Genomic DNA, 117327 nt, shown 5'->3' with positions numbered 1-117327 from the left:
TCCGCCTCCTGGGTTCACGCCATTCTCCTGCCTCAGTCTCCCGAGTAGCTGGGACTACAGGCGCCCGCCACCACGCCCGTCTAATGCTTTGTATTTTTTAGTAGAGAGGGGTTTCACCGTGTTAGCCAGGATGGTCTCGATCTTCAGACCTCGTGATCCGCCCACCTCGGCCTCCCAAAGTGCTGGGATTACAGGCGTGAGCCACCGCTCCCGGCCTATTATCATTATTATTATTACAGACAAAGTCTTGCTCTGTCACCCAGGCTGAAGTGCAGTGGCACAATCATAGCTCACTGTAACCTTGAACTCCTGGGCTCAAAAGATCCTCCTGCCTCAACCTCCCAAATAGCTAAGGACTACAGGTGCGTGCCACCACACCCAGCTAATTTTTTTAAATTTATTTTTTATAGAGATGGGGTCTTGCTAGGTTGACCAGGCTGGTCTTGAACTCCTGGTCTCAAGTGATTCTCCCGCCTCGGCCTCCCGAAGTTCTGGTATTATAGAGCCACCGCACCTGGCCCTGCAAGGACATTATTAAGTGAAACTGGTTCTGGGAGTGCACAGCAGTGAAGAAAGTACATTTTTAAGTTCAGTTTGGTGGTTGTGCCTTGATTTGTCCAAAGATCCTCAGTGGTTTTGCCCACCATCAGAGCAAATATCAACAGAGTGAAAAAGATAAAGTTATAGTATTATTAGGAATACAGTTTTGATATCATGGATACTCAGGAAGGGATCTCAGGGACCTCTTTCCCCCCATTCCCCCCAGGATCCATAGACCACACTTTGAAAATTGCTGTTTTAGGGAAATGAAACCTGCCAGCAGATGGCAGCAGGTACAGCAGCATTTTCCAATTTATATTGACCACTATTTAGAAAATTGATTTCATGATAAATTTACAATTTTGCCTTTAAAACTCACAGACAACATTTCATTTCAGAAAATATTTTTAACTATATAAAAGAATTCCACAAAATAAATGCTACTTCAGCTCACAACTTAAATTATCCAAGAACTTTTTCTTTTCTTTTTTCTTTTTTTTTTTTTTGAGACAAGAGTCTCGCTCTGTCGCCCAGGCTGGAATGCAGTAGTGCGATCTTGGCTCACTGCAACCAACCTCCACCTCCCAGGTTCAAGCGATTCTCCTGCCCCAGCCTCCCAAGTAGCTGGGATTACAGGCACGCGCCACTACGCCCAGCTAATTTTTGTATTTTTAGCAGAGACAGGGTTTCACTATGTTGGTCAGGCTGGTCTCGAACTCTTGACCTCGTGATCCGCCCGCCTCGGCCTCCCAAAGTGCTGGGATTACAGGCGTGAGCCACCGTGCCCAGCCTATCCAAGAACTTTTTCTTTCTCCCTTTCTTCCTTTCTTCCTTCCTTCCTTCCTTTCTTTTCTTTCTTTCTTTTTTTTTCAGAGTCTTGCTCTGTCACCCAGGCTGGAGTGCAGTGGTGCTTTCTTTCATGGCTTGTTGCAGCCTTGACCTCCCAGGCTCAGGCAATTCCCCAACCTTTGACTCCCAAGTAGCTGGGACTACAGGCACATGCCACCATGCACAGCTAATTTCTTTTATTTTTGGTAGAGATAGGGTCTCACTAAGTTGCCCAGGCTGGTCTTAAACTCCTGGCCTCAAGCAGTCCTCCCACTTTGTCCTCCCAAAGTGGTGAGATTACAGGTGTGAGCCACTGCACCAGGCCCCAATAACTTTTTCTTGAGACAACCATCATATTTCAGCACAGTCAGGACATCACAGCTGCAGGTTCTGCATCCTCAAATTCAACCAAGAAAGAATGGAAAATATTTGAGAAAAAAATTTACAAATTAAAAATAAGCTAGGTGCAGTGGCTCACGCCTGTAATCCCAACACTTTGGGAGGCCGAAATGTGAGGATTGCTTTGGGAGGCTGAGGTGGGAGGATTGCTTGATGATGATAGGACTGTATACCTCGAAAACCCTAAAGACTTATGCAAAAGGCTCCTAGATCTAATAAATTCAATAAAGTCTCAGTTTACAAAATTAATGTACACAAATCAGTAGCACTACTGTATGCCAACGATGACCAAACTGAGAATCAAATCAAGAATTCAATCCCTTTTATAACAACTGAAAAAAAAAAAACAAAAAACAAAACCCAAAAAAACAATACCCTAGGAGTGTACTTAATCAAGGGAGGAGAAAGATCTCTACAAGGAAAACTACAAAACACGCTGAAAGAAATCATAGATGACACACAAAAAAATGGAAACATATGCCATGCTCATGGATGGGAAGGTAATATTGTGAAAATGACCATACTACCCAAAGCAAACTACAGATTTTATGCTATTCCTAACAAAATATCATCATCATTTCTCACAGAACTAGAAAAACAACCCTAAAGTTCGCATGAAACCAAAGAAGAGCCTGCATAGCCAAAGCAATCCTAAGCAAAAAGAACAAATGTGGAGGCATCACATTACTGGACTTCAAATTATACTACAAGACTGTAGACTACAGTACTGTAGTACCAGTTCTACTGGGACTAGTATAAAAATAGGCACTTAGACCAATGGAACAGAATAGAGAACCCAGAAATAAAACCAAATACTTACAGCCAACTGATCTTCAACAAACCATACAAAAACATAAATTGGAGAAAGGATACCCTATTCAATAAATGGTGCTGGAAGGCCAGGCATGGTGACTCATGCCTGTAACCCCAGCACTTTGATTACAGGCCGAGGTGGGCAGACCACAAGGTCAGGAGTTTGAGACCAGCCTAGCCAACATGGTGAAACCCTGTCTCTACTAAAAATACAAAACTTAGCCAGGTATGGTGGTGGGCACCTGTAATCCCAGCTACTTGGGAGGCTGAGGCAGGAGAATTGCTTGAACCCGGGAGGCAGAGGTTGCAGTGAACCGAGATCGCGCCACTGCACTCTAGCCTGGGTGACAGAGCAAGACTCCATCTCAAAAATAAATAAATAAATAATGGTGCTGGGAAAACTGACAAGCCACATATAAAAGACTGAAACTGGAGGCCAGGCGTGGTGGCTCACACCTGTAATCCTAGCACTTTGGGAGGCTGAGGTGGGTGGATCGTGAGGTCAGGAGTTCAAGACCAGCCTGGCCAAGATGGTGAAATCCCAGTTCTACTAAAAAAATACAAAAAATCAGCCGGGCGCAGTGGCAGGTGCTTGTAATCTCAGCTATTTGGGAGTCTGAGGCAGGAAAATCGCTTGAACTTGGAGGGTGGAGGTTGCAGTGAGCTGAGATCGTGCCACTGCACTCCAGCCTGGGCAACAGAGTGAGACTGCGTCTCCAAAAAAAAAAAAAAAAAAAAAAAAAGAGTGAAACTGGATCTCCATCTCTCGCCCTATACAAAAATCAACTCAAGATGTATAAAGACTTAAATCTAAGACCTGAAACCATAAAAATTCTGGAATATAACATTGGAAAACTTTTCTGGACATTGGCCTAGGCAAAGAATTCATGACTAACACCCCAAAAGCAAATGTGACAAAACCAAAAATAAATAAATGGGACCTATATTAATCCGTTTTCACACTGCTGATAAAGACATACCTAAGATAGAGCAATTTACAAAAGAAAGAGGTTTAATTGGACTTACAGTTCCACATGGCTGGGGAAGCCTAACGATTATGGCTGAAGGCAAGGAGGAGCAAGTCACGTCTTACATGAATGACAGCAGGCAAAAAGAGAGAGCTTGTGCAGGGGAACTCCTCTTTTTAAAACCATCAGATCTCATGACACTTATTCACTGTCATGAGAACAGCACAGGAAAGACTTGCCACCATGATTCAATTATCTCCCACGGGAATTCAAGATGAGATTTGGGTGGGGACACAGCCAAACCATATCATCCTGCCCCTGGCCCCTCCCAAGTCTCATCTCCTCACATTTCAAAACCAATCATGCCTTCCCAATAGTCCCCCAAATCTTAACTCATTTCAGCATTAACTCAACAATCCACAGTCCAAAGTCTCATCCGAGACAAGGCAAGTCCCTTCCACCTATGAGCTTGTAAAATCAAAAGCAGGTTAGTTACTTCCTAGATACAGTCAAGGTACAGGCATTGGGTAAATACAGCCATTCCAAATGGGAGAAGTTGGGCAAAACAAAGGGGCTACAGGTCCCATGCAAGTCCAAAATCCAGTGGGGCAGTCAAATCTTAAATCTCCAAAATGATCTCCCTTGTCACCGTGTCTCACATCCAGGTCATGCTGATGCAAGATGTGGTTTCCCATGGTCTTTAGCAGCTCTGCCCCTGTGACTCTGTGGGGTACAGCCTGTCTCCCAGCTGCTTTCCTGGGTTGGCGTTGAGTGTCTGTGGCTTTTCCAGGCGCATGGTGCAAGCTGTCAGTGGATCTACCATTCTGGGGTCTGGAGGACCCTGGGGACTGGTGGCCCTCTTCTCACAGCTCCACTAGGTGGTACCCCAGTAGGGATTCCGTGTGGGGACTCTGACCCCACATTTCCCTTCCACACTGCCCTAGCAGAGGTTCTCCATGAAAGGCCCACCCCTGCAGCAAACTTCTGCATGGACATACAGGCATTTCCATACATTTTCTGAAATCTAGGCAGAGGTTCCCAAACCTCAGTTCTTGACTTCTGTGCACTCAACACCACATGGAGGTTGCCAAGGGTGGGGCTTATACCCTCTAAAGCCATGGCCTGAGATCCACATTGGCCCCTTTCAGCCACAGCTGGAATGGCTGGGACATAGGGCACCAAGTCCCTAGGCTGCACACAGCACAGGGACCTTAGGCCCAGCCCACAAAACCATCCTTTCCTCCTACGCCTCTGGGCCTCTGATGGGAGGGACTGCCATGAAGACCTCTGACATGCCCTGGAGACATTTTCCCCATTGTCTTGGGGATTAACATTTGGTTCCTCGTTACTTATGCAAATTTCTGCAGCCTTGAGTTTCTTCGCAGTATATGGGATTTTCTTTTCTATCGGATTGTCAGACTGCAAATTTTCTGAACTTTTATGCTCTGTTTCCCTTATAAAACTGAATGCCTTTAACAGCACCCAAGTCACCTCTTGTATGCCTTGCTGCTTAGAAATTTCTTCTGCCAGATACCCTCAATCATCTCTCTCAAGTTCAAAGTTCCACAAATCTCTAGGGCAGAGGCAAAATATTGCCAGTCTCTTTGCTAAAACATAACAAGAGTCACCTTTGCTCCAGTTCCCAAAATTTCCTCATCTCCATCTGAGACCACCTTAGCCTGGATTTCATTGTCCACATCATTATCAGCATTTTGGTCAAAGTCATTCAACAAGTCTTTGGGGAGTTCCAAACATTCCCACATTTTCCTCTCTTCTGAGTCCTCCAAACTGTTCCAATCTCTGCCTGTTACCCAGTTCCAAAGTCATTTCCACATTTTTGGGTATCTACTCAGCAACACCCCACTCTACTGGTACCAATTTACTGTATTAGTCTATTAGTACAGGCTGCTGATAAAGACATACCTGAGACAGGGCAATTTACAAAAGAAAGAGGTGGCCGGGCGCAGTGGCTCACGCCTGTGATCCCAGGACTTTGGGAGGCCGAGGTGGGTGGATCACAAGGTCAGGAGATTGAGACCATCCTGGCTAACATGGTGAAACCCTGTCTCCACTAAAAATACAAAAAAAAAAAAAAAAAAAAAAAAAAAATCAGCCAGGCATGCTGGCGGGTGCCTGTAGTCCCAGCTACTTGGGAGGCTGAGGCAGGAGAATGGCATGAACCCAGGAGGCGGAGCTTGCAGTGAGCCTAGATCACGCCACTGCACTCCAGCCTGGGTGACACAGTGAGACTCCATCTCAAAAAGAAAAAAAAAAGAAAGAGGTTTAATTGGACTTATAGTTACACATGGCTGGGGAAGCCTCACAATCATGACAGAAGGCAAGGAGGAGCAAGTCATGTCTTACGTGGATGGTAGCAGGGATAAGAGAGAGATCAGATCTCGCCATATGCAGTGGCTCACACCTGTAGTCCCAGCACTTTGGGAGGCCGAGGCGAACAGCCTCCCAAAGGTCAAGAGATCGAGACAATACTGGCCAACATGGTGAAACCCCATCTCTACTAAAAATACAAAAATTAGCTGGTGGGGGTGGTGTGCGCCTGAAGTTCCAGCTACTCTGGAGGCTGAGGCAGGAGAATCGCTTGAAACCAGGAGGCAGAGGTTGCAGTGAGCTGAGATCGTGGCACTGTACTCCAGCCTGGCAACAGAGTGAGACTCTGTCTAAAAAAAAAAAAAAAGTCAGATCTCATGAGACTTATTCACTATCCTGAGAACAGCATGGGAAAGACTTGCCCCCCATGATTCAATTATCTCCCACTGGGTCCCTCCTACAACATGTGGGAATTCAAGATGAGATTTGGGTGGGAACATAGCCAAACCATATCAGGACCTAACTAAACTAAAGAGCTTCTACACAACAAAAGAAATAATTAACAGAGTAAACAGACAACCCACAGAGTGGTAGAAAATATTTGCAAACTATGTATCTGACAAAGGATTCGTATCCAGAATCTACAAGGAACTCAAACAAATCAACAAGGAAAAAAACAAATAATCCCATCAAAAAGTGGGCAAAGACCATGAACAGTCATTTCTCAAAAGAAGATATACAGCCAACAAACATATGAAAAAATGCTCAACATCACTAATCATTAGGGAAATGCAAATTAAAACCGTAATGAGATACCACCTTACTCCTACAAGAATGGCCATAATTAAAAGTCAAAAAACAATAGATGTTGGCATGGAGGTGGTGAAGAGGGAACACATTTACACTGCTAGTAAGAATATAAATTAATACGACCTCAAAGGAAAATAGTATGGAGATTCCTTTAAAAAACTAAAAGCAGGATCTACCATTTGATCCAGCAATTCCAGCACTGGGGATCTACCCAGAGGAAAAAAAGTCATTCTATGAAAAAGACACACGCAGACACACATTTATAGTGGCACAATTTGCAAATGCAAAGATAACCAACATAAGTGCCCATCAACTAAAGAGGGGATAAAGAAAATGTGGTATGTATACACCATGGAATACTACTCAGCCACAAAAAGGAATAAAATGATGTCTTGTGAGCCAACTTGGATGGAGCTGGAGGCCGTTATTCTAAGTGAAGCAACTCAGGAATGAAAAACCAAATACCGTATGTTCTGACTTATAAGTAAGAGCTAGGCTATGAGGACGCAAAGAGATAGAGTGATATAATGGAGTTTGGGGACTTGGGGTGGGGAGGTTGGGAGCAGGGTGCGGGATAAAATACTACATATCAGGTACCATGTACACTGTTTGGGTGATGGGTGCCCTAAAATCTCAGAATTCGCCATTGTAGAATTCATCCATGTAACCAAAAACCATTTGTACCCCAAAAGTTATTGAAATAAACCAAAAACCATTTGTACCCCAAAAGTTATTGAAATAAAAATAAATAAATAATAAATAACAATACAACAATAAAAATAATACAAATAAAAACAATTCGGTATAACAACTATTAAAATAGCACTTGCACTGTATTAGGTAAAATAAGTAATCTAGAGATGACTTATGCATATTGGAGGATGTGCATAGGTTATATACAGATACTAACCATTTTATATAAGGAACCTGAGCCTCCTCGAATTTTGGTAACAAGGGGGGGTCCTGGAACTAATCCCCTACTGGATACTGAGGGACCATACTGTATGCAGAAGTGCTCTAGCCCAAAATGACTTCTTATTTTGTCATCCAGATTACTAAGAACAGCAATAACCTTGGTATAGCAATTCTGTCATTTTATTAAGCTGAAAAAATTTAAATGTTCTACCAACTGGAATTACTATTAAATTAAAGCATTTGGCCAGGTGTGGTGGCTCATGCCTGTAATCCCAGCACTTTGGGAGGTCCAAGATGGGTGGACCACTTGAGATCAGGGGTTTGAGACCAACCTGGCCAACATAGTGAAATCCCATCTCTACTAAAAATACAAAAATTACCTGGGTGTGGTGGCACATGCCTGTAATCCCAGCTACTCAGGAGGCTGAGGTATGAGAATCACTTGAACCTGGGAGGTGGAGGTTTCAGTGAGCCAAGATCACGCCACTGCACTCCAGCCTGGGCAACTGAGCAAGAATCCATCTCAAAAAAAAAAAGGAAAAATAAATATTAAAGCATTTACCCAAAAAATCGTGTATAGAGTTTAATAAAGCCCATCTTTTTTATTTTTTATTTTCTTTACTGAGGGTCCCACTGTCCCCCAGTCTAGAGTGCAGTGCTGCGATCACAGCTCACTACAGCCTCAACCTCCTGGGCTCAAGTGATCCTCTCACCTCAGCCTACCAAAGTGCTGGGATTACAGGCGTGAGCCACCACACCTGGCATCTTTTTTTTTTTCTTTCGAGACAGAGTTTCACTCTTGTTGCCCAGGCTGGATTGCAATGGCGCCATCTCGGCTCACCGCAACCTCCGCCTCCAGGTTTCAAGTGAGTCTCCTGCCTTAGCCTCCTGAGTAGCTGGGATTACAGGCATGTGCCACTACGCCCGGCTAATTTTGTATTTTAGTAGAGATGGGGTTTCTCCATGTTGGTCAGGCTGGTCTCGAACTCCCGACCTCAGGTGATCCGCCTGCCTCAGCCTCCCAAAGTGCTGGGATTACAGGCGTGAGACACCGCACCCGGCCAGGTATCTTTTTAAAATGTTACTGTTCAGTCTTTTTTTCCCCCTTTTTCCTTATTAAATATCAGGGCACTGAGGAAGAGCTTAACAAAGAAAAAATTCTTATCTATTAGAATTCAGCATCTTTATAGTCTTAAGGATTCTCAGTTAATGCATTTTTTCTACTTAAAAAAAAGCGTTTTGAATTTTATTTATGAAACATCAAGGCTTAGTGATGAATACCACAAATGATCCTGGAAGGTATGAGATGCAAGAATGAAGCAAAATATTAGTAAATATGTGAGTATTTCTAAACTAAAACTAAATAAAATGAATATATTGTATTACTTGGAAAGTACATAAACATGAGGTAGAATTAAATATTGTTCAATAATAAAATGCAGAACAAACAGAAGACTGATCAGAACTAAAGGGTTCCACATTAAAGTCTTATGACTTTAAGTTTTGTAGGTTAAAGTTTAAGAAAAAACTCTAAAAAGATAGAACATGATTTTTTAAATAGAAGAAAAAAATCACAGAGAATCAAACTATTAACTGAAAAGTAGTTCTCACTACCTAAAATACTGAAATCCTGTTTTACTTATCTGTCTCACACATTAGGATTTAAATCCTATGAATGCAAAGATTTTTGCTTGTTTGTTAACTATCCCTAGCAGCTAAAGCAATGTCCCACACCTGGGAAGAGCTCAAAATTATTTGCTAAATGAATATCTTGCACAAATTAGCTTATATGAAATAAGAGCCTGGGCACGGTGGTTCATGCCTGTAATCACAGCACTTTGGGAGGCTGAGATGGGTGGATTACCTGAGGTCAGGAGTTTGAGACCAGCCTGACCAACATAGTGAAACCCCGTCTCTACTAAAAATACAAAATTAGCTGGGCATGGTGGCACATACCTGTATCCCAGCTACTTGAGTGGCTGGGCAGGAGAATTGCTTGAATCTGGGAGGCAGAGGTTGCAGTGACCTGAGATTGCCCCCATTGCACTCCAGCCTGGGCAACAAGAGCAAAACTCAGTTTCAAAAAAAAAAAAAACAAGAAAAATGTTAGCGTCATGTGTGTGAAAGGTATGTAAGAAAATACAGTTCCTCAGGTAGGAAATGCAATTAGTAATAAATGATAGTGAAATAAAGCTCAATCTTTCTAACAAACAATAAAATGCGAAACAAAATCTGAGATACTTTTTTACCTCATCATATTCACAAATACTTTAAAAGAGAATGAAAACCACAAAGATGATATATATCAAGAGTCAAGAAATGTGCAGCCATAAAAAGGAACGAGATCATGTCCTTCGTAGGAACATGGATGGAGCCATTATCCTCGACAAACTAACATGGGAACAGAAAACCAAACACCACATGTTCTCACTTATAAGTGGGAGCTGGACGATGAGAACACCTGGACACATTGTGGGGAACAGCACACATTGGGACCTGTCAGGGTGGGGAGCGGGAGGGAGAGCAGCAGGAAGAATAGCTAATGGATGCTGGGCTTAATACTTAGATGATAGGTTGATCTGTGCAGCAAACCACCATGGCACACCTTACCTATGTAACAAACCTGCACATCCTGCACATGTACCCCAGAACTTAAAAGCTGAAGGAAAAAGTCTGGGTGCGGTGTCTCACGCCTGTAATCCCAGCACTTTGGGAGGCTGAGGTGGGCAGATCACAAGGTCAGGAGTTTGAGACCAGCCTGGCCAACATAGTGAAACCCTGTCTCTACTAAAAGTACAAAAATTAGCCAGGCACAGTGGTGCGCACCTGTAGTTCCAGCTACTCGGGAGGCTGAGGCAGGAGAATCGCTTGAACCTGGGAGGTGGAGGTTGTGATGAGCAGAGATCACGCCATTGCACTTCAGCCTGGGCAACAGAGTGAGACTCTGTCTCAAAAAAAAAAAAAAAAAAAGAGTCAAGAAATAATTGGGCAATCCAACATGCGCTTTGTCTTCCTAACAACACAAAAACCTTTATATGTAAAGGTGATCACTGGATAATATAAGTGTAATGCTGAAAGAATAACAAATGCAATTCCACAATATGAGAACAGCTAAGCAAACCAAGAAACAGACACCATATGAACCATTTACATTGTCACAAAAATTATGTGCATGAAGACTATGAAGTGGTAAATGAAAATGGTTGAATATCAAATGTAAGAAAGCATGGCATACCTCTACTATATGATCACAACCATATAAATTAAGCTAAAGCAGCCAGGTTGAATGAATTTTCATGTAGGAGGATTGTTCATAGCTCAAATTCCCAGGAGGAAATCTCTTGGTCAAAGGATGTGAACAGTTTAAATTTGAAATATATATTGTCAAATTGCCCTGCTAAAATATTGTTTCAATTTATTTTCCAAAACAGAACTTTTCTGTGGCTACATGAAATTCATTCAATTATTTGACAAGATTTCCTGAACATCTCCTACATATCCAACACCCTACTGGATGATGGGATTTTAAGGTGAATATAAGGTGTCTAGATTCTCAGGGCACCAATTCATAGTCCAGGGAAGGACATAAAGATGTGAGGAATTTAATTATAATAAAGTGTAAAATGTATTGAACAGAATTCTACAGTAAAATGAGATAATTTTAATTAAGTGTAATATTGAATAAGTGAGATTTGACCACAATTCTATAAAATAACAGAAATCACACCTATTTCTGTTTGTTGGAATGAAGAAAGGCTTCTGAGGACAGCTGCTGTTTGCCAGCCATATTTGCCAGATGAAGAAAGAATCAAGTAAGGACTGATGCCAAGGCAAACAGAACGGTGAGGTCAGAGGCAAGGAGTGGAGAAAGATTGGGCACCTTGTCTGAGGATAGTAAAGTTCAATGTAGTCAACCAGGGTGAGATACTAATGGTAATTGAAATTAGACATGAAGTCATCATTGGCATCAGCATTCCTCGAAACAAGAAAAACTTATGTGTAATGCTGAAAGAATAACAAATCTCATCACTCCTCTTTTTTCACATTGAATGTTAGTGCTATGTCCCAACACTGTAATGCAAAAGAGCCTAAGATTTCATCTAGTAGGTAGCCCTTTAGTGAGGTCAACTCCCATGTCCCTATTTTATTTTATTTAATTAATTAATTAATTAATTAATTTTTTTTGAGACGGAGTCTCGCTCTGTCACCCAGGCTGGAGTGCAGTGGCGCGATCTCGGCTCACTGCAAGCTCCGCCTCCCAGGCTCACACCATTCTCCTGCCTCAGCCTCCCCAGCAGCTGGGACTACAGGTACATGCCGCCACACCGGCTATTTTTTTTTTTTTTTTTTTGTATTTTTAGTAGAGATGGGGTTTCACTGTGTAGCCAGGATGGTCTCGATCTCCTGACCTCGTGATCCCCCCGCCTCAGCCTCCCAAAGTGCTGGAATTACAGGCGTGAGCCACGCGCCCGGCCCCCATGTCCCTATTTTCTTTTGAGCCCTTGATGGCTTTCTTCTGCCACAAAGGCCAGTCTTCCTTTCCCTCCAAGCACACCAACATCGGCTTAGCCAGTCTGCAGCACTCTTTCTTGGAGCTTAATCCCAACAATTCCTCCTAATCAGGTGACAACAGGGGACACCACTTAATTTCTTCTATGCATCCAAGGAATAGAAGTTAACATACAAGTATTTTTTTCAAAGTCTGAAGGATGAAATATGCATTATTTTTGTATTATGAAAAATATATCATTGTGAGATCAAGAGGAGGCCAAAGTGTTCACTGAAGGGCAAATTCAGTTACTGCAATGGGATGGATACTTGGTTAATCATCTTAATCCTTCTGGCCACATCCCTTCAACCTCAGGAGAGACCCAACCCCGACAGCCTCATCCTACCCAGGCTGTCCCCATATTACAGTTAGAGAATCACTGGTGGGAGGAAATGGCCCAGGTCTCTGGCCAGGTGGGGATTTCTGTGCCCTGAGGCAGATTATTTTCAGGGATGAATCCTGTTCACCCCACAGCCCACCCCTCAATGTACCCCCCAGTAATCTGGGACACGTGTGGCCTGGCCCTCCTACTGACACCAACATGTCTGGACCCCAACCTCCACCACCTCCACCACCACCTCCAAAACCCTGTGACGGCCCAAAAAGGAGAGCATAGGATACAACACAGCGGCCGGCAGTTAGTGGCCGGAAGGCTTCTCCAGCCTTTGCTCATGAGGGAGCAGCAGGGGGCATGTCTGAGTGGCACATGGAGGTGCAGTCTGTCAGAGCCCAGCTAATATATATGTCTATATTTTGTAGAGGTATCTTACTATGTTGCCCAGGCTGGTCTCCAACTCCTGGCCTCAAGCAATCCTCCTGCCTCAGCTTCCTAAAGTGCTGGGTTTGCACTTTGGTTTTTTGTTTGTTTTATAAGGAAACTAAAGAAGCCAAGGATTCTGGTTGAGTCCTAGATAACTGAGCTTTTCCTGGTGTTTGTTTGTTTGTTTGTTTTCTGAGACATGGACCTGCTCTGTCACCCAGGCTGGAGTGCAGTGGTGTGATCTTGGCTCACTGTAGTCTCGAACGCTTGGGCTCAGGTGATCCTCCCACCTTAGCCTCCTGAGTAGCTCAAGTACAGGTATGCATCACCACACCCAGCTAATTTTTATATTTTTATAGAGATAGGGTTTTGCCATGTTGGCCAGGCTAGTCTCAAACTTCTGAGTTCAAGCAAGCCTGCCGCCTCAGCCTCCCAAAGTACTGGGATTACAGGTGTGAGCCACCATATCCCACCCAATCCCAAAATGGTTACACTTTGAACTACTGTGCCTGGCCAATAGTGTCCTTTAATGCACAAAAATTTTAAACTTTAAGGAAGTCCAAATTATCTAATTTATCTTTTGTTGTCTCAGCTTTTGATGTCATATTTAAGAAAACATGGTCAAATACAAGGTCTGACCCCAATTTTAACCCATAGCTTTATGTGGGTCTGAGCTCCCTATTAGTAGAATCCACGGCTGGGCGCGATGGCTCACACCTGTAATCCCAGCACTTTGGGAAGCCAAGGTGGGTGGATCACCTGAGGTCAGGCGTTCAAAGCCAGCCTGACCAATATAGTGAAACCCCATCTCTACTAAAAATACGAAAATTAGCCAGGCGTGGTGGAGGGTGCCTGTAATCCCAGCTACTCTGGAGGCTGAGGCAGGAGGATTGCTTGAACCTGGTAGGCGAAGGTTGCAGTGAGCCGAGATTGTGCCACTGCACTCCAGCCTGGATGACAGAGCGAGAGTCTGTCTCAAAAATAAATAAATAAATAAAATAGAATCCAATGGTTCCTCATCAGAAGTCACTGGGAGCATTTTATTCAGAGGTCACTCTTTGTCATGGCAGGTATACTTTGACTGTTTTCCATGGGGGATCCCTGTGACTACTTGGGTCTGAACCACCTCATCCCTAGTAGATGGATGGCTTCAGGCATCTGGGATCCCTATCTCATGGATCCTGAATTTGTTTCAGGGAAAAATGAGCTGTTTTCCTCTAGGCCTACAGAAGTAGACACTGTCCTGGCCGCAAACATTCTGACTCCCACTAGCCAGAGACACCAGGGCTACTTGCATAATTCAGATATACTTTACTCATATAAGTGAAACTCTTCTGGGATGAGCCTGGAACCAAAATCTGGGGCAAGTCTGAGGGTGGAAAGAAATATGGTGCAGTTCTTGGTCCTCTTCCCATGCTTGGTCCTCTTGCCTCCGGGACCATGCAGAAGACTTGCTGACTCAGGGACACTTAAATCTAATCTAGGACACTCAAAACAGGGAAACGTGCTACTGAGTAACACATGAGAGCAGCTCCAGTTTCCAGGAACCTTTTTGATTTGGGGCAACTGGTCTTCAAAGAATGGGGATAACAAAACATAGAACTCTGGAACTTTGTCTCAGGTGGGAACTGGGTGGATGGAATTGGGAATTGATAGATTGGACGGAGGAATGAGTAGATGGCAGATAGACAGAGAGATAGATGATAGATAATAGATATAGATAGATAGATAGATAGATGATAGATAGATAGAAGATAGGTAGATAGATAGGTGATAGATCAATCTGATCTACCATAGAAGCACTTTCTGCCTTTCTTTCTTGCCTCTTTTCTTTTGCACATCACAATGCAAAAAAAAAAAAAAAATGAAGAGATTTGAGTATTTCTCCTTTGAATCATTTATTTAAAATAATTAAATTTAATTTGAATGAACAAATGAATGCATTTGAGTGAAGTTATGAAATATAAAAAAGGAAATTTGAAGTTGAAATAAATAAGTAAATGAAATTTGAGTAAATGGAGGCAGAAAATTAGAATGAATGAGTACGCAACATCACTTGAATGCCTAATGACAAATAATTGCTGATGATACATTAAGGTAGAAGAAATGGGAATATGAAAGAATGCTAACAAGAATACAGTTCTTACTGCCCAAAGACGTAAGTTCAAGAATAAATGATATGAATGAATCTACCAATCAATTAAGCAGTTAATGCTAAATGAATATATGAATGTGCCTCTCCCCAGAAGCACACTGTTGCCTCTGGCACTAGGACAGGCCGGCAGTGAGGGAAAGCACTACCTGGACCCTCATCTTTCCTGTGCTTCCTGGCAGGACCTATACCTACTTCTGTTCCCAGCAGCCCCTTCAGCAGGAGAGCTCCGCATCCCACTGCCCTTGCTATTGTTAAGAAGAGTATGGAAGCGGTATATGGTTGATACGACTAAGAAGAGCACTGATCTCTTCCTCAAATTCTCCAAATAAAGATTGCCAGCTGGGCGCGGTGGCTCATGACTGTAATCCCAGCACTTTGAAAGCCTGAGGCAGGCGGATCACAAGGTCAGGAGTTTGAGACCAGCCTGACCAACATGATGAAACCCCATCTCTACTAAAAATACAAATATTAGCTGGGCATGGTGGTGCATGCCTGTAATCCCAGCTACTCAGGAGGCTTAGGCAGGAGAATCGCTTGAACTTGGGAGGCGGAGGTTGCAGTGAGCCGAGATCACGACACTGCACTCCAGCCTGGGCGACAGAGCAAGACTCCGTCTCAAAAAAAAAAAAAAAGATTACCAAGATTAGGAAATTAGAGCTGGGCTAGGGAAACACTCCTGCCTCTTAATCTTTGCTGTACCTATTCAGGAGAAACATATGTAGCTATTTGATTTATGAGTCTATTTGTTGAACCATTCCTCAATTCTGGCTGCCAATCTCAGTGACTTTGTTCCAGAAATGAAGCTCCCAAATATTGTCCTGCTCCCCAGACTATAGCCCCATTGGTGAAAATGCAGTAGTTTGACCCTGGGTACCATCATTTTAAAATAACTATTGAAGACTGTTGGTGAGAAGCAGAGTCTCCATGAAACAGTGCCTAGAGTCCAAAGAAAAGTGGTCCCTTCCATGTTATGATACCAATATACTCCATTACCCAAGAGTTATTATTTTTCGGGACACGATCTCGGCACACGCCCCTCCTCCCTGGCCCCAAAGGGCTACCACCCAACATACATTCAAATCTCCAAATCCTGTCTCTGGAATAACCAATTTTCTCCAACCCTGACTTTCTACTTTTCAGTCAGCCTGGCTAAGATTCTTCTTCCTTTCTTTTTTTTTTTTCTTTTCTTTTCTTTTTTTTTTTTTTTGAGACGGAGTTTTTCTCTTGTTGCCCAGGCTGGAGTGCAATGGTGGGATCTCGGCTCACTGCAACCTCTGCCTCCTGGCTTCAAGTGATTCTCCAACCTCAGGCTCCCCAGTACCTGGGATTACAGGCATGTGCCACCATGCCTGGCTAATTTGTGTTTTTAGTAGAGACGGGGTTTCGCCATGTTGGTCAGCCTGGTCTCGAACTCCCAGCTCAGGTGATCTGCCCGCTTTGGCTTCCCAAAGTGATGGGATTACAGGAGTGAGCCACTGCATCTGCCCGCTTCTTCCTTTCTTAAGGCAAGGGTCTATCCTTTCCTTATTATACAAGTGGAAGCACAAAATATACAAATACAGATTTGCATATTTAAAGAATATATTTTTATTTTACCATGTAAATAACTTTGAAAATTGACAGTACATTCAGTATAAGGAATTTTAATACTGCCATTTTATACATAAGAGAGGCAATAAAGGAAAGACTATCACAGGAAATTTTACTACAGGAAAATAGTTACCCCAGCCTTCAAGAAGCTGACATGAGGAACCACGACCAGGAAGGGAGCTGGAAAGAAATCTTATTCCTGCAGCTTTGAGAATCCTTGAGTGGGATCTGTGGAAGTAGGAGGTGGCTGTAGCCACTAGCAGACAGACTGCAGAGGTGCGATGATCTGTTGCTGCCATCTTGCTTTTGGTCTAGGGTAAAAATGATAGCAACAGGAGACAGATAAATTTTTAGGCAGACAGAGATGGGTCCCTGGTGAAACCCAACCTTCAAGCCAAAGACAGTTTAAAGCCTGAAACCAAGGTACCAGTTCCAGATAGAGTCCAAGACCAGAGTGAGAACTTGTATCCTCATCTTACCCTCTCTCTTGATTGGTTCCTCCTGGACGATTCCTTTTCATTTTTTTGAGACAGTTTCACTCTTGTTGCTCAGGCTAGAGTGCAATGGTGCGATCTTGGCTCACTGCAACCTCCACCTCCCAGGTTCAATCAATTCTCCTGCCTCAGCCTCCCAGGTAGCTGGGATTACAGGCATGTGCCACCACGCCTGGCTAATTTTGTATTTTTAGTAGAGATGGGGTTTCTCCATGTTGGTCAGGCTGGTCTCGAACTCCCAACCTCAGGTGATCCACCTGCCTTGGCCTCCCAAAGTACTGGGATTACAGGCATGAGCCACTGTGCCCGGCCTGGATGATGCCTTTTAACCAATCAAATGGTGCTTTTTCCAAGCCCACCCATGGACCAATCAGCATGCACTTTCCCATTCTAAGCCCATAAAAACCCCAGACTCAGCCTCAAAGACAGCAACCTGCTTTGAGGGTCCCCTCTTGCAGTTGAGAATTTTCCTTCTGTTACTCAATAAAATTCTTCTCTGTCTTACTTTCTGGTGTCTGTGCACTTTATTACTCTTGGTCGAGAGACAAGAACCTGGAACTCACCAAGCTGCAAGTGGCAGAAATGAAACAGCTGTAGCACCCTGCTCACTGGACTATGAGAGAAAGAGAACTGTAACATGCTTCCAGTTGCCAAGCTACAGGGGTGAAGAGCTGCGACTTTTCTGGGGGCTCAGACCTCAGGACTCCCCTAGCAAGAGCTGTAACATCCCTTTGGGCTCCGCACTTGCTAGCATCTCTGAGTTTTCATGCACCACCACATTCCCCTCATCGAGACACTGGCCGCTGTGAGTTCATCCCTCACCTTGGCCTCCTGCACCTGCAATAGAACCAGTCTTCCAACGTTTCACTCATCCCAGCCCCCTTATAAACAAAACAAAACCCCATAAAACAAAACCACCAAAATGAGCTCCAGGGCCCCTTCCCTTCTCTTAGAACCCGTTTGTCTTTGCAGGACTCTGGTCCCAAATGAACTGGGTTCCTCCTCACCCACACCTCCCCCATGTAATGAGCTCATCCCACTTCTTCCAGAATCTCTCCCAATCCAGAGCCATTTTTCCTTTGCAACCCCAACCCTGGGTCTGGAGAATTGGAGTCTTAGGCCTGGATTTTCTCTGCCTTTGCTTAGCTGTGGTAATTTATCTTGAAAGGTAATGAGAAATTTATATGAAAGTAACTTTTCATGCAAAAAATTAGCCAGGCATGGTGGCGGGCACCTGTAGTCCCAACTACTTGGGAGGCTGAGGCAGGAGAATGGCGTGAACCCGGGAGGCAGAGCTTGCAGTGAGCCGAGATTGCGCCACTGCACTCCAGCCTGGGCGACAGAGCGAGACTCTGTCTCAAAAAAAAAAGAAAGTAACTTTTTCTTCTTTTTTTTTTTTTGAGACAGGGTCTTGCTCTGTCACCCAGGCTGGAGTGCAGTGGTGCAATCACAGGTCATTGCAGACTCCCTCCTCCCTCCTGGGCTCAAGTGATCCTCCCCACCCAGCCTCTCGAATGCTGGGACTACAGGCGTGTGCCACCATGACCAGCCAATTAAAAAAAATTTTTTTTTGTAGAGATGGGGTCTCATTATGTTGCCCAAGCTAGTATCAAACTCCTGGGTTCAAATTATCCCAGCCTCAGCCTCCCAACGTGCTGGGATTACAGGTGTGAGTTACGGTGTCTGGCCTCTCCTTCTTTTCTTATGTCACTACTTCCTTAAACTGTTTTTCTGGGAACACTTCCTGATAAAAACACTTTTAAGTCCGGGCGCGGTGGCTCACGCCTGTAATCCCAGCACTTTGGGAGGCCAAAGGTGGGGTGGATCACGAGGTCAGGAGTTCGAGACCAGCCTGGCCAACATGGTGAAACTCTGTCTCTACTAAAAATACAAGAAAATTATCTGGGCATGGTGGCAGGTGCCTGTAATCTCAGCTACTCAGGAGGCTGAGGCAGGAAAATCTCTTGACCCCAGGAGGCAGAGGTTGCAGTGAGCTGAGATGGCGCCATTGAACTCCAGCCTGGGCAATAAGAGCAAAACTCTGTCTCAAAAAATAAATAAATACATAAAATTTAAAAATAAAATAAATAAATAAAAGCATAATTTGTTAAATTTGTATTGCTTACTAAATTACAAATATCTTACATAGATTTGTTCATTTATTCTTCAAATACGTATCGAGCGTTTATTCCATACTGGACACTGTTTTAGGCAATGTGAATACAGCAGTGAATGAGCTCAATGAGGAAGAGGTAAAAAACGATAAGCCAGGCGAGGTGGCTCACACCTGTAACCCCAGGTTACAGGGAGGCCGAGGTGTGCGGATCACTTGAGGTCAGGAGTTCAAGACCAGCCTGGCCAACACGGTGAAACCCTGTCTCGACTAAAAATACAAAATTAGCCAGGCGTGGCAGCAAGTGTCTGTAATCCCAGCTACTCGGGAGGCTGAGGCAGGAGAATTGCTTGAACCCGGGAGGCAGAGTTGCAGTGAGCAGAGATTGTACCACTGCACTCCAGCCTGGGCAGAGTGAGACTCTGTCTCAAAAAAAAAAAAAAAAGATAAATCAATAAACAAGATAATTCAAGCTAGTGATAACTGCCAATAAAAATGAGAAAGAGGCCGGGCACAGTGGCTCATGCCTGTTATCCCAGCACTTTGGGAGGCCAAGGTGGGCGAATCACCTGAGGTCGGGAGTTCGAGACCAGCCTGACCAAAATGGAGAAAACCCGTCTTGACTAAAAATACAAAATTAGCTGGGCATGGTGGCACATGCCTGTAATCCCAGCTACTCAGGAGGCTGAGGCAGGAGAATTGCTTGAACTGGGGAGGTGGAGGTGAGCCGAGATCCCGTCATTGTACTCCAGCCTGGGCAACAGAGTGAAACTCTGTCTCAAAAAAAAAAAAAAAAGAGAAAGAAAAAGAAATGTTCTCTGGGCGAGGTCGCTCATGCCTGTAATCCCAGCATTTTGGGAGGCCGAGGCAGGCAGATCATGAGGTCAGGAGTTCGAGACCAGCCTGGCCAATACGGTGAAACCCCGTCTCTACTAAAAATACAAAAGCTAGCCAGGCATGGTGGCACATGCCTGTAGTTCTAGCTACTTGGGAGGCTGAAGCAGAAGAATTGCTTGAACCCAGGAGGCAGAGGTTGCAGTGAGCTGAGATCGTGCCACCGCACTCCAGCCGGGGTGATAGCGCAAGATTCTGTCTCAAAAAAAAAAAAAAGAAATGTTCAATAAGTATTTGAATATGTATTTGAATATCAAATGAACTAATGAATAAGTAAAGGAGCATTGCCAAAGCCTCTAGTCTGAGAGTGGAGGAAGCCCTCCCCGGAAGGAATGAGGAGGTGGCAAAGGGAAGCCAGTGGTAGGAAGAGAGGAGATCGGTTCAGTTTGACAGCATGTTGAATTTGGTAGCGGCAGAGGTTTCCTGGAGAACTGACAAATATAAAAATGACCTTTTAGGTGCAAACACACATGCCTGTCTGGCACGATCAAGAATAAAAATACTTAAAGCAGAAAAGAACCCAGATGAGTAAGGAGTGGCTGTTCAAATACCAAGGGTGGTTAATTGGCCTGTTTCTCAACTGGGCAAATTGCCCCACTCACAAGAGGCACACACCGGGGTATTGCTCTGTCTCCAGCATGCGTTCTCATTCCTCAGAAGTGGACTTCTGCCTGCGTCTTGGCCTTGCTTTTGGAACAATGTCCTGGAGGGAGATGTTTTCAGGAGACATGTTGTGTGGAAGATGTAGCAATAATGGGTGGTGCTGGAATCACGACAGAGCTTGTCTCTCAGAGAATCTGCCAGAATTGGCTGGGAACCTTGACATGCTGGCACCTGCCCAGCCCTTCTTTGCATGAGGGACGTGGAACACTGTATTCTGGGTGGGTCCCTCAACCCTTCTCTTCTCATTCCCATCACAAACCTTAAAGTTGTGGGCACATTCCTAAACCGAGTTGCCAAACCTCAAAAGGAGATTGCTGAGTCCAGATTAGAGGCCGTGTTTCAGTCTCCACCCCACCCTACCCCATTCTCACTAAGTACTCATCCCAGTGCCAGCCCCACACAGATAACCAGTGCCTCATCTGGCAAAAGGTGGTCCATGCTGCTGTTGAAATCTCCCTGTACAATAGGTTCTCACTCTGGCTAGGACATAGTGTAAAAAGTTAAAATTTTCAGATTAGTGCCAGTTAATTCAGTCCAAAGAAAATACTGTCTTTAGCCTTTTTTTTTTTTTTTTTTTTTTGAGATGGAGTCTCACTCTGTCACCCAGGCTGGAGTCCAGTGGCGCCATCTAGGCTCACTGCAACCTCCGCCTTCCAGGTTCAAGCGATTCTCCTGCCTCAGCCTCCTGAGTAGCTGTGATTACAGGCACGTGCCACCACGCCTAGCTAATTTTTGTATTTTTAGTAGAGACGGGGTTTCGTCATGTTGGCCAGGCTGGTCTTGAACTCCTGCCTCGGCCTCCCAAAGTGCTGGGATTACAGGCATGAGCCACTGCGCCTGGCCTGTCTTTAGCCTTCTGTAGCAAGAATAGCACTTACTACCAGAAACAGAAACTGGATCTTGTATATGAAAGCCATTTCTTTTTCTTTTTTTTTTTCCGAGACGGAGTTTTGCTCTTGTTGCCCAGGCTGGAGTGCAGTGGCGTGATCTCGGCTCACTGCAACCTCTGCTTCCTGGGTTCAAGCAATTCTCCTGCCTCAGCCTCCGGAGTAGCTGGGATTACGGGCATTTGCCACCACGCCTGGCTAATTTTGTATTTTTAGTAGAGATGGGGTTTCTCCATGTTGGTAAGGCTGGTCTCAAACTCCTAACCTCAGGTGTTCCACCCGCCTCGGCCTCCCACAGTGCTAGGATTACAGGCATGAGCCACCGTGCCTGGCCTCATTTTTTTTAATTTAAAAATTGTTTTGGCCAGTCACGGTGGCTCACGCCTGTAATCACAGCACTTTGGGAGGCCGAGAGGTCAGGAGTTTGAGAGCAGCCTGGCCAATATGGTGAAACCCGTCTCTACTAAAAGTACAAAAAGTAGATGAGCCTGTAGTCCCAGCTACTCGGGCAGCTGACACAGGAGAATTGTTTGAACCCGGGAGGCAGAGGTTGCAGTGAGCCAAGATCGCGCCACTGCACTCCAGACTGGGCAACAGAGCAAGACTCCATCTCAAAACAAAATTGTTTTTAAATTTTTTGTAAGCAAGGTCTCACTCTGTCACCCAGCTGGAGTACAGTAGCACTATCACAGCCCACTGTATCCTGGACTTCCTGGCACAGGCAATCTTCCCATCTCAGCCCCCTGAGTAGCTAGAACTAGAGGCTTGTTCCACCACACCCAGCTCATTTTTTCATTTTTTTGAAGAGATGGGGTCTTGCTATGTTACCCATGCTGGTCTCAAAATCCTGGCCTCAAGTGATGCTCCCGCCTCAGCCTCCCAAAGTGCTGAGATTACATGCATGAGCCACCACACCTTGCCTGAAACCCATTTTAAAACATATTGAGAATGCCTGACCATAAAAGTAGTCAAGATTAGCCTCCATCACTAAAATAAAAGTTGACAACTTTTGAGAAAAACACCAGGAAATTACTCCACCCAAGAAAACAAAGTTGTTTTTGAGCCAACTGTTTTAGCAGGCCCCAAGGGGTTGGTTCAGCAGAAAACACATTCACGTCACAAAACTCAACAGGCAAAAGCATGTGACTACCCAGCCAAACCATGTGTCTGTATGACTTTTGACTAAAAAGGTCTTATTCACATTTGTCAATATTGCAGAAAGTATCAGGTTCCAAAGCCAGCCCAAACTCCACTCCATATGTCTTCTTCCTCCCTACAAAAGAGTTCCTTTCCCAACCTCCTCATTTCTTCCAGGACAGCCTTCATTCTGCCACTAGGCTAAGTATAGAGAATCAAGAATAAATATAAGCCATAACCCTGCTTTCAAAAAACAAAACTGCTAGAAATGGTGGCTCATGCCTGTGATTTCAGCACTTTGGGAGGCTGAGGCAGGAGGATTACTTGAGGCCAAAGTTCAAGACCAGCCTGGGCAACATAGCAAGACCCTGTATCTAGAAAAACTTAAAAAAGAGTGCTCACCTTGGCAGCACATATACAAAAATTAAAAAAAGAAATTATTTGGGCATAATGGCACATGCCTGTAGTCCCGTCTACTTGGGAGGCTGAGGCGGGAGGATTGCTTGAGCTCAGGAGGCCGAGGCTGCAGTGAGCCATGATTGTGCCACTGCACTCCAGCCTGGGCAACCGAGTGAGACCCTGTGTCAAAAAAAAAAAAAAAAAAGAAAGAAAAAGAAAGAAAAAGAAAGAAAAGAAAAGAAAAGAAAAAGGGCTGGGTGTGGTGGGTCACACTTGTAATCTCAGCACTTTGGGAGGCTGAGGTAGGAAAATTACTTGAGACCAAGAGTTTGAGACCAGCCTGGGCAATATAGCAAGACCCTGTCTCATTCTTTTTTAAGGTATAAAAATGTTAACAACAACAACAAAAAACCACAGTCTTGTCGAGAGAAAAAAGAAAGATCAACACTGGAAATGGTAAGTTAACTGAGAAGACGGTAATTTGTTTTACATTGTCAGAAAGAGACTTAGCAAAATGGACTCTAGTGAACTTTTTTCCGATCTTCCATTACTGGAAAATCTAATGATCAGAATGTCCTAGATAATGCCCAAACTAACTTACCACTCTTCATAAATATGAAGATTTAGAAGGAATGAGCCAACACACCACAAATCATTTTGCAAGTAGGAACATGGCCCCAGCTTGTGTGTGAAACTGCTAGAGGTCAGCCACAAGTTCAGTCTCCAAATGGACCGTCTGGCTTTGCTTATGTCTATGAATGCAGTTTACCTCCCACACCATCTAATATTCACCCTTCACCCTGAATGCAAGAAACATTTGTTATTGAGAGGGCACTATGAAATCATATCAAATCATATCAAATGATATCAAATCATATCAAATCAAATCATATCAAATGAAATAATGAGAAAATTAAGCCCATAGATTTATATGAAAAAGGACAATAGCATCAAAGGCAGAACTACTGAGGAGACTCCTCAGTGAGAGTGGTCCAGAAAAGAGCCCTGGGAAACAATATCCCAATGAACAGACAAAAATAAGCTTCAAGAAATAAATTTTATTAAACACTTTTTTTTTTTTAAGATGGAGTTTCGCTCTTGTTGCCCAGGCTGGAGTGCAATGGCGTGATCTTGGCTCACTGCAACCTCCACCTCCCAGGTTCAAGCTTCAGCCTCCCAATTAGCTGGGATTACAGGCATGCGCCACCACGCCTGGCCATATTAGCCACAGTCAATAGCCTATGCTCCTGGAATGGAAGGCAGGTGCTTGGTGCATGCAGAGTTCATGCTACCTGCACTGGATGTCCAGGGGCTCATGTAGACCTCTCTTTGTTTCTTTATCATGAACTTTAAATTTTTTTCTCTCCTTTCTTTTCCCCCTAGTGGAACAACTGACAATCTTCTTAGAACAACTAAAAAAGCTGAAAAAATACTGAAAACATCCCACTGAAGGCCTCAGTGAGTTAACTAACTACTGAAGAATTATTAGAACTTAGAAAAAACAGGAATCCAGAAGTTTAACTCAGCTCTTTGGGAGCTTTGTCAATTATTCAAGAGGTAGCCAACAGGCTTTTTGCTCTTTTGACGACCTGTACGGCTAAAAGGACAAAAGTCAGAGTCCGGGGCCTCTAGAGGAAGGTATGCCTGGTAAACACCCTTAACTTTGAGTTTGCACTCTGAAGAGCTGCCCTGTAGCATTAAAGTAGACCAGGTCTCATGGATCTGAAGCCAGCTCCAAATCATCTCAAGCCCCAAAAACTGGTGATCCCCACTGTTAGTGCCCAAGGTGTCTGGTGAGACTTTCTGACTCTCCAGCCTAGTCTAGAGAAAGATGACACTATTCTATGATTCAAACAATGCCTCCAAACAGGTTTTGAAATACAATATCTAACACAATCAAAGTGACCAAGCACACAAAGAAATAGGGCCGGCGCAGTGGCTCACACCTGTGATCCCAGCACTTTGGGAGGCCGAGGCGGGTGGATTACTTGAGGTCAGAAGTTCAAGACCAGCCTGGCTAACATGGAGAAACCTGGTCTCTACTAAAAATACAAAAATTAACCGGGCATGGTGGTGCACACCTGTAGTCCCAGCTACTTGGGAGGCTGAGGCACAAGAATGGCTTGAACCAAGGAGGCAGAGGTTGCAGTGAGCCAAGATTGCGCCTCTGGGGAACTCCAGCCTGAGTGACAGAGTGAAACTGTGTCTCAAAAAAAAAAAAAGTGACCATGCACACAAAGAAATAGGCAAGAAAGGACACTTCAGCATCACCAACAATAACAACAACAATTATCGGGCCGGGCACGATGGCTCAGGCCTGTAATCTCAGCACTTTGGGAGGCTGAGGTGGGCAGATCACGAGGTCAGAAGTTCGAGACCAGCCTGGCCAACATGGTGAAACCCCGTCTGTACTAAAAATACAAAAATTAGCCAGTCATGGTGGCACGTGCCTGTAGTCCCAACTACTCTGGAGGCTGAGGCAGAAGAATCGCTTGAACCCGGGAGGCAGACGTGCAGTGAGCCGAGAATGCACCAGCTTTGGCAACAGAGCAAGACTCCGTCTCAAAAACAAACAAACAAAGAAACAAACAAAAATTATCAAACACTTTTACATAACTACACCTAATACATTTAAAGAGATCAGAGACACAATTTAGAATTTCAGAGAACTTGAACCTGTAAGAGGATATAACAGATTAAACTTCCTTTTTTATTTATTTTTAATTTTTTTATTCTTTTCTTTGCAACAAAAGCCACATTCAGTAGACTAAACTTTCAATAACCGAAAAATATAAAAATCAAAATTAAAAACTGAAGGGATGGGTTTAACAGCAGATTAGACACAAATGAAGAGAGATTTTTGTGAACTGGAACATAGGTTTAAAAAATCCAATAATTGGCTGGGTGCGGTGGCTCACACCTGTAATCCCAGAACTTTGGGAGGCCGAAGTGGGCAGATCGCAAGGTCAGGAGATCAAGACCATCCTGGCTAACACGGTGAAACCCCATTTCTACTAAAAAATACAAAAAATTAGCAGGGCATGGTGGCAGGCGCCTATAGTCCCAGCTACTCGGGAGGTTGAGGCAAGAGAATGGCGTGAACCCGGGAGGTGGAGCTTGCAGTGAGCAGAGATTGCGCCACTGCACTCCAGCCTAGGCAATGGAACGAGACTCCATCTAAAAAAAAAAAAAAAAAAAAAAAAAAAAACCCAAGAATTGGCCAGGTGTGGTGGCTCACACCTGTAATCCCAGCACTCTGGGAGGCCAAGGCAGGTAGATCACTTGAGGCCAAGAGTTTGAGACCAGCCTGGGCAACATGGCAAAACCTCTTCTCCACAAAAAAAGACAATAATTACCTGGGCATGGTGGCACAAACCTGTAGTCCCAGCTACTTGGGAGGCTGAAAGGTGGGAGGATCACTTGAGCCTGGGAGGTTGAGCAATGATTGTGACCCTGTAGTCCAGCCTGGGCAATAGAGTGAGGTCTTGTCTCGAAGAAAAAAAAAAAAAATCCAAGAATAAAGCTCAGAAAAATAAAAAATGTGGAAAATTCAAAAGTACATTTTGGGCTGGGCATGGTAGCTCATGCCTGTAATTCCAGCACTTTGGGAGGCTGAGGTGGGAGGAATCCCTTGAGCCCAGGAGTTCAACACCAGCCTGGAAAATATGGCAAGACCCCATCTCTACCAACAAATTAAAAAATTAGTAGGGCATGGTGGCATGTGCATATAGTCCCAGCTATTCTGGGGAGGCTGAGGCAGAGTATTGCTTGAGCTCAGAAGGTTGAGGCTGGAGTGAGCTATGATCATGCCACTGCATTCCAGGCTGGATGATGGAGCAAGACTGACTCAAAAAAAGTAAATTTTGGAAAAGATGGAAAATTCAGTGAGACAAAAATGATTTATGAGAAGTCAAAATAGGAGGCCAGGCACGGTGGCTCACGTCTGTAATCCCAGCACTTTGGAAGGCCGAGGTGGGCAGATCACCTGAGGTTAGGAGTTCGAGACCAGCCTGGCCAACATGGTGAAACCCCATCTCTACTAAAAATACAAAAATTAGCCGGGTGTGGTGGCGGGCACCTGTAATCCCAGCTACTCGGGAGGCTGAGGCAGGATAATCGTTTGAACCCGGGAGTTGGAGGTTGCAGTGAGCCAAGATCGGGCGACCGCACTCCAGCCTGGGTGACACAGTGAGACTCCATCTCAAAAAACAAAAACAAAAACAAAAACAAAATAAGATAGAAGAAACATTTGAAAAGAAACTGACCAAAACTTTCCAAAACTGATGAAATATGTCAAGCCAAATTAAACAATACTAAGAATCCAAAGCAGGATAAATAAAAAGAAATCAACAAGTAAGCCCATCTAAAAACCAAAGAAGATCATAAGGCTCGTCGTGGTGGCTCATGCCTGTAATCCCAGCACTTTGGGAGGCTGAGGCCAGAGGATCACCTGAGTTCAGGAGTTCAAGACCAGCCTAGCCAGGCTGGCCAACATGGTGAAACCCCATCTTTACTAAAAATATAAAAAATTTAGCAGGGTATGGTGGCAGGTGCCTGTAATCCCAGCTACTTGGAAGGCTGAGGCAGGAGAATCGCTTGAACCTGGGAGGTGGAGGTTGCAGTGAGCCGAGATCACGCCACTGCACTCCAGCCTGAGCAACAAGAGCGAAACTCTGTCTCCAAAACAAAAACAAAAACAACAAAGATCATAAAAGGAACAGAGCCTATTACAAAAAGACAAATTACGCTCAAAGGGGCCATACTGAAGTTGACAACAGACTTCTCGACAGAAACAACAGGAGCCTGAAGAAAACCTGTTTTCAAAACGCTGAAAGATTGTGGCAATGGTTGCACAACATTGCAAATCTGCTTAATGTCACTAAATTGTACATGTTAAAATGCCTAAAATGGTAAGTTTATTTTATATATATATATATAATTATTTTTTTTGAGATGGAATCTCGCTTTTCTTGCCCAGGCTGGAGTGCAATGGCACCAACTCAGCTCACCGCAACCTCCACCTCCCAGGTTCAGGCGATTCTCCTGCCTCAGCCTCATGAGTAGCTGGGATTACAGGCCTGCGCCACCATGCCTGGCTAATGTTGTAGTTTTAGTAGAGATGGGGTTTCTCCATATTGGTCAGACTGGTCTCCAACTCCCGACCTCAGGTGATCCACCTGCCTCAGCCTCCCAAAGTGCTGGGATTACAGGCGTGAGCCACCACACCCAGCCTATTATGTATATTTTACCACAATAAAAATTTAATTTTTTTTTTTGAGATAGAGTCTCACTCTGTTGCACAGGCTGGAGTACACTGGTGCGATCTCAGCTCACTGCAACCTCTGCCTCCCTGGTTCAAGCGATTCTCCTATCTCAGCTTCCCGATTAGCTGGGATCACAGGAGCACAGCACTACACCCGGCTAAGTTTTGTATGGTTAGTAGAGATGGGGTATCGCCATGTTGGCCAGGCTGGTCTCAAACTCCTGACCTCAGGTGATCCACCCGCCTTGGCCTCCTAAAGTGTTGGGATTACAGGCATTAGCCACCAAGCCCGACCGAAAATTTAATTTTAAAAAAGGCTGAAAGAAAATAAATTTCAACCTAGAATTATATGTCCAGCTAAAATGTCTACAAGATTAAAGGTGAAATACAGGCATTTTCAGACATGGAAAAATGAGAAGAGTCATCATCAATGGAGCTTGCTAAAGAAAATAACGAAGAGTATTCTTCAGGCAGAAAGAAATGATCCCAAAAGGCAGCTCAAAGTTGCAGGAAGGCATGAAGAAAAAAGAATGGGGTAAATATGTGGGTTGACCTAAATGGATATTGACTGTATAAAACAATTGTAATGTTATGTGGGTTCTAAAAACATAGAGAATATTAAAATACACTCAACAAAGATATCTAAGTCAAAGAATGCTGATTAATGGTGTTAGTGTTCTAAGGAACTGGCACTGATGAGTATATAAGTACCAGTTAGGGCCAGGCGTGGTGGCTCACATCTGTAATCCCAGCACTTTGGGAGGTTGAGGCAGGTGGATCACCTGAGGTCAGTTCGAGACCAGCCTGGTCAACATGGTGAAAACCTGTCTCTACTAAAAAAGGAAATTAGAAAAATTAGCCAGGCGTGGTGGCGGGCGCTTGTAATCCCAGCTACTCGGGAGGCTGAGGCAGGAGAATGGCTTCAACCCGGGAGGCAGAGGTTGCAGTGAGCCAAGATCACGCTACTACACTCCAGCCTGGAAAACAAGAGTGAAACTCCATCTCAAAAAAACAAACAAAAAAAACACACACACACAAAAAACAGAAAAACGTTTTTTTAAAAGTACTAGTTAGCATTAAATTTTCTTTTTAAAAAAAGGTTTATTAGGCTGGGCTGGTGGCTCACGCCTGTAATCCCAGCACTTTGGGAGGCCGAGGCAGTGGATAACGAGGTAAGGACTTTGAGACCAGCCTGGCCAACATCGTGATCCTGTCTCTACTAAATATACAAAAATTAGCTGGGCGTGGTGGTGGGCACCTTTAATCCCAGCTACTTGGGAGGCTGAGGAAGGAGAATCACTTGAACCCGGGAGGCGGAGGTTGCAGTGAGCAGAGATCACACCACTGCACTACAGCCTGAGCAACAGAGCAAGACTGCGTCTCAAGAAAAAAAAAAAAAAAAAAAAGGTTAATTTTAAAATAATTTTAAAATTATAGAAGAGTTGCAGAAATAGTATAAAGGATTTCAATATCCCACTTATCCCAATTTACCAGTTTTTAACATTTTGCCATATATGCTTCATCACTGTCTTTTCTCTCTCCTTCCTTCTCTCTTCCTGTATATCTATATATACTCTTTTTTTCTGCATCATTTGAGAGTAGGATGCATTCATCATGCTCTTTTAAATCTTCATAAAAAGATATCTTACATAACCATTAAATACATCAAATTTAGGAAATTTAATATTGACACAACACATATCTAATCTACTGATCATTTTCCAGTTTGTAAATTTTTTTTTTTTTTTTTTTTTTTTTTTTTTTTTTTTTGAGACGCAGTCTTGCTCTGTCGCCCAGGCTCGATGGAGTGCAGCGGCACCATCTCAGCTCACTGCAAGCCTCGCCTGCTGGGTTCACGCCATTCTCCTGCCTCAGCCTCCCAAGCAGCTGGGACTACAGGCGCTCGCTACGCCCGGCTAATTTTTTGTATTTTTAGTAGAGACGGGGTTTCACCGTATTAATCAGAATGGTCTCAATCTCCTGACCTCGTGATCCACCCGCCTCGGCCTCCCAAAGTGCTGGGATTACAGGCATGAGCCTCCGCGCCCGGCCATAGGCCATAAATGGTTCTTTTAGCCAGATTATGTACAGTATTGCACTGGTTGCCATGTCCTTTTCATCTTTTTTCTCTCTCTTTGGTCTTTTTAGATCTGGAACACTTTATTTTATTGACAATGATAGTTGAACAATAAAGACCAATCATTTTGTAAAAATGATAACATTCTTGTGTCCGAAATTGGCGGGTTCTTGGTCTCACTGACTTCAACAACGAAGCCGCAGACCCTGGCGGTGAGTGTTACGGCTCTTAAGATGGTGAGTCTGGAGTCTGTCCCTTCTGATATTTAGATGTGTTTAGAGTTCGTTCTTTCTGGTGGGTTTGTGGTCTCACTGGTTTAGGAGTGAAGCTGCAGACCTTTGCGGTGAGCGTTATAGCTCTTAAGGCGCCGCGTCTTGACTTGTTCGTTCCTCCTGTGGGGGTCGTGGTCTTGCTGGGCTCAGCAGTGAAGTTGCAGATCTTCACAGTGAGTGTTACAGCTCATAAAAGCAGCATGAACCCAAAAAGCGAGCAGTAGCTATATTTATTGCAAAGAACAAAGCTTCCACACTGCGAAAGGTGACCCAAGCAGGTTGCCAGTGCTGGCTCAGGCAGCCTGCTTTTATTCTCTTATCTGGCCCCACCCACATCCTGCTGATTGGTAGAGTGGAGTGGCCTGTTTTGTCAGGGCACTGATTGGTGCGTTTACAATCCCTGAGCTAGATACAAAGGTTCTCCACATCCCCATCAGATTAGTTAGATACAGAGTTTCCACACACAGGTTCTCCAAGGCCCCACCAGAGCAGCTAGATACAGAGTGTCGATTGGTGTACTCACAGGGTGCTGATTGGTGTATTTACAATCCCTGAGCTAGACATAAAGGTTCTCCAAGGCCCCACCAGAGCAGCTAGATACAGAGTGTCGACTGGTGCACTCACAAACCTTGAGCTAAACACAGGGTGCTGATTGGTGTATTTACAATCCCTGAGCTAGACATAAAGGTTCTCCACGTCCCCACCAGGGCAGCTAGATACAGAGTGCCGATTGGTGCATTCACAAACCTTGAGCTAAACACAGGGTGCTGATTGGTGTGTTTACAATCCCTGAGCTGGATATAAAGACTTTCCACGTCCCCACCAGACTCAGGAGCCCAGCTGGCTTCACCCAGTGGATCCCGCAGGGGGGCTGCAGGTGGAGCTGCCTGCAGGTGGAGCTGCCTGCCAGTCCCGCGACATGCGCTCGCACTCCTCAGCCCTTGGGCGGTCGATGGGACTGGGCGCCCTGGAGCAGGGGGCGGCATTCGTCGGGGAGGCTCGGGCTGCACAGGAACCCATGGAGGCGGGGGAAGGCTCAGGCATGGCGGGCTGCAGTCCCGAGGCCTGCCCCGTGGGAAAGCAGCTAAGGCCCGGCGAGAAATTGAGCGCAGCGCCTGTGGGCTGGCACTGCTGGGGGACCCAGTACACCCTCCGCAGCCGCTGGCCCGGGTGCTAAGCCCCTCACTGCCCGGAGCCGGCAGGGCCGGCGGGCCGCTCGGAGTGCGGGGCCCGCCAAGCCCACGCCCACCCAGAACTCCAGCTGGCCCGCAAGCGCTACGCGCAGCCCCGGTTCCTGCTCGCGCCTCTCCCTCCACATCTCCCTGCAAGCTGAGGGAGCCGGCTCTGGCTTTGGCCAGCCCAGAAAGAGGCTCCCACAGTGCAGCGGCGGGCCGAAGGGCTCCTCAAGTGCCGCCAAAGTGGGAACCCAGGCAGAGGAGGCGCCGAGAGCAAGCGAGGGCTCTGAGGACTGCCAGCACGCTGTCACCTCTCATTTTGACAGGTTAAGCATGTATTACAATCTCATGGATAATGACCATGAAACTAACAAGACAGTCGTTTCTGTCTCCTTTAGGAAGCCAAGTTGGCTTTTCTGCCCTGATGGTGCTTGTTGTGTTGGTTATGTGATTGTGTTTTTGTCAAAATTCACAGAACCGTGTTCTAAAATGTGTGAAATTTATTGTGTGTAAAGTATACCTAGACCAAAAAAATGCTAGTCTCTAAAAGTTGAATTGTCTGAATATTCCACCAAAGTATATGCTTCCAGTGTTTTCTTCTAGTGCTCATCAATTAAATTTTAAAAATTTGGATTGTTGCTTGGGAAACATGAAAGTCTTTTTTTTTTTTTTTTTTTTTTTTTTTCAGACGTTGTCTCACTCTGTCACCCAGGCTGGAGTCCAGTGGCGCCATCTAGGCTCACTGCAACCTCCGCCTTCCAGGTTCAAGCGATTCTCCTGCCTCAGCCTCCTGAGTAGCTGGGATTACAGGCATGTGCCAGCCACCACACCTACGTAATTTTTTTGTATTTTTAGTAGAGACAGGGTTTCACCATGTTGGTCAAGCTGGTCTTGAACTCCTGACCTCAGGTGATCCACCCACCTGGGTCTCCCAAAGTGCTGGGATTACAGGTGTGAGCCACCACGCCCGGCCAGATTCCCGGCCTGAAATGCATTTTTTAAGTCTATTGCTATATACTTAGGGACAAAGATGGTTGTTAAAGGTAGAGAAAACAAAACATTCAACATGTCTTGAGGAAAAGGAAGTGTTGGTGGGGGTGAGGTGGGGGCAGTTGCTTGTCTGTCCTGGAAAGGCAATTTCTTACCGCTTCATACCCATTTTATACCCATTCCATTCTTTCTAGAAACACAGATTTCTGTCCTCATTGTTTTCATATTTGTCTCCTATTGTCATGTTTTATGAGCAAATCATAAAGGGAGGAAGAGGGAAAACAAAGTTCTGAGGCTTTCTTAATCTACTTGCTCAACCTGCATTTTTCGTAACCATAAAGAAATTGGTTGGGCTCACTTTTACAGCTTCCTCTTCTAGCAAGAAGTCCCACCACATGCCATCCACCTAGCCACTTAATGCTCGTCGAACAAGTAAAATCTATAGCAAATATGTAGTCTTGTTTTGTACATTTTTTCAAATGTTATGTAAAAGGTATACTGTAAAATCATACTAGAACTTCTTTCACCCAATGATTTTTAGATGTACCTACACACATGTAGCGTCCCCATTCACTTTAACTTGCACTGAATAAATATATCAAATGTACTCTCCTATCTCCCCACTGACAAGATACTTGGCATTACCTACTCCAGACAACCAGGCAGCGACTGTTTTAAGTCTTCTTATGCTGTTGTTTGTGCTAGAATTTCTCCACAGCATATTTTGGAGGTGAAATTACTGGATCCGTGTGTATGTGTACATCTTCACCTTTACTAGGTATTGACAAATTCCCCTGCAAACAGGTTGTACTCCTTTTCACTCCCACCAGCTGTGTAGGACAGTTCCCATTTCTCACCAACAGTTGCTATAATTAGACTTTCCTATTTCTATCCAAAGGATGAGTATAACATTGTATCTTATTGTTGCTTTGGTCTGTATTTCCCTGAGTTCTAGGGCAGCTGAGCTCGGTAAATAACTTAACCCCACCCTTTGCCTCGTTGTTTTTAATTGGGGTATGTTTTCCTTATTGTAGTTCTTTAAATATTCTGGATGGCAATCCTTTATTAGTTATACCTGTATATTCTCCCATTCTGAGGCTTATGCTTTTGCTTCTTTAATATTGTTGTTTTTCAAGTTTCAATTTTTGTAATTTAAAAATTGATATATAGTAGTTGGACATATTTCGGGGGTCCATATGAGTTTTGAAACTTGTATAACATGTGTTTATCAAATCAGTGTACTTCGGATATCCATCGCCTCAAATATTTATCTTTGTGCTAGGAACAATACAAATCTCTTTTATTTTGAAATTTACAATAAATTATTGACAATTTCCCTACTGTACTTCATTGAACTGATTTTTAAAACATAAAAAACACACAACCAGTGTATACATTTTTATCACATGTGCATTCCTGGTTGCCTGGCGTGCTGCTCTTGTGTCAGCCTCTCCCAGATCCAGGCTGATGACACTTCCTGCCATCAGGAATACTAGGATACTGCCTGTGGTCATGGGAGGTGAAGAGAGATCTAACAGTTCACTTAGATGCAGTGAAATACAGCCATCCCTCGGCACCACGGGAGATTGCTTTCAGGACCGCCCGCAGCTACCAGTGTAGCGCATGCTCCATTCGGCCGCTCCGTGGAACCCGCACATACTCCACGCAGCCACTCTGTGGAACACAAGTATTCCATATGGTCTGTGGAACCCGTGGATACAAATTCAGCCCTCCACATAGGTCAGTTTCACATCCCACAAATGTTTTCCGTCCCTATTTGTTTGCACATGCGGAACCCGTGTTTTTCAAGGTCAACTGCACTGCTGCTCACACTAGTTGTATGGAGGTCAGAAAAGAAAATCAAACCTCTTCACTGAACGGAAATTTTTTGTTTTGTTTTTCCCTGAGACAGAGTCTTGCTCTGTTGCCCAGGTTGGGGTGCAGTGGCGTGATCCCAGCTCACTGCAACCTCTGCCTCTGGGTTGAAGCAATTCTCCTGCCTCAGCCTCCCAAGTTGCTGGGTTTACAGGTGCCCACCACCACGCCTGGCTCATTTTTGTATTTTTAGTAGAGACGGGGTTTCACCATGTTGGCCAGGCTAGTCTTGAACTCCTGATCTCGTGATCTGCCCGCCTTGGCCTCCCAAAGTGCTGGCGTTACAGTTGTGAGCCACCACACCCAGCCGAACGAAAGTTTTTAATGCAGTCAGATATAAATTTGATTTGTTGCTGTGCCTTCTCATAATCTATGCACTTTACATTTAATATGTGAAGTTCAGTGATCTCCAGTATTTTCACCAGTTGTGAAACGACAACCACTATCCAATTCCAGAGCACTTTCAATTTCCATGGCTGCTATGGAGTTTCACAAAGAAAACTGCCAATTCCTCTCAACCTCCAAGGCCCTGGCAACCACAAATCTATTTGTACCTATTTGCCTATTCTGGACATTTCATGTATGTGCAGTTACGTGCCTGACTTCTTTCACTTAACACTTCAAGGTTCACCCATGTAGTAACATGCATTAGTACCTCATTCCTTTTTATGGCTGTTTATCCAGTTTCCAGTTGAGGGAAATTTGGGTTGCCTGCATTTGGGGCTATTATGAATCATGTTGCTATGAACATTCATGTACTAGTTTTTGTGTGGACATGTCATCAATCCTCTTGGATATGTGCTTAAGATTGACATTGCTGGGTTCTATGTCTAACACTATGATGAACTGTCAAGATGTGTTCAACAAGTGTCTGTACCGTTTCACAATCCCGCCAGCCATATACGAGGGTTCCAATTACTCCACATCCTTGCCAATACTCACTACTGTATTATTGGCTGTTAACCTTTAAGAAAGGCAGCCTAATGGCCTGCTACAAAGAGGTATAGGCATTCTAAGCCCTTTCAAGGGTCATTTCACCCTGTCAAAGAGGCTGTGAAAATCAGGGAGACTGAAGATCAGGTGTTCTTTGTATGCTTCCCTTCCCTGCACTTCCTTCAGAAATGGGTCCTGCCTCCTTGTATTAGCTTCTCTTAGGTATTTTTTTTACAGATTAAAGAGAAAAGATTCCTTTCCTTTCTTAAAAGAAAAAGTGCATCTACCCAACTTTTATATTCAACAAAAAAGCCTTCCCTTGTGTCCAGCTATGGGTAAAAGGGAAAGTGAGAGGACTTTCCCAAAAAAGATGGAAGATGGGAAGAGGAAGAATGGAGACAAGAATTCAGAGTCCATTTACACTTCAGGGTCTTTTTGAAACTGCTAATCAGGATGTGTTAATTTTGAAGCTGAAGGTATCAACACCAACATGGGAAGGAGTGAAGGAAAGAGCAGAGGTTCCCAAGTCAGGTACTGAGGGTCTGCACTTTAAGAGGGTGTTTCCTGTACTGTAGTGAAGACCCAACACCATTAGAACCTGTGAAAACGTCTCACAGCAAGAAAGGGACACAGGACAGGAAAAAACATCAGGAAAAGTAGAACCTAGGGTGCTGGTTTCTCCAGTTTGTCAGATACTGCATTCAAAAGTCAAGCCTGAGGCTGTATGACTCGAAGGAAAATAGGTGAGCAAAGTTGGGAAAATGAAGTCCAGTGAAAAATGAAATCCCAAATAAAGTTCTGAACACATTAAACTCACGATTAACAGTCTTTATCAACCCAGCATCTACGGTATCCCCCCACTGAGGGAGAAGCCAGTTGGATGAGTTGCTCACATCTCCTGGGGCCACAGTTTAGACCCCAAATGGTTCCCAGGTACCCCTACTCAGACAGAGGTGATAAGGCCAAGACCTTCCAGAGAAAGGGGGACAGGGCGGTGGCAGCTGGGAAGTCACATATTTGCCTCTAGAGGGACATGTGCTACTCAGCTCCTTGGGAGAAGATACATACAGGGCTTCCAGGTCTGAAATTTTGTGACAATCCATAACTTTTAGGCTCTTTAACATTTCCTCTATTTAAAAATGCTCCCATCACCTTTTTTTTGAAGGCACCGCATGGGCCCAATCTGGCCCACCAGTCACAGTGCAGCTCCTGGACTATCTACCTCAGGGACTCCCTTTCCATCCAGTACAGTGCACATACCCTTATTTACTATGGATTAAAGGATCACACAGACACACTGTAGCCATGGAAAAACCCTCTTGTTTATTTGATTAAACAAAAATAAAATAAGCTGCATAGGAACAATTTTAAAGTCCAAAGAGACACCAACTTTGTTTTAAGGCTGTAGTAGCTGATACAGCATCTCCTTGCTACCTCCTCCAGCCTTCTCTGTGGACCACAGTGATACATTCAGAAGCCTGTTAGCTAACACAGGAGTTTTTGAACACTTTTCCATTGGTTCTTCACCTGCTCATTGCCTGTCATGCCTGCGGCCTGCAATAGTAACATTTAAGATTTAAAATGTGAAAGCCAAAAGAGGAGGGGGGAAAAAAAACCAAAATCAACCAAACAAAAACTCACTTTTGCCTAAAGGTTTCAGGGGAAATCTTCATTTCCCCACCCATCTACTGCATTGATGGGATTCACATTACCACGGCAATGCCCATTTAAAAGTGGCAAATGGCAGTCAGCACCCCACCCCGGACAGGCTTGCAGTGTGGTTTCTGCGGCCAGGGGAGTTACTACGGTAGTGCATATTCCTTATATCATGTCTGCCTTGGACAAATACAAATTAAGAGGTTTAACTTAGTCATTCTAACATAAGGCAACTTGCCCACATTAATTCCCCCAATTCTGTTTATTTAAAAAAAAAAAAAAAGACAAAAAGACTCAACCGAGTCACATGTTCTACAGTTAAAAATTAAAGCATTTTGCTGACCCGGCATGAGAGCTAATGGACAGTATTAAGCAAGATTCAGTTTAACAACCCTCCCACCCACCCAAGTATAACTAACATGCTAGTTAAAAAACAACACCCCTTACCCACCCACCCTTACCTGCATCGATTTTAGGAGAAAAGGGAAAAAAAGAAAGGAATCTTACCACCCTAAAAGCAAGAAAACCCCAGAAATGTGAAAAATCTTCCTCCGAAGAAAGACAACTACACAGACTGCTAGAAACACAAAGAACTTACAGAGTTACAGAGCTGGTTATTTAAAGAAAGTAAACACTTTGCTACACACATCAACATTCAGTCAGTGTGCTCTGAGATAGAGTCTTAAGAAAAATACTACCTGAGCTTGTAAGTTAATACAATCATTAAAAGGAGGTCTAAGACCATGTGGATACACAAAACTTTTAGAACCATTATTGGTTAAATGATGATGGAAAATATCCCACCAGGCTGGCTTGTTAACCCGTAAGATCAGTTTTAAAAATAGACATCATTGAGGTATTTCTTCACCATGACATTTATAAGCCCCTCATGATAATGACAGTGGTCTTAGGACCCTCCTCTCTTCCAAACAACCAAAAATTAGGGCAGAAGAGAGGTGGGAGGGTCAATACAGTATATCCTGGTAATGTGCTTCTCAACTTTATCAAGTATTTAATAAACAAGGAAAAAAAAACCCGTCAACATGTTACCTTTGGTAGAAAAAAATCAAAACAAAACAAAAGAGCAATACACACTTCAACAGTCACTGCTCAGTCAAAACAGTGATTGTTCCAACATCATGGTGATGAACGTCCTGCCGGGTCCAGAGAGCTACAAATACAATCATGAAGTCAAGAGGATTCTCATTCCCTTCAAATATTTGATGTTTCCAAGATCTAGACCTTTAGAATTGCTCCTAAAGGGTATTATTTGCAGACATTCGAAATACAGATAAAATATTTTTCTCTTGAAGAGAAAGAGACCTAAAGGTCTTTATTTGTAGTTAAGTCCTCCAATAGGTCAGATTAACCAGTAGTTTCATAATACTGAACAACAGTAATGGTATGCATAATTCTTTTTGAGGGGGAAAAGCCAGATTGCTAAGAACTACTTGGATTTATGACTACATTTGCCTGACATTTCTCTTTCAAGGTAAGTAGAACATTTCTCCTGAGAGAATCAGTTGTAGATTTATGGTAACATTTCTTTTAGAGGTAGCTTCCCACTCCCACCCACTGCCCACTGGATTAATACTATTCTTTTTGAGACCTGTCAGATGCTAACATGAGGTAGATGACTTGCCACAAGTGAGGTAGAAACTCAGCAAAAGCAGTCAGTGTGGTCTGGAATGCTGCGTCCTGTGCCCTTGGCCCTATAGAAAACCAGAGAAAGCCGTAGAGCTCTGGAGGCCCTGGCCCTGTGACACCATCACCTGCAAGTACAAGAGTGTGACTTTTATACAGCCCCAGACTGTTGGAAACTCATTCAGAGTGATGTTTTAAATATACCTTAAACATACCCTAAATACTTTTTGGCACCACTGGATTAAAAAAATAAGATCAGAAAAACAAGCCTAAAACTTTGGCATATCTTTCACCACCTACCAGAACAGAGCAATCTTAGAATCTTCCAACGAGGAAGGTAACACATATATAAACAGTATTTTGCTGCTTCAAGCCTAAAAGACTTTCCTCCTCAAATAATTAAGCTTTGGCTTAACTAGAATAAATCAGACTGAGCCGATCTCAAGCTATCTCTTGCAACTCCATCACAAAGTGCCTCAGTTCTGGCAACATTTTTGGCCCAACACGTAATTTGGATTCGGTTTATGGTACCCTTTGTTATGTGTTTCCCAAATAAGTTAGACTTAAAAGGGCATTGAGGAGTTAGTGCACTTGGGGTACAGCCCAGGTCACTGTGCTCTAGTCAACTTGAGTGCCACTTGCAGCCACAACAGGGCACATGTTCTGAGACAGCATTAGATCTTGGGACCAAAAATAACACTTTTGAAATGTTAAGTCAGTGTCAAGCAAAAGTAGTTTTTACCTATGGGTTAGATGTCCTTTAAACATCTCAATACTCAAACCTATATATCCAAACCCAATGGGCATCTCCACACATAAACTGAGCTTACATCATACCCCACCCAACCCTTGCCACCTGACCAGATCAGACCTCCATGGGGACTAGTAATTGTCATACTTACTCCCCAGAAACCTTTTTATTCTCCTACCTCATAATACCCAGGACCTTATTTTTTCCATCAGGATGAAGACTCCCTTCTTTGACCCAACTCCTGGCTACCTGGCATTACCCGGGCAGGAGATTATGCATTTAAACACAGGTACTTTTCACAGTTTCACACTAGGGACTGCCAAATGTTGGCTTTTATCATCTTTCCTTGATTTAGAACATTTCACATCATACAATAAACACTCTCCAAAGTGCTTCGCACCAATCCCTATGGGTCAGGAGTCAACCGCGGGCAGGAAAAACCGCCAATGTTTTAAAAACAAAAGCTTTCCAAATGTGACCATGTTTCTCAAATACCAGTCATGCACCATTTTGGGTACAGAAAGGTAAGGAGATAGATATACCACCACTGAGGACAAAGAGGTAGTATCTCTGACCTACACACATATTTCAGGGGATAGTTCTAGTTGCTCTAAGCCTGCAAATTTACAAGTCTGTAAATTAAGACCTGATAATTTCAGCCATGGAGCGAAAATCTTGGCTTTTCGATCACATCCACAGTAAAATGTCAAATAAGGAGCTCCAGTTACTGTTATGCACCAAGAACATTTCTCATTCAGGTCCCAAAATTTTCCTACATCTGGGGAAATTAGAAAGAAAAGAGCAGAATGAAAATGATCATGAAAAGATTTTAATCAAGATCCATCTCCTCAATAAAATTTTTTTCAAGCATTTAAAACCAGTTGTCTTTGGTGTTTAAAGGGTGGCTTGTTGGGCAGCTGGGGAAAGGGAAGGAAGATCAGCACCAAGTTACTCCAAAATAGAAAACAGTAAAAATGTTTAATTATATTAACTCTTTACCAAAGAACTTAGAGCTTAACGGCCAAAAGGCAACTGAATAGGCATTGGGGAAGGATTCACTATTAAATTCTACAGTAAAAGGAGCTTCTAACAAACAACATTTCCTAATACCTTCCCACCCTGTAACAGCAGCTGGGAGCCAGCAGCAGTTTGAAGCTACTTTCCAACTTTTGAATCTTTTATTGCATGCAGTTCTCCTCTGTGAGATGAGGTTTTTTTTTTCCTTCCCATTTTGGTCACTCAGAAACCCTAGAATTAAAGCAATGGGAAGAGACAGAGTAGCTTGTAGTAGTAGTAAATTAAATGTCCAAAAGAGGTGTCCAAAAGAGGTGTACGGGAAAAGCAACTTGATTGACTTGTCACATTGTCCCCATCATCTCCTTTTCTATTGGGATAACAGAAACAAATTGCTCCATTTGTTAATCTGTTCTGCTCATTTAAAACGATACCCATTTTGCAATAGAAATTTCTCTTAAACAGAGGAACAGAAGTTGATCCATAAGTCTTTAAACAAGAAGTCTCCCTTGTAAGTCACTGACGTTTGTTTGAGAGTCCCTCTTTTCCCTGAGGAGGGCTCCTCCAGAATTTGGTTCTTATTTCAGTATCTGGGGCAATGCAGGAACCCACTGGGTTCTGACAAGCAGGGTATCAGCTACATCTGCTTTGCACTTGAAAGACAGACAATGCCCAGAAGCACAAGTTTTGTACCCAAGTCCAGCTTACAACCAACCAATCCTGTAAAGTGACACAGATTCTACCCCACAGTTCTGCAGTGGGAGCCTTAAATTTTCATTCTTTGGTACCGAGTTACAGGTTTAAGAAAAGACATTACATCCTACATTTCAGGTTGGGACAATTTGGTTTCTAGATCCTTTATGGTCAAAGGCCTTGGGGGGAGGGGGGGTGGGGGGATTCATGTTAACCATGAGGTCCTAAAGCATGGCCTGGGTGCAAACAATCCTATAAAAAGTGACCCAAGCAGAGGGTGTGGGACTGGGCTGTTGGTATTAATTTGACTTTCAAACCTTCTATTTCCCTGAACTTTCAAAGCAGGAAAAAATTGTGCTTGTAAAATAAAAGTTCTTTCCTTTGCCTACTCTTCTTAGGAAAAGAAACCCCTAGCACTACAGAACAACATGCACTCGCGGGTCAGGGCGGACCCTGCCCTTTCTGTGGAGTTCCTATAGTTTGGGGGTGCCTTGTTCTTTAATGTGCTCCCTGACTCCCTTAGCACACGCATGTCCACCCACATTCATGTCCACGTCAGCCCATGCCTCAAAACCTTCTCTCTGAGAACGAGGTTAATTTCCTTTTTCCTTCCATTTAACCCTTTATAACCTAACAGGAAAATAAGAAAGCATAACTTTTGAGAATACGTTTAATCAAAAATCCTGAGCTACCATCTATATACTTTTTTAAGAAACCAAAGTGTGAAAAGGAGAGGTTCTTTGGGAGGCAGTGTGTCATTTTCAGCTTTACTACTTGGGTGCAAGATGGCTTTGAAACAAACACGCACACACCCTCCCTTAAAAGAAACAAAGATTATATACCCTAAAATATGAAGGGTCTGCTTTTCTTGGCTAGCAAGCCACAGCCACAACGTCTAAGATCAAGAAACGATGCAGAAGAGGATGTTAAACACACTGAGGTATAAACAGAGAACAGAGGAAATTTCTCTGTTGCAGCATTTAAAAAGAGAAGATTTTCCAAAAAGATCAAAACAACACAACATAATCTAAACCCCATATAAACAGTATTCTCAAGAACACAGGTATTCTATAATTATGCATTTCAAATCCTATTTTTTCCATGTTTTATAGTTTTTTGTTTTTTTACTTAGTAGTTTTTTTTTGTGTTTCCTTGGCTCAATCTACAGAATACACCCCACCACACACATCCAGTGCCCTCCCAGCCATACAGATGCCAGGCTTGTGCATATCATGCCCCACGCAGGGGAAGAGGGAAATGCAAACTCCACTGAGGAGGGGAAGAGGGCCTGTTGCAGAAGGAAATGTAAAGATTTATGAGGTAGATAGAAATTATCACTTCACAGGCTCAATCCCTGCAGAAAAGATAAGTACATTCATCTGTAAAAAAATAAAGATGAGGTAGGACTTAAGCAATGTTGTACTTTTCTTGTTCTCTTTAAAAAAAGAAAAAGAAAAAAGAAATTTCCCTGAGACTGTTTCTTCTTTGAAATTCAAAAAGAGAGAGAGAGAAAGAGAGAGAGAGAGAGAGAGACACGTACACACACCCCAAACACAGAAACCTAGGAAATGCAATTAGAAGACGAGGATTCGATTGTTGCCAAAGTCCACCACAACGATCATTCCGTCGGGGGTGATGGCGATGCCGGAAGGGCGGTCCATCTGCCCAAAGCCGCTGCCTTGAGCACCAAACTTGCACAGGAAGCTGCCGTTGGATTCAAACATCTGTACCCGATGGTTCCTGGAATCCGCCACAATGATGCGCCCTTCCTGGTCCACAGCTACCCCTTGTGGGCGCAGGAACTGCCCATTGCCTGTGCCCTCCGAGCCCAGAAAGCGTGCCGACTGGCAGTCGGGGTGAATAACCAGGAGCCGGTGGTTGTTGAAGTCAGTGACCACCAAGTGGCCCTCATGGTTGAAGGCCACACCCCGTGGGGAGTCAAAGTGCTTCCAGAGAGCCCCCTCGAAGCCATACTTATTTAGGAAGACACCATCAGGCCCAAACAGCTGGATCCGGTGGTTCCTCGTGTCTGAGACCAGGATCTTGCCCTCAGAATTCACCGCCACATCCCAAGGGTAGTTGAACTGCCCATTCTTGGTTCCTTTCTCACCAAACTTGAGGAGGAACTGGCCCTCGAACGTGAAGATCTGGATGCGATGATTGTCCTTGTCAGCCACCACGATCCTGCGTGAGGCGTCACAGGCCACGCCGGCTGGTCGGTCGAACTGCCCAGGCCGGGAGCCCAGGGTGCCGAATTTGTGGTGGAAGGCGCCGCAGGGCTTGAACACCTGGATGCGGTTGTTGCTGCGGTCGGCGACAATGATGTAGCCCTCCTTGTCTACACTCACACCCCAAGGGCGGCAGAGCTTGCCATCGCTGTCACCCTCACTGCCGAAGCTCAGGCCCGGGAGCCCAATGCCCACGTAGCTGCGGCCTGACTTGACCACCACCTTGAAAGGGCTGTTCTCAATGTGCTGGTTGCACAGTGTCACAGATACCAGGTGCTCACCCTCCAGCTGGGGTCGGTAACTCACCACGTATGTCCCATTCTGCTGATCACTCACCTCTGCACCAAACAGGTTGCCATCAGGGCCCAGGACCACAGCCGACATCAGGTCGCCTCCTGAGAGGCGGGGCTCACCATCGTGGTCATAACCAATGACTGTGAAGGAGGCCACCTTACCCTGGAGGGCGCGCTTGAGGCCATCGCCCGTGGCCTTGGTGAGTGGGGCAAAGGCCCCGCTGCTAACAAAGCCGAAAGACTTGATGGCAAGGTACAGTGCCTGATCGGGGGGTGTGAACATGACTCGGTCGTCTTCCTGGGGCTGCAGGAGGCTCCGCACGGTCTTCAGCTCCTGCACCTGGGCCAGCATCCGGTCTCGGGCCAGTAGGATGTCTAGCGCTCTACCCTCCTCCAGGACCTGCTGCACGGCACTGATGGTGCTCTCAAGCTTGTTGAGGTTTTGCCGCAGCTTCTCCACCTGCAGGTACAGAGACTTGGCTTTCACCTGGCGGATCTTTTCTACCTGGAAGGAAAAGCAAGAGTGGAGAAAGACACAGAGGCTTAGAGCCAAGCACAGAAAATACCACATAAGCCACAACTAATCACAAGGAAGCATCAGACAAACACGTATTGTGGGATGGTCTACAAAAGACATCTGTCTTTCTTCAAAAGCAGCAAAATCAAAATGGACCAAAAAACCTGAAGAAACTGTTCTGGGTTACAGAGGATAGTTACTAGAAACAGGACAACTATATGTAATTAGTGACTCTGGACTGGAGGGAGTGGCTAGCTATGAAAAGCACTGTTGGGACAATTGTTGAACCTTGATTATGGACTGAGGAGTAGATGCTAGTACTGTATCAAAATCAAACTTCCTGATTTCTGTAATTGTAATGTGATTAGGGGTAAAGGCATTGTGTTTCCAATATGCCAACTCACTCTCAGATCACAAACATATATACACATACATACATACATACATACACACACACACACATACACGCACGCCTCATGCCTGTAATCCCAGCACTTTGGGAGGACGAAGCAGGCAGATCACCTGAGGTCAGGAGTTCGAGACCAGTCTGGCCAACATGGCAAAACCCTGTCTCTACTAAAAATAACAAAAATTAACCAAGTGTGGTAACAGGTGCCTGTAATCCCAGCTATTTGGGAAGCTGATGTGGGGAGAATCGCTTGAACCCGAGAGGCGGAGGTTGCAGTGAGTAGAGATCACACCATTGCACTCCAACCTAGGCAACAGGGTGAGACTCCGTCTCAAAATAATACTACTACTACTACTACTACTACTAATAATAATAATAATTGGGACAAAACGTACATAATCAGTAAATCTGGAGAAGGAATATATGGAGTTACTATTATTACTGCAACTTTTCTGTAAGCTATAAATTAAAAAAAATAAAAGTTAAAAACAGCCATCTAGAGCTGGGCACAGTGCTGTGCACCTGTAGTCCCAGCTACTCGGGAAGCTGAGGTGGAAGAATCACTTGAGCCTAGGAGGCTGAGTCTGTAGCGTGCCATGACTGTATCTGTGAATAACCACTGCACTCCAGCCTGGGTGATACAGCAAGATCCCACCTTAAAAAAATAGCAAGATCCCACCACCAAAACCAAAAACAGCCATTTGACAAAGGAGTTTACTGAGCACCTACACTTTGCCAGGCATTGGAGGTACTGCAGTAACCCACAGAAAATATAAAATATGGTCCTTGCTCACACAGAGTTGTAGTTTAGAAAAGCAGTATTCAAAAGCAAACGAAGAAATAAGGATCATGTCAGATAGTGATAGGTGTTAAAAAGTAGAAAAAGGATGTGAAAGACAGTGTCTAGGGGCCCTGATACAGACAAAGAGCACTGAGGGACAGTGCCTTTCACAAGTTCAGACCTACAGGTTGAGACTAGGCAAAAGGCCATAGGGAGAGCTATCTCAGCAAAGGAAACAGCAAAGGTCCTGCTGTGGGCACAGGCTCAGCATTTCACAACCACAGCTTTCAGTAGGGGAGTGACATGACAGATTCATATTCTTAAAGAATTAGTTTGGGGCCCAGCACAGTGGCTCATGCTTTGGGAGGCCAAGATGGGTGGACCACCTGAGGTCAGGAGTTCAAAACCAGTCTGGCCAACATAGTGAGACCTTCTCTGTACTAAAAATACAAAACTAGCCGAGCGTGGTGGCAGGTGCCTGTAATCCCAGCTACTTGGGAGGCTGAGGCAGGAGAATCGCTTGAACCCAGGAGACGGAGGTTGCAGTGAGCCGAGATCGTGCCACTGCAGTCCAGAGCGAAACTCCGTCTCAAAACAACAACAACAACAACAACAAACCTCAAAAGGATTAGCTTGGGAAATGTGTATTAAAGGAGACCACCACCACAGGGCACCATTTTTTTTTTTTTGGTAGAGATGGGGTCTTAATGTTGCCACGGGTGGCCTCAAAATCCTGGACTCAAGCAATCTTCCTACCTCAGCCTCCCAAAGTGTTGGCATTATGGGCGTGAGTCACTGTGCTTGGGCCAGTTTCTCTTTACTTCTGTATTTTAAGAATGGTTTTAAAAACCCAACTGGGAACCTGAGAAGCCCTGTACCCCAAATTTTAACATAGCACGCTTTTGGCATGTCTGTATTATTTCCAAAAGAGCCCTTTAAATCTAAAATGCTATAATATATATGGACATGGATTCTAACCTGCCAAAATAATTCCTGCTTGAGGTTCTCAAACCATGCTATTTAGAAATATGGAATTTTGTTTTACCAATGAAACATTAGTTTCTCTATTCTTTAAAAGTTCTCTAATTCTAAGCAATTTCCCCCTGTGAAGGGAATGAACTTATCCAAATAGTTTTCACAGAGGACCATGACTTGAGTTGTTCTACAGATCTGAAAGCCATAGAAGGCTATTTCAGAATAAGCGTCCACTGTTGAAAGAGCTGGATTTCAACCTGACTTTCCCTTTAGGGTGGGAGGGGTGATTATATGATTTCGTGCATTCCTGCTTTTTCATCTGTTCAGTGAACCAGGATACATGTGTATGGAGAGGCCCACGTGGGGACAGATTAAAGAATATTTGCCCATTAGGCCAAACCTCCACCTTTGGTTCTTACCCATGAACTATATATATGCAGCTAACCCCATGAGGTAGCCAAGTCCACTGGAAATACATAAGGCCCAAGAATGAAGAGAGGCATCTGGATATTTACAACAGGGTTGTCTTAATCCTTGCACTTATATATCTTAAAGTAACCAGAGATGCAGGAAAACAAAACTTGTAACAAAGAGATGCCCAGACAGAGACAGGCAAAGTAAGAGGGATTTGCTGGGAAGGAACAGGAAAAAAAAAAAAAAAAGTCAGTAATTAGTCAAAGAGAGAGGGACCCCACAGGATTTGGAGCAAGGTTCTATAGCAAAAGTATCCAAAATAAGGAAGCTTATTTTGGAATGCTCTGAGGATGAATTTTTGGGCAAGCAGAAACTGCTTACTACAATGAAGAAGGGATGGACTCTTCTTTCAAATAGGCTTCTCCCAAGAGTAAAAACTTGCTATTTCTTCTGAAACAGAACTGCCTTTAGAGAGGACAGTAGGTCAGCCTCACAGGAGGGAGGGTAACTAAGGTGAAAGCGGCAGAAACCCCCACACACAAAGGCCTTTTTCATCAGGAAATCCAGAAGAGCGAGTTTGTGGCAGAGTTCACTACAAAGCTCTCAGGTTGCAAGAAATGGGCCCCTCAGTTATAATTAACATTCGTGGGTGGCATGACACTGGCAGACCCATGGGGACATCTGAGTGTCTGAAAACGATGTCATGCCCACAAAGGTGCTCAAAAAATATGCTGAATTAAAAATCTTGGACTAACACCTCCAAAGTCTCTTGTCAGAAAGCAATTGAGCCATATTCCTTAAGAGGTCAGAAGAGGCAGAAAGCATCCATCCAGTTGTGAAGTTAACTACATGGAAAATGCAATGCAAAATCCAGGGACGCCATGCAGAACATCGTAGGGCCCAGTAGTTAGCAAAGTTCACTTGCAGAAACTGAGGTGCCATCCCCACCATCATCATATTGTTTGGAGATGGAAACAGGCACACTCCACAAGGATACCCTTATAAATCAGCTCTAGTCTTTTTCGTGTGTTCAGAGAACGTAATTATAGTTAAAGAATTGGCATGGAGTACTGGCCCTTTCATAGACCTAACTCTCCTCCTTTCTGAGTGGGGACATAAAATCAGAAAAGGAACAGTTGGAATGCTGGCTTGGGTGGGGCAAGTAGTCTTTCTAGCTGATTTTTATCTAAACAGCACACTAGTGTGCTCGGCACTCTTTCCTGCTCCAACAGGAAGAAAGGACACACACTCACTGCCCTCCGAAGAGGAAAACTGGTTTTCCACAAGAGGTCAGGAAGTGCAACCAGCCAGGTCACCAAAAATAGGGATGTTTCCTACCAGCCTGCCTTTCTTAACAACAGTTTCGACTATGCTCCCTTCTTTAGCCTCCTTTTGAGTGAATGCAATATAAAACTGGAGACCGCTTCCAGTCTTGGTTACCCACGTACTTCTGAAAAGGCTTCTTGTTGTTTTACCGCAGACAGCACCCACAATGTTCCAGGGACCCCCTGCATCTTTCTGCTAACAGGCTTTCTGGAAAATTACGAAGTGTTTTAAACTTAGAGCTTGGCTCCTGGATCTGTAAAGAGTCCCGTAGAGTGCTGCTGAGGTTCATGGAAGCCGAGTGGGCACAGCCTGGGTGGGGGAGCTCTCCCTGTTACCTTCCACAGCAGCTCACACTCGCGTTCCTCCAGGGCTTTCTTATGCCTCGCAGTCACGGCTTTGACCTCCGACTGCACAACCTTCGCCTTCATCTCCACCTGTTCCGCCACCGTCTGGGCCTGCTCGATGCTCAGCTGGAAAACCAAAAAGAAACAACTTCGAGGCATTAGAAGGACTGTCATTCCTTATACAAAACATTTGAATCTGCTCTGTCAGACTTGAAAAGCTGACACCCTGGGTTCCCAGACCACTTGATTTACTCCCTTGGAAGGAAAACAGGCACTTAGGGAGAGACTGGCATCTGTTTGACATGTAACTAAAGGAGTTGCTGGCAAGAGCTGGATTTCTTTGCATGAGAAATAGCACCTACACAGTGAATGTCAGAACTATTAAGAGATACTCTGACACAGCAAAACCAGGGTAGCTGGGTGACAGATGAAAACTGGGAATGAGGATCAGATGTAAAATGTACAACTCCAGCCACACAAGCAACTTCCCCAGACTTCCTGGCCTCACCCTCTGCCTAGGCGAAACCCCGCAGGCCAGGAACATCCCTTACGTGAGGGTGTGCGACAGGGTAGTGGCTAATCCATCCTGCTTTTGTCAAGGCACTGGCAACACAGCTCACCCCAGCCAGAACGAACACCAAGTACACACTGGGAATATCCCCCGATCTACCTAAGAAGCTGTGCCCCGTGGTCAGAGACCATCTACACGTCACCACACACGCCACCCTGTACCAGCCATAGTAAATCAGCCAGTTTAATCAGACGTATTATTGTTCATAAAAAATTAATCCAGACAGAAGGCATGGTGTTATCATTAATATTACATGGTGTGTCTTGAAAAGCCACAAGGATTTCTTTGAGATACCGAGCTATTAAATCAGGGACTCCAAAGTGATTGCTCTTGGTACAACAGGTTTCAGGGTAGGTGATTCAATCAGGAGGGTGTCATCAGGAGGGTGTCAGGGAAGCCCAAACTGGAGCCTGGTATGGGCTTAGGAATCAGAGTGACCAATCATCCAGTTTGCTCTGTACTGAGGGGTTTCTGGGATGTGGGACTTTCAATGCTAAAACTGGGACAGTCCGGGGCAAACCAGGCCAGTCATCCCTGGAGTCAGGTAACCCAGGTTCCAATCCTGGGTTAGTTTAGGGCCTCCTACTAGTTGTAAGGCCTTGGACAAGCTCCTGGTCCTCTCCAACCTTGGTAAAGTGTAGATGTGAGGGAAATGCATGGGTAGAGCTGAGCTCAGCACCTGGCACAGAGTAAAACACTGTTATTAATAGTTCTCAGCTGATAAAACACCTGGGACAAAAGTTCAGCCATTGTGTCTCGTCAGGCCACTTAGCTCCTATCATAAAATTTACCATTAGTCACACTTAGTATGTTCAGTGTTGTATAATCACCACCACTATCTAGCTACAGAACATTTTCACCACCCAAAAAGCAAAGGCCATTACCATTAAGGAGTCATTTCCACTTCCCTCCTTCTACCCCATGGCGATCACTAATCTACTGTCTCTCTACAGATCTGTCTGTCCTGGGCATTTCTTTTTCTTTCTTTTTTTTTTTTTCAAATAGAGATGGGGGAATCTTGTCACGTTGCCTAGGCTGGTCTCGAACTCCTGGGCTCAAGTGATCTGCCCACCTAGACCTCCCAAAGTGCTGGCATTATAGGCATGAGCCACTGCGCCTGGCCTGTTCTGGGTATTTCATATAGATGGCATCATCATACAATACATGATCTACCTTATTTTTATGAATATTCTTCCTGCCCAACAGTTTGACTTGCTCTGGATGACAGCTGACACATTCATGGCATGCAAGACACGCTCAAAGGTGCAGCCCCAAAAACACCCATGGAGGCCAGGCACAGAGGCTAATGCCTGTAATCCCAGCACTTTGGGAGGCCGAGGCAGGCAAATCACTTGGGCTCAGGAGTTTAAGACCAGCCTGGCCAACATGGTGAAACCTGGTCTCTATTTAAACAAAACAAAACAAAACAAAAAAGCACACCATCCATGACTCCAGTGGTTAGGTGCCACACTGCATTCTCTGCCTAAGAGGATCCTGTGTGACCTAAGGATCCACTGAGCTGATTCACAGGGGAACTGGGTAGATCCAGAGGGCTCACAGGATATCCACAGCCTGGAATGCTTCACCCTAAATTTCCAAACCCAGTTCTGATGCCACTTCCCTTCTGAAGCTGGAAGGGAACAGCACATTTCTGTAATGTTTCTGCTCCACCTTTACAATCCTGTCTCAAGTACCATTACCTATCAAAGTAGGAGCTAAGTACAAAGCCCATGATACTTAAGCCACCTGGGATTTAGCAGAACAATTAGCAGAACAATCTATAAATTTTATATTTGCACATCTCTAGCCATAACCATGTTTACCAAAGCACTAGGTAGCTGTGTTGGGTTAAATATTGTCCCTCCAAACATCAGGCTCAACTAAATGTGGGCCAGGATGTGACCTTGTGTGGAAATAGGGTCTTTGTAGATATAATTAGCTAAGATGAGGTTATAGTAGATTAAGTTGAATCTTAAATCCCAAAACTGATGTTCACAGAGGGTCATGTGCAGACACAGATACAGAGAACAAAGCCACGTGAAGACCAAAGCAGAAACGGAAACTGATGCAGGTACAAGCCAAGGATGCTGGCAACTGCCAAAAGCCAGGATGAGGAAAGCAATGAGTCTTCCTGAGGGCCTTCAGAGGGAGCATGGTCCCGACACCTTGATCTTGGCCTTCTGGCCTGCTGTTTTAAGTAATCCAGTTTATGGTAAATTGTTACAACAGACCCGATAAACTAATACAGAAGCCAATAAAGTGAAGCAGACAGATATTACATCCACATTACCTAAAAGTTAAAAAAATCAGAATGGCCAAGCAAATGAGCATGCATATAAGCAGGTATCATAATAGCATTGATACATTTTTAGTATCTCACGCTGTCAGGATTCATCCAGGGAAAAAGAGAGAAAGCGAGAGAGAGCAAGAGAGCTCCCTAGACATTTAAACAGAATTTAGCACAGGGAAATGGTTAAACAGGTATGGGAGAACTGCTGGGGCAAAGAACACAGAGGCAGAGAGTACCTGCAGAAGCAGCTTCTTCTGCTTTGTCTGAGAGAACAAAGGAAAGAAAGCTGTGGTTACAAGAACCCAGAATAAGATGGCGAGGTTACATCCAGCTAATTCTGGGAGTGGCAAGATCTGAAATTGAAACCAACTTCTGCTGTCAGGGTGAAAAAGAATTGCTATTAAGAATTGGGGCCGGGTATGGTGGCTCACACCTGTAATCCCAGCACTTTGGGAGGCAGAGGCAGGAGGATAGCTTAAGCCCACGAGTTTGAGATCAGCCTGGCCAAGAGTGAGACCCCGTCTCTACAAAAAAAAAAAAATTGGCCAGGCATGGTGGCACTTGTGTATAGTCCCATCTACTTGGGAGGCTGAGCTGGAAGGATTGCTTGAGTCTTGGGAGATCGAAGCTGCAGCAAGCTGTGACTGCACCACCGCACCGCGCCCCCCAGCCTGGGTGACAGAGCAAGACTCTGTCTCAAAACAAATATATAATATGATAATAATATAATTAATATGAATTGGAAGAAAAAGGGAAGAAGTCCTTTTCCCATACATGTAGTTTGAAGAGTCACAGCCCCAGTGTCACATGGCAAGAGTGTGACAGGGTTAGAGCCCAAAGAGTAGAACTTAGTAACCGGCACCCTCTATATTTTTAGATGTGTTGGTTATTATTAGCACAACTGGTGTCCAAGCTAATATTTCACCAAGGCAACCAAACCTATGTCTGTAACATTTCTTAATCCTTCCTCAATAGAAAGCAGAGGTGGCAAACTGCTTTCTATTAATATTAATGTCATACTACTTGCCAAATTGATTTTTTTACATCTAAATTCTATCATATGTTAGAAGAAAAAAAAAAGACCCAGCCTGGGCTACAAGAGCAAAACTCTGTCTCAAAAAATAAAAAAACAAAAACACCACTCCCTTTGCATAAGAATGGGTGTACTACCCTACTCACCTCTTCCCCTAGTCTCCTAGCCAGGCTTATCGCTTATCCCTCATGTCTGGAACTCACATTTTATGACAAAAATTGTTTCTTCCATTTTTCAAACAGGTTCAAAGGGGGATTCAAAGCTTTTGTTGCAATTTTAATAATCAGCAAGCATGCAAAGATATTCCTTGGGCTGAGAGTCACCAAAGCCCTACCCAATGCATAGTGGAAAAATAGGTCTTTCCCTTCCAAATTACGCACGACCCAGCCAAGCATGGCATTCCAAGATGTGCAGACCAGGACTTATTGAACTAGCTCCCAATCTCTAACAGCAGGGCATCTGAAGGACATACAGGGCAGATAGGTTGGGGGAAATGACAATGTAGAAAGGCTGGGTAAACTTCCAAAACAGATATATACATTTCACAGTAAGAAAAGAGAAATCACCCAACAAGCATGGTGCTTGAGAGAAAATTTAACCATCTTTGGGATGTTAACAGATCTAATTAAACATTTAAAAGTTGAGGGTCTACATTTGGACTGGCAAATCAGTGCACTTTCCAGCTGACTACTGAGTGGCAGTCAGTCAGCATGGTGGAGACTTGGGCCAAATCTGGCTCTCAAGGGAAAGAATATAGATATCAATCAGTGATGCCAACTGTGGAGAACAGTGGTATTTAAAGAGCCCAACGGTCAGAAGGTAAGAGAATGTAATCATCACCCATACACTTGTAGGCGACCATACTGGGTATGCGGAGCTACTGTGGTCCACTCTAAAATGTAATTTTTGGCCAGGCGCAGTGGCTCATGCCTGTAATCCCAACACTCTTGGGAGGCTGAGGCAGGTGGACTGCCTGAGGTCAGGAGTTGAGACTAGCCTGGCCAACATGGTGAAACCCCGTCTCTACTGAAGATACCAAAATTAGCCAGGTGTGGTGACGGGTACCTGTAATCCCAACTACTCAGGAGGCTGAGGCAGGAGAATCACTTGAACCCGGGAGGCAGATGTTGCAGTGAGCCAAAATCGTGGCACTGAACTCCAGCCTGGGCAACAGAGTGAGACTCCACCTCAAAAAAAAAAAAAAAAAAAAAAAAAAAAAAATATATATATATATATATATACACACACACACACACACACATAAAATTTTCATCACATCTTTCTCTGAATCTATAATTCATCTTAAATTGTCCGTGGGTTTCTTCCTTTGTTAGTTGTATGTAAAATAAATGTACACCTTACAATTAATGGCATCTTAAATGTGATGAAATATAGTAATTGAAGAATCAAAACTTTCTTATGTAGAAACCAACTATTCCTGATCCTGTTTATCGCTATCCCCAGCAAATCAGTTTACCTTGTGGAATCCTCTAATAACATACATGACCAAAATGTCATATATTCAAGAAAAGCAGCAAAGTGAAAGTAACAGAATGTTCAAAAAAGCAATAAAAATGAGTGGTTGCCCCTTAAATGCCCCACAACAGTGATGAGGTGCTACATCTTCCATGCTCTTCTTGTTATGGCCAACTCTAGACACTCACTAGGGTAGATTCTCTTTATAGGACAATCCAGAATTAACTCAAGGATTTGTATCTGGAGCTCTTTCCAGAACCAAGACTCTCAGGACAAGTTGTGAGTCTCTTTAAAGTCATAAGTTAGAACTCTGATTCACAGTTAACGGAACATCTGACATCTGCAATTTAATACCAGACATTCAATGGGGAAATATACTTTCAGTATACATATCCTCCTCATCTGGAAATGATTTATTAGATGGTTACAACAATCACACAAACTGATCTTAAAAATAAATGGATGAGGCTGGGTGCAGTGGCTCAAGCCTGTAATCCCAGCATTTTGGGAGGTGGAAGCGGATAGATCACTTGACACCATGAGTTTGAGAAGACCAGCCTGGGCAACATGGTGAAACCCCATCTCTACTAAAAACACAAAAATTAGCCAGGCGTGGTGGTACAGGCCGGTAATCCCAGCTCCTCACTTGAACCAGGGAGGCAGAGGTTGCAGTGAGCCAAGATCTGTCACTGCGTTCCAGCCTGGGCGACACAGCCAGACTGTCTCAAAAATAAAAATAATAAAAAATATAATCACAAACTATAGCCATACCTCATTTTATTGCACTTCATAGATAAAAAAGAAAATAAAAGAAAAACCCACATTTTCTTTTTTGAGACAGAGTCTTGCTCTGTCGCCCAGGCTGGAGTGCAGTGGTGTAATCTTGGCTCACTGCAACCTCAACCTCCAGGCCTCAAGCAATCCTCCCGAGTAGCTGGGACTACAGACACGCAACATGAGGTCTGGCTAACCTTCATTTTTTGTACAGACAAGATCTCACTATGTTGCTCAGGCTGGTATAGAATTCCTGAGCTCAAGTGATCCTCCCGCCTCAGCCTCCCAAAGTGCTGATGTTACAGTTTTGAGCTACAGTACTCAGCCAGTTTTTTTTTTTTTTAAGAAACTGAAGATTTGTGGCAATACTGCATCAACCAAATCTACTGGTGTCATTTTTCCAAAAGCCCATACTGTCTCTGTGTCACACTTTGATAATTTTTGCAGTATTTCAAACTTTTCATTATTATTTTATCTGGTGTGCTGATCTGTGACAAGTGATCTTTGGTGTTAATCAGGCCACTTAGTAACCCTACAATGGCCTCTAAGTGTTCAAGTGAAAGAAAAGGTCCTACAAATCTAAAATGATGAAGCTCAGTAAAGAAAGCAAGTAGAAAGCTACAGACAGGCTGAAAGCTAGGCCTCTTACACCAAACAGTCAAAGCTGTGATTGCAAAGTAAAGTTCTTGAAATAAATTAGAAGTTCACTCCAGTGAACACTCAAACAGCAATGAGGCAAAACAGACTTATTGCTGATATGAAGAAAGTTTAATGATCTGGAGAAAAGATCAAACCAGCCATAACATCTCCTTAAGCCAAAGTCTAATCCTGCCTGAGCAGGGACCTAACTCTTCAATGCTCTGAAGGGTGAGAGATGAGGAAGCTGCGGAAGTTTGAAGCTAACAGAGGATGAGTGATACGGTTTAAGAAAACAAGTTATCTCCAAAACATATATGTGTAAGGTGACACAGCAAGTCTGATATAGAAGCTGCAGCAAGTTACCCAGAAGAACAAGCTAAGGTAATTGATGAAGACAGCTAAACAACAGACTTTCAAGACATCCTTTTATTAGAAGGAGACAGCCTGATATTGGAAAGACATAGTCTTATATTGGAAGAAGATGCCATCTAGGACTTTCATAGCTACAGAAGTCAATGCCTGGCTTCAAAGCTTCAATGGACGGGCTGACTCTCTTGGTAGGGACTAATGTAGCTGGTGACTAAGTTGAAGCCAACAGTCATTGTCCATCCTGACAACCCTAGGCCCCTTAAGCATTATGCTAAATCTACCGTGCCTGTGCTCTACAAATGGAAAAACAAAGCCTGGATGACAGCATGTCTGTTTGTAGCATGGTTTGCGGAATTTTTAAATTTTTTATTTATTTATTCATTTATTTTTTTGAGACAGGGTTTCGCTCTTGTTGCCCAGGATGGAGTGCAATGGTGCAATCTCAGCTCACTGCAACCTCCGCCTCTTGGGTTCCAGCAATTCTCCTGCTTCAGCCTCCCAAGTAGCTGGGATTACAGGCATATGCCACCATGACCGGCTAATTTTTTGTATTTAGTAGAGAAGGGGTTTCTGTTTCTCTATGTTAGTCAGGCTGGTCTCAAACTCTTCATCCCAGGTGATCCACCCGCCTCGGGCTCCCAAAGTGCTGGGATTACAGGCTTGCGCCACCATGCCAGGCCGGTTTACGGAATATTTTAAACCCACTGTTCAGACCTACCGCTCAGAAAAAAAGATTCCCTTCAAAATATTACTGCTGATTGACAATGCACCTGGTCACCCAGAAGACTCTGCTAGAGATGCACAAGGACACGAAAGTTGTTTTCATGTCTGGTAACACAACATCCATTCTACAGCCCGCGCATCAAGAAGTAGTTTCAACTTTCAAGTCTTATTATTTAACAAATAAACTTCGTAAGGCGATAGCTACTACAGATAGTGATTCCTCTGATGGATCTGGACAAACTCATTTGTAATCCTTCTGCAAAAAATTTACCATTCCAGGTGCCATTAAGAACATGTGTGGTACTCACTTTGGCAGCACATATACTAAAACTGGAGATACTATAAAAGAGCATTCGTGATTCATAGGTAGAGGTCAAAATATCAACATTAATAGGATGTTTGAAGAAGCTGATCCCAACCCTAATGGGTGAACTCAAGGTCATCGATTAGGGTTGGGATCAACTTCTTGTAGCAGAAAGAAGTAGTGGAGGAAGTCACTGCAGATGTGGTGAAAATACAAAGAGAACTAGAATTAGAAGTGGAGCCTGAAGATGTGACTGAATTGTTGCCATCTCATGAGAAAATTTGAAGGGATGAAGACTTGTGTCACATTTTAAGAAATTGTCAGGCTGGGCAAGGTAGCTGATGCCTTTAATCTCAGCGCCTTGGGAGGCCAAGGTGAAAGATCGCATGAAGCCAGGAGTTTGAGTGAGATCAGCCTAGACAACAAAGCGAGCCCCATCTCTACAAAAAATACAAAAATTAGCTGGGTGTAGTGGAGCATACCTGTAGTCCTAGCTACGTGGGAGGCCAAAGAAAGGGGATGGATTGCCTAAAAGCCCAGGAGTTTGAGAGAGATCCTGTCTCTTAAAAAAAATAATGGCCAGGCGCGGTGGCTCACGCCTGATATCCCAACACTTTGAAAAGCCGAGGCAGGTGGATCATCTGAGGTCAAGAGTTCGAGACCAGCCTGACCAACATGGTGAAACACCGTCTCTACTAAAAAGACAAAAATTAGTTGGGAGTGGTGGCAGGCTCCTGTAACCCCAGCTACTCGGGAGGCTGAGGCAGGAGAATCACTTGAAACTGGGAGGCAAAGGTTGCAGTAAGCCAAGATTGCACCATTGCACTCCAGCCTGGGCGATAGAGCAAGACTTAAGGATGCTAAACACACACAAGTTATGGTTAAACAAAAACTTTCTAGGAAATCACAATCTATGTAGTGTACCTGGCTGTGGCCTTATAGATTAACAGATCTAAAATGCCTCTACCCAAAATGCCCCATGATCTAGTATTCAGATTAATGTTGGGCACACACTTTGAACTAACATTTGAATCATACCTCTAGGATTTATGCCTAGGTTCTCACCACTTACACAGCTGACTATATTTATTTTCCCCACACTCTTTTCTCCCCACAGAATTTCCAGTGAATTTCCATTTCTCTGAGATTTCACCATGTTAACCACTCATGATTTGTTGGTGCTCTCCTTAATAAGCCTCCAGCAAATTGTTACAACTCATTTTTTCTCCCCCATGGTGGCTTTTCCCACTAAGCACAGAGAGCACCAGCATTCTCTCAATAATGCTCCAACTGTTTTCAATCTCTTAAGAGAGTAAGAGGTTAATAAAATCATATCACAATCTAGGAGTTCAGACCTAGACACCAGTGGCTCTTTTTGTTTGTTTGTTTGTTTGTTTGAGAGGGAGTCTCATTCGGTCGTCCAGGCTGGAGTGCAGTGGCACGATCTCGGCTCACGGCAACCTCTGCCTCCTGCATTCAAGCAATTCTCCTCCCTCAGCCTCCTGAGTACCTGGCATTACAGGTGCCTGCCACCATGCCTGGCTAATTTTTATATTTTTAGTAGAGACGGGGTTTCACCATGTTGGCCAGGCTGGTCTCGAACTCCTGACCTCAGGTGATCTTCCCACCTCGGCCTCCCAAAGTGCTGGGATTACAGGTTTGAGCAACCGTGCCCTGCTGACACCAGTGGTTAAGTTCCTCAGGCGATGCCACAGTGTCGAGGGCACCGGTGTCGAGGAGACGCCAGCAGGGTAAGGATTTGTCAAGGTCCCAACTGTCGTGGCATAAAATGAAAGACACAAACCACTTCATCCGCAGGGACAGATGCACTGATATACAACAGAATGACGCACAGGTGAAGACACTGACAAAGGAGAAGAGCAACACAGAGACACTCAAGGCATTTTAAAGACAATGAGCAATACTGGCATAACAATGACAGGATTAGTCATTCAAGAAAGTCTCTCAAACTTCCAATTTTATGATCTGAACATCATAAAATCTGACTCATCAGAAAAGATTGTTTCAGTATCATGCATGGGAATGTGATAGCGGCTGAGAAACTTATTAAATCAAATCCTCCCTCTTCTGTTAAGACGCATGATCTCAATTCTTTAGCACTTTCAAAACGGATTTTTTTTGAAACAGAGTCTTAACTGTTGCCCAGGCTGGAGTGCACTGGCATAATCTTGGCTCACTGCAACCTCCACCTTTGGGGCTCAAGTGACCCTTCCACCTCAGCCCCACAAGTAGCTGGGATTACAGGCGAGTGTCACACCACACCCGGCTAATTCTGGTACTTTTTGTAGGGTTTCCCCATGTTGCCCAGGCTGGTCTCAAACTCTTGAGCTCAAGTGATCCACCACCTCGGCCTCCCAAAGTGCTAGGATTACACAGGCATGAGCCACTGAACCTGGCCAGAATCTTACTTTTAAAATAATTCACTTATATAAATATTCTAGAATGGTTCCTACGTAATTTCTCCTAGAGGGTGAACAACTTTTCTTGACTTTCAAAGTATCCTATAACACAGGGAAAAGTCACAATTTTCTGATTTCCTAAAACCTTGTCACCTGGATCAGATAAGATTTAATAGAAATTCAGGCACACTATCACCTATGTGAGAGAACCCTGCCAATTATCAAAGTTACACATGCCCCTCCCTAGCTGTTGATAGGAATTCAACAGAAACAAGTTTCAATTACAGGGTATTCACCATCCAGGAAAGGACTGAAGACACCGAACCTCACATAACATTCTCCTGCTCACTAATTTCTCACATATAAATAAGTAAATCTGTATCACAAAGGTCTCTGTCTAAAAAGCATTAGGCCGGGCATGGTGGCTCACGCCTGTAATCCCAGCATTTTGGGAGGCCGAGGCAGGTGGATCACCTGAGGTCAGGAGTTCGAGACCAACCTGGCCAGCAAGGTGAAACCCCGTCTCTACTAAAAATAGAAAAATTAGCTGGGAATGGCAGCGGGCGCCTGTAATCCCAGCTACTTGGGAGGCTGAGGCAGCAGAATCACTTGAACCTGAGAGGCGGAGGTTGCACTGAGCTGATATCCCGCCACTACACTCCAGCCTGGGTGACAGAGTGAGACTCTTGTCTCAAAAACAAAAAGAAATAAAAGGCATTGGCTGGGCTCAGTAGCTCCCAGTACTTTGGGAGGCTGAGGCAGGTGGATCACCTGAGCTCAGGAGTTCAAAACCAGCCTGGCCAATGTGGTGAAACCCAATCTCTACTAAAAATACAAAAAATTAGCCGGGCGTGGTGGTGGGCGCCTGTAGTCCCAGCTACTCGGGAGGCTGAGGCAGGAGAATGGCGTGAACCTGGGAGGCGGAGCTTGCAGTGAGCCGAGATCATGCCACTGCACTCCAGCCTGGGCAACAGAGTGAGACTCCGTCTCAAAAAAAAAAATTAGCCAGGTGCAGTGGTGCACGCCTGTAATCCTAGCTACTTGAGAGGCTGAGGGAGGAGAATCACTTGAATCCGGGAGGTGGAGGTTGTGGTTAGCCGAGATCACACAACTGCACTCCAGCCTGGGTGACAGGGCAAGACTCATCTCAAAAAATATGTACTAGTAGTAGCAGTAGTAGTAGTAGTGGTAGTGGTAGTAATAATAATAATAATAATAATAATAATAATAATAATAAGCATTAAGCACCCAGCCTTTCTGCAGTCCTGGCTGGAAAGTGCCAATGTCCACTTTGATTTCGGGAGGTGGCTGGGTGGGACACGTGCAGGTGGTATGCTGGGGCCCAGGCTAGGTGCTTAGAAATCTGACCAGTAACTTTGGCCACATCCCTGACATCTTCACGAGACTGCCAGAACCCCTAAAGGGACCGCTGCTGCAGGGATGTCACCTGAGCTCATTTGGGTCACTATTCCACCCCCCACACTGGAATCTGCCCAATTGTCTGTCCATGCCACCCGACAGAAAGGGGGGCTTGATTCACTTGGGAACTGCAGAAGGGCAGGGAAGGCTCACCTGGATTGCCTGTCGTCCCTGCTGGGCATCTGCCAGCAGCTGGATGGTGAGTGCCCGTGAGTCCTGCAGTGCCTCCTGGAGGTAGATGAAGCTGTGGCCCCCATGCCGGCCCATTGTGCACTCACGACAGATGGGTACAGAGCAAGTGTCACAGTACAGGTGCAGCACCTGGGGACAAGAGAGGGTACAGGCATAAATGGAGATGCAGGACGGGAGGAGGAGGGAAGACAGCAACTGGAGGGCCCTGGCTCCCACAACCGAACCACCAGCTTCCCCAATGAGCAAGCACACCCCAAAGGGAGAGGCAGCAGTGGCGTAACTGCAAACATAACTAAAAATATCTGCTTCCTTTTTTCTCCCACTCTCTCTGCCCCAAATTAAGGGGGAATGGAGGGGGGAACACAACTGAATGCCATATCCCACTCTAGTCTCATTCAGAACTGTAACAGAGACACTTCGAAGGCAGAAACCAAACAAAACAAACCTCCTGGCATGAGAGTTTGCCCTGAATCTTAGCTTCATTACCCAGAAAAGTTGTTAAGACTGTGTTACCTAGTCTGATATTAGTGGCCTGGATGTAAGAATGTACCAGAAAAGTTTCCTTTGCTGCTCTAGCCTAGATGTGTGAAGCAAGGTTAAGAGCCAGTAACAACCATCCTCATACCACAGGTAGTAGTGCAAAGTGCAAAGCATGGTTCTCCCAGGCACTCAAGCAAGCTACAGGCTTAAGATTCTGGAACGAAGGCAAAAAGCTAGTGGTAAGGTCAGCCAGCTCCTTGCCTTTCTTCTTCATGCCAAGTTATTCCAAGGAGTTGAACCTGGGAGGCAGCCAGTGCTGACAGAACTGCTTTATGTGATGTTCTACACTTCCCTGGGGCCCAGCACGCTGGGAGGGAGGGAGGGAGGAAGAGAGAGAAGGGCTGGCACAACCTTTACCTGCTAATAAACAAGGAGCTCTCAAGAGAGAAAACTCCTTGGCACAGAAACTGGGCCAGTCTCATTACTGTATCTCTCCACAGAGCAGGGCACTTAGCGCCACTCTGTAAATGTTTGCTGGATTGCTTTCAAGAGCAGAGCTTAAATTTGCCTCTGGTACACCTGGGCATGAGGGGAAGCTAGCTAACATGCAACAGGCAGGGAAGCAGTATACAAATACAACAAATACAACACCCACACTTCATCTCCAGGTGAGGACAGGAGTTGGGGAGTGCTCAAGGCCACAGTGTTAGCAAAGACACAGCAGGGAAGCCAGCATGAGCCTTCTGCAGAGCTGGTTCCAACACAGGTATGACACCAGCTCTCTCATCACCAGTACAAAGCACCTTGCTAGGTATGGTGGAGATCCAGGATGCAAGATTCCAGGCGATTCTGCGCAGACTGAATAGAAGCTCATTCTGGTGAGAAGCAAGGCAGAGTGTTGTGGGAGACAGAGATGGGGAGAAGGCTTGGAAGTGGCCCAGAAGGTTTTCTTAGGCGGAGAGCTCCAAAGAGAGAGGGCTGGGGGCAAACAGAGGGAGACTGCTGTTTCTTTCCTTCTCCAAGTTCTTTATTTTATTAACAACCAAAATCTTCACATAAAGTGTGTCCACTAGAAAAATGCTCCCCCTAAATGGTTCACTCAAGCACACAGAAGTTACTCCACTCAGGGCTAATTGAGTTAATAGGGAAGTGTGTAATCTAGGATGGGTTAAACTGGTTCTCTAGAAACTTTACGATTCAGAAACAGGAAAAAGGAAAGATTTAGGATATTGTGTTTTTACTTTTGTAAAGTAACAGTTCTGCTATAACCAGGAGGTTTTATGGATCCTACTTTATTTGTTTGTTTTTGAGACAGAGTCTTGCTCTTGTCACCCAGGCTGGAGTGCAGTGGCGACGCGATCTCGGCTCACTGCAAGCTCCGCCTCCCGAGTTCACGCCATTCTCCTGCCTTAGCCTCCCTGGGAGTAGCTGGGACTAAAGGTGGCTGCCACCACGCCCATTTTTAGTAGAGATGAGGTTTCACCCTGTTAGCCAGGATGGTCTCGATCTTCTGACCTCGTGGATCCACCCACCTTGGCCTCCCAAAGTGCTGGGATTACAGGCGTGAGCCAACGCACCCGGCCCAGATCCTACTTTATACAAGGGAAATGTGGTAAGGTTTTTAACTTTCCTACCAATTTTGATCACTGCAGTGCTTTGCCAGCAATGGTGGCAGACTGAAACCAGGTAGCAGCAACTTGCCTCCTTTAAATCAGTTGCTTTTAAAGCTGATCTATCCTTCAGAGATTATCTAATCCTAACAATCTTTTAAATCTAAAATTCTCAAGTATAACTACTAATCAAAAGATGCTGAGCTGGATAAATTCAGGAAAAATTCCAGGCCGATCCCTTTCTACGACGTGGTGCTAAAGCAATTCTACCAGTTTGAACTACATTCCTTTCCTTTGCTCTCTCCATTTGTCATGGGAATGAAGGGATCACTCCTATGCTGATGTGAAGTGTGAAAAACCTTCCATCAGAAAGTTTCTTTTACATGTGAATAAAACATGCCACTAAACCTTCGGGTGGCCTCCCTGCTTCTAACAGCTAAGCAACCTTGAGAACGCATCCGTTCTTTCCCTCTTCTCAAGACAGCTGTGTGGACTGAATGGCACTCTCCTGCTTCCTTCGGACTAAGGGGCTCTTGCAAATTGTAACTACCTAGATTGCTCTCATCTCCATGGCTAGTGAGTACTGGCACTACCTGGCTATGGAACCATCTGTCCAATCACCTCTCTTGACCTGTCTGGGCTTCAGTCTCATCTGTGAAACAAAAGGGGCCTGACTGGGTACCTCCGGAAGACCCCCTTCCACCCCAGAAAGTCTATCTAATAGAGACTTGACAACAGAAACTAAAGAGCTTCAAAATTAAGTTCTAGTAGCTGGATGTGGCAGCTCATGCCTGTAGTCCAAGCTCCTTGAGAAGCTGAGGCTAGAGGAACACTTGGGCCCAAACTACCAAAAAAAAAAAAAAAATTGCTGGGCGTGGTGGCTCATGCTTATACTCAGGAGCCTGAGGTGGGAGGATCCCTTGAGCCTAAGAAGTTGAGGCTGCAGTGAGCCGTGACCATGGCACTGAATTTAGCCTAGGCAACACGGGCTAAGAGTGCAAAACAAACAACAACAACAGAACAAGTAGTAAGTTCTGGGTTGAGCCAGGGTGCCCACTCCAGACTCCAACTATGTAACTATAAAGAATTAAGGTGATTTTTCTTAGGTTTAGATCAACCTCAAAATACAGAACCTGGATGATGCTGGACATTTGCAATCCCCCCATGAATGGTAGGTTTTAAAAGATTCTGCAGATGCAGTGGCCAGAAAAAAATCCTGGTCAGAACAGGTAGTGGCCGGTATGGCAGCGAAAGGCAGGGTGCCCTGAGCCGACACCAGAGCCCTCCTGTGACCAGCCTTGAGAGCCCAGATATACAAATGAAAGGGGTCTCTGAATGCAATCCCTGCTTGGTATCATTTTACACAGGATCGATGCAGTTCTAAGTACCCAGAACACACTGTGGTTTCAGAAGAGCCAGTGCTTTTACAGCTCCAGGCCGCCTGCAACAGAGATGGGGGCAGGGAGCACCCAAATGGTTGATAATAAAAAGCTACCAGTGAGTAAAAGAATGGCCTCAATGTGCTCGTTATTAGTAAACAATGAATTTTTAAAAGAATGCATTGTCCAAAAACTATAAAATGAAATCCACTTTTATAAACCTTCCAGCTAAAAGTTGGAGCAGAACTTTGGTAGGATTTCATGCTTCATTTAGAAGCTCCATGTCTCATCTAACCACAATTTGAAACTGAAAAACCACAATTTTAGAGCTGTTAAAACAATCGATAGGTAAGGATGTGCATGGATGTAATTCTCTCTGAAACAGGTGTAAAATTATTTTTAAGGAAATAAACCGGAGCTGTGTGGAGGGTCCTATAGCCAGAAATGTGGGAGTAGCCATGAACAGCGGCTCCCGGGAAAGGGGGGAAGGGACTGGGAAGAACAGGTCGTCTAGCAGCAGGAATTCCAGGGCCTGTTTGGGGCTTCCCGGGCAGATGCACAGACACGCCCCCTCGGGCCTGGCGACAATCCGGCTGCCCCAGCTAAATGGAGGAGGCTTGACCTCTGACCCTGCAAGTGACCACCCTCTTCCCTGCCCCCAGCTTCCAGAACGTCCCACCCATTGCCTTCCTCTCCCAAAATCTAGAATACCAGGCAGAGACAAAGACCTAGGAATGTGAGCCCAGCAGGAAAGGAACGGGCGGGAGACTAGGCGGGGAGGAATGGGGGAGGGAGGTTAAAGGAAAATAAATAAATAAAAATACAAAGTAGGCATGTTTGTACCTTAGCCAGTGTTTAAATAAAATGCTTTGTTAATGAACGTGTGTGCACGCATGTGTGCACATGCAAATGCACATGCACTCAGGCTTCTGGAATCTAGATTTTACACTATCTGTGGCCCAACAAGGAACACACACACCAAGGGACATCTGAAAGAATGAGCTTCAGGTTTAAAACACAACTACCCCTATCAGTGAAGAATGTAAGCTGAAAGGATAGAGGAAGGCCCAGATCGCCATTTAAGTTCATCGAAATGTCTCAACTAAAATACATAAACTGCTGTAAACTTTTTAAAGATTAGTTTGGTATCCCTTAAAATGACTGAGGACATTTACTTGGGCTCCCACAAACCAAGGCTGAACCGCTGACACCTGGCTAGATCTCCACCCACCCAAGAGGGTTTCTGAGTTTCCCACTACAGAAGTAAAGTGGAGGCAACAACCGGTTCCAGAAGCAAATGAGGCCCAGAAGAAGCCTTACCTGTGTGTGCTACTCTGCAGGTTCTCACGTGGGACAACACAAGATTCGTTTTAAAAATGGTAAGCCAAGTTCAAGGAGGTAAAATCTAGCCATGAAATAAGTCTATTAAGTAATATTAAAACAACGCTTTACTTGACTGAGATAGACTGAGTGCTTGTGCTCAAACCTGCAGCCCAAACCCTCAGCAGAAGCCTCTCCTGTAGCCCTGGCCACGTGCTGCCCCACAACTATGGCCTGGATAAATGTAAGAAAGGAATAGGGACCCAGTTCAGGCATAGTCCTCACCAGTTCAAGACAACAGAGCCCCGCTGCAGACACATTATCCTTTTTTTGGTGGGAGTATGGGGAGGGAGTGTTTCCAAAACACTTTTTATTTGGCTAGGTAACAAGTATTTGTTCAAATGCAGAAAGTAATACAAGCAAACAGTTTAAAAAAAAAAAAATCCCTAATGTCTCACTCAATTGTCTCCACTTTAACCATGAAAAAAAAAAGCTTTATTCTAGGCGTAACTTAATTTTTTAAGACAAAACAAAGTTTCTCTTAACTATATTAACTTGGAGAATGTTCTGGGTCACTCCGTGCAGAGATGCCTGGCTTTCCGAATGGCTGCATGGTATGTTGCTATATGAATGTACCACAACTTAATGAGTATAGGCTAATAAAATTGTAAAACTGTTTCCTGATTTTTGAAAAATCACAAGCAGTGCCACAGTTAACATCCTTGTTCTTTACAGAATCCCTAGTTTTCAATTTGGTAATATATTCAATTGTTACATCACTTGATATAATGGTTATTGGGGGAAACCTACTTGCAAGCTTGGATAGTAAGAATTCCCGAATTCTTTTCAGTCAGGTCGACCTTCACCCATGTGAAGGGCAAAGTACCAGTTTCTGTTCTCAACACAACCAAAAACAAAAGGCCAGCAGGGGATGCCAGGAGAGGCAGTCAGTATGGACACAGTTCACAGTTGGAACTGGAGTTAAGATCTACTCCTGCTTGGGTGGAAGGCTTTGATGGGTGCCAACATTGAAAAGGGGCCTAGAAGAGGAGCAGTCCAAGGAAAGAAAAAGTCTTGTTGTGTTGCGTTCTGGCAGTCTCAGCAGCGTCTGTTAAATAAGATTAAGCGGGGCTGCTTCATGGTATCTCTAGAAATTGAAGGAATCTCAGGCAATAAAAAAAGGGGTGTTAGGAATTAAAACACACACACACCACACACAAGCAATTAACACACACACCCTGAGGCCCACAATCCCCTTTCTGCAACTCCAACATCCAAAACGATGCTCTGGAAAACAAAAGTTGTTCCATATACTATTTGGCAGCAAAACTGATGTGCAACAAGGTACTATAGTTATTATAGTATTTTTGACAATCACTGAGTACATTTTTATGTATTCTCACCACAAAAAAATAAGTATGTGAGGCAATGCATGTTAATTAGCTCAATATACATACTCTACAATGCATACAGACTTCAAAACATGTTGTACACAATAAATATGTAAGATTCTGGCTGGGGATGCTGGTTTAGGTCTACAATACCAGCACTTTGGGAGGCCAAGACAAAAGGATCACTTGAGCACAGGAGATGAAGGCTATAGTGAGCCATGATCGCACCTCTGCACTCCAGCCTAGGCCACAGAGCCCGAGACCCTGTCTCAAAAATATGTATGTATATATACACACATACATACACACACACACACACACAAATTTTTGTCAATAAAATAATTTTAAAAACTGAAACTGGTGTGAAAATGATTAATCATTTTTACCTATGTCATTTAGTAAATGTTTATGTATTTCACTGCAAAAATAATGTTCTTTTGCAGTCCCATTATATGTATTATGTAAAAGCACAGTATTAAATGTACACATGTAATATTGTCTGGCTGAACAAGATTCATTCCCAGGCTAAATAAGCAATATAACATGTGAAGATCTAAAAAAAAAAGGAGGGGGAGGGGGTGGTGGTAAAAGTGGGAGTGTCCAAGAACAATCTACAGTGGGGTCAGAGGCATCTACTCATCTCAAATTTAAATGTTTGGGCTCCATGGACAAGATAATTTGAAAGGAAAACTTGAAATCAGAGAGGGATGCCGTTATCTCTGCATCTGAACTCATCGCAACTGCTGGTACCCAGGGAGAGGTATAGTTTGACAAACATAAAATATCATCTGTTAGCACTTGTTCACTTTAAGTTTTTATGTGACTCCAAAAACCACACCATGCTCCCTTCTTCCCTAATTTTCTTTAAAAATTCTTCACTACCACTGACTGCTGCTCCCCCAAAAGTTGCCATTACTCCTCTCCAACAGCAGCCAACCAACCACACCTAGCAAGCCCCTGCTCCCCCAATGCCCCATTCTACAAGGCTTCCAAAACGCTGCGTAGGTTCCTTCTATCACCTGCTCCCCTGCCTGTGGGACCAGGCCCCACAATCACACAGGCCCTTGGTGAAGTGGTCCAGCTTCACAAGTCCCTGAATTATCTTCCATCGACACGGCCCTGTCCAAAGTCTCGGAGCCTCAACATACTCCAGTAGCACACCACCATGTCTAGGTGTTTCTCCTGAACACACAGCTCTTACTAATAACACACAAAACACAAAGCATTGATCAGGCGTGGTGGCTCACGCCTGTAATCCCAGAACTTTGGGAGGCCGAAGAGGGCGGATCACTTGTTGACTAGCCTGGCCAACATGGTGAAACCCTGCCTCTACTAAAAATACAAAAATTAGTGTGGGGGCAGGCCCTGTAATCCTAGCTACTCGGGAGGCTGAGGCAGAATAGATTGAACCCAGGGGGCAGAGATTGCAGTGAGGCGAGATCACGCCACTGCACTCCAGCCCAGGAGACAGAGCAAGACTCCATCTCAAAACAGAACAAATAAACAACCAAACAAAAAGGCCTGGTGCGGTGGTTCACGCCTGTAATCCTAGTACAGACGCATGCCTGTAATCCATCTCAAAAAAAAAAAAAAAATCCTGGAAGCATCATGTTTTAAAAGTAAGTCATGTTGTACATGGTGGCTCACACCTGTAATCCCAGCACTTTGGGAGGCTGAGGCAGGCAGATCACTGGAGGTCAGGAGTTTGAGACCAGCCTGGCCAACATGGCAAAACCCATCTCCTCTAAATACACAAAAATTAGCCAGGCGTAGTGACGGGCATCAGTAATCTCAACTACTCAGGAGGCTGAGGCGGGAGAATCTCTTGAGCCCAGGAGGCAGAGGTTGCAGTGAGCCAAAATCTCCACTGCCTCCAGCCTGGGTGACAGAACAAGTCAGACTCTGTCTTTAAAAAAAAAAAAAAAAAAAAAAAGGCGGGGCCGGGGGGCGGGGGGCAAATTAAAAGGTCCAGATAGTGAAAGTGACTAAATTCTGTTTACAGAGTTGAATGCTGGAATTTGGCTGAGCTTACTTGCTGACTTGATAAAAAGAGAAACAGACTCATTTTTGGCTCACAGGAACTATCAGAACTATTAAAAGTGTGAAAATGAGTTCATCCTGGAAGAAAATCATTTTCCCCCAGCAATGACTCTCTTAAGGAAGATGAAAACCCAGATAAGAACAATGCCCTGGGCAGCACAGCAAACGCCTTCAACCAGTTTTGGCAGAGTCAGACAAAGTAGTTTCATGAATATGTCTCTTGCTGCCGCCCAACCCACACAGCCACCAGTGTGGCCTGAGAAACGGTGGTGTAACTCGTGTATGTAGTTTTCCGTGATTCTGACCCTCCACAGGCTGCAGCAGTGGGTTTTTTGGTTTGTTTTTGTTTGCTTGTTTTTTGTTTTTTTGAGATGGAATCTTGCTCTGTCCCCTACGCTGGACTGCAGTGGTGTGATCTCAGCTAACTGCAACCTCCAACCCCCGAGTTCAAGTGATTCTCCTGCCGCAGCCTCCTGAGTAGCTGGGACTACAGGCGCGTGCCACCACACCCAGCTAATTTTTTGTATTTTTAGTAGAGACGGGGTTTCATCGTGTTAGCCAGGATGGTCTCAATCTCCTGACCTCATGATCCGACTGCCTCGGCCTCCCAAAGTGCTGGGATTACAGGCGTGAGCCACTGCGCCTGGCCCTGCTACAGTGAGTTTTACAGGGCAGGAGCAATCCTCCAGGTGAACCATAAGGGGCAGAGGTCGAGGTAAAAGGAGAGGAGGGGATTCTGGCAGGGAAAATGACAGGCACCCCCCATGTTGAGCTAAAATTAGCACTTATCCAGGCCTTTGTGAAGACACACATACACACACACACACACACACACACACAACACTTAATTTTTAAAAGTATAATCATGATGTTGCAAAATACCAACTGGGGGACAACACACATGCCAAATGGGGGAAGAGGGATGCATACTGGGGAATGTAGCTATGCCTGACATTTCCTTTACCCAGACTATCCACCCTACACCGGACCTGAGCCTGAGCCCTGAGGGCAGACGGCAGACACTCGTGCTCTGCCCCTGGGGGCACTGGGGTGTCAGGACCCTGTTGACATCCTGCATCCTGCCTTTCAAAGCAGGGGATCTCAAATAAACAACACGTCCTCCACACTCTGCCTCTGGCGAACCCAGCGGGCACCAGCTCCCTAGGCCCTTTGGACTTACTTGACTCCCAGATCAGAATCTGCTTTTTGGGCTGGCACCTTGTTATCTTCACCCACCCCACACAGCTTGAGGCAAACTCATGGCCCACCAGCCCACCACCTTCAGTCTCTCACACATTTCCTGAAGGCTCTGCAATAAAAGGGCATCTTCCTAAGAGTGCAACACCTGTGCTTGGGGTGTCATCTAACAGATCCAAGTTACACTACACAATACTCAGTGACAGCTTAGAAAATGCCAGAGTTGTGTTTTGGATTACTGCCTCCCAAACATAGTTTTGAACAAATAAAAACTTGATAGCTACTCAGAAGGCTGAGGTGGGAGGATGGCTTGAGCCCAAGGAGTTCAAAGTTACATCAAAGTTACAGCAAGTTATGATCATTCCACTGCACTCCAGCTTGGGCAACAGAAACCCTGCCTCAATCAATCAGTCTTGGATGTTTAAAAGCAAAAACAAAACTTCCACATCAACATACACCGTGGTACATACACACAATAGGATGTTTGTCAGTAACTACACACGAGAAATTCAGGCGTGGTGGCTCATGCCTGTAATCCCAGCACTTTGAGAGGCCGAGGCGGGTGGATCATTTTTAGTCAGGAGTTTGAGACCAGCCTGGCCAACATAGTGAAACCCCATCTCTACTAAAAATACAAAAGTTAGCCAGGCCTGGTGGTGGGCACCTGTGGTTCCAGCTACTCAGGAAGCTGAGGCAGGAGAATTGCTTGAACCCGGGAGGCAGAGGCTGCAGTTAGCCAAGATCTCACCACTGCACTCTAGCCTGGGTGACAGAGGGAGACTCCGTCTCAAAAAAACAAAAACAAAAATAAATAAATAAATAAACCTACATACAAGAAGCTTAAAGGCACTAAGACTGGTGAAAAAGCCAAAATCAAGAGAATATATTGCATAACTCCGTTTATTAATATATGAAGATAAAACTCAACGTGGAAGAAAACAACAGTAGTTGCAGGTAAGAACGAGGGTGAACTAGAGGGACCCCAAGGGAATCCTTCTGGAATTAGAGAAAATCTATATCTTGATGGGAGGATTGATTACACAGGTATATATAAATCATCAAAACTCAAAATGTACACTTAGCCCGGCCAACAAAGACCCTGTCTCTACAAAAAAATTAAAAACTAACCAAGCATGGTGGGGCATGCCTATAGTCACAGCTGAGGCAGAAGGATGGCTTGATGAGCCCAAGAGTTCCAGGCTGCTGTGAGCCATGTATGCACCACTGCACTCAGCCTGGCTCAAGCCAGACACAGCAAGACCAGCTCCAAAAAAAAAAAAAAAAAAAAGGTTCAATTAATACTCCTCTCTCCCAAAATGAGGGGAGAATCCTTCCACTGACAACCTAAGTTGTTGAGGGGGTGATGCTTGGAGCTTGGCCACAGCGCAGCACTCTTCATAGCTAAGGACCTAATAAAATACTCATGGAGCCCATAAATGAGTTAACTCCAATGGCCCCACATAATTTACTTCTAATAGGTTGCTACCATTTTTTCCACAATGTTCCCATTAGGTATTATTTTTCCTCTGCCCTCTACTATAAATATTATCTTAAGTTCTATCTCGCAAGAGGCAACCTCCCTGGAGGTTTTGAAAAAATTAGAACCTTGAGTCCCGATTTACAGCACCACAGGCGGCCAGCGGTCATACAAAGCCATATGAAATCATTAGTGTCCCAGCTGCCGCCCCGGCATGCATCTGACCTCTGATGTATTAATGAGTGGCCCATGCAGCTTCCAGCAGCAAATAAAAGAGATTTGTTCCAACACTGAGATCACTGCCCATGTAAATTATATATTTTTAAACTGGACACGAAAGACAGATTTGGACGTAGACACACAAGTTTTCCGGCTGCCTCCAAGGTTGCAAAAGCAAGGCAAGGTTTTAATCTGTTGTGCTATGGACAAGAGTCAGTGGTACTTTGGGGCTGACATTTAAAAAATGGTCAAACTCTGTAGGTGGCCATGTAACTCAGTCCTCGCCTCTTAAACAGCGGGCAACAGTGTACACCTGAAACCCTTTCAGTTCCTAAAGAAGCCAAGTAGGTTTCAATCGCCCATGTGGCTGAGATGGTGTAGAAAGGCAGAATTTTTTAAAGCAAGGGAAGGCACTCATCACCTGGGTAAAACTGTCCTGAGAAGAGAAGCAGAAATACAGACTCAGATGAGAATACACTAGTAATAAAAACTGTTAGTAAATATTACTAGTCACATTTTCTACCTTTAACACAACCGAGCATTTCCCTCCTCTCTGCAAGTTCCATCATCTTGTGTCCTTGTCCCCTTCATTACTTAGTTGCTTTCTGTCTTGATTAGGTTAGTGAATCAAGGTTACACTGTCCTATTGGTTGATAAGGCTTACAGCCAGTTACCTTTCTAGGCAATGCCTCCGACCTGCTCCCCCTCCCCCCCCAAAATCAAGCAGTTAAGATATTACTATAGAAATTTTGTTTTAATACAGAGTTGTTCACAGGTAGTAATTATTTTAAATTAGGAAGTGACCAATCCTGGGAAGCAGTGGATAGCACACACGTGGCCTCTGTGAATTCTCTGAATGCCAAGAAGTACCCGTGCTGCACTGGGATTGCCAAGGCTCAGGTGGGGTGTGGGGGTGTGGAAGAGTGGGTGCTGGGGCATGTCTGTGAATTACGGAGATTTGTCTCCAAGTCCCAAGTCTGGGCTCTTCTATGGCATTCCCCAAAACTGCACCTGTCGAGGAGAGTATTAAAGAGAGAAGCCAGACACACTCTCCCAGTACCTCATCTTCCCCCTGACATTCCAGCAATTACAAGAGCCTTTCTTGACATCTTTCTCTGTAAGTAAAAGGCAAAATGAGCGAGAGCAGAGCAAACATCTTCAGTGCAAAAGCAGGGGAAAGGGGGACGCTTAGTCTTATAAAGAAAATGATTTTTATTTTTTTGTAGAGACAGGAACTCACTTTGTTGCCCAGGCTGGTCTTGAACTCCAGAGTGTTCCTCCCACCTTGGCCTGCCAAAGTGTTTGGATTACAGGCGTGAGCCACCGCGCCTGGCCAACAATTTATTTATTTATTGGCTGGGCACGGCGGCTCATGCCTGTAATCCCAGCACTTTGGGAGGCCAAGGTAGGTGGATCACCTGAGGCCAGGAGTTCGAGACCAGCCTGGCCAACATTGTGAAGCATGTCTGTAATCCCAGCTACTCAGGAGGCTGAGGCAGGAGAATTGCTTGAACCTGGAGGCGGAGGTTGCAGTGAGCCAAGATCGTGCCACTGCACTCTAGCCTGGGCAACAGAGTGAGACTCCATCTAAAGAAAAAAAAAAGATTATTTATTTATTTTATTTTATTGAGACAGTCTTGCTCTGGCTGGAGTGCAATGACACGATCTCAACTCACTGCAACCTCTGCCTCCCGGGTTCAAGCGATTCTCCTGCCTCAGCCTCCAGAGTAGCTGGGACTACAGGCACGTGCCACAACACCTGGCTAATTTTTGAATTTTTAGTAGAGATGGGGTTTCAGCATGTTGGCCAGGCTGGTCTCAAACTCCTGCGCTCAAGCGGTCTGCCTGCCTCGGCCTCCCAAAGTGCTGGGATTACAGGCATGAGCCACCGCGCCCAGCCCCATGATTTATTTTTAAAAACCCTTTTCAAGTTAGTGTTTGTAGCCTCTACTCCAAAAGTAGGAAACCTACCCTGCAGACACCTCTACAAATGTCAAACAGGCCAGCCACGCAGAGCCCAGGCCAGGCCAGGCAGCCTGCTTTAGGAGCTTCTGAGATGGAAGCTACCTATCTGTCCCCCACACAGGGGAGTAACCTGAGGAAGGTGGGCCCCATGGCTGTGATGTAGGCAGTTACTGGGCAGGTTAAGAGTTGTCCCACCTCCCCAAGAGAAACTCCAAACTGTAGAGAGCAATGGTGATCTTCTCTTACCAACCATCAATAATCTAGAGGGTCCTGGGTAGAGCAATGAGGAGAGTAGGGCAACTGAAATGAGGCATAAAAGGCAAAATACCTCAAATTTAAAGGCCTTTTTAAAGAAAGGTGTGAGGGGTCAGGTGCGGTAGCTCACGCCTGTAATCCCAGCACTTTGGGAGTCCGAGGCAGGTGGATCACCTGAGGTCAGAAGTTCGAGACCAGCCTGGCCACAGCGAAACCCTGTATCTATTAAAACTACAAAATATAGCTGGGCATGGTGGTGGGCACCTGTAATCCCAACTACTTGGGAGGCTGAGGCAGGAGAATTGCTTGAACCCGGGAAGTGGAGGTTGCAGTGAGCCGAGATCGCACCATTGCACTCCAGCCTGGTTGACAAGAGTGAAACTCCATCAGAGAGCGGAGGGGAGGGGAGGGAAGAGGGGAGGGAAGAGGGGAGGGGAGGAGAGGAGAGGGAAGGGGAGAGAAGAGGGGAGGAGAGAACAGGAGGAGAGGGGAGGGAGAAAGAGAAAGCACAACAAAGGGTGGGCCAAAGGGCCTACGCAAACCAGAAGAAACTGGCCCAACAGGGAACAGAACTGGGTGGCAGGAAAGCTGGATTCCTTAGGTGGTGTGACCTGAGGAAGAAGGGCCCAGCCCATGCAGGAATCACATGGGGATAAACCCACCCACTGCAAAAAGATCAATTCAGCTGCCAAACCAGGAACCATGTTACTGGGCTTCACTAAGGACAGAAATAAAGTCCCAGTCCCTTGGCTTCCCCCCATCCCTCTTCCCACCAGTGTGCACAGTCCACTACAAAGAAGCAGTCATTACAGCAGGATGTAAGCAAAGACCAAGTGAAATGACCCCTGGAAAGCCAGGGAACCCAGGCACCCAGGCCAGCAGCATTCCAGGAAGGGAAATGTCAACTAAATGGTAATAAGATACAATCAGAAAAAAGACCAACATTTGGGGAAACTGTAGGCAAAACCACTGGAATCGAACCCCTCTTCAGAACCCCAAAGTTGGCCAGGCACAGTGGCTCACGCCTGTAATCTCAACACTTTGGCAGGCCAAGGCAGGCGGATCACCTGAAGTCAGGAGTTCAAGAACCAGCCTGGCCAAGGGTGAAACCCCATCTCTACTAAAAAAAACACAATTAGCCAGGCATGTTGATGTGTGCCTGTAATCCCAGCTTCTTGGGAGGCTGAGGCAGGAGAATCGTTTGAACCCAGGAGACAAAGGTTGCAGTGAGCAGACATCACGCCACTGCACTCCACCCAGGCAATAAAGCGAGACACTGTCTCCAAAAGAAAAAAGAAAACCCTAAAATCGCAGTACCACTCATCATGTTTTTCCTCTTTTTGCAAATGATGGTAATGAAAAATAAATTCAAGTCTCAGGTATGAATGTTAATCAGAAATCCTACCTCATTCCAACAAATGAAGCTTGTTGGATGCTCAAGCGTGCTGTTTGACAGAACTTGTGAAACAGGAAACAGGCACCCACTGCCCAGACTCAGCAGGTCACGAAGCCAGGAGAACCCCCCACACTTCTGCCCTATAAAAGTGGTGAGGGGCAGAGCCTCACCATCCACCCCATCAGATACACAAGGGTAAACTTCACAAAGATGGGAGAAGCCAGACCTGCTATGGTGGGAAAAAGAAAATTCACAAGCTCTTAGCTGGTGATACAATCAGGTGGTTTCAGTTACATAATCGAAGTTTTCAGGAGACTTTTCTAAGCCCTCACATTAGTCTTTACTTGGGTCCTGAAATTCCTGTCTTGCTCCATCTGGCCCTGAAAAAGTCACCCTTACTTTGTCTATCACTTAAAGTCAGGAAAAGGTGATACACATGGCACGAGAAACCTAAATCTTTGGCTCTGTCCTTCCCCGAAGTTGTTCTGAGGCCCTACGTGGCTTTCCTTAGTCTTTCCACAATACTCATCCCACTGCATCTAAAACTCTTCCCCAAGAAGAGGTGGCCAGGGAGGCTCAGGCTGTTCAGCTGGGCCTCCCGGCTCTCCCAGAACTTCCTCCTGGGCCTCCAACTCCATCTGTTTTAGAGACAGCTCTTAAAGTTGGTCTGTACTCAGACTCAGAGACTATGAGGCCACAGTATCCTGGCCTCATAGTCAAGTGTGCTGTGTTCACTGCTAATTTTTAAACTATTTACATCGGATTTAAGACTGTGCTAAAAGCCTTGAAAGAACAACTTGAGAAGCTTCTATTCCCAGAGCTGTTCGATCGTCAGTCTGGGCAGGTCTGCTCACAATGTCTAGGCTTAACTGTTAACAGCACCCCCTTTCACTCTCACACATGGCCTGATTTGGAAAACATACCCCTGCTAGAGAGGATCAGTAAGACAAATGAGGAATTAACCAAAATACAGTTGACCCTTGAACAACACGGGTTTGAAGCACAAGGGTCCACTTATACATGGATTTTCTTCTACCTCTGCCACCCCTAAGACAGCAAGACTAAACCCTCCTCTCTCTCTTCCTCCTCAGCCTACTCAAAAGACAAGGAGGATGAAGACCTTATAATGATCTACTTCCACTTAAATAGTAAACACGTTTTCTTCTTCTTTTTGTGTCCCGCCCCTCACCCCGAGACTGAGTCTCACTCTATCACCCAGGCTAGAGTGCAGTGGCGCGATCTCGGCTTGCTGCAGCCTCCGCCTCCCGGGTTCAAGCGATTCTCATGCCTCAGCCTCCAGAGTAGCTGAGATCACAGACACCCACTACCACACCCGGCTAATTTTTGTGTTTTTAGTACAGACACAGTTTCGCCATGTTGGCCAGGCTGGTCTTGAACTCCTGACCTCAAGTGATCTGCCTGCGTCGGCCTCCTGAAGTGCTGGGATTACAGGCATGAGCCACTGCATCTGGCCATTATTATTTTCTTAGTAACATTTTTTTCTATCTTACTTTATTGAAGAATATAGCAGCACATAATACATGTAACATACAAATAATACATAATACATGTATTAATTGACTTTATATTATCTGTAAGAATTCTAATCAACAGCATACTATATAGGTTTTGGGGAGTCTACACACAAATTTGACTGTACAGGGCGTCAGCGCCCCTAACCCCCCACATTGTTCAAGGGTGAATTAATTGCACATGAGACCAGTTAGAAAAAAATTGCTTGCTAAAAATGGCTAGAAATTTTGCACAGAATGACTCCAACAAGAACTTCAGCCACTGCCTAGGAGACACTGCAGTAGCATGCCCTTGTGCTAAGCAGGTAAATCAGAAATAGCTTCTCAGGGAGAATGGGACAGACCCAGGAGGACTGAGGTGGAAGATTTACAAATCTGCCAGTTAAAAGGAACAGCTTGAGCAAAGAAGCATGCTATTCCTGACCAAAGTGCAGAGGAAGAATTCGAAGTAAAACAGAGGGAACAGGGGACCCAGGGAAAGCTCCTGAAGAGAAGTGTGTACATGGCAGTTGGGTGACCTTGAGGGGCCAGAGTGATTGTTCCAGCCACGTGGAAGGAGGCCAGGACACAACTTTGGGCCAATTTGTGTTGCGGAGTCAGAAAACCCGGGTTCAAATGTTGAGTGGTCCTTCTCCAGCAATTTTGGATAAGCTGGCTCACTGAGCTGTTTTCACCCATAAATGGGGATACTACATTTCCTCTCGGGGTGGTGGTGGAGAATTCATCCTAAGAGAGAGTACATGAAACCCAAAAATGTCCGTGGCAGTTCCAGAAAGAAAAGGCGTGGTCATGAGCCCGTAAGGGTTCCAGCCTGGTAAGTGGCAAGGCAAGTTAAATCACAGTGTTTGCAAGGCAGGACTGACAATGAGCCAAGAAGGCACTCCTGCCCCGGGTTCTCCAGGTTACTTTGTTTGCTCGTTGAAAAGAACGTTGAGAGATTTCATAAATAAGATTGGGAGAAAGCATGCTGAATGATGACCTCTGACCCTACATGTCCCAAATTCCTCTGCAGGAGGCCAGTGACTCCACTCTTATTCATGTCCAGTCAAAACAGCCTTTGACCCCTTTCACCTTCCACCAACAGAGGTCCTATTTTTAACATCCAGTACATTTCCTTATTGCCTCATGCTTGGCACTATGATGTCCTTGCCCTCAAAGTGCTATCAGTCTAAAAGAAGGGACAACTGAATAAGGCCAGCTGAGATGTAATCTCAGAGAACTTCCTGGAGGAGGAGAAGTCAAGTCTTAAAGTGCAAGTAGGGATGGGGGGGCAGGGGGAGCGGTGAAAGTTCCAGGTAAAGAAAACTATTAGAGGGCCAGGTGCGGTGGCTCACGCCTGTAATCCCGGCACTTTGGGAGGCCGAGGCAGGCGGATCACGAGGTCAGGAGATCGAGACCATCCTGGCTAACATGGTGAAACCCCGTCTCCACTAAAAATACAAAAAATCAGCCGGGCGTGGTGGCGGGCACCTGTAGTCCCAGCTACTCCGGAGGCTGAGGCAGGAGAATGGTGTGAACCCAGGAGGCGGAGCGTGCAGTGAGCCCAGATTGCGCCACTGCACTCCAGCCTGAGTGACAGAGCGAGACTCCGTCTCAAACAAACAAAAAAGCAAAAATAAATAAATAAATAAATAAAACTATTAGAGAAAACTAGGTACCTTCTAGCTCTGCCTAAGTCAGCACCAACAATGAACTCCAATCCAGGCTCTGCTCAGATGGTGCCTGTAGGAGAGGCCAGCTACCCATCTTGGGGCATCTCTCCTGTATGCTGTCCCTCTGAACTGTGGGTTGTTTTATAAACAATACAGAAGCAGCTCATTAGCCCTGTGTACCACATAGGGCATCCCTTCCCTCACCACTTAAACCACGTCAGCTTACACTGGGGTCTCTCTGAGATCCTTCCTCCTCTCTCTCAGCCAGGGTCTCCCTCCTGCTGTGCTCCCCAAAACCACCATCCCTGAAGATGAACCTTCATTCTGGGACATGTCCCTCTAGGGAACACTGCTTCTCCCAGATACTTTCCAGAGAACCGACAGGCTGAGGATCTGTCTCCTTCCTGCCCTAGTGTGTTCCCCATGTAGCAGCAAAAGAGGAGGGCTAGAGACAGGTCAGAGACATATCACGCCACACCCCTCTTTAAAACCCTCCAGAGGCTCCCCCACTTCACTCCTAGGGGTCACTGTGCCCACAGCGTTTGGCTGGGCCATCCTGGACTCCCTGCTATTCCCTCTGCCTGAAAGCCATGCCCTCCCCCACCCCACAGTGGCCCCTACCTCCCTAGACACTTTCCCCACTACTAAACACAACACTGGTACCCCTCACTTCCACCCCCTTACCCGACTTAATTTTCCTCAAAGCCCTTTTCAATCCGTGAAATTGTGTATCTAGTCACGTTCATTTGAATTTAAGTACAGTAGTTCCCTCTTATCCTTGGGGGATACATCCAAGACCCCCAGTGGATGCCTGAAAGCACGGATAGTACCAAACCCTATATATACTATGTTTTTCACTATACATATATACTTATGATAAAATGTAATTTATAAATTAGGCACAGTAAGAAGAGTAACAACAACCAATATTAAAATAGAACAATTATAACAATATATTGTGTAACAACATACTGTGTTATATGAATGTGGTATCTCTCTCTCCCAAAATACTGTGTGCTGCACTCACCTCTTTTCCAACTGTGGCTGACCGTGGGTAAGGGAGATCACTGTACAACGAAGGCTGGAACTGACTTTTCCGTCTTGTTCACTGCTTCATTCCAAGCATCTAAGTGTCTGGCACATGGATGCTCAATACCCATTTGAACAAACGGAAGGAAATAACGGCTTATGCAATAGCTCTATTTAAGTGGGTGGTTAGCACTGTATCCCCCACCAGCATCAAACTGTGGCCAGAAAATGATCATCAAAACACCATTCTCATCTATTAAAGAACATAAAACAACTTTGTGAGGAGTTGGAGCTGAGGGCTAGAAAGATTTAGCCAGATGATGCCTTGTTTCCTCCTTGAGTAAGGCCTAGGGAATGAAGACGATATTCAAACTAAGGTTCCTTCCAGTTCTGCACACAGCTAATTCCATCGAAATCTCATTCATGGATTCCATTCCAGAGCCTTGGTCAGGTGGGTAGCCACAGAGAGCCAGAGGAAAACTCAGGTTTCCATGAGCTGGTCACAACCTCTCAGAGCCTGAACAGCCTAAGCAATGTCCAGAAGCATCTTTACATGTATATGTCCATGAATGAGGTGCCTCTCCAGAAATAACTATCTCTGAGAATGTGCTAGAGAACAAAACTATTAAAATGGGAATGTAGGCCAGGCGCGCAGTGGCTTACGTGTGTAATCCCAGCACTTTGGGAAGCCGAGATGAGCAGATCACTTGAGTCAAGGAGTTCGAGACCACCCTGGTCAATATAGCGAGACCTCTGAGTCTCTACAAAAAAATTTAAAAAATTAGCCAGGCATGGTGGCACATGCCTGTCATTCCAGATACTTGGGAGGCTCAGGCATGAGAATTACTTGAACCCAGGAGGCAGAGGTTGCTGTGAGCCAAGATCGCCCAAAGGGGCCAACACTAAGACTTTTCTTCCCTTTTTTTTTTTTTTTCTTTTTGAGATGGAGTCTCGCTCTGTCACCCAGGCTGGAGTGCAGTGGCGTGGTCTCAGCTCATTGCAACCCCCGCCTCTTGAGTTCAAATGATTCTCCTGCCTCAGCCTCCTGAGTAGCTGGGTCTACAGGCACACGCCATGCCTGGCTAATTTTGTATTTTTAGTCGAGATGGGGTTTCACTCTGTTGGTCAGACTGGTCTTAAACTCCTGGCCTCAAGTGATCCGCCTGCCTTGGCCTCCCAAAGTGCTGGGATCACAGGCATGAGCCACCGCACCAGGACTCCCACAAACTTTTGACAAAACCAAACTCCAGACTTCACAAACTCACCACAGGCTATCTTAGCACAAACTTTTAACTTCCATTTCTCCTCAGGAAAAAGGGTGTCCCTTCTCTAGTAAAAAACACTTGCAAGCTACAAGACAATCTTTAGATGTTCATCCAGGCAGGAATGAAGCACTTCCTTAAAAATAGGTGATTTATAGCACCACATGAGACTGGAAGCAAACTAAATGTCTATTTAATAGAGTACAAGTTAATGATGGTTAAATAAATTGATTCCAGGGCAACCATTAAAAAGAATGAGATACTCTGGCCGGGTGTGGTGGCTCATATGGGCGGATCACGAGGTCAGGAGATTGAGACCATGCTGGCCAACATGGTGAAACCCCATCTCAACTAAAAATACAAACAAATTAGCTGGGTGTGGTGGCATGCACCTGTAATCCCAGCTACTCGTGAGGCTGAGGCAGGAGAATCGCTTGAACCCAGGAGGTGGAGGTTGCAGTGAGCTGAGATGGTGCCATTGCAGTACAGCCTGGGTGACAGAGTGAGACTGTCTCAAAAAAAAAAAAAAAAAAAAAGAGAGAGAGAGAAATAATCTCGAAGATACATTATTATGGAAAAAATACAGAACACAGTAATGTATACATATATTTACTATTTGTGAAAAAGAAGAAAAATGGATACAAGTATTCCTTGGTAACCAAATCTATAGTGAGGGGGTCCCTGTCAAGTGTTTGTATGTCATAGAACAAAATTTCATACTTTCTATTCACACCAAACTGGGGTGTGTTTGTGTAGCTACTTAGAATTTAATTGCAAATACCTTTTGCTATTCTCTTCATGTTCCTAAAATATTTTCCAAGACAAAGCTACATGTTGTCATTATTGCTTATACTAAATACCAGATAGTTTGTTTTTGTTTTTTTTTTTAAAGACAGTATACAAATATAAACCTTCCTCTACGCAGTTAGAGTTCTGTAATCCTCAGGCAGAGGCAATTCTACCTGTGTACCATCAACCACTGCTAAATTCAGCTGCTTTCTTTTTTTCATTATTTCCAAACTCAAGAACCCTCAATGGCTCCCTATCCCCTACAGGTCAAGAATAAACGCCTGCTGGGTTTAACAAGCCTGACTTCAATAGCACATTCCCATAGCTCCCTAAAATGAGCCCAGCACAAGAAGACCTCTCTGGCAAAATGCTCTTGTCTTGCTTTGGGTCCGTTTCTAAGTTCTCACATCTGAGAGCCCCACTCTCCTATCACTGCATTTGTTTGAACCACTGTTTTGCTTCCCAATACTTCAAATTTCTACACAACACCCTCAGGCATAAACCCAGTAGTGGACATATGGACAAGCTGGAGAAACCTATTTATCTGCCTCCCAACCCCCACCCTCCCTCTGGTCAGAGAAAGGAACACAGCCCTCAATGTCCTTCTCCAGGATGTGCCTCCGGCGCTCCAGTTTAGGCCGTGACACTGTCCCTGTCCCCAATTTCATTCATGGCCCCACAATCCAAAAGGCTACCCCCCAGGGAATCTGTGACCAGTTTGGTCCAAGGCAAGCTGGCAGCAGGTCCAATACAGAGCCTTTGTTCCCACAGGACCCCTCGGGCACGCTCCAGAGGGTTTTGGGTACTTCTCTCTCCTGAATAGTTGTTCCCAAGTGGGAAGTGAACAGAAAATTCCTTTCCTGCCTACCCCACAAAAGAAAGCTGCTGCTATGCCTAAGTGATAACATCAGCTTTCCTTTCTCTCTTTTGCAATTTTGATACTCTTCAGACCTGTTTTGCCACCCTGAAATTTAAGTTTGAAATAATTAAGTTTCCCAAGATTAATGTCACACCGTAGAACTGCCCCAACCCTTTCAAAGTAGCCAGTTCAGGCAGGGCGTGGTGGCTCAAACCTGTAAACCAGCACTTTGGGAGGCCAAGGCAGGCAGACCACCTGAGATTAGGAGTTAGAGACCAGCCTGGCCAACACGGTGAAGCCCCATCTCTACTAAAAATACAACAATTAGCCAGGCGTAGTGGCGGGCACCTGTAATCCCAGCTACTCGGGAGGCTGAGGCAGGAAAATCGCTTGAACCTGGGAGGCAAAGGTAGCAGTGAGCTGAGATCACACCACTGTAACTACAGCCTTGGCGACAGAGCAAGACTGTCTCAAAACAAAAACAAAAACAAAAACAAAAAACAAAGTTTCCAGTTTGCCAGTTCACTTTCATTAATTAAAGGTAAGAAGGACAATGCTAAGTCTTCAAAGAACTTAGCTGGGTGGATTCAGTTAAGGAGAGAAATATACCAATCAGTGAATTCTGCACATTCTCCTTATCCTCCTCATTGGCTTGGCCATTTGTTCACTGTATTCCATTCTATTACCAACTGTATTCAGTTCTTTTACTAATTGTAGCCTGAAATTCAAATTTCACCATCTACTTAAGAAATTTTCTAAAAAGTGAGAATGAGGAGGAAATTGAGACATAAGGCTTATCAAAAAGAACAAACTTTTTTCCCCACAGCCCGAGAAACACAAGGTTTTAAAATGTGTAAGCTGAACCAGTAACATTTCCATAGTCACAGTGAGAAAGCGGAGCTTTCTAAAAAGCTTGACAGAACCATAAGAAAACAAAACAGGAAAGTGGAGAGGCTTGTTTTGAAAAATAATAATTTGTTTTTCATTTTGTGTATTTTGATAGAGAACACCTTTTCTATTTAAACCCCTCCCCAACCTGCACCTCAGGATGTCTCATTAGAATGAGGTGGGTGGTGGGGGTGGAGAATGACTTGAGATTTCGGGATCTGATCAATGCAACATGTTAGGGGCAGAGCACAAGGTCAAAAGGAAATGATTAATCCCACAAGAGAAACAGGCGGATAGGGCAGCGAATGGTCCCCCTACAAAACCCTCACTAACAAGCCGGTCAAGATATCCTGCTTAGCAGCGTTCTCTCCATCCTGCACTCAGTATTTCAGCTTAAAATTCAAAGAATGTTCATCTACACAAGCTAGTCTTCCTTAAAGGTTATTTTTATTTGCTGTTATGTTCCAGTGGTTGCAAAAGAAGGTCGAGAATTAAGCAGGAGAGAGAATGACTCTAGTCATCAGGATGACTAAAACATTCTATGACAATCTGACAATTTCCATTCCTGGCGGGAGCCATGCTGATCATTAATGGAGGACGGAGTATTTTGGGCCTATTTAAAAGCAGTTACCAGTCAAGACATACAATATCCCTTTGAAATACTATGACATCAACACTCTGAAAGTACATAAATAGGTCAAACACAAGAGGAGGGGGAAGGGAAATGCCTTTTGCAAAAATCCTTTGGGAAACAATTTCCTCTTAGCTTTTCACCCTTCCTAATGCTTGCTTTTAGAGAATTGCACAAAAAAAAAAAATCTGTATTCCCAATTAGCAATGCAAACTTCACCCGCTAACCACCACATCCTCCTATAGAAAACCCCAGATTTGCCACAGGATTAGTATTTTAAACTCAGATGCCTCAACACCTTTCTGTCCCATTACCTGCCTTTGGAAAAGAGGCACGGAACGGAGGGAGACTGGAAGACAACGAACCTCCATGCCACAGGGCCTAAATTCTGAAACCATCCAGATGCGTGGGGTTTTGTTTCATTTTTGGCAATACATAATTAACAGATGACTATCTTGCTTTGAAAGACACTGAAGACATACCCCAAGAACGCTTTGAGCCACACCATCTTAGGAGCTAGATAGGAGCTACCTTCAATTTGTGTGCACAACTTGTGACAATCTCAGGGCCTGGCAACCCCTCAATTAGTGTGCAAAATTTTGAGCGTGCAGTTCTTTCTGGAGAGAAAGTACACAGGTCAGATTCTTAAAGGGGTTCTTGACAAAAAAGTTAAGAATCCATAGCCAATGCACCCAACTCTTACCCCACCAGACAAAAAAAGTGGAAGGGGAAGGAGGCTTGTTTACCTGGTAAAACAGCCACAGTTTAATTAAGAAATAAGGATTAGAACTCCAGGCCCTAGGCCAGGCTCACGCCTGTAATCCCAGCACTTTGGGAGGCTGAGGCGGGTGGATCACTTGAGGCCAGGAGTTCGAGACCAGCCCAGCCAACATGGCTAAACTCCATCTCTACTAAACATACAAAAATTAGCTGGACGTGGTGGTGCACGCCTGTAATCCCAGCTACTGGGGAAGCTGAGGCAGGAGAACTGCTTGAAGCCTGGAGGCCGAGGTTGCAGTGAGCTCAAGATCGCACCATTACATTCCAGCCTGGGTAACAGAGCAAGGCTCTGTCTCAAAAGAAAAAAAAACCAAAAAAACTCCAGGCCCTATGCAAGATCCTTCCTCTAACCACACTGTTTAAAAATTAGTCCTGGGGGAAACTGCAGTGCCAGCGTTTCTAATCTAAGGCAGGTAAATGAACTCGCTCTACCTTCACCATGAAACAATGTTTAACTACCAAGTAGTAGCTCCACAAGACTGGGTTCCTTCTGACCTTATCCATCCAAACTGAGGGGCTTATTTTCCAACATAACAGCTTTTTAAATTCACTTGCAGTTATCATGCCCTTAAGTCCCCTGTCCACTTAGTACCCCCAGCTTAAGGCTCCCCTGACTGCCCAGGGCCAGGATCCCATGTTTTCCCATTTCCTAAAATAAGAGTGTTTGAAAAAATTTAAATATCATCTTAACCTCTCTCCAACCCTAGACCCCCAGAGCTTCAGGGAACTCATTGAATAGGGGTGAGGGATTGGGGTTTAGGGGCTTAAGGATGTGTCTGGCAGGGCTCTGAAATCCACAAGTTTCCACTGCTCCATGACACTACCACATGAAAGCTCAGCTTTCTGGTTTTCCTGTGACCTCAAGTCTCAGCTAACCAAGGTGATTCCCGCTATCCCCAGACTCCACTGGGTCCACAGCCTGGCCACTGCCCCAGGTTTCATTCAGCTGGCCAAGGCTGGTGTTTTAAAGGGCAAAAATGAAGAGGCATCAGGCATTTTAAAACTGCCTGGCTCAAGGGAAAAATAACCTCAGGACCCTAATCATAGACAAAACTAGGGGTATTTTTGAGCCTCGTTTCCCAAAAAGAACTATAAAAAGAAAACAGTATTAAGAAATATGAGATAAAGACATAGCAGAGAATTAGCAAAGACAATTCCCTTATTTCTTCGGAGGGAACCTTCCACAACAGCTTCATGCCCTGATGATTCAGGCCCCCACCCCTCCAGGGAAGAGGGGTGGTTATCAGGGAAAGAAGTGACAAGACCAGCTGACTTCTGCAGACAAGATAAGAGTTTATGGGCCAGACCTTGCAAAACTCCCTTGGCAGGATTCCTCTGATCTGTAGAACTAAGAGGGCAGAAAGAAATGCACACTACCCTGGGGTGCACAACTGTCAAAACTCACCATATATTCAGATCTGTGCATTTCATCATGCGCACAGTATAGCATAAGTATCTACCTATCATTTCTATTTAACAAATTAAAAATCTAAGGCAAAGAGATTAACTCACATGAGGTCACACAGTATTAAGTGGCTCTTTGCCACGCTTGTATAAAGTACAGTCGTCTCTCGTTATCTGTGGGAGACTGCGTGTCCAGGACCCCCTTGGATACCAAAATCCAAGGATACTCAAGTTCCTTATATAAATGGTGTAGTATTTGCAGACAACCCATGAACATCCTCCCATATACTTTAAATCATTTCTAGATTGGTTATGAATACTTAGTACAATGTAAATATTATGTCAATAACTATACTGCATTTGAAATTTTTATTGCCTTATTTCTAATATTTTCAATCCACAGTTGGTTGAGCCCATAAATATACGAAACATTACACTCCCAAAACAAAACAAAAAAACAGAGCCCCATATTGAGAGCCAGCTAAGCCAAGACTCAGAGGCAAATGTGGGAGGAGGCCAACTCCAGGCGAATCTCTGGTTGTCAGCACATTCATTTGTCACATATGGAAGGGTCTGCATTTAACTGAGCACAAAGCTGAGCTCAAAATAGATAGTCAATGTGTACTTGCCAAATGTAAGGATACAGTAAGTCAGGCACTGGCCTGGATGCTTCCCTGTATCAACTCATTTAAAATGCACAACCTTAAAGTTAGTACAGCCATTATGGAGCCAAGGGCACAGAGGTTCCTCAAAAAGTTAAAAACAGCACTACCCTGGCTGGGTGCGGTGGCTCACACCTGTAATCCCGGCACTTTGGGAGGCCAAGGCAGGCGGATCACCTGAAGTCGGGAGTTTGAGACCAGCCTGACCAACGTGGAGAAACCTCTCTCTACTAAAAATACAAAATTAGCGGGACATGGTGGCACGTGCCTGTAATCCCAGCTACTCGGGAGGTGGAGGCAGGAGAATCACTTGGACCCGGGAGGCGGAGGCTGCGGTGTGCTGAGATTGCGCCATTGCACTCCAGCCTGGGCAACAAGAGCAAAACTCAGTCTCAAAAAAAAAAAAAAAAAAAAAAAAAAATTTGCTGGACCTGGCGGCGAGAGCCTGTAGTCCAAGCTGCTCCAGAGCATAAGGCAGGAGAATCGCTTGAACCTGGGAGGCGGAGGTTGCAGAGATGGTGCCACTGCACTCCAGCCTGGGTGACAGAAACTCAAACAAAACAAAACAAAAACAGAACTTCCACATGATCCAGCAATCCCACTTCTGGGTATATACCCCAAATAACTGAAATCAGTATGTCAAAGAGCTATCTGTCCTCTCATATTCACTGCAGCATTGTTTACAAGACAGCAAAATGTGCCATATATGCATGGGTGAATACTATTCAGCCTTTAAAAGGAAGGAAATCCTGTTATTTGCAACAACTGGGATGAAACTGGAGGTTATTATGCTAAGTGAAACAAGCCAGGCACAGAAAGACAGACACCACATGATGTCACTTATATATGGAATCTAAAAAAGCTAATCTCATAGAAGTAGAGAGAAGAGAACTAGAGTAGAAGTAGAGAGTAGAATATCAGAGGCTGGGGTTGGAGAGGGGGGGTGGGGACAGGGGTGGGTGCAGGGGAGGGGCAAGGGGAGATGTCGGTTAAAAGTTTCAGTTAGACAGGAAGACTTAAGTTTTCAAGAGCTAATGCACAGCATGGTGACCACAGTTGTTAATGATGTATTGAGAACAGATTTTAAATATTTTAAACATTATCATTACAAAAAACATAAGTATCTAAGTTAATTACCTTAATATAATCATTCCACAATGTATGTATATACCAAACATCACATTGTACCCCCTAAACATATACAGTTATTATGCCAATTTAAAAATAAGAAGTGGTGGCCAGGCATAGTGGCTCACGCCTGTAATCCCAGCACTTTGGGAGGCTGAGGCGGGTGGATCACGAGGTCAGGAGATCGAGACCATCCTGGCTAACACGGTGAAACCCTGTCTCTACTAAAAATACAAAAAATTAGCCAGGCATGGTGGTAGGCACCTGTAGTCCCAGCTACTCAGGAGGCTGAGGCAGGAGAATCCTGTGAACCCGGGAGGCGGAGTTTGCAGCGAGCCAAGATCACGCCACTGCACTCCAGCCTGGGCGACAGAGCGAGACTCCATCTCAAAAAAAAAAAAAAAAAGTGGCTTACCAAGTTAGTTTCCCATCCAAAAACATAATAAATAAATGCACAAGCTAGTGAGCCATAGTCTCCAACTCTGTTTTTTAAAAGGATGCAAACTGCCGGGCGGATCCCCTAAGGTCAGGAGATCGAGACCAGCCTGGCCAACATGGCGAAACCCTGTCTCTACTAAAAATACAAAAATTAGCCAGGCTTGGTGGCAGGTGCCTGTAATCCCAGCTACTCGGGAGGCTGAGACAGGAGAATCACTTGAACCCGGGAGGCGGAGGTTGCAGAGGTTGCAGTGAGCTGAGATCACTCCACTGCACTCCAGCCTGGGTGACAGAGAGACTCTGTTTCAAAAAAAAAAAAAAAAAAGGATCCAAACTTGGCCTAGGTCCCATGGCAATTTGACCCAGTAACCACCTCATGAAAGATCCCAAGGCCCTTTGCTCTCTCACAGGGTATATTGTCATTAACAATACATACAACTGGCTTATCATATGATCTCATTTACCTAGTGACCACTGAGTTAAAGAAAGGGTTTGTACCTGTGAGTAACCCCCAGAGTAACCCCCAAACTGAAGACTCCTTGCAAACCCGCTAGAGGGAAGGAGGGCTGCCAAGCGAGGTGGCAGCAAGACTGTTCATGGTGTGGTGGCAGGAGCTGCTCAGCCAGATGAGGGACAGTGGGGACTCCTGAATATACTAAACACCTTCATTCTCTTTCATCCTTTTTGCCCTGGCTCCTGGGGATTCCTACATCTTTGCAAGCTTTCTGTGGGTTTCAGCCATGTGTCTCCCACATTTTCACCCAATTAACCCTGGGAGTGAAATGGAAGCCCTGGCATGGTCTGGGAGACACAGCCACAAACATTTCAGCTCTGTCTGAAAATTACTGTACTCCCCTCCGCAGCACAGCATCAGCTGTTTTTATACAATCCAGACAGGTACCTGGAAAGCCTCCAGGTGGCTCCTGTTCAGCTCCATTTAGAGAGAGATGCCAACTAAAGGTGAAACCAGAAGGGAAGACCTGGCAAGGCCCTCAGATGCACAGCCTCACCTAGTTCTAGCTGTCCTTGTTTGTGTTGAAGGCAGAGTCCCACATGAAACAACTTTGGGGAGTTTCGCTCAAATTCAGCCCAAAAACTCAGTCTTCATTACCTTGTCTTAATTTGAATTTCCATCCCAATGTCATTAAAATTGGGGAACTTTGGAAGTACGGAATGGCTTCTTAGAAATACAATGTCTCCACTGGCTATCTTTTCAAGGTGGCTCAGAGGAGGGGGGTGGCTAAAAGTTGATTCAATATTCTAGGAATTGTTATGGCTTGAAGTTGGTTAACCGACTTCATCAGCTAAGTTAAAGCTTCATTATTATCAAAGGCTGCTTAAACCCACCAGGGCATCTGATAATAATACAGGTCTACCAATTTACAACTCAGGAGATATCATTTAAAATGAAATAGAAAAGTTATGATTGGCCAGGCTCGGTGGGTCACTGGTGAGATGCTCTCTACAAATTTTTTTAAAGTTAGCTAGGCATGGTGGAGAGTGCCTGTACTCCTAGCTACGCCAGAGGCTGAGGCAGAAGGATTGCTTGAGTCTGGGAGGCCGAGGCTCCTGTGAGCTGTGATCACGCCACTGCACTCTAGCCTGAGTGACAGGCGGAGACCCAGTCTCAGGGAAAGGGAATAAAAGTGAAGTTATGACTGACAATTGGGTAAAATGCCAATTCACAAAACAAAACAGTGTGCTGGGAACTCTGTTGTGACCTAAAATCCCCTCTTCCTTCTAGGGCAACATTTAAATCTGTTTCTCAAAGGGGCCACCAGCATTAGAATCCCCAGAGGTACTTGTTAAAGATGCAAATTTGAGCCCCACCCCAGTTTTAGAGAATCAGAATCTCCATGGGGTAGGGAGCCCCAGGGCTAACCAACTCCCAGGTCATTGTTAACCAGGGAAGGGCTGATTTACACAACCACACAAAATAATGACGCGAGAAAGCATGGGTAAGCACATAGTGGGCAGTCACTACAGATAATTTCCCGTAAAATACTTCGGCTCTCATAGTTTTTAGGACACTTATTTTCTCTATAGTTCACATTAAAACATCTTGAGACTCTAACCAGAAAAAAGTGCATTTATCTGGAGTTATTTGCATAACATTAAATCCAGCAGGATTTATGGAGCTCCTCCACAAAGGCAGGGTGGGCGGGCAGGGCCCAGATTAACCCTTGCCCACACCCTGGTTTGCTTTCTGGGCCGGCTCTGCACCTTCCCAGAAAGCAGCACGACAGGAAAGGAGCTCAGGGAGGTTCCCTCAGCTAATGGCCCTTGGGCGAAGACTCCTCCAGAATGTTACTTGTCCTTGGCTGGGCTGGAACAGAAAACCCAGCGGGTAACGGGATAAGCATGCAGGCGGGCATTAAGCCTGCTTCCCGGGGAAGATTAAACACAGTTAATTAAAACCCTGCAGAATGGGAGGCACGGGGATTAGCTGGCAGGGAAAGGGAGGGGGACCTGCTAGCAGGAGAGGTGATGCCTGCCCAGATTTCCTTCCCAGAGCTCTTTTGCCACTAATAAAGATTAAATGTGCTAAGCACAACTGGGCCATCCACTCCATTTTCACAGATCCCAGTATCCCTTACTTCAAGGCCCCTGGGTAAGCCTGTCCCAAGAGCTGGGCAAACCAAGAAATAAGCTTACTGGGGAGTTACTGCTATGCCTTAAAACTCTGGTGGATGAGAAAAGGGATCCTGGTGAGTTGGGGGGAGTGTCCTGAGGTACAAATCAAGATCAACCCTCAATTACCATTACCTTCACATTTCTCCCACCCCCTGCTACCATGCAGGCCAGATCTTGGGGGGTGAAAGTAGCAGGAAGCAGCGGGCTCCCTTGGAGGGCGAGGCCCTGCCCCTCTTGTATTTCTCAACAAAGGCATGACTTGACCAATTCAGTCAAACCTAGTCCCAGCACCCTGGAAGCCCTTGCCCAATCACAATGTTCCAGGCCTATACCCAGCTGGAGGGGCTGTGGCCAACACCCCGATAATCCTATAAATAGTCCCACCCCCGCCCTCCAATTACAGAAGACCAAGGGAATCACCATCAAAAAGCATTTATTAAGCACCTAAGACTCATAGGGGCTTGGCCCTGCCCTGAGAGAGGGTCATTTATGACCATTAAGGCCAGAGTAAGGCAGGCTCCCAGAGGCCCATAAAGCTCCCAGGGAAGGAAGTGGGGATTAACCACTTCCTCTCACCTCTCAAGAAGGGGTTTCAAGATGTACCAAATTGCAGAACAGAGGGTTCTTGGGTGGGGGTGGGGAGATGGGGATCAGAAGAGCCTACACCTGGCTAAGGCCTGTATAAGGGGACATGAATAACCCTGGGGTTTCTCAAATCACTTTGATTTTTACAGAGGAGAGCTTTGTAGTCCTCACTGCCCCGACTTCTCTGTGAGGCACATGCTGGCAAGACTCTGCACCCGCCCCTTGGCACGGGTCTGGACTCTATCCAGGAAGGGACAGAGCCTACATGGGGATTATATGCGTATTTGACAAGTGCTATGCTGGTCCAATGGCTTAATTCTTTTACCTAACTCAGCAGTCTGATTTCTTGGATCAAAACCTGTCTATCCTGGACAATTTACAACCCCATCACACTCAATTTTTACTGAAATTTTTTTCAGGAACTCTCACCCAAATCTAAGAAAAGCAGCTTACAAAGAAGACAAACACAAGCAAGCTTGAGTCATGAAAGGAGAGCAGCATGCGGATGGGACTTCCTGGATTGAGACCATGGTTTGGCTCTGAGCTTCCTGGGAGTCAAAGCAAAATGACCAACAATAAATAATTATGCCATTATCAAACTAACAGTTTTCAAAATGGACAATGTTTTCCCAGCAGTAAATCTAGACAGTGATGGAATCTGCAAATTCCCCTCCTGAGCATATGAGGACCAGCACTGAGAGTTTCCTTTCTCTCCTCTCTTCTCTCTCTGCTGAGCTGTGGGGAAATCCCTGCTGAAATTACAGGGGCAATCTTTATGGTGCTAGAGCAAAGCAAGTAGAGACAGGTGCTCAGAAGCGAGTGGAGTTGTTCCTAGGTGTATGGCGTGAGTTCCAAGAACTGCACCCTGGCTGAGCACTGTGGCACATGCATTTTGGGAGGCCGAGGATCACTTGAGTACAGAAGTTTCAGACTAGCCTGGGCAACATGGCAAGACTCCTGTCTCTACAGAAATTTTTAAAATAAAAGTAAATATTAAAATAAATTAAAAAGGAAGCTTCCTGGTAAGTCCTGGGGGTCCAAGTTAGGTGAAGTCCCATAAACCTCTTGAAAAAGGAAACAATAAACTTTAGAACGCTTCATCAGTAGAGAAGCCACCATGTTAAGCCAAAGAATGTACGGCACTAAACTCATTAACCAATCCCCGCCTCTGGGGCTTTTTCTTTTGGGGGGTGGGGGGTGGAGGGTGGGGGTGGGCCTCACTCGTGGCCCAGGCTGGAGTGCAGTGAAGTACAGTGGCGTAATCTTGCTTCACTGCACACACCACCACGCCCAGCTAACTTTTGTATTTTTTTTTGTAGAGACAGGGTTTTGCCATGTTGCCCAGGCTGGTCTCCTGAGCTCAAGTGATCCACCCACCTTGGCCTCCCAAAGTGCGGGGATTAGAGGCGTGAGCCACCTCACTAGGTAACGATACCTAGTATTCTTTACGCAGTTTCTCCTAATGGTAACATCTCAAAACAATAGTATAATATCACACTCAGGGTACTATCGATACAATCAGGGCACACATTTCCCCTGTGCCTGGCTCCTTGGGTTTGTTTTTTGTTTTGTTTTGTTTTGTTTTTTGAGATAGAGTCTCGCTCTGTCGCCCAGGCTGGAGTGCAGTGGCGCGATCTCAGCTCACTGCAAGCTCCGCCTCCCGGGTTTACGCCATTCTCCTGCCTCAGCTTCCTGAGTAGCTAGGACTACAGGCGACCGCCACCACGCCCGGCTAATTTTTTGTTTTTTAGTACAGACGGGGTTTCACCAGGTTAGCCAGGATGGTCTCGATCTCCTGACCTCATGGTCCACACGCCTCGGCCTCCCAAAGTGCTGGGATTACAGGCGTGAGCCACTGCGCCCAGCCAGGCTTTTTTAAATGAGGAAGGGACAGAATCTTTAGTTTGTGGATAAGATAAAAGCTGGCTCACTTAGACCAGCCCGGGGTGACTGAGAAGGGAGGCCACCACTCAGGGCCAGAAGCATGCCCCCTTGCACCCCCAGCTGAGCCCTGAAAGCTCCCCAGCAGCAGAGTCGCAAGGCTTCACCAGTGTTAGCCACTTGGGCCAAGGTGATCAACATTCCAGGAGGCAGCCATTCCTGCTGAACAAAGAGCCCAGGGAGGAATTCCTCCTGCCCCAAGCATGTGGGTTGGCGGTGGTATCCAAACAAAACTGGACAGAAGAAAGCAGCCCCAGCAAGGGGCCCTAAGGAAGCCTACCCCCACTGCATGCCCTGTCGGAGGAATGGAGAAAACTCAAGGGAAAGTCTCCAGCACAGATTACAATTGGACCTTATAAACACAGAAGGCAATTTCGGGGCTTTGTCTCTAAACATAATGGAGTAAAGTTCAGGAGAGAGCAATCTCTATAGGAAACAGGCCAAAACCTCTGAATTTAATCATTAACTTTATCTCGAGGGTCTTTGTATTCATGCTATGTACTGGCTTTTACTGTAACCAGTGCAAACATTTTACTGTCCTTCAAAGCACAGAATGCGGGGTTTGTTGGCCTATTTAAAAGAGTGCCTACATCAACATGAGATGATTCTAGGGAGATTCCAATCAGAGAACCCCAGCAAAAAGGACCTTTGGAAGGGAAGGGGGGTGGGGAAAAGGAATTGGTGAATGCAAACTTTTCTCCCACCCTGTGCTGGTGCACTCTTCCACTGACAATACAGTGGGTACATCTTCAGATGAGTAGGAGATGAACAACTCCTGTTTTGGAGGAGGCTTGCAGAGGCCTTGGGAAAGACATTTTGAGGCAGACTTACAAAACAGCAAGGTTCTCTCTTGCTCTGAAGGGCAGAGGTGGCAAGTTTTTAAACTGGAGCGTTTGAATTAACTCTGTAAACACTGGTTGAACATTTGCTTTGTAGATACAGTTCTAATCGCCAGTAGAGTCCTCAGCAAAGTGCTTCCCAGTTTTTCAAACACCCAGCTCCTCAAAAGCACTCAGGTCTTTCTTCTGGGACCACTGCAAGTGGCTCTTCTACCTTCTTCCCCGGGCAGCACCCCCACCTTCAATGCCCTTACCCAATTCCAGCCCAGCAACCTCTGACTTGCCAGCAGATCCACGTATGAGGGAAGAATTAGACATGAGAAACCAATTCTGAACCCTGCTAGTGCCGAGTGATAAAAGTGATAAGGGACCCCACCCCCACCCCCACCCCAAAAAAAGCTCAATAATCAATTCGACTTTCTACAGTGAAGACTCAACAATTACGCACAGAGGAAACAGCCTAAAGCCTACTGTAAGTTCTGGGGCTTGAGGGGTCAGATGTCCCTCCTTGGTAACATCACGTCTTCTGGGGGCTGTGGCTCACGCTGTAATCCCAGCACTTTGGGAGGCCAAGGCGGGTGGATCACGAGGTCAGGAGTTCAAGACCAGCCTGACCAACATGGTGAAACCCTGTCTCTAACTAAAAATACAAAAATTAGCCAGGCGTGGTGGCACGCACCTGTAATCCCAGCTACTCAAGAGGCTGAGGCAAGAGAATCACTTGAACCCGGGAGGCAGAGGTTGCAGTGAGCCGAGATGGTGCCACTGCACTCCAGCCTTGGTGACCAAATGAGACTCTTGTCTCAAAAAAAACTCATGTCACTTTCACACAGGACCTTATCATCCATGAAAGATGGTTCTGAATGGCATGTATAATAGCTGGTCCATGACAAGAAACACCCTCCACTCACACCCCTGAAGTGAAATGTCCTTGTAAGTTTAGATTTCTGACTAAGGAGGCTCAAGGCTGGGCATGGCGGCTCAGAAATGCCAAGGCGGACAGATCACCTGAGGTCAGGAGTTCGAGACCAGCCTAGACAACATGGTGAAACCCCGACTCTATTAAAAATACAAAAATTAGCCAGGCGTGGTGCCATGCACCTGTCATCTCAGCTACTCAGGAGGCTGACGCAGGAGAATCACTTGAACTCGGGAGGAGGAGGTTGCTGTGAGCTGAGATCGCAACACTGCACTCCAACTTGGGTGACAGAGCGAGACCTCGTCTCAACAAAGAAAAAAAAAAAGGAGCTCAAAATCCACATTTTTCCTAAGAGGGAGAGTCTTCAGGAATGGAAACCACCAATCTGTCACATCCAATTGACCAGCAGGCCTGAAAAGCTATGAACTTTCTCCTAAGTGTTCACTAGCCTCTACAAGCAACCTTCCTCCAAGGACCAAAGAGCTCCCCTATATCAACTGCCTCTGGGAGAATACACAGAAACTGGCATTCTGCGTTAGGACTTCACTTCTCCACTGCATGCCCCTTAAATGCTTGATTTAAAAAAAAAAAAAAAAAGGCCAGGTGCAGTGGCTCACGCCTGTAATCTCTGCACTTTGGGAGGCAGAGGCGGGCGGATCACTTGAGTCAGGAGTTCGAGACCAGCCTGACCAACATGGAGAAACCCCGTCTCTACTAAAAATATAAAATTAGCTGGGCATGGTGGCACAAGCCTCTAATCCCAGCTACTAGGGAGGCTGAGGCAGGAGAATCACTTGAACCTGGGAGGAGGAGGTTGCGGTGAACCGGAGATCACACCACTGCACTCCAGCCTGGGCAACGATAGTGAAACTCCGTCGCAAAAAAATATAATAATAATAATAATAAGCATATAGTACCTAATCCAAAATAATTTAGTACTTCTACATGTACATCATTATCCACGGTACCGCAAATCCCAGGTAATTCTACTTCCCTTTATAGTGATGTAAGGGTCTCCAGAAGGCAAGCCCTGTTTATTGCTTTGTGTCCTCAAACACCCGGAGAGCCAGGCACATGGCAGATGCTCAATGAAAAGTGTGTTGATTGAGCAAAATTCACATCCACATTTTCCAAGCAATCCTTGAGGAATTTGCCTCCCAGCAGGCATCTGCTCAGAGGAAAACAATGTGCCCTGGCCATTTGCATTGTGGCCCTGAAACAGCAAATGTCTTAAACACAGAAGAGATAGAATCTGGGCCTTCTCAGAAGCTAAATGCCATAGAGGTAAAGACTTCAGGAGGTTTTTTTTTTTTTTTTTGAGATGGAGTCTCGCTCTGTCGCCCAGGCTGGAGTGCAGTGGTACAATGTCGGCTCACTGAAGCCTCCGCCTCCTGGGTTCACACCATTCTCCTGCCTCAGCTTCCGAGTAGCTGGGACTACAGGTGCGTGCCACCACGTCCGGCTAATTTTTTGTATTTTTAGTAGGGAGGGGGTTTCACCAAGTTAGCCAGGATGGTCTGGATCTCCTGACCTCGTGATTCGTCCACCCTGGCTTCCCAAAGTGCTGGGATTACAGGCGTGAGCCACCACGCCCGGCGACGTTAGTAAGTTTTACAACTATCCTCAGATCAGTAGTAAGCCAGGACATCAAGACATTGCAACTTTCCATCATTAGAGATTTGACCATATCCACAGCCCCTAAAACTATACTTTTCATAAATCCTTTTGAGACCCATGACCAGAAAAGCAGGCCAAATTCTCCACAGATTTGTAGTAAAAGGCAACGCAGTAAAGGAACTTTCTGGGCTGGTGGAAATGTCCTATCTTGACTGTGGTGGTGGTGACACAGACATATTACAGACAGTACAAAATGCAATATATATTTCAAAACACCTTTATATCAATGTTTACACGACTAAATTACAGACAGTCATAAAGATGGCGTTGCATATGCTTAGGAAATAAGAACAATTATATTATCCACGCTGTTAACAATGATTACATTTGGGGAGTGAAACTGGCAAGTTGTTGTTTTTTTCTTAATCTACTTCAAGTTTGCCTGTGTTATAGTGACTACTTATTTCTTTTGCAATTTAAAAATCCAATGAAGATAAAAACTGGGGGGAAAAGGCACCTATAAGATAGCAATTCTGTATAGAAAGACCCAGCCCAGGAACAGGTACATGCTGAAGGAATGGGTCATTTGTAACAAGACCTAGACCAATATAAGCATCATCACTTGCCTGCTGTGAATAACTGAACGTCTGCAGAGACTATTTCCTTAATAGCTACCAGTATAATAGCTACCAGTATATGGCCACGAAGCATGAACACTCAACTGATTGCAAGCCAGCTGGCATTCACAAGTTAAGGGCCTTCATATACCTGCTCTTCACCCACAGCCAACAGCTATTTTCAGAATGGCTTCCCTGAAAGCTAAGGTACAAAGAAAAAAAGGACAAGAAACCATTCACTAACAGACAGAACATTAGGCTCGTTATTTGTTCTAAATAAAATTAGATCCACCTTATATGATATACCAAGACTATATTCTAAGGTGGGACCTAAAGACACAAAATGTAGAGGAAGTAAACATCTATCACACTAAAAATTTAAAATGTATACCACGTTAAACTAAATGGAGGCAAACTATGGCCTCAGAAAAACCCTTTGTAACACACAACTAGTAATCAGTATTTATCCAAAATGCCTACAAATTGAATTTTTTTAACCCAAGATATCAGCCCAGGAACAGGAGCAGGGAATTCAGGAGGAAAACTCAAATGGCCAGTAAACATATGAAAAGCTCACGCACACCTCATAGCAATTGCACAAATGAAGAGTAAAACAACAGGACCAGCCATTTTTTTCATTAGATTGATGGCAATAAGGGAGGGGTGGGGAGGGAGGAAATGCGGCTGGTGGAAGGCAAGCTCTCCGGAGCAAAGTGCGGGATCTATTAACATCTCAAACGTGCCTCTCCAGGGTTCTAGAGATCTCCTTGCTGGGGGAGCTGTTGGGGGAGGGGAGGATCTCCCTTCTATAAGAGAGGGTTACAGGGACACAAGGATGTGCATTGCTGGCAACAGCCAAATAAAAGAGGCAATCAGAAGGAGAAAAAGGCAAAATAAATTTCACACCATAAAGGCCAAGTTTAGAGCAAGTAATGACCAGCAAGTCAGTACAGGGTAGCACCTACACATGTTTTTTAAGACTAACCTCTATATGCTTGTGTATGTAAATGGTTGCTTGAAAGGAGCCCCACGAACCTGGTACACCACAACTTTGGAAAGAAGTGGGACAGGGGTACATTTTAAAAATAAAATTTACAGATAATCCAAACAAAATAGGTTTATATATCACTTATAATTAAATCAGGATTAGAGTTAACTAAAGTTACTTCCTAGGATAAAAGATATCCCCAAGAAAAATCTCAGTTTTCTATTCATCCAGCAATTATGAGCTGACCAAGGATGGTGAAGGAAGGAGAAATGAAAAACATCAAATATTATACTCAAAGGCATAGACATACTCAGAAAAATTACAACCTAAAATGACAAGTGTTGTGAATTCTAAACAAAACGTTATTTTCCCAAAACCCTTAAATGTTATCTTTTAAACACACATTTAAAACAAAATTGTAACCCCTTCCCTCCCTTTTTCACTCCCATCAAGTGTTAACATACTTTTGATTAAGCATTCATTGATCCGGGTTCCCCTTTTCTGTTCACAGTGAGCCAACCTGTCTGCTTTTACCATTTAGAGGGGGAGAGGACCCTCTCACAGTGATAACATTTACAAATAGGTGTAAAGTCAAGAAATTAAAATGAGAATGTTTCTTAACCTGCTGAAGCTACAGAACTGTTACACCTTGGACATTCTGCCCCCACTCCCCCCATCATGTTACACATGCAAAAACTGTGATTTGTCCAGATGTCCTTAACATGCCAATAACGGGAACCCAGCAGAGCCTGAAACTCAACCTCTTTTCTCAAACCAGAGCTTAACATCACCTCCTTCTCATCTTCATAATTTCATCTTGCACATGACTTTTAAATTTTATTCCATTTGATGTTTTACATACCTTTTTTGATGGGGAAGACAATTGGTTTTACATCTCAACAGGCAAACAAAAAAATCTGGAAAAATTAAGTTCTATGGGGCTAGGACAAAGAGGAACTGATAGAATGAACTGTCATTAAATTCAGACAAATTAAGTGCTCAGATTATGTAGTAGACCCTAGACAAAATGAATGCTCAAAACGCCAAATGTGAACACCATCCCTTTTTTTTTTGAGATGGAGTCTCGCTCTGTCACCAGGCTGGAGTGCAGCTATGCGATCTCGGCTCACTGCAACCTCCACCTCCCAGGTTCAGGCGATTCTCCTGCCTCGGTATCCGGGGTAGCTGGGACTACAGGCGCCCGCCACCGCGCCTAGCTAATTTTTGTATTTTTAGTAGAGACGGGGTTTCACCATGTTGGCCAGGATGGTCTCGATCTCTTGACCTTGTGATCCACCTGCCTCGGCCTCCCACCATCCCTCCTTTTATAAGAAAACGAAATGTTCGTTTTCCAACTTTAAAACTGGCTATACTAGAAGTAAAACTCCCCCGATCTAGGAAGCCCTGGTATATTTAATGCCTTTCATTGTATGCCTGTGTATGTTAACATTTGTGTATTTAATTAACACAAAATCTACTTAAATAAACCAACAATAAAGCTGCAGATGAAGACAGATAACAACTTTAGCTGTAGGATCTCAATCAAGGCAAGTCTGGATTTATTGCACAACAGGCTTAACATGAAATTTGTAGCTGTTGTGTCAAGTCCCAAACATCATCTAGACTTAATCACTATCTCCTGCTATGACAGGATTTGCTATCCTTTCTTAAAATGGTTTCCATTTATCACCGTAACAAACACCATCACTCGGTTTCACCTACCAAACTTCAGTTTAAAAGTGGAGACACTTAAACCTTACTTCATCCATACACATGGAGGTAACTCTGAGCCCCAAAGCTCCAAATATTTGGGTCAGTCCACAGCTGAACAGAGCTGTGGTTTTTCTTTGTATTTCCAGCACCTATGTGGTTTTAAAAATTAAATTAAATAGGAAAAACGAATTTTCCTCTTGGAATATTCCTTTAAATCCCTGAAGGCTCTTTTCAAGCTAACAGAAACAAAGGAAGTAAAAACCTGTTGTTTTAGGAAAATGAAGAATTAAAAAACAAACAAAAACCCATTTTTTTTCCCCAATGGTCAAGGATGGGGATGGGGCATAGCAGGTGCTCCCATTAGCCCCCATGCAGCACTGTCTGCATATGAATTCCTTCACTTTAAATTTCTACATAAATGTCTTCACTTATAAACAGGGCATACTGCAGAAAATATATCATTTGATTCTCAAACAAAAAAGTCAGGCCATTCTTCCCACTGCACTTTTTAGCCTGAGCCAAAAATAAAATAAAATAAATAAATAAATAAATAAAAAAGCATTCTCAGTACTCCTGCAGTCTGTACTCAACCTCCCCCTCTCACTCTTAAGATTATAACCATCACACACTGAATGTCTTACTTCACACCGGGGAGATAGCCGGGGGTTCCAAACCAGCCATCCACAGATGCTCCCTCTGTGCAACAGCAGCAGCCTCCACTCCAGTCAGAAGCAGATTAAGGACACAGCAAAGGCAGGGAATCATCTTATTATCCCAATGTGAAGTCTACAAGGGCCTGAGGGATGTGGGACTATTTTGTTTTCTGCTGTTTCCCCAGAGGTTACTTTATCAAATCAGTTTTCATAGAAATTCCAGTCAGTTTTCATAGAAATTACGATATTCTGCACTCCTAATTTCATCTTTACTTGAGCTGGGTTAATTACAATCAACAGGTTTAGGAACAAAAACAGCTGCCTCTTTTTTTTTTTTTTTTTTTAAAAGACAGAGTTTCATTCTTGTCACCGAGGCTGGAGTGCAATGGTGCAGTGGTGCAATCTCAGCTTGCTGCAACCTCCACCTCCCGGGTTCAAGTAATTCTCCTGCCTCAGCCTCCCGAGTAGCTGGGATGACAGGTTCGTAACACTAAGCCTGGTTAGTTTTTGTATTTTTAGTAGAGACGGGGTTTCCCCATGTGTTGGCCAGGCTGGTCTAGAACTCCTGACCTCAGGTGATCCACCTGCCTCGGCCTCCAAAGTGCTGGGATTAAGGCGTGAGCCACCACGCCCAGCCCAGTCAATAATTCTTTATATTACCTATTAATTAATGTGGCTCTGGCCCCTGATACACCAATTATTTCTTCAATGTTATCAATCGTCCACCCCCAGGAAGGGAGGAAGAGGAGGGTACCCTTATCTCTTCCTTACAGATGTTGAAAGAAGTAGAAAAAATTAGGTAAAAGGTCTAATTTTAAAATCTTTATTATAATATTTTTTATTGAGACGGGGTCTCACTTTGGAACCCAGGCTGGAATGCAGTGGTATGATCTCAGCTCACTACAACCTCCACCTCCCAGGCTCAAGCAATCCTTCTACCTCTTGAGTAACTGGGAACACCTATGTGTGCCACCACACTTGACTATTCCCCAAGATTACTGTTCATTCAGCCTCAAACTCATCTCCCCATCTGAACTTATTTGGATTCCATTAACTTTAGCAGACAGGATCTCACTCTGTTGCCCAGGCTGAAGTGCAATGGCATGATCATAGCTCACTGCAGCCTTGATCTCCTGGGCTCAAGTGATCCTCCCACCTCAGGCCCTCTCCACTCCTCCAGTAGCTGGGACTACAGGGGCACAACTACTGTGCTCGGCTAATTTGTAGGGACAGGGTCTTGCTTTGTTGCCCAGGCAGGTCTCGAAATTCCCAGTTTCAAGCCATCCTCCTGTCTCAGCTTCCCAGAGTGCTGGGATTACAGGCATGAGCCACTGTGCATGGCCAACTTTAGTGTTTAAATTTCATCTAGTAATTTAAATAAGACCACATATAAAGTGGCCATATAGGGAAGTAGAGAATCCCCCCCACCACAATTCACCTTTTCCTTTTCAGTTTTATATTCCCAAACAGTCAAACCACAAGACTAAAGCAAGGAACAGGATGTAGACTGCTCTTATACATCTTTAGCAAAGACCACAATTCACACTGAGCAGAAACAGGCATTCAAATATTTTGATGGCAAATTTTAACACATCAAGTTCTGTCAGCAATGAGGAACTGCCCAAGTTATTTCATGGCATCAAATACTGCTTGGCCATCAACCAAAATATATCTTTTAAGGAAGATAACAGCTGGGTGCAATGGCTCATGCCTGTAATCCCAAGAACTTCGGGAGGCCAAGGAGGGCAGATCACTTGAGGTCAGGAGTTCAAGACCAGCCTGGCCAACATGGTAAAACCCCATCTCTACTAAAAATACAAAAATTAGCCAGGCATGGTGGCACGCGCCTGTAGTCCCAGCCACTTTGGAGGCTGAGGCAAGAGAACCACTTGAACCCGAGTCAGAGGTTGCAGAGAGCCGAGATCGCGCCATTGTACTCCAGCCTGGGCATCCCAGCGAGACTCTGTCTCAAAAAAAAAAAAAAAAAGGAAGATAAGCAACATTATTTAATTTCATGAAAAGAAACTAGCTGTTTGGCTGCAACTTGCAGGAAAAGTTGAAGCCAAATTTTTTCATGATTATTTACAGTTATGGGCACATACATTACAATATAAATTTTTCTAGCTCTTTCAAAGCACCTTCATGTGAAAGAGCTCCCCACAAATAGGTCTGGGAGATGTAGCCACCTCTATCACTCCCATCTTAAAGGTCAGAAATCAAGTCAGTTAAGTGACTTGTCCAAGGTCACATAGGGCAACACTAGGACTTAAATCCAGTTGTTACTCTGTAGCTCATGGTCTTACCTATACCAAGAAGCTGAGAGCATTTTTCAAGCCACTCTTCCCCTTTCATCTCCAAAATCCCCCACGGTCCCCCACCCCCATCTATATAACGTGGGGAAAAATCCATCAAAACTCAACACTTGCAGGCAGGCACAGTGGCTCACGCCTGTAATCCCAACACTTTGTGAGGCCGAGGTAGGCGGATTACCTGAGACCAGCCTGGCCAACATGGTGAAACCTAGTCTCTGCTAAAAAATATCACAATTAGCCAGGCGTGGTGGCGGGCGCCTGTAATCCCAGCTACTGGGGAGGCTGAGGCACGAGAATCGCTTGAACCCAGGAGGTAGAGGTTGCAGTGAGCCTAGATTGCACCACTGCACTCCAGTTCCAGCAAAAAAACAAACAAACATCAAAACAAACAAAAAAACCCCTCAACATTTGGGGCAGGGGGAGGCATTCTATGGCTTGAAAACTAAGAAGTGTCCTTTGTTTCTGCAAAGGAATGAAGGCAGACTTTGGGCATCTTCTGAGGGTCAAACCCAACTTGCATAACTCATTGGAAGTTGACAATCAGGCAAAAGCTAGAATTGGTCCTTAAATCCACTGATATCAACAGAGGCCAGACTCAGTGTAAAAATCCCCAATCCATCAATGCCAAATTGCTCTGAGGTGTTGGGGCCAGGGTGAGAGGGTATGGGGACAGGAGCAGGAGATGAGCTCCATTCCCGGCAATCTGGAATAGAATATGCCCAGAGGATGCACCTCACCCTCATACTGTGAGATGGAGTTATCATTTCAAGAGATTAACAAAACTCAAAGCTTTCTCCCTTGCTAAATTATCGTTCTGGTAATACTTACTATTAAATTAATTTTGGAATGACAGGCAGTTTTTTGCAAGATGGTTATACTCAGTTTTTGGCTAAGAGACCAGAGCCCATTTATGCTTTTTAACATTCTCCTTAATGACTTAGAAAAGGTCAAAGCAGGAAGATAAAATACAAAAAACAAAAACATTTAGAGGCTGGACACGGTGGCTCACACCTGTAATCCCAGCATTTTGGGAGGCCAAGACAGGCGGATCACCTGAGGTCAGGAGTTCAAGACCAGCCTGGCTAACATGGTGAAACCCCATCTCTACTAAAAATACAAAATTACCCGGGCATGGTGGCATGTACCTATAGTCCCATATACCCGGGGAGGCAGGAGAATGCTGGAACCCAGGAGGCAGAGGTTGCAGTGAGCCAAGATAATGCCAACTGTACTCCAGCCTGGGCGACAGAGCAAGACGCCATCTCGGAAAAAAAAAAAAAAATTCAGGCAGTAAATTTAGTATTAAGCAGATTTTTAAGGGTTAATTTCAAAACGCTACACTTGTCAATAACACATGTTACTGTCACATAAATAGCAATGTGGAAAGAGTGCTAGACTAGGAGTCAGGACAGTTTCTGATGAAGTCATTTCATAACCAGGCCTCAGCATTCCCATTTGTAATGGAGAAGCTTCTTCTATGAAGACTTAAGGCCTTTCTTGTGATTTGATTCCTCTTCAGATGCCTCCTCCAATGCACACACACACACGCACACACAAACACACACACACACCCCCCCACACACAATACCATGACATTAATGCTTACTAAATATTCTAGTTGCTGAGATTAGACTGTTCCATTGAGCAAGTTGATCTGCTTCCTTGATATGCCACAGTTTCCCTTCCTCTCCCCAGCCCCCACACAATACCTTGGCTTTAAAGATTAGTGGTGACGGCAGGGCGTCGTGGCTCACGCCTGTAATCCCAGCACTTTGGGAGACAGGCAGATCAACTGAGGTTGGAGTTTGAGACCAGCCTGACCAACACAGAGAAACCCTGTCTCTACTGAAAATACAAAATTAGTTGGGCATGGTGGCTCATGCCTGTAATCCCAGCTACTCGGGAGGCTGAGGCAAGAGAATCACTTGAACCTGAGAGGCGGAGGTTGCAGTGAGCCGAGATCGTGCCATTCCACTCCAGCCTGGGCAACAAGAGCAAAACTCCATCTCAAAAAAAGAAAAAAAGAAAATTATCCAGGCATGGTGGTGCACGCCTGTAGTCCCAGCTACTCAGGAGGCTGAGGCAGAAGAATTGCTTGAACCTGGGAAGCAGAGGTTGCAGTGAGCCAAGATCACATCACTGCACTCCAGCCTGGGCGACAGAGGGAAAGTCTGTGTCAAAAAAAAAAAAATTAGTGTTTTCTAGTGGGGGACAGTGGCTCATGCCTGTAACCCCAGTACTCTAGGAGACTGACATAGGAGGATTGCTATCACTTGAGGCCAAGAGTTCAAGACCAGTGAACTGGGCAACAAAGTGAGAACCCTGTCTCTACAAAAAAATTATAAGAAAAATTAGTGGTTTTCAAACATGTCATATAAAATGTAAATTGGGGCCAGATGAGGTGGCTCACGCCTGTAATCCCAGCACTTTGGGAGGACAGGCAGGAGGGTGGCTTGAGCCCAAGAGTCAGAGACAAGCCTGGGCAACATGGTGCAACCCAGTCTCTACAAAAAGAATTTTTTTTAATTAGCCGGGCATCGTGGCATGCACCTTCTTGGAAGGCAGAGGTGGGAGGATCACTTGAGCCGGGAAGGTTGAGACAGCAGTAAGCTGTGATTGCACCACTGCACTCCAGCCTGGGTGACAGAGCAAGACTCCATCTCAAAAAAAAAAAAAAAAAAAGTTTACAATTGCCTTCAATTGTAGGGCACTGTGCTATGAGACTTTATATTTCAGCTCTACTCCTTACAACACTGCAAAGAGTTACCCTCATTTTACAGATGCAAAAACTGAGGCAAAGCAGAATCTAACCTAGAATCAGAGTGCTCAAGCAAAGCCAAATAATTAAATAGACACTTGATTAAGACTGCCTATCAGGAGTCTTACAAATCCAACTGTTACCTAAACTTTCTACTCTCCTGCTCAATGCTTATCTACAACATTTCTGGAATCATTTTCAGTACAAATCTATTGATAATCCTAAGTAATAGAAATATCTCCCTTTGACACTGATCTGAGGGCACAGACCAAAATGTGGAGATATATGATCTAAACTCCTGAATTCCTTTAAGTGTCCAATACATGGTAATAATGGCTGCTGATGCCACTCATTCACAATTCTCATTTCTAAAACACCAGTGCTTAAGTAGTCATCCAATCTATATTTAGCAGCAAAACTTCAGTGCAGATTTTTTATACAACAGCATTTTAATAATTATCCCAATTAGTCCCAAAAGAGTATGAAACGACTTCCCCAAATCCACTGGCATTTCAAGAAAAACATTTTAACTGCAAAAGGTTAAGACGAGAAGAAAATGGCTGGCCAAACTTTCCAGAAGTAACAGCTACAGGATGCAGCAGCCAACAGATGTTTACAAAGGCTCTCATTCTCAGAGGCGCCTGACCTGACTGACCACTCAGGCTCCAAAGTCCATTCAAGGGCCCCTGGAATTCACAGGGTGTCAGAACCAGGAGGGTATGTCCTCAGTCTACACAACTGATCTGCACCCACTTTATTCTTTTTTGTGCCCACTGCTCTGCTTTAAAACCTATTAATGTTGACAAAATGTGCTATTCTGCAGAAGCTCTTATAGATAAATGATCACAATCAAGAATTATCCCCCCTTGCAAGGCGCGGTGGCTCACGCCTGTAATCCCGGCACTTTGGGAGGCTGAGGCGGCAGATCACCTGAGGTCAGGAGTTCGAGACCAGCCTGGCCAATATGGCAAAACCCCATCTCTACTAAAAATACAAAATTAGCCAGGCATGGTGGTGCATGCCTGTGATCCCAGCTACTCGTGAGACGAGGCAGGAGAATCGCTTGAACCCAGGAGGCAGAAGGTACAAGGAGCCGAGATCACACCATTACACTCCAGCCTAGGCAACAGAGTGAGACTCCACCAAAAAAAAAACAAAACAAAACAAAAGAAGAATTATCCCCCTACCCTTCATGACAAAGGACCTCATTCCCAATAATCACAACTTCAATATGCTAACATAATTACTGAAAACAGTATTTTTATTGCTAAAGACTACTACTTCTATGTGGAAAATTGTTTTTGAGTGAAATACAACTGGCTGCTAATTTTTTGTGCCAACTGATAATTTATAGCTTCACTAAAAACAAACTCATAGCCCGGGCGCCGTGGCTCACGCCTGTTAATACCAGCACTTTGGGAGGCCAAGGCGGGTGGATCACAAGGTCAGGAGATCAAGACCATCCTGGCTAACACAGTGAAACCCCGTCTCTACTAAAAATACAAAAACAATTAGCCGGGCATGGTGGCGGGCACCTGTAGTCCCAGCTACTGGGAAGGCTGAGGCAGGAGGATGGCGTGAACCCAGGAGGCAGAGCTTGCAGTGAGCTGAGATCGCACCACTGCACTCCAGCCTCAGGGACAGGATAGAGCAAGACCCCGTCTCAAAAAAACAAACAAACAAAAAACAAAACTCACCTGACCGGGTGTGGTGGCTCACACCTGTAATCCCAGCACTTTGGGAGGCCAAGGTGGGTGGACCATTTGAGGTCAGGAGTTTGAGACCAGCCTGACCAACATGGTGCCACTACACTCCAGCCTGGGTGACAGAGCTCCCTCTCAAAAAAAAAAAAAAAAAAAGAACTCACCTGATGGGAATTAAACTTCTGGTTAGGAACCATCTAGGATTAGTAGAAAATCTACAGTAAGGATGACAAAAAAAACTATTAGCCTAAGTCTAATATGAGTATCTCTAAAACTCAGGTTTGGATGGGAGTTTGTTTGTGAGACATAGTCTTGTTCTATCGCCCAGACTGGAGTGCAATAGCATGATCCTGGCCCACTGCAACCTCCGCCTCCCACGCTCAAGTGATTCTCCTGCCTCAGCCTCAGTAGCTGGGATTCCTCTGGCTAATTTTTGTATTTTGAGTAGAGATGGGGTTTCACCATGTTGGTAGGCTGGTCTCGAACTCTGGGCCTTATGTGATCTGCCCACGTCAGCCTCCCAAAGTGCTGGGATTGCAGGCGTGAGCCACTGCACCCTGCCTGGATGGGAGTTGAGTGGGATCTTCCCCCATTTCATTTCATTCTACCACCCTCAAAGCCAGTTGTAAGCAAACTGCATTTATCTACAGCATGAGGAAGGCAAGAGATGGCATGGGAGAGGCAAAGATTTACTTTGGAATGTCGTTTAAGTCAAACAGTTTCAAATGTAAAGGGACACCACTAGGCCCCCTACTCCTCCCACTTTTTAGGTTGACAAGTCAGAGTCTTGTCAATCAAAACAGTCAATCTGGTTTCAGTCAACTCAGTTTGTGAGTATAGACAAAACCTCAAAAGGAGAGGAATAATTTAGTATTGAACAAGCAGGAGGTCACATCAGCTTTAGAGGAAAGATGGATCAAGCTTACTCTTGCAAGCCACAATGCTTGAAAGGTCAAGAAGAAAAGCGGTAACAGAGTAGGCTTCAATGGGTGGCATCTTGCTCCCTTAAGGCAACTGTAATTCTTTATCATTATCTTTCTCTTGCTCGCTTCCAAAATGTTAGAGATAGCAAAAACAGCCTTAGTGAGCCAGGCCTTTAACCTTTATTAGTTTTATGGGTGGGAGTGGGAGAAGGGGGGAAGCAGTATTTTGAAACTGCCTGCATAGTATAGAATTCATCTCACCCTTTTGCCTGTGTCAAAAATGACACTGAAATGGTCCTTTATTTGCTAAGAATGAATACAGACAAAATAAACCTTGCCCTGTGTAGAGAACTGGATGGAGAAATGGCAAACCATGTGACTTTTAGCACCAGAAATAACTCAGAGGGGGTTAAATTTTAGAGCTACCGAATTATTTAATGAAAATTTATCTTGAACCAGAAAAATTTATAAACACGTTTTACCCTGGCAAACCACTTTAAAAAAAGCGTTTTAGCCATTTAACTTCATTGACAGCTTCCACAAGAGCTAACTTCCTTACTATATATGCACGATTATTAGTTCCTTTTTTCAGTGAAAAGACATAAAGCCCAATTATGCTCATAATTTTACATGTGAGGAGAAAGTTGCATCCATATTAAGTAGTACTTGAGGAAACTAGACATTTAAGCCTCCTGAGATCCTTCTAGAAAAGGACTACCTAAGGGCCAGGCACAGTGGCTCACACCTGAATCCCAGCACTTTGGGAGGTTGAGTTAGGCAGATCACCTTGAGGTCAGGAGCTCAAGACCAGCCTGGCCAACATGGTGAAACACCGTCTCCACTAAAAATACAAAAATTAGCCGGGCATGGTGGCACATGACTGTAGTCCCAGCTACTTGGGAGGCTGAGGCAGAATTGCTTGAACCAGGGAGGCGGAGGTTGCAGTGAGCCAAGATCGTGCCACTGAACTCCAGCCTGGGTGACACAGCGAGACTCCATCTCAAGAAAAAAAGAAAAGAAAAGGACTATCTAGCCCAGCGAGGTGGCTCATGCCTGAAATCCCAGCATTTTGGGAGGCCTAGGTAGGCAGGTCGCTTGACCTTGGGAGTTTGAGACCAGCCTGGGCAACATGGCGAAACGCCATCTCCACAAAAATTACAAAAATTAGCCAGGTGTGATGGCTAGAGCCTGTAGTCCCAGCTACTTGAGAGACACAGGCAGGAGGATCTCTTAAGCCTGAGAAGTCAAGGCTTTAAGGAGCTGTACAACTGCACTCCAGCCTGGGAAGAGTGAGACTCAGCCTTAAGAAAAGGACTAGGGCCAGGCGCGGTGGCTCTTGCCTGTAATCAATCCCAGCCCTTTGGGAGGCCGAGGCAGGTGGATCACCTGAGGTCAGGAGTTAGAGACAAGCCTGGCCAATATGGTGAAACCCCGTCTCTACTTAAAAAAAAAAAAAAAGAAAAAAAAAAAATTAGCCGGACAAGGTGACGAGCGCCTGTAATCCCTGTTACTTGGGAGGCTGAAGCAGGAGAATCACTTGAACCCGTGAGGTGGAGGTTGTAGTGAGCCAAGACTGCACCACCGCACTCCAGCCTGGATAACAAGAGTGAAACTCCATCTCAGAAAAAAACAAAAGGACTAAATAAAAGTATTAAGTAAGTAGCTATAATACAATGGAAGGAAGAACTAGATGGGAAATGGCAATTTTTACCCAATCTTCAAACACTTTTTTTTTCTTTTTTTGAGACGAGTCTCACTCTGTTGCCCAGGTTGGAGTGCGGCGGCACGATCTCGGATCACTGCGGCCTCCGCCTCCCCAGTTCAAGCAATGCTCCTGCCTCAGCCTCCCGGGTAGCTGGGACTACAGGCACGCGCCACCACGCCTGGCTAATTTTTGTTGTATTTTTAGTAGAGACAGGGTTTCACCATGTTGGCCAGGATGGTCTCGATCTCTTGACCTCGTGATCCGCCCGCCTCGGCCTCCCAAAGGCGCGGTGGCTCACGCCTGACCCTCTTCAAACACTTTTAGGAAGATTTCCCTGTATCTTTTTAGATAGTCACCCAGGCTGGAGTGCAATGGCATAACCTCGGCTCACTGCAACCTCCGCCTCCTGGGTTTCCCCATTTCAAGTACAACTATTTCACTTTGAAAACAATGTCAATGATAAAGAACAAATACTGTTGTCAAATGAAGAAGTGGAAGTCTAGAAAAAGTAACGTTTTTTCCCCAAATATCTTGTCTTCCAAAATGTATATTCCTAGAATAGGAAATAAAAATCTTGTATCAAATCTATGCAATCCCCAAACCACTAAAACCACTATAGTTTATCTCTGTAAAGGAAGGAAACTGAAAAAATAATCACAAAAGGTTTCCCAGACAGTGCTGATACCACAACAGCCTCCATACTACTAGCACAGTTTATGACAGGTTGTGCCTTCAAGGCAACCTCATCAGCACAGGCTTGCCAAACAAGCTGTGGCCCACTTCCTGAGGGTCCATGTTGAAAAATCCATTCCTATGCACTTTAATGGAACTACCTTAAGCCCACAAAGGCTAAGCAATTAACATATCAATAATGAACATTTCCCTCCCATATATTTTTATCAAGCATTTTCTGAATTCAATAGGCTTCCTAATGTCTACCTGCTGAACTGGATTCAAAGCAGCAACCTCTGTAATTATTTTCAAGGCAGTTAGGTTTGGTTTTCCAGCCAGTAGGTGAGATGTCTGCACTCAGAGGACATATTCACCCAGTAGTGTAGAGCAGGTTGAAGGCAGGTAACAGAAATACTAGAATACCCATTTCTGTTCACTTTCTCTCCTTGTCCTTACTTTAAAAAAATTTTTTTTAAAAATTTGTTGAAATTAATATGAATCAATCGGATTCCAATTAAAATCCCAATTTCTTGTAGAAATTCTCAAAGTTTATCATAAATTTCACCAACTTAGTTACATCTGATCGCCTCTAAAGACGGAAAAGATAGGAAAGTGGTTCTTTAGCTATACCTACATTTCACACCTTTAAAAAGAGAATTACTTCGATATGCAGTGTAAGTGGGAAATTTGTATTATGCTTTTAAAAATATTTTGGAATGGATTTTATAATTTATGCAAGAACATGAATATAATTTAAAAATAAGCATGCATACACTGAGTATATGCAGACCTGAAAAAACTTAGACTTTGGGAACAGAGAATAATATACACTGGTGCTGAATACAGGTACAGTCCCATTTACAATATGACTTAAAATATACAAAACAAATTCACACAGCAACCGATTATTTTAGGCAGCAAACCTCCTTGTTCCAAGTGTCTGAAGCCACTTTAAGTTTCCTGCCAGGAGACAGTCCCAGGAGTGCTCAATGTTCAGGGTCAAATCAAGTTGGAATTCTAGAACTTTTCTCTTCAGGAGGCATTTTAAAGCCCAACACAGGGACCGCATGGATTCTACCAACACCTGCACCCCTTTTTCCAACCAGACTCCAGAAAACGCCACCCCCAGACCTGCCTAACTGGGAACAATATTGCCATCCTCGGGTGGGGCGGGCTACAATGTTTTCCAGGTGGCAACAATGTCACCCCCACTGCCCCTCACCGCTAGTGACAGAGGCTTTCCTGGGTTCAAACCCTGCTCAACTTCCCGCCATTCACAGAATCCTGACGCCCAGCTTAGGCACACAACACACCCAGCATTTCTGCTGCCGGTGTCGCCTCCAAGGCTGCAAAGGGCTCACGTTCTATGTGCCAAAAGCAAAACAACACTAAAGGGCCACTTGTGAGCAGCTGGAGCAGCGCTCACAACTCCCTAGTTGTGAAACTCTTTCCCCAAAACTCAAGCGAAGACCCTACTCCATGACCAGAGCGGCCGTGAATACCCCAGCGGGTGCCTGCGGGGAGAAGAGCAGCCGCCGGCCAGGCCACGTCCCCAGAGCCGAGGCAGGCTCCGGGCTGGCCGGGCGGCGGCGCAGGCCCGCGGCGACTCTACCTGCGCGCCCGCCTCTCCCAGGACCCGCGGCACGCAGCGGGCCCGCGGCCAGCTGTTCCGGGGACGGCGACCTCGGATTCTCGCCTTGGATTCCCCGCCCGGATGCTGGCTGGGCCAAGGAGCCTGCAGGCCTTTCGGACTCTGGAGGCACAGAACTAGTGAAAAGCCCCAACTAGGTTGTTGAAATAAGCCAAAATAAAAGAGTAGCAGCAAGCAAGTCTCATTATTTCGTTGGAAAACCCAAAGATTTCCAGGTTATCATCATTACGGTTTAAAGCCAATTGCTCAGACGAGACACCTTACTTGCCAATCCTAAGAAGGCATTTACAAGGGGATGCTTAAGGAAGAAAGTCCCCCTGGGCGAGAGACCCTGCAGGCTGGGGTAGGGTGTTTGGGCCTCCTTCCCAAGGTCAGGTGGCCTGAGTCACTATAAGGAAAAGGTGCTACTCTGAATTATTTAACGGAGACTGTGGACAAGGGAAGCAACTCAGTTAAGGAGCTCATCTTAAAAATTGAGGTAGACAGTATACACATTAAAATATGTGGATTTAGGCATTCAGTGTATCGCAGTCCGGATATGGGTCAGTCTATCATCCTCCAAAAATGTCCTAAAGCTCCTTCCCAGCCAGAGAGGGATGACTTTTTAAAGGAACAATATTCTCAAACTGTTAACGTGATCAAAAGAAAAGGAATTATTTAAGCTGTAGGTGGAACCGTTTATGAACCTCACTACCTGTTAGTGCTGTCTCTCCTAACACTTTAGTCTTCTACTCAGAACACTGGTTTGTCACCTTTAATCTCAAATTTCTAGCGTTCTAAATCCAGGAATGAATAAAAAGGCCAAACAATTTCCGAAATGTTTTTAATGAAAAGCTAAAGAGAGCAAGCAGAATCTTGCTCAAAACTGAGCAAATTTTATGTTAAGGATTATTAGTTACTTCAACCTGACATTGCACATGCTAAAAAGTGAATTTGAAGAGCTTCCGAGTAACCTCCCAGGGTGAGTGGAGAGCTTCACTTCTCAATTCACACTCCCCAATGCAGTTTGAAGGGTTTTCTAATTTTAAAAGTGAATAAATCTTTTACAAGTCTGCCAACACTGAGCATCTACTGTTTCAGCCCAAATAAAATATAGGTGTATCTTTAACTGGAAATATAAACTGACATTTAAACTAAAAGCACCTCTCAGAAGGGGAAACTCCTGGATTCAACCCCATTCTGCTCACACTGCATTTGATCCCAAACTGCAAGTGAACTGGCTCCATTTTTCTGTTCCTGGGATTTGGATCGGTATTTACCTCAATCACTCATTTTTCTAAAAGTGATGAAAGAACATGAACCCACAGTATATTAAAACTAGGAGTCCATTCAAAGTTTAAAAACGGAAAACAAAGATAACTGCCCCCTAGCTTCTTACCTAGAAGAAACCTTTTAAAAGGAGATGCCTACAACAAGTAGATTAGAATTTCAACTTTTTTCCAACAGGAGAAGCCAGCTAAAGGCCATCAGGCAATAGCTCCGCCCTCCTTCCCAAATAACAGGTTAGGAGTGGAAAAGGCAGCGGCGCTGGGCTCACCTTTGCGGTGCTCGGTACCCACTCTCCAGCTCACACAGGCCACGACCCCCACTATGGCTTTTAAAGCCTCTGCAGTCTCCAGCTTACGCTCTAAGTCAAGACTTTCACCCACACCCTCTCTCACCGGTCTACAGGTAGATCGCCTAAGTTACCGACCCCCTCGGCAAGAGCCCGCTTCTCAAGACTTTTGGCCTGCCTTCATTGGGTTCGGGGGAGAAGACGACACTCGCATAATACCAAAGTGGAAAGGAGAAAGGGGTCACACTGTGTGAAAAGCAAATGTTTACTCGACAGCCCAAAGGGCGAAATCGAGCCCGAGGGTTGCAATGTAGCCCTAAAAGCCTTTGCACTCCGGCGTTCCAGCAGCGTACGGCTGCCTTGGTCTTTTCCAAGGAAGTCGAGCCCCTGGTTGAGCCGGGTGGATACCTCCTAACCAGGGAAACCGGTTCCTGTAGGGCTTGGAGTCGGGGCAGGCGGGCGCGGCCCAAGAGACTCAGGCTGGTGAAGGTAACGTCGTCCCTTTATTCCGCTTCTATCTCGGGGTGCAGCCGTGGGCCCACGAACGGCGATTTCACGCTAGGAGAATTCAGGGGCCAGAACACGCATTTTAAACAATATAGGAAGCAGCCGCAGAGAGAGAAGGGCTTAAGACTGGGGGCCCTTGGCCCTCAAAGATCCACAGACGCTCCCACTCTTACCCAACGTAAGGAGGCAAGGACTGCCATGCTGTCCCAACAACAAAAAAACCAGTCTTCCCCTCACAAGTGCGCACGTGGAAACCAGGTCTACGGAGGCACACAAACTCCACGCACTCACCCACACAACCATCTCTTCCGGGCTCACGCCCCATTTTAAAGGCAACAATCTATGAGTTTTCCAAACAAAAATCTGAAAATAAAGGAGCGCCTTCTCAGCACGTTGGGAGGCCTCTGGTGTGCCCACAAGAGCAGGCCACGTCTACACAAACACACACACCTATCTCTTCCCAACTCACGCCTAACTCAAGACGATTGCCGCGTTTTGCCACACAGAAATTAAAATCAGAAAAGGGAGGACCCCACGCTATGGGATTTTTCGGAGCCCCTCGCGACACGTACACAGAATCCACTTCCACATACTTCCCAGGTCATGATCTACTTTGGTAGCAAGGACTGCCACGTAGCCAAAGGAAATACAAACCAAATCCGGAGAGGGCCTCCTCCCCTCGCTGTGGGACCGGCCGGGAAACGCTGTTGAGCACACACGCAGTTATCCGATGGACACAAACACACGCCCCCACTCACTCACCTCGTCGTCGTGGTGCTGGCAGAAGCCGAGGCGCTCGGGAAACACTGAGAGGATGGAGAAGGGCGGGCCGGGAAAGGGCGGCCCGAGCCCGAGCTGCTGCGCCGCTGCTGCGGCACCGGGACCCGGCGGGCCGCGCTCGATGTAGTGGTCCTTGGTGAGGCGCACGCGCTGGTGCGCTCGGACGCAGTTGTCGCACAGGTGCTCCTGGCAGTCGAGGCAGCGCGAAGAAGCTGCGTTGCCCTCATCGCACGAGCTGCAGCCGTGAGGCCGGCGGAGCAGCAGCGCCGACGGGGAAGCGGCAGGGCCGCCGGGTGCCGAGCGGGAAGGCGCGGGCGGCTGCGGCGCCTGCGGGAGTGGCGGCGCGGAGGCGGACGCGCGCGGGTGCGCGTGGTGAGCGTGGTGCCGGTGGTTGCTGTGGCCGCCCGCTCCCGCCGGAGCGCCGGCGCGCCCGTTCTTGGGCGGCGGCTCGTCGGCAGTGGCCACCACCGCGTCGAGCAGGTTGCTAAGCAGGAAGGCGGACGAAGGCAGCGCGTCCATACCCGCCGCCTCGGCTAGCACTACTTTCTGGTCGCACACGGGGCAGCGCAGCTTGAGCGGCTCTCCCGCCGCGCCGCCGCCCGCCGCCGGCAGCCGGTGCGCCTCGAGGCAGGGGCGGCAGAAGGCGTGCAGGCAGGGCAGGACGTGTAGGCGGCGCGCCGCCGCCCCAGGGCCCCCGCCGCCGCCCCCCGACGACGTGGACGTCTGCGAGGACGACGACGACGCGGACGAGTTGGAGGAGAGCGGCGCCGGCGAGCCGCACATCTCCTTGCACAGCAAGCAGATCTGGAAATCGGTCTCGGGGAACGAAGCCATTTGCAACCCAGCCCGGAGGAGGGAGGAGACCAGAGAGGAAGAGGAGGAGGAGGAGGAGAGAGCGGACGAGGTGGGTGGGGGAGTCACCGACTCACACAGAAAAATGCATCGATTAGGCCTGCAATCCGGGAGCCGGCACCAGAGCAGCGCTGCCCGTTTGGCCTCGCCACGTCCGGCCCGAGCGCTGCCACCCCCGACACTGCAGGCATTAAATGCCACTATCCAGCGGCGACACAGATTCCTCCGGATAACTTGGGGGCCGCGTGCCTTCCGAAGAGGGAACGCCGGAACAAGCCCCGACAGGCGAGGGGCGAGCGGGGGCAGGGAGGTCGGAAGACTCCCTGGAGTAGCTGAGGCTTCCCTTCGCGATAGCCGAAAGGAGTTCCCAAAAGGAGAGTTCGCTGTGCAGTCCCAGTCCTGGCGAGAGCAGAATTTGGTTCCACGAGTATTTGGTGCGTTGCTTTTCTTTAAACGGATTTAGTCTGTTCTTGGGAGGGGAAGGAGCCCCAAACTAGTAAAGGCGGGAGCGGCGCGTCGCCAAGCCGGTGTCTCCCCG

At 45.2% G+C, this 117327-nt stretch overlaps 1 protein-coding gene across 1 annotated transcript; it reads right to left on the bottom strand.

Annotated features, from left to right (window-relative positions):
• Positions 1-37130: 37130 nt before the first annotated feature.
• TRIM71 (tripartite motif containing 71) lies at positions 37131-116887 on the bottom strand. The gene is made up of 4 exons (XM_034956030.2): positions 115920-116887; positions 61044-61211; positions 48864-48998; positions 37131-44611 (listed from the first exon to the last, which is right to left on the bottom strand). The coding sequence occupies exons 1-4, from the start codon at positions 116769-116771 to the stop codon at positions 43160-43162; spliced, it is 2607 nt and encodes an 868-aa protein (XP_034811921.1). The 5' UTR covers positions 116772-116887; the 3' UTR covers positions 37131-43159.
• Positions 116888-117327: the final 440 nt, after the last annotated feature.

Source organism: Pan paniscus, chromosome 2 (genome assembly GCF_029289425.2).
Source record: "Pan paniscus chromosome 2, NHGRI_mPanPan1-v2.0_pri, whole genome shotgun sequence".
Lineage (NCBI taxonomy): Eukaryota > Metazoa > Chordata > Mammalia > Primates > Hominidae > Pan > Pan paniscus.
Note: the sequence above shows the minus strand (reverse complement) of the source record. Positions and strands in the feature narration are given on the sequence as shown.

Excerpts from the sequence above, each read along its gene's own strand:
- TRIM71 (XM_034956030.2), bottom strand. The coding sequence starts at position 116,771 with ATGGCTTCGTTCCCCGAGACCGATTTCCAGATCTGCTTGCTGTGCAAG. Across the intron at positions 48,999-61,043 it reads AGGGACGACAGGCAATCCAG|CTGAGCATCGAGCAGGCCCA; the intron begins GTGAGCCTTCCC and ends TTGGTTTTCCAG. Across the intron at positions 44,612-48,863 it reads AGTGTGAGCTGCTGTGGAAG|GTAGAAAAGATCCGCCAGGT; the intron begins GTAACAGGGAGA and ends TTTTCCTTCCAG.